The 144,179-nt window shown below is 48.8% G+C and overlaps 1 protein-coding gene across 1 annotated transcript; it reads left to right on the top strand.

The window, feature by feature from the left end:
• The first annotated feature begins 50,270 nt into the window (after window positions 1-50,270).
• Window positions 50,271-113,077, top strand: MRPS18B (mitochondrial ribosomal protein S18B). Its single transcript, XM_069241959.1, has 7 exons — window positions 50,271-50,402; window positions 62,910-63,078; window positions 63,939-64,036; window positions 66,839-66,907; window positions 67,479-67,545; window positions 105,064-105,123; window positions 112,602-113,077. The coding sequence occupies exons 1-7, from the start codon at window positions 50,331-50,333 to the stop codon at window positions 112,844-112,846; spliced, it is 780 nt and encodes a 259-aa protein (XP_069098060.1). The 5' UTR covers window positions 50,271-50,330; the 3' UTR covers window positions 112,847-113,077.
• The last annotated feature ends 31,102 nt before the right edge of the window (window positions 113,078-144,179 follow it).

Genomic DNA, 144,179 nt, shown 5'->3' with positions numbered 1-144,179 from the left:
GAGCGGAGAAGAGTTGCTCTTCAGGGATCTTGTTCCACTGTCGATGAGGGATGGGTTGAGTGCGGAGGTGGGAGGTCTCGCGTCGGAATGTGAAGTGGACGCAGCTGTGGTCGGTCCAGTGTAGGGCAGAGGTGTGGCTGAAGAAGACGTGTTTGCTGGCGGAGAAAATAGGGTCGAGCGTGTGTCCGGCGATGTGGGTGGCGGTGTTCACCAGTTGTTTGAGGCCGAGGTTGGCGAGGTTGTCGAGCAGGGTGGTGGTGTTGGGGTCGTTGTTTTGTTCCAGATGGAAGTTGAGGTCGCCTAGGAGGATGTAGTCCGGTGAGGCGAGGGCGTGCGGGGAGATGAAGTCGGCGATGGCGTCGCTGAAAGAGGCGCGAGGTCCGGGAGGACGGTAGACGAGGGATCCTCTGAGGGTGGTCCTTGGGTCGGTGCGAATCTGAAAATGCAGGTGTTCAGCGGCGAGGGGGGGGTCTTCGGTGGAGGTGGTGACGCTGATGGAGTCTTTGAAGATGATGGCGACACCTCCTCCTACTTGGTTGGTGCGGTCTTTTCTGGAGATCTTGTAGCCTTCGGGGATGGCGGGTAGCGATGTCTGGAGCAGAGGAGGCGTTCATCCATGTCTCCGTGATGAAGGCGACGTCCGGGGCTGTGGAGTCCAGGAGGTCCCAAAGTTCAACGGCGTGCTTGTGGACGGAACGAGCGTTGATCAGGATGCACTTGAGGTGGTTGATGGCGCGTGGGCTTGTGGTCGTGGTAGTTGCGTGGTGGAAGATGCGTTTGCAGGAGTTGCAGGCGAAGGGTCCATGGGTGCGTTTGGGGTGAGCTAGGAAGCAGGTTTTGGAGCGCCCTGGGTTGAGGGCGTGGAGGGTGGTGGGGTCGTAGCGGATCAGCGGGGCTTGGGGGAGCTGGGGACCAGGGGTCGTGGCGCTGGGCGCGGGCCAGGCGCGGACGGGCGCAGACGGGCTTGCCTCTGGCGCGCCTCTGGCGCGCCCGGTGCGCAGACGCGCAGCGGCCGCCATAAGAGGTAGGGGGGGGGGGGAGGGGTCAGCTGGGGGCGAATGGGAGCTGGGGGGCGGGGGCGTGCAGGAGGTCGCGGCGGGAAAGCGCGAGGGAGGGGGGGGGACAGGTAGAGTGAGAGGAGCTGGGGGAGGGGGTTTAGGGTGGAGGAGGGTGAGTGTTAGGAGGTTTGGAGATTAGGGAGAGAGATAGGAGTAGGGTTGTGAAGATAGGGGAGGGGGGGTTGTAGAGGTGGGTGAGGGAGAGAGGTAGAGTGAGAGGATAGGGAGATAGGTAGTAGAGGGGGTGGCGGGAGGGGGGGAGAGATAGAGAAATAGATAGAGAAAATAGATAGAGAAGTCGATAGATAGGGAAATAGATAGATAGACAGATAGGTAGGTAGGAGGAGGTGGAGAGTGGGGGAGTTAGATAGTGAGATAGGGAGCTAGAGAGATAGGAAGATAGGAGGAGTGAGGGAGGTAGATAGCGAACGGGTTAGCTAGGGGTGAGAGAGGGGGAGGCGAGTGAGGGAGGGGGATGAGGAAGGAGCAGGAGGGCAGGCTCGGGGGAAGAAGACGGAGGAGGTAGAAGAGCCGAAGACAGGAGAACAGAAGACAGAAGAACAGAAGACAGAAGAACAGAAGACCGGAAGAGCAGAAGAACAGAAGAACAGAAGACAGAAGATCGGAAGAGCAGAAGAACAGAGAAGAACAGAGAAGAACAGAGAAGAACAGAGAAGAAGAACACAGAAGCACCGAGAAGAACAGAGAAGAAGAACACAGAAGACCGGAAGAACACAGAAGAACAGAAGGGAAGAACAGAAGAACAGAAGAGAAGAACAGAAGAACACAGAAGAAGATTGCAGAGGGGGAGCGAGGAGGAAGAGACAGAGAGGAGGAAAAGAAGCAGGAGCAGGAGAGAAGGTGAGTGGCGCGGGGCAGGGCGAGGGGCTGGGAGGAGGGGGGTACTTACAGTTAGGTGGGTCTCAGGAACACAGGAACTCGGGAACTTGGAGGAGCTGCAGCGGCAGGGGGAGCGACCTACCCTTGGGTCAAGGGTCGCTACCACTGTCGCGCAGCGGCCGCCATAAGAGGTAGGAGGGGGGGGAGGGGTCAGCTGGGGGCGAATGGGAGCTGGGGGGTGGGGGCGTGCAGGAGGTCGCGGCGGGAAAGCGCGAGGGAGGGGGGGGGGGACAGGTAGAGTGAGAGGAGCTGGGGGAGGGGGTTTAGGGTGGAGGAGGGTGAGTGTTAGGAGGTTTGGAGATTAGGGAGAGAGATAGGAGTAGGGTTGTGAAGATAGGGGAGGGGGGGTTGTAGAGGTGGGTGAGGGAGAGAGGTAGAGTGAGAGGATAGGGAGATAGGTAGTAGAGGGGGGTGGCGGGAGGGGGGGAGAGATAGAGAAATAGATAGAGAAAATAGATAGAGAAGTCGATAGATAGGGAAATAGATAGATAGACAGATAGGTAGGTAGGAGGAGGTGGAGAGTGGGGGAGTTAGATAGTGAGATAGAGAGCTAGAGAGATAGGAAGATAGGAGGAGTGAGGGAGGTAGATAGCGAACGGGTTAGCTAGGGGTGAGAGAGGGGGAGGCGAGTGAGGGAGGGGGATGAGGAAGGAGCAGGAGGGCAGGCTCGGGGGAAGAAGACGGAGGAGGTAGAAGAGCCGAAGACAGGAGAACAGAAAACAGAAGACAGAAGAACAGAAGACCGGAAGAGCAGAAGACAGAAGAACAGAAGAACAGAAGACAGAAGATCGGAAGAGCAGAAGAACAGAGAAGAACAGAGAAGAACAGAGAAGAACAGAGAAGAACAGAGAAGAAGAACACAGAAGCACCGAGAAGAACAGAGAAGAAGAACACAGAAGACCGGAAGAACACAGAAGAACAGAAGGGAAGAACAGAAGAACAGAAGAGAAGAACAGAAGAACACAGAAGAAGATTGCAGAGGGGGAGCGAGGAGGAAGAGACAGAGAGGAGGAAAAGAAGCAGGAGCAGGAGAGAAGGTGAGTGGCGCGGGGCAGGGCGAGGGGCTGGGAGGAGGGGGGTACTTACAGTTAGGTGGGTCTCAGGAACACAGGAACTCGGGAACTTGGAGGAGCTGCAGCGGCAGGGGGAGCGACCTACCCTTGGGTCAAGGGTCGCTACCACTGTCGCGCAGCGGCCGCCATAAGAGGTAGGAGGGGGGGGAGGGGTCAGCTGGGGGCGAATGGGAGCTGGGGGGCGGGGGCGTGCAGGAGGTCGCGGCGGGAAAGCGCGAGGGAGGGGGGGGGACAGGTAGAGTGAGAGGAGCTGGGGGAGGGGGTTTAGGGTGGAGGAGGGTGAGTGTTAGGAGGTTTGGAGATTAGGGAGAGAGATAGGAGTAGGGTTGTGAAGATAGGGGAGGGGGGGTTGTAGAGGTGGGTGAGGGAGAGAGGTAGAGTGAGAGGATAGGGAGATAGGTAGTAGAGGGGGTGGCGGGAGGGGGGGAGAGATAGAGAAATAGATAGAGAAAATAGATAGAGAAGTCGATAGATAGGGAAATAGATAGATAGACAGATAGGTAGGTAGGAGGAGGTGGAGAGTGGGGGAGTTAGATAGTGAGATAGGGAGCTAGAGAGATAGGAAGATAGGAGGAGTGAGGGAGGTAGATAGCGAACGGGTTAGCTAGGGGTGAGAGAGGGGGAGGCGAGTGAGGGAGGGGGATGAGGAAGGAGCAGGAGGGCAGGCTCGGGGGAAGAAGACGGAGGAGGTAGAAGAGTCGAAGACAGGAGAACAGAAGACAGAAGAACAGAAGACAGAAGAACAGAAGACCGGAAGAGCAGAAGACAGAAGAACAGAAGAACAGAAGACAGAAGATCGGAAGAGCAGAAGAACAGAGAAGAACAGAGAAGAACAGAGAAGAACAGAGAAGAAGAACACAGAAGCACCGAGAAGAACAGAGAAGAAGAACACAGAAGACCGGAAGAACACAGAAGAACAGAAGGGAAGAACAGAAGAACAGAAGAGAAGAACAGAAGAACACAGAAGAAGATTGCAGAGGGGGAGCGAGGAGGAAGAGACAGAGAGGAGGAAAAGAAGCAGGAGCAGGAGAGAAGGTGAGTGGCGCGGGGCAGGGCGAGGGGCTGGGAGGAGGGGGGTACTTACAGTTAGGTGGGTCTCAGGAACACAGGAACTCGGGAACTTGGAGGAGCTGCAGCGGCAGGGGGAGCGACCTACCCAGATGAGCTTATAGATACACTGGCATCTGCCAAGTATCTAAGCACTTTTGATTTGACTGCAGGGTATTGGCAGATCAAATTATCAGAAGATGCTAAACCTAAGACTGCATTTTCTACCATTGGAGGACATTACCAGTTTACTGTAATGCCTTTTGGTTTGAAAAATGCACCTGCCACTTTTCAGAGGTTGGTGAACACAGTCCTGCAAGGGCTGGAAGCTTTCAGTGCAGCATATTTGGACGATATAGCTGTCTTTAGCTCCAGCTGGGATGATCACCTGGTCCACCTATGGAAAGTTTTGGAGGCCCTGCAAAAGGCAGGCCTCACTATCAAGGCTTCAAAGTGCCAGATAGGGCAGGGTAAGGTGGTTTATCTGGGACACCTTGTTGGTGGGGAACAGATTGCACCACTTCAGGGGAAAATCCAAACTATTATTGATTGGGTTCCCCCTACCACTCAGACTCAGGTGAGAGCCTTCCTAGGCCTCACTGGGTATTACAGGAGGTTCATTAAGAACTATGGCTCCATTGCAGCCCCTCTTAATGACCTCACATCCAAGAAAATGCCTAAAAAGGTATTATGGACAGCAAACTGTCAGAAAGCTTTTGAGGAGCTGAAGCAGGCCATGTGCTCTGCACCTGTCCTGAAAAGCCCTTGTTACTCTAAAACATTTTATGTCCAAACTGATGCATCTGAATTAGGAGTAGGGGCAGTCCTATCACAACTTAATTCTGAGGGCCAGGATCAACCTGTTGCTTTTATTAGTAGGAGGTTGGCCCCTAGAGAAAAGCGTTGGTCTGCCATTGAGAGGGAGGCCTTTGCTGTGGTCTGGGCTCTGAAGAAGTTGAGGCCATACCTGTTTGGCACTCACTTCATTGTTCAGACAGACCACAAACCTCTACTTTGGCTAAAACAAATGAAAGGTGAAAACCCTAAATTGTTGAGGTGGTCCATATCCCTACAGGGAATGGACTATACAGTGGAACATAGACCTGGGAGTAGCCACTCCAATGCAGATGGACTCTCCAGATATTTCCACTTAGACAATGAAGACTCATCAGGTCATGGCTAGTCTTATTCTCCTTCGTTTGGGGGGGGGGGGGTTGTGTAGGAAAGTACCATCTTGCCTGGCATGTTACCCCCATTTTTCACTGTATAGATGTTGTTTTAGTTGTATGTGTCACTGGGACCCTGCCAGCCAGGGCCCCAGTGCTCATAAGTGTGCCTGAATGTCATAACACAGTGTACCTGTGTTATGACTAACTGTCTCACTGAGGCTCTGCTATTCAGAACCTCAGTGGTTATGCTCTCTCATTTCTTTCAAATTGTCACTAACAGGCTAGTGACCAATTTTACCAATTTACATTGGCATACTGGAACACCCTTATAATTCCCTAGTATATGGTACTGAGGTACCCAGGATATTGGGGTTCCAGGAGATCCCTATGGGCTGCAGCATTTCTTTTGCCACCCATAGGGAGCTCTGACAATTCTTACACAGGCCTGCCACTGCAGCCTGAGTGAAATAACGTCCACGTTATTTCACAGCCATTTTACACTGCACTTAAGTAACTTATAAGTCACCTATATGTCTAACCTTTACCTGGTAAAGGTTAGGTGCAAAGTTACTTAGTGCGAGGGCACCCTGGCACTAGCCAAGGTGCCCCCACATTGTTCAGAGCCAATTCCCTGAACTTTGTGAGTGTGGGACACCATTACACGCGTGCACTACATATAGGTCACTACCTATATGTAGCTTCACCATGGTAACTCCGAATATGGCCATGTAACATGTCTATGATCATGGAATTGCCCCCTCTATACCATCCTGGCATAGTTGGCACAATCCCATGATCCCAGTGGTCTGTAGCACAGACCCTGGTACTGCCAAACTGCCCTTCCTGGGGTTTCACTGCAGCTGCTGCTGCTGCCAACCCCTCAGACAGGCAGCTGCCCTCCTGGGGTCCAGCCAGGCCTGGCCCAGGATGGCAGAACAAAGAACTTCCTCTGAGAGAGGGTGTGACACCCTCTCCCTTTGGAAAATGGTGTGAAGGCAGGGGAGGAGTAGCCTCCCCCAGCCTCTGGAAATGCTTTGTTGGGCACAGAGGTGCCCAATTCTGCATAAGCCAGTCTACACCAGTTCAGGGACCCCTTAGCCCCTGCTCTGGCGCGAAACTGGACAAAGGAAAGGGGAGTGACCACTCCCCTGACCTGCACCTCCCCTGGGAGGTGTCCAGAGCTCCTCCAGTGTGCTCCAGACCTCTGCCATCTTGGAAACAGAGGTGCTGCTGGCACACTGGACTGCTCTGAGTGGCCAGTGCCACCAGGTGACGTCAGAGACTCCTGCTGATAGGCTCCTTCAGGTGTTAGTAGCCTATCCTCTCTCCTAAGTAGCCAAACCCTCTTTTCTGGCTATTTAGGGTCTCTGTCTCTGGGGAAACTTTAGATAACGAATGCAAGAGCTCATCCGAGTTCCTCTGCATCTCTCTCTTCACCTTCTGATAAGGAAACGACCGCTGACCGCGCTGGAAGCCTGCAAACCTGCAACATAGTAGCAAAGACGACTACTGCAACTCTGTAACGCTGATCCTGCCGCCTTCTCGACTGTTTTCCTGCTTGTGCATGCTGTGGGGGTAGCCTGCCTCCTCTCTGCACCAGAAGCTCCGAAGAAATCTCCCGTGGGTCGACGGAATCTTCCCCCTGCAACCGCAGGCACCAAAAAGCTGCATTACCGGTCCCTTGGGTCTCCTCTCAGCACGACGAGCGAGGTCCCTCGAATCCAGCGACTCTGTCCAAGTGACCCCCACAGTCCAGTGACTCTTCAGCCCAAGTTTGGTGGAGGTAAGTCCTTGCCTCACCTCGCTGGGCTGCATTGCTGGGAACCGCGACTTTGCAGCTACTCCGGCCCCTGTGCACTTCCGGCGGAAATCCTTTGTGCACAGCCAAGCCTGGGTCCACGGCACTCTAACCTGCATTGCACGACTTTCTAAGTTGGTCTCCGGCGACGTGGGACTCCTTTGTGCAACTTCGGCGAGCACCGTTTTCACGCATCCTCGTAGTGCCTGTTTCTGGCACTTCTCCGGGTGCTACCTGCTTCAGTGAGGGCTCTTTGTCTTGCTCGTCGTCCCCTCTCTCTTCAGGTCCAATTTGCGACCTCCTGGTCCCTCCTGGGCCCCAGCAGCGTCCAAAAACGCCAAACGCACGATTTGCGACTAGCAAGGCTTGTTGGCGTCCTTCCGGCGGGAAAACACTTCTGCACGACCCTCCAAGGCGAGAGGGAACCGTCCACCAAAGGGGAAGTCTCTAGCCCTTTTCGTTCCTGCAGAAACCTCAGCTTCTTCTGTCCAGTCGAAGCTTCTTTGCATCCGCAGCTGGCATTTCCTGGGCATCTGCCCATCTCCGACTTGCTTGTGACTTTTGGACTTGGTCCCCTTGTTCCACAGGTACCCTAGATTGGAAATCCACAGTTGTTGCATTGCTGGTTTGTGTCTTTCCTGCATTATTCCTCTAACACGACTACTTTGTCCTTAGGGGAACTTTAGTGCACTTGGCACTCACTTTTCAGGGTCTTGGGGAGGGTTATTTTTCTAACTCTCACTATTTTCTAATAGTCCCAGCGACCCTCTACAAGGTCACATAGGTTTGGGGTCCATTCGTGGTTCGCATTCCACTTTTGGAGTATATGGTTTGTGTTGCCCCTATCCCTATGTTTCCCCATTGCATCCTATTGTAACTATACATTGTTTGCACTGTTTTCTAAGACTATACTGCATATTTTTGCTATTGTGTATATATATCTTGTGTATATTTCCTATCCTCTCACTGAGGGTACACTCTAAGATACTTTGGCATATTGTCATAAAAATAAAGTACCTTTATTTTTAGTATAACTGTGTATTGTGTTTTCTTATGATATTGTGCATATGACACTAAGTGGTACTGTAGTAGCTTCACACGTCTCCTAGTTCAGCCTAAGCTGCTCTGCTAAGCTACCATTATCTATCAGCCTAAGCTGCTAGACACCCTATACACTAATAAGGGATAACTGGGCCTGGTGCAAGGTGCAAGTACCCCTTGGTACTCACTACAAGCCAGTCCAGCCTCCTACAGTAGTGCATACATGAAGTGATATTTAGTTATTCACTGTGGTATTGCATATATGAAGTGATAACTGATATTTAGTTATTCCCGGAGGTATTGCATATATGAACTGATAACTGATATTTAGTTATTCCCGGGGGTATCGCATATATGAAGTGATATTTAGTTATTCACGGGGGTATTGCACATATGAAGTGATAACTGAACGTTAGATATTCCCAGTGGGTATCGCATATATGAACTGATAATTGATATTTAGTTATTCCCCGCAGGTACTGCATGTATGAATTGATAACTGAATGTTAGATATTCCCCATAGGTATTGCATATATGAAGAGATAACTGATAGTTATTCCCAGGGGTACTGCATATACAAAGAGATAACTGATATTTAGTTATTCCCAGAGGTATTGCATATATGAAGTGATAACTGATATTTAGTTATTCCCTGGGGTATGGCATATATGAAGTGATAACTGATCTTTAGTTATTCCCAGGGCTATTGCATATAAGAAGTGATATTTAGTTATTCCCCGGGGGTGTTGCATATATCAAGTGATAACTGATATTTAGTTATTCCCGGGGTGTAGGAAAGGTCCATCTTGCCTGGCATGTTACCCCCATATTTCACTGTATATATCTTGTTTTAGTCTATGTGTCACTGGGACCCCGCCAGGCAGGGCCCCAGTGCTCATAAGTATGTGCCCTGTATGTGTTCTCTGTGTGATGCCTAACTGTCTCACTGAGGCTCTGCTAACCAGAACCTCAGTGGTTATGCTCTCTCTGCTTTCCAAATTTGTCACTAACAGGCTAGTGACTAAATTTACCAATTCACATTGGCATACTGGTACACCCATATAATTCCCTAGTATATGGTAGTGAGGTACCCAGGGTATTGGGGTTCCAGGAGATCCTTATGGGCTGCAGCATTTCTTTTGCCACCCGTAGGGATCTCTGACAATTCTTACACAGGCCTCCCAGTGCAGCCTGAGTGAAATAACGTCCACGTTATTTCACAGCCATTTACCACTGCACTTAAGTAACTTATAAGTCACCTATATGTCTAACCTTCACCTGGTGAAGGTTGGGTGCAAAGTTACTTAGTGTGAGGGCACCCTGGCACTAGCCAAGGTGCCCCCACATCGTTCAGGGCAAATTCCCCAGACTTTGTGAGTGCGGGGACACCATTACACGCGTGCACTGTACATAGGTCACTACCTATGTACAGCGTCACAATGGTAACTCCGAACATGGCCATGTAACATGTCTAAGATCATGGAATTGTCACCCCAATGCCATTCTGGCATTGGGAAGACAATTCCATGATCCCCCGGGTCTCTAGCACAGAACCCGGGTACTGCCAAACTGCCTTTCCGGGATCTCCACTGCAGCTGCTGCTGCTGCCAACACCCTCAGACAGGTTTCTGCCCTCCTGGGGTCCAGGCAGCCCTGGCCCAGGAAGGCAGAACAAAGGACTTCCTCTGAGAGAGGGTGTAACACCCTCTCCCTTTGGAAATAGGTGTGAAGGCTGGGGAGGAGTAGCCTCGCCCAGCCTCTGGAAATGCTTTGATGGGCACAGATGGTGCCCATCTCTGCATAAGCCAGTCTACACCAGTTCAGGGATCCCCCAGCCCTGCTCTGGCACGAAACTGGACAAAGGAAAGGGGAGTGACCACTCCCCTGACCTGCACCTCCCAGGGGAGGTGCCCAGAGCTCCTCCAGTGTGTCCCAGACCTCTGCCATCTTGGAAACAGAGGTGTTTGTGGCACACTGGACTGCTCTGAGTGGCCAGTGCCAGCAGGGGACGTCAGAGGCTCCTTATGATAGGCTCTTACCTCTCTTGGTAGCCAATCCTCCTTCCTAGGTAGCCAAACCTCCTTTTCTGGCTATTTAGGGTCTCTGCTTTGGGGATCTCACCAGATAACGAATGCAAGAGCTCACCAGAGTTCCTCTGCATCTCCCTCTTCACCTTCTACCAAAGGATCGACCGCTGACTGCTCAGGACGCCTGCAAAACCGCAAAAAAGTAGCAAGATGACTACTAGCAACCTTGTATCGCTTCATCCTGCCGGCTTTCTCGACTGTTTCCAGGTGGTGCATGCTCTGGGGGTAGCCTGCCTCCTCTCTGCACCAGGAGCTCTGAAGAAATCTCCCGTGGGTCGACGGAATCTTCTCCCTGCAACCGCAGGCAACAAAAGACTGCATCACCGGTCCTCTGGGTCCCCTGTCAGCACGAAGATCGTGGTCCCTGGAACTCAGCAACTCTGTCCAAGTGACTCCTACAGTCCAGTGACTCTTCAGTCCAAGTTTTGTGGAGGTAAGTCCTTGCCTCCCCACGCTAGACTGCATTGCTGGATATCGCGTGATTTGCAGCTGCTCTGCCACCTGTGCACTCTTCCAGGATTTCCTTCATGCACAGCCAAACCTGGGTCCCCGGCACTCTAACCTGCAGTGCACAACCTTCTGAGTTGTCCTCTGGCGTCGTGGGACTCCCTTTTGTGACTTCGGGTGGACTCCGGTTCTCTTTTCTTCTAAGTGCCTGTTCAGGTACTTCTGCTGGTGCTGCCTGCTTCTGTGAGGGCTCCCTGACTTGCTGGGCGCCCCCTCTGTATCCTCACCCAAGTGGCGACATCCTGGTCCCTCCTGGGCCACAGCAGCATCCAAAAACCCTAACCGCGACCCTTGCAGCCAGCAAGGCTTGTTTGCGGTCTTTCTGCGTGGGAACACCTCTGCAAGCTTTTTCACGACGTGGGATATCCATCCTCCAAAGGGGAAGTTCCTAGTCCTCTTTTTTCTTGCAGAACTCCTAGCTTCTTCCAACAGGTGGCAGCTTCCTTGCACCCTCAGCTGGCATTGCCTGGGCTCCTGCCCACTCTCGACACTGTCGCGACTATTGGACTTGGTCCCCTTGTCTTACAGGTACTCACGTCCGGAAATCCACTGTAGTTGCATTGCTGGTGTTTGTTCTTCCTGCAGAATCCCCCTATCACGACTTCTGTGCTCTATGGGGGTAGTAGGGGCACTTTAAGCCTACCTTTCAGGGTCTTGCGGTGGGCTATTTTTCTAACCCTCACTGTTTTCTTACAGTCCCAGCGACCTTCTACAAGCTCACTTGGTTTGGGGTCCATTCGTGGTTCGCATTCCACTTTTGGAGTATATGGTTTGTGTTGCCCCTATACCTATGTGCTCCTATTGCAATCTACTGTAATTTTACATTCCTTGCATTACTTCCTTTTGCTATTATCTGCATAATTTTGGTTTGTGTACATATATCTTGTGTATATAACTTATCCTCATACTGAGGGTACTCACTGAGATACTTTTGGCATATTGTCATAAAAATAAAGTACCTTTATTTTTAGTATATCTGTGTATTGTGTTTTCTTATGATATTGTGCATATGACACCAGTGGTATAGTAGGAGCTTTGCATGTCTCCTAGTTCAGCCTAAGCTGCTCTGCTATAACTACCTTCTATCAGCCTAAGCTGCTAGACACCCTATACACTAATAAGGGATAACTGGGCCTGGTGCAAGGTGTAAGTACCCCTAGGTACTCACTACAAGCCAGTCCAGCCTCCTACAGCTTGCACTCTTGTAGAGGGTCGCTGGGACTGTAAGAAAACAGTGATGGTTAGAAAAATAGCCCACCCCAAGACCCTGAAAAGTGAGTGCAAAGTGCACTAAAGTTCCCCAAAGAGCACAGAAGTCGTGATAGGGAAATTCTGCAGGAAAGACCAACACCAGCAATGCAACAACAATGGATTTCCAGACGAGAGTACCTGTGGAACAAGGGGACCAAGTCCAAAAGTTACGAGCAAGTCGAGAGTGGGCAGATGCCCAGGAAATGCCAGCTGTGGGTGCAAAGAAGCTGCTACTAGGACGTAGAAGCTGAGGATTCTGCAGGAACGACAAGGGCTAGAAACTTCCCCTTTGGAGGATGGATGTCCCACGTCGTGAAGAGTCGTGCAGAAGTGTTTTCCTGAAGAAAGACCGCAAACAAGCCTTGCTAGCTGCAAGACGTGCGGTTAGGGTTTTTGGATGCTGCTGTGGGCCAGGAGGGACCAGGATGTGGCCAATTGCGTCAGGGGACAGAGGGGGCGCCCAGCAAGACAAGGAGCCCTCTCAGAAGCAGGCAGCACCCGCAGAAGTGCCGGAACAGGCACTACTAAGTGGAGTGAAACGGTGCTCACCCGAAGTTGCACAAAGGAGCCCCACGCCGCCGAAGGACAACTTAGAAAGTCATGCAATGCAGGTTAGAGTGCCGTGGACCCAGGCTTAGCTGTGCACAAAGGATTTCCACCGGAAGTGCACAGAGGCCGGAGTAGCTGCAAAAGACGCGGTTCCCAGCAATGCAGTCTGGCGTGGGGAGGCAAGGACTTACCTCCACCAAACTTGGACTGAAGAGTCACTGGACTGTGGGAGTCACTTGGACAGAGTTGCTGGATTCAAGGGACCTCGCTCGCCGTGCTGAGAGGAGACCCAGGGGACCAGTGATGCAGTTCTTTGGTGCCTGCGGTTGCAGGGGGACGATTCCGTCGACCCACGGGAGATTTCTTCGGAGCTTCTAGTGCAGAGAGGAGGCAGACTACCCCCACAGCATGCACCACCAGGAAAGCAGTGGAGAAGGCGGTAGGATCAGCGTTACAGAGTTGCAGTAGTCGTCTTCGCTACTTTGTTGCAGTTTTGCAGGCTTCCAGCACGGTCAGCAGTCGATTCCTTGGCAGAAGGTGAAGAGAGAGATGCAGAGGAACTCGGATGAGCTCTTGCATTCGTTATCTAAGGAATTCCCCAAAGCAGAGACCCTAAATAGCCAGAAAAGAGGGTTTGGCTACTTAGGAGAGAAGATAGGCTAGCAACACCTGAATGAGCCTATCAGAAGGAGTCTCTGACGTCACCTGTTGGCCCTGGCCACTCAGAGCAGTCCAGTGTGCCAGCAGCACCTCTGTTTCCAAGATGGCAGAGGTCTGGAGCACACTGGAGGAGCTCTGGGCACCTCCCAGGGGAGGTGCAGGTCAGGGGAGTGGTCACTCCCCTTCCCTTTGTCCAGTTTCGCGCCAGAGCAGGGCTGAGGGGTCCCTGAACCGGTGTAGACTGGCTTATGCAGAAATGGGCACCATGTGTGCCCATGAAAGCATTTCCAGAGGCTGGGGGAGGCTACTCCTCCCCTGCCTTAACACCATTTTCCAAAGGGAGAGGGTGTAACACCCTCTCTCTGAGGAAGTCCTTTGTTCTGCCATCCTGGGCCAAGCCTGGCTGGACCCCAGGAGGGCAGAAACCTGTCTGAGGGGTTGGCAGCTGCAGCAGCTGCAGTGAAACCCTGGTAAAGGCAGTTTGGCAGTACCAGGGTCTGTGCTAGAGACCCGTGGGATCATGGGATTGTGCCAACAATGCCAGGATGGCATAGAGGGGGCAATTCCATGATCTTAGACATGTTACATGGCCATATTTGGAGTTACCATTGTGAAGCTACACATAGGTAGTGACCTATATGTAGTGCACGCGTGTAATGGTGTCCCCGCACTCACAAAGTCCGGGGAATTGGCCCTGAACAATGTGGGGGCACCTTGGCTAGTGCCAGGGTGCCCACACACTAAGTAACTTAGCACCCAACCTTTACCAGGTAAAGGTTAGACATATAGGTGACTTATAAGTTACTTAAGTGCAGTGTAAAATGGCTGTGAAATAACGTGGACGTTATTTCACTCAGGCTGCAGTGGCAGGCCTGTGTAAGAATTGTCAGAGCTCCCTATGGGTGGCAAAAGAAATGCTGCAGCCCATAGGGATCTCCTGGAACCTCAATACCCTGGGTACCTCAGTACCATATACTAGGGAATTATAAGGGTGTTCCAGTATGCCAATGTAAATTGGTAAAATTGGTCACTAGCCTGTTAGTGACAATTTGAAAGAAATGAGAGAGCATAACCACTGAGGTTCTGAATAGCAGAGCCTCAGTGAGACAGTTAGTCATAACACAGGTACACTGTGTTATGACATTCAGGCACACTTATGAGCACTGGGGCCCTGGCTGGCAGGGTCCCAGTGACACATACAACTAAAACAACATCTATACAGTGAAAAATGGGGGTAACATGCCAGGCAAGATGGTACTTTCCTACACAACTCCCCCCCCCCCCAAACGAAGGACAATAAGACTAGCCATGACCTGATGAGTCTTCATTGTCTAAGTGGAAATATCTGGAGAGTCCATCTGCATTGGAGTGGGTACTCCCAGGTCTATGTTCCACTGTATAGTCCATTCCCTTTAGGGATATGGACCACCTCAACAGTTTAGAATTTTCACCTTTCATTTGTTTTAGCCAAAGTAGAGGTTTGTGGTCTGTCTGAACAATGAAGTGAGTGCCAAACAGGTATGGCCTCAACTTCTTCAGTGCCCAGACCACAGCAAAGGCCTCCCTCTCTATGGCAGACCAACGCTTTTCTCTAGGGGTCAACCTCCTGCTGATAAAAGCAACAGGTTGATCCTGGCCCTCAGAATTAAGTTGTGAAAGGACTGCCCCTACCCCTAATTCAGATGCATCAGTTTGGACAATGAATTTCTTGGAGTAACAGGGGCTTTTCAGGACAGGTGCAGAGCACATGGCCTGCTTCAGCTCCTCAAAAACTTTCTGACAGCTAGCTGTCCACAATACCTTTTTAGGCATTTTCTTTGAAGTGAGGTCATTAAGAGGGGCTGCAATGGAGCCATAGTTCTTTATGAACCTCCTATAGTACCCAGTGAGGCCTAAAAAGGCTCTCACCTGAGTCTGAGTAGTAGGGGGAACCCAATCTATAATAGTTTGGATTTTCCCCTGAAGTGGTGCAATCTGTTCTCCACCAACCAGGTGTCCCAGATAAACCACCTTCCCCTGCCCTATCTGGCACTTTGAAGCCTTGATAGTGTGGCCTGCCTTTTGCAGGGCCTCTAAACCTTTCCATAGGTGGACCAGGTGATCATCCCAACTGGAGCTAAAGACAGCTATATCGTCCAGATATGCTGCACTAAAAGCTTCCAGCCCTTGCAGGACTGTGTTCACCAACCTCTGAAAAGTGGCAGGTGCATTTTTCAATCCAAAAGGCATTACTATGAATTGGTAATGGCCTCCAATGGTTGAAAATGCAGTTTTTGCTTTTGCATCTTCTGATAATTTGATCTGCCAATACCCTGCAGTCAAATCAAAAGTGCTTAGATACTTGGCAGATGCCAGTGTATCTATGAGCTCATCTGCCCTGGGTATAGGCTGAGCATCAGTTTTGGTTACCTGGTTGAGACCTCTGTAGTCTACACAAATCCGCATTTCCTTCTTTCCATCCTTGGAATGAGGTTTTGGTACAAGTACCACAGGAGAGGCCCATGGACTTTCAGAGTGCTCAACCACTCCAAGTTCAAGCATTTTCTGCACCTCTTGCTTTATGCAGTCTCTGACATGGTCAGGCTGCCTATAGATTTTACTTTTGACAGGCAAGCTGTCTCCAGTATCTATAGTGTGCTCACACCAAGAAGTGGTACCTGGCACAGTAGAGAAGAGTTCAGAAAACTGTCCCAGGAGATTTATGCAGTGGTCTTTCTGCTCAGCAGTAAGACAATCTGCCAAAACTACACCTTCCACTAGAGCATCTTGTTCTGTGGAAGAGAAGAGATCAGGGAGAGGGTCACTCTCTTCTTCCTGTCCCTCATCAGTTGCCATGAGCAGGGTGAGATCAGCCCTGTCATAGTAGGGTTTCAGGCGAATGACATGGAGCACCCTAAGGGGACTCCTGGCAGTGCCTAAGTCAACTAAGTAGGTGACTTCACCCTTCTTTTCAACAATTATGTGGGGTCCACTCCATTTATCTTGGAGTGCTCTTGGGGCCACAAGCTCCAAGACCCACACTTTCTGCCCTGGTTGGTACTGAACCAAAACAGCCTTCTGGTCATGCCATTGCTTTTGGAGCTCTTGGCTGGCCTGAAGGTTTTTACTGGCCTTTTTCATGTACTCAGCCATCCTTGATCTGAGGCCAAGTACATAGTCCACTATGTCTTGCTTTGGAGCTTTTAAAGGTTGTTCCCAACCCTCCTTAACAAGTGTTAGAGGACCTCTCATGGGGTGTCCAAAGAGGAGTTCAAAGGGGCTGAAGCCCACTCCTTTCTGGGGTACCTCCCTGTAAGCAAAAAGGAGGCATGGTAAAAGGATATCCCATCTCCTGCGGAGTTTTTCAGGGAGTCCCATAATCATGCCTTTGAGAGTTTTGTTAAATCTCTCCACCAGTCCATTTGTTTGTGGATGATAGGGTGTAGTGAACTTGTATGTAACACCATACTCCTTCCACATGGCCTTTAAGTAAGCAGACATGAAATTGCTTCCCCTGTCTGATACCACCTCTTTTGGGAAGCCCACCCTGGAAAAGATTCACAGGAGGGCCTTTGCCACTACAGGAGCTGTAGTGGTCCTTAGAGGAATTGCTTCAGGATATCTGGTGGCATGGTCCACTACCACCAAGATAAACCTATTGCCTGAAGCAGTAGGAGGGTCAAGGGGGCCAACTATGTCAACCCCTACCCTTTCAAAGGGAACCCCAACCACAGGCAGTGGAATAAGGGGTGCCTTTGGAGTGCCACCTGTCTTGCCACTGGCTTGACATGTTTCACAGGACTTACAAAATTCCGTTGTGTCCTCTGACATTCTAGGCCAATGAAACAAGGGAACAAGCCTGTCCCAAGTTTTCATTTGCCCCAAATGTCCAGCTAAGGGAATGTCGTGGGCTAGAGTTAGGAGGAACTTTCTGTACTCCTGAGGAATCACCAATCTCCTGGCAGTTCCAGGTTTTGGATCCCTTGCTTCAGTGTACAAGAGGTTGTCCTCCCAGTAAACTCTGTGAGAGTCACTGACATCCCCATTTGCTTGTTTGACAGCTTGCTGTCTTAGACCCTCTAGTGTGGGACAGGTATGCTGTGCCACACTCAGCTCCTCCCTGGCAGGCCCCCCTTCACCCAAAAGCTCAGCAGTGTCTGCTTCCAGCTCCTCCGGTGTAGGTTCTGCACAGGGTGGAAATTCTTCTTCCTCAGAAGTAGAATCCACTGTAGAGGGAGGGATAGTAGGTAGTGCTTTACTTCTACTAGCCCTAGCTTTAGGGAGCACTTGGTCCATTGTTCCAGGATCCAAGTCACCCTGTCCTTTTTGCTTTTTGGCCTGAGCCCTTGCCAAAGCAAAAATATGCCCTGGAATGCCCAGCATTGCTGCATGGGCCTCCAACTCCACATCTGACCAAGCTGATGTCTCTAAATAATTTCCAAGTAGACAGTCTACAGGTAAATCTGAGGCAACCACAACTTTCTTTGGACCAGTAACCCCCCCCCAGTTGAGATTTACAACAGCCATGGGGTGGCTAAGTGTATTGTTGTGAGCATTGGTTACTTGGTACTGGTGACCAAGTAGGTGTTGTTCAGGGTGGACCAGTTTCTCTATTACCATTGTAACACTGGCACCTGTGTCCCTGTAGGTCTGAACCTCAACACCATTTATTAGGGGTAGTTGCTTGTACTTATCCATGTTAAGGGGACAAGCAACTAAGGTGGCTAAATCAATAGCCCCCTCAGAGACTAACACAGCCTCTGTGGTCTCCCAAACAAGACCAACCCCAACTAAGTTACCAAAAGTGAGCCCAGCTACTCCCTTGGATTGGCTATTAGTAGGTTTGCTCCCACCACCACTGCTATTAGTAGGGACACTAGGTGTAGCAGTAGGGGTTGTAGTGGTAGGAGGCTTGGTGCTTTTCTTTGGACAACTGGGATCTGTTGTCCAATGGCCTTTTATTTTACATAAATAGCACCATGGTTTCTTTTCTTTGTTTTGATTAGAAGAGGATTTTGACCCACCACCCCCACCAGAGTGTTTTTGTGGGCCTGATGAAGACTCAGTTTTAGATTTGTCCCCACCCTTGTCAGAAGACTTACCATCCTTCTTCTTATTGCCATCTTTGTCACCCCCTGTATGAACTTTTCTGTTCACCCTTGTTCTGACCCATTTGTCTGCCTTCTTTCCCAATTCCTGGGGATAGGTCAGATCAGAGTCCACCAGGTACTGGTGCAACAAATCAGACACACAATTATTAAGAATATGCTCTCTCAGGATTAAGTTATACAGGCTTTCATAATCAGTAACTTTACTGCCATGTAACCACCCCTCCAAGGCCTTCACTGAATGGTCAACAAAGTCTACCCAGTCTTGTGAAGACTCCTTTTTGGTTTCTCTGAACTTCATCCTGTACTGTTCAGTGGTTAAGCCATAACCATCTAGGAGTGCATTCTTAAGAACTGCAAAACTATTGGCATCACTTTCTTTTACAGTAAGGAGCCTATCCCTACCCTTTCCACTAAATGATAGCCATAGGATAGCAGCCCACTGCCTTTGAGGGACATCCTGTACAACACAGGCCCTCTCAAGTGCAGCAAACCACTTGTTAATGTCATCCCCCTCCTTATAAGGGGGAACTATCTTGTGCAGATTCCTGGAATCATGCTACTATGATGAGAAGGAATACTCTTACTGTGATGTGAGACCACACTATCTGTATGATGTAACTCTACATCAGTACCAGCTATGCTAGGTTGTCTGTTAATGGGCAGCCTAGGAAGTTTCCCTTCTAAATCTTTTGCTAGGGGTGCCCCAGGGTCAGATTGGGAACCATCAGCTAACTTTTCAACAGAAGTGCCACCTCTGGCCTTATCCTGTTCAACAAGCATATTCACCAACAGTTCTCTAGGGGGATTCTTCCCAACACTTAAACCTCTTTCTATGCAGAGACTCCTTGCTCCTTTCCAGCTAAGGTGATCATAAGCAAGTTTGGACAGATCAACAGTTTGGCCTGTGCCAGACATTTTAGAAAGTGTTTAAGTGATAGCAAAAGTGAGAAAAAACGTTTTAGAACTTTTTAAAGAACAGGAAAAAAAACTTTTTAAACTTTTTAAGAACTTTTGGAAAAGAAGTGAGAAAAGAAAAGCAAAACTTTTTGGTTAGGTGTACATACACTGAACTTGTTTTGTATATTTTTCTCTTATGAAAAGTGCAATGACAAAAGTGGTAAGTAGTTACAAGTACTTATCCTCACCGCTGCCCAACCAATGTAGGAGGCTGGACTGGCTTGTAGTGAGTACCTAGGGGTACTTACACCTTGCACCAGGCCCAGTTATCCCTTATTAGTGTATAGGGTGTCTAGCAGCTTAGGCTGATAGATAATGGTAGCTTAGCAGAGCAGTTTAGGCTGAACTAGGAGACAAGTGAAGCTCTTACAGTACCACTAGTGTCATATGCACAATATCATAAGAAAACACAATATACAGATATACTAAAAATAAAGGTACTTTATTTTTATGACAATATGCCAAAAGTATCTCAGTGAGTACCCTCAGTATGAGGATAGCAAATATACACAAGATATATGTACACAATACCAAAAATATGCAGTATAGTATTAGAAAACAGTGCAAACAATGTATAGTTACAATAGGATGTAATGGGGAAACATAGGGATAGGGGCAACAAAAACCATATACAGGGAGTGCAGAATTATTAGGCAAGTTGTATTTTTGAGGATTAATTTTATTATTGAACAACAACCATGTTCTCAATGAACCCAAAAAACTCATTAATATCAAAGCTGAATATTTTTGGAAGTAGTTTTTAGTTTGTTTTTAGTTTTAGCTATGTTAGGGGGATATCTGTGTGTGCAGGTGACTATTACTGTGCATAATTATTAGGCAACTTAACAACAAAAAATATATACCCATTTAAATTATTTATTATTACCAGTGAAACCAATATAACATCTCAACATTCACAAATATACATTTCTGACATTCAAAAACAAAACAAAAACAAATCAGTGACCAATATAGCCACCTTTCTTTGCAAGGACACTCAAAAGCCTGCCATCCATGGATTCTGTCAGTGTTTTGATCTGTTCACCATCAACATTGCGTGCAGCAGCAACCACAGCCTCCCAGACACTGTTCAGAGAGGTGTACTGTTTTCCCTCCTTGTAAATCTCACATTTGATGATGGACCACAGGTTCTCAATGGGGTTCAGATCAGGTGAACAAGGAGGCCATGTCATTAGATTTCCTTCTTTTATACCCTTTCTTGCCAGCCACGCTGTGGAGTACTTGGACGCGTGTGATGGAGCATTGTCCTGCATGAAAATCATGTTTTTCTTGAAGGATGCAGACTTCTTCCTGTACCACTGCTTGAAGAAGGTGTCTTCCAGGAACTGGCAGTAGGACTGGGAGTTGAGCTTGACTCCATCCTCAACCCGAAAAGGCCCCACAAGCTCATCTTTGATGATACCAGCCCAAACCAGTACTCCACCTCCACCTTGCTGGCGTCTGAGTCGGACTGGAGCTCTCTGCCCTTTACCAATCCAGCCACGGGCCCATCCATCTGGCCCATCAAGACTCACTCTCATTTCATCAGTCCATAAAACCTTAGAAAAATCAGTCTTGAGATATTTCTTGGCCCAGTCTTGACGTTTCAGCTTGTGTGTCTTGTTCAGTGGTGGTCGTCTTTCAGCCTTTCTTACCTTGGCCATGTCTCTGAGTATTGCACACCTTGTGCTTTTGGGCACTCCAGTGATGTTGCAGCTCTGAAATATGGCCAAACTGGTGGCAAGTGGCATCGTGGCAGCTGCACGCTTGACTTTTCTCAGTTCATGGGCAGTTATTTTGCGCCTTGGTTTTTCCACACGCTTCTTGCGACCCTGTTGAGTATTTTGAATGAAACGCTTGATTGTTCGATGATCACGCTTCAGAAGCTTTGCAATTTTAAGAGTGCTGCATCCCTCTGCAAGATATCTCACTATTTTTGACTTTTCGGAGCCTGTCAAGTCCTTCTTTTGACCCATTTTGCCAAAGGAAAGGAAGTTGCCTAATAATTATGCACACCTGATATAGGGTGTTGATGACATTAGACCACACCCCTTCTCATTACAGAGATGCACATCACCTAATATGCTTAATTGGTAGTAGGCTTTCGAGCCTATACAGCTTGGAGTAAGACAACATGCATAAAGAGGATGATGTGGTCAAAATACTCATTTGCCTAATAATTCTGCACTCCCTGTACTCCAAAAGTGGAATGCGAACCACGAATGGACCCCAAACCTATGTGACCTTGTAGAGAGTCGCTGGGACTGTAAGAAAACAGTGAGGGTTAGAAAATAGCCCACCCCAAGACCCTGAAAAGTGAGTGCAAAGTGCACTAAAGTTCCCCAAAGAGCACAGAAGTCGTGATAGGGGAATTCTGCAGGAAAGACCAACACCAGCAATGCAACAACGATGGATTTCCAGACTAGAGTACCTGTGGAACAAGGGGACCAAGTCCAAAAGTTACGAGCAAGTCGAGAGTGGGCAGATGCCCAGGAAATGACAGCTGTGGGTGCAAAGAAGCTGCTACTAGGACGTAGAAGCTGAGGATTCTGCAGGAACGACAAGGGCTAGAAACTTCCCCTTTGGAGGATGGATGTCCCACGTCGTGAAGAGTCGTGCAGAAGTGTTTTCCTGAAGAAAGACCGCAAACAAGCCTTGCTAGCTGCAAGTCGTGCGGTTAGGTTTTTGGATGCTGCTGTGGGCCAGGAGGGACCAGGATGTCGCCAATTGTGTCAGGGGACAGAGGGGGCGACCAGCAAGACAAGGAGCCCTCTCAGAAGCAGGCAGCACCCCCAGAAGTGCCAGAACAGGCACTACGAAGAGGAGTGAAACAGAGCTCACCCGAAGTTGCACAAAGGAGTCCCACGCCGCCGGAGGACAACTTAGAAAGTCGTGCAATGCAGTGAGTGCCGTGGACCCAGGCTTGGCTGTGCACAAAGGATTTCCGCCGGAAGTGCACAGAGGCCGGAGTAGCTGCAAAAGACACGGTTCCCAGCAATGCAGTCTGGCGTGGGGAGGCAAGGACTTACCTCCACCAAACTTGGACTGAAGAGTCACTGGACTGTGGGAGTCACTTGGACAGAGTTGCTGGATTCAAGGGACCTCGCTCGCCATGCTGAGAGGAGACTCAGGGGACCGGTGATGCAGTTCTTTGGTGCCTGCGGTTGCCGGGGGACGATTCCGTCGACCCACGGGAGATTTCTTCGGAGCTTCTAGTGCAGAGAGGAGGGAGACTACCCCCACAGCATGCACCACCAGGAAAGCAGTCGAGAAGGCGGTAGGATCAGCGTTACAGAGTTGCAGTAGTCGTCTTCGCTACATTGTTGCAGTTTTGCAGGCTTCCAGCGCGGTCAGCAGTCGATTCCTTGGCAGAAGGTGAAGAGAGAGATGCAGAGGAACTCGGATGAGCTCTTGCATTCGTTATCTAAGGAATTCCCCAAAGCAGAGACCCTAAATAGCCAGAAAAGAGGGTTTGGCTACTTAGGAGAGAAGATAGGCTAGCAACACCTGAAGGAGCCTATCAGAAGGAGTCTCTGACGTCACCTGCTGGCCCTGGCCACTCAGAGCAGTCCAGTGTGCCAGCAGCACCTCTGTTTCCAAGATGGCAGAGGTCTGGAGCACACTGGAGGAGCTCTGGGCACCTCCCAGGGGAGGTGCAGGTCAGGGGAGTGGTCACTCCCCTTCCCTTTGTCCAGTTTCACGCCAGAGCAGGGCTGAGGGGTCCCTGAACCGGTGTAGACTGGCTTATGCAGAAATGGGCACCATGTGTGCCCATGAAAGCATTTCCAGAGGCTGGGGGAGGCTACTCCTCCCCTGCCTTAACACCATTTTCCAAAGGGAGAGGGTGTAACACCCTCTCTCTGAGGAAGTCCTTTGTTCTGCCATCCTGGGCCAAGCCTGGCTGGACCCCAGGAGGGCAGAAACCTGTCTGAGGGGTTGGCAGCAGCAGCAGCTGCAGTGAAACCCCGGGAAAGGCAGTTTGGCAGTACCAGGGTCTGTGCTAGAGACCCGTGGGATCATGGGATTGTGCCAACAATGCCAGGATGGCATAGAGGGGGCAATTCCATGATCTTAGACATGTTACATGGCCATATTCGGAGTTACCATTGTGAAGCTACACATAGGTAGTGACCTATATGTAGTGCACGCGTGTAATGGTGTCCCCGCACTCACAAAGTCCGGGAATTGGCCCTGAACAATGTGGGGGCACCTTGGCTAGTTCCAGGGTGCCCACACACTAAGGGGGTGATTCTAACCCCGGCGGTCGGCGGAGAGGCGGCGGTCGGACCGCGAACAGACCGGCGGTCCAAAAAATGGCATTCTGACCGCGGCGGTCACCGCCGCGATCGACCGCCACTTTCCCACTCCGACCGCCACGGCGGTCATGACCGACGGGCTGGAGTTTGCGCACTCCGGCCCGGCGGTCGACCCAAGACCGCCAACCGCATCATGACCCTGCTTACCGCCGCGGTTTTTGGCGGTCGGGAACCGCCATGCGAACCATGGCGGTAGGCACTATCGGGGCCAGGGAATTCCATCCCTGGCACTGATAGGGGTCTCCCCCACCCCCACTACCCCCAACGAGTCCCCCCCCACACCCTCCGCCCCCTGCCACCCCCCAGAGATGTTACAAACCCCCTGCCCCCCCACCCCGACATGCACATACACGCACCCGACATGCACGCACCCCCAACATGCACATATGCACACCCCCTACACACACACATACACAACGGGGGCACATACCCGCACACATACATGCCAACATGCGCACCCGCCGAACTACACACATTGCCCATAGGCACAGCAGCACCCCCCGCCCGCATGCACGCACTCACACACCCCCTCTACACACCCCCATGCACGCACACATCACACAACACCCCCCCCCACCCCCTCCCCTCACGGACGATCAACTTACCTTGCGTTGGTCCTCCGGGAGGCGACGGGAGCCATAGGGACGTGACCGCCAACAGAAGACCGCCAACAGAAGACCGCCAGACAGAAATGTGGGTCGTAATTCTGTGGGCGGTGTTCTGCTGGCGTGGCGGTGGAGGTTGACCAGTCTCCACTTTCCCGCCGACCGCCAGTGTGGCTGCTGGCGGTTTTCCGGCGGAACGCTCCCAGCGGTCGGAAAACGCGCTGCGGCATACCGCCGCGGTCGGCGGTCTTTACCGCGGCGGTAACTCGGCGGTCTTGCGAAAAGACCGCCAAGGTCAGAATCACCCCCTAAGTAACTTAGCACCCAACCTTTACCAGGTAAAGGTTCGACATATAGGTGACTTATAAGTTACTTAAGTACAGTGTAAAATGGCTGTGAAATAACGTGGATGTTATTTCACTCAGGCTGCAGCGGCAGGCCTGTGTAAGAATTGTCAGAGCTCCCTATGGGTGGCAAAAGAAATGCTGCAGCCCATAGGGATCTCCTGGAACCCCAATACCCTGGGTACCTCAGTACCATATACTAGGGAATTATAAGGGTGTTCCAGTATGCCAATGTAAATTGGTAAAATTGGTCACTAGCCTGTTAGTGACAATTTGAAAGAAATGAGAGAGCATAACCACTGAGGTTCTGAATAGCAGAGCCTCAGTGAGACAGTTAGTCATAACAAAGGTAACACATTCAGGCACACTTATGATCACTGGGGCCCTGGCTGGCAGGGTCCCAGTGACACATACAACTAAAACAACATTGATATAGTGAAAAATGGGGGTAACATGCCAGGCAAGATGGTACTTTCCTACACAAGCTGTTAGGGACAGGTCTCCCTCTGTTAATTCCAACATATCCTCAGTATAACAGAACATTAGATATTCCCTGTGGGTATTGCATATATGAAGTAATAACTGATATTTAGCTATTCCCGGGTGTAGGAAAGTACCATCTTGCCTGGCATGTTACCCCCATTTTCACTGTATGTATGTATGTTTTAGCCCCTGTGTCACTGGGATCCTGCTAGGCAGCACCTGTGAGAAAGTAGCCTCTTTCTAGCCTTGTGACCCCCACTTTTGGCCTGTTTGTGAGTGTATGTCAGGGTGTTTTCACTGTCTCACTGGGATCCTGCTAGCCAGGGCCCAGTGCTCATAGTGAAAACCCTATGTTTTCAGTATGTTTGTTATGTGTCACTGGGACCCCGCTAGCCAGGACCCCAGTGCTCATAAGTTTGTGACCTATATGTATGTGTTCCCTGTGTGGTGCCTAACTGTCTCACTGAGGCTCTGCTAACCAGAACCTCAATGGTTATGCTCTCTCATTTCTTTCCAAATTGTCACTAACAGGCTAGTGACCAATTTCACCATTTCACATTGGTATACTGGAACACCCTTATAATTCCCTAGTATATGGTACTGAGGTACCCAGGGTATTGGGGTTCCAGGAGATCCCTATGGGCTGCAGCATTTCTTTTGCCACCCATAGGGAGCTCTGACAATTCTTACACAGGCCTGCCACTGCAGCCTGAGTGAAATAACGTCCACGTTATTTCACAGCCATTTACCACTGCACTTAAGTAACTTATAAGTCACCTAGATGTCTAACCTTTACCTGGTAAAGGTTGGGTGCCAAGTTACTTAGTGTGTGGGCACCCTGGCACTAGCCAAGGTGCCCCCACATGGTTCAGGGCAAATTCCCCGGACTTTGTGAGTGCGGGGACACCATTACACACGTGCACTACACATAGGTCACTACCTATGTGTAGCTTCACAATGGTAACTCCGAATATGGCCATGTAACATGTCTATGATCATGGAATTGCCCCCTCTATGCCATCCTGGCATTGTTGGCACAATCCCATGATCCCACGGGTCTCTAGCACAGACCTGTGTACTGCCAAACTGTCTTTTCAGGGGTTTCACTGCAGCTGCTGCCAACTCCTCAGACAGGTTTCTGCCCTCCTGGGAGTAGCCTCCCCCAGCCTCTGGAAATGCTTTCATGGGCACAGATGGTGCCCATTTCTGCATAAGCCAGTCTACACCGGTTCAGGGACCCCTCAGCCCTGCTCTGGCGCGAAACTGGACAAAGGAAAGGGGAGTGACCACTCCCCTGACCTGCACCTCCCCTGGGAGGTGCCCAGAGCTCCTCCAGTGTGCTCCAGACCTCTGCCATCTTGGAAACAGAGGTGCTGCTGGCACACTGGACTGCTCTGAGTGGCCAGGGCCAGCAGGTGACGTCAGAGACTCCTTCTGATAGGCTCCTTCAGGTGTTGCTAGCCTATCCTCTCTCCTAAGTAGGCAAACCCTCTTTTCTGGCTATTTAGGGTCTCTGCTTTGGGAATTCCTTAGATAACGAATGCAAGAGCTCATCAGAGTTCCTCTGCATATCTCTCTTCACCTTCTGCCAAGGAATCGACTGCTGACCGCGCTGGAAGCCTGCAAAACTGCAACAAAGTAGCAAAGACGACTACTGCGACATTGTAACGCTGATCCTGCCGCCTTCTCGACTGTTTTCCTGGTGGTGCATGCTGTGGGGGTAGTCTGCCTCCTCTCTGCACTAGAAGCTCCGAAGAAATCTCCCGTCTTCCCCCTGCAACCGCAGGCACCAAAGAACTGCAATACCGGTCCTCTGGGTCTCCTCTCAGCACGACGAGCGAGGTCCCTTGAACTCAGCAACTCTGTCCAAGTGACTCCCACAGTCCAGTGACTCTTCAGTCCAAGTTTGGTGGAGGTAAGTCCTTGCCTCCCCACGCCAGACTGCATTGCTGGGAACCGCGTCTTTTGCAGCTACTCCGGCTCCTGTGCACTTTTCCAGGATTTCCTTTGTGCACAGCCAAGCCTGGGTCCACGGCACTCTAACCTGCATTGCACGACCTCCTAAGTTGTCCTCCGGCGGCGTGGGACTCCTTTGTGCAACTTCGGGTGAGCACCGTTTCACTCCGCTTCGTAGTGCCTGTTCCGGCACTTCTGCCGGTGCTGCCTGCTTCTGAGAGGGCTCCTTGTCTTGCTGGACGCCCCCTCTGTACCCTCACGCAAATGGCGACATCCTGGTCCCTCCTGGGCCACAGCAGCATCCAAAAACCCTAAACCGCGAGCTTGCAGCTAGCAAGGCTTGTTTGCGGTCTTTCAGCGGGAAAACACTTCTGCACGACTCTTCACGACGTGGGACATCCATCCTCCAAAGGGGAAGTTTCTAGCCCTTGTCGTTCCTGCAGAATCCTCAGCTTCTACTGCCTAGTAGCAGCTTCTTTGCACCCACAGCTGGCATTTCCTGGGCATCTGCCCACTCTCGACTTGATCGTGACTTTTGGACTTGGTCCCCTTGTTCCACAGGTACTCTAGTCTGGAAATCCATTGTTGTTGCATTGCTGGTGTTGGTCTTTCCTGCAGTATTCCCCTATCACGACTTCTGTGCTCTTTGGGGAACTTCAGTGCACTTTGCACTCACTTTTCAGGGTCTTGGGGTGGGCTATTTTTCTAACCCTCACTGTTTTCTTACAGTCCCAGCGACCCTCTACAAGGTCACATAGGTTTGGGGTCCATTCGTGGTTCGCATTCCACTTTTGGAGTATATGGTTTGTGTTGCCCCTATCCCTATGTGCTCCCATTGCATCCTATTGTAACTATACATTGTTTGCACTGTTTTCTATTGCTATACTGCATATTGTTTGGTCTTGTGTACATATTTCTTGTGTATATTTGCTATCCTCATACTGAGGGTACTCACTGAGATACTTTGGCATATTGTCATTGTAAAGAAATGGCTCCCTGTTGCAGTTACCCCCCACTTTTTGCCTGATACTGATGCTGACTTGACTGAGAAGAGTGCTGGGACCCTGCTAACCAGGCCCCAGCACCAGTGTTCCTTCACCTAAAATGTACCATTGTATCCACAATTGGCACACCTTGGCATTCAGATAAGTCCCTTGTAACTGGTACTTCTAGTACCAAGGGCCCTGATGCCAAGGAAGGTCTCTAAGGGCTGCAGCATGTCTTATGCCACCCTAGAGACCCCTCACTCAGCACAGACACACTGCTTACAAGCCTGTGTGTGCTAGTGAGAACAAAATGAGTAAGTCGACATGGCACTCCCCTCAGGGTGCCATGCCAGCCTCTCACTGCCTATGCAGTATAGGTAAGACACCCCTCTAGCAGGCCTTACAGCCCTAAGGCAGGGTGCACTATACCATAGGTGAGGGTACCAGTGCATGAGCATGGTACCCCTACAGTGTCTAAACAAAACCTTAGACATTGTAAGTGCAGGGTAGCCATAAGAGTATATGGTCTGGGAGTCTGTCAAACACGAACTCCACAGCACCATAATGGCTACACTGAAAACTGGGAAGTTTGGTATCAAACTTCTCAGCACAATAAATGCACACTGATGCCAGTGTACAGTTTATTGCAAAATACACCCCAGAGGGCACCTTAGAGGTGCCCCCTGAAACTTAACCGACTGTCTGTGTAGGCTGACTAGTTCCAGCAGCCTGCCACACCAGAGACATGTTGCTGGCCCCATGGGGAGAGTGCCTTTGTCACTCTGAGGCCAGTAACAAAGCCTGCACTGGGTGGAGATGCTAACACCTCCCCCAGGCAGGAACTGTGACACCTGGCGGTGAGCCTCAAAGGCTCCCCCCTTTGTCACAGCCCAGCAGGGCACTCCAGCTTAGTGGAGTTGCCCGCCCCCTCCGGCCACGGCCCCCACTTTTGGCGGCAAGGCTGGAGGGAACAAAGAAAGCAACAAGGAGGAGTCACTGGCCAGTCAGGACAGCCCCTAAGGTGTCCTGAGCTGAGGTGACTCTAACTTTTAGAAATCCTCCATCTTGCAGATGGAGGATTCCCCCAATAGGGTTAGGATTGTGACCCCCTCCCCTTGGGAGGAGGCACAAAGAGGGTGTACCCACCCTCAGGGCTAGTAGCCATTGGCTACTAACCCCCCAGACCTAAACACGCCCTTAAATTTAGTATTTAAGGGCTACCCTGAACCCTAGAAAATTAGATTCCTGCAACTACAAGAAGAAGGACTGCCTAGCTGAAAACCCCTGCAGAGGAAGACCAGAAGACGACAACTGCCTTGGCTCCAGAAACTCACCGGCCTGTCTCCTGCCTTCCAAAGATCCTGCTCCAGCGACGCCTTCCAAAGGGACCAGCGACCTCGACATCCTCTGAGGACTGCCCCTGCTTCGAAAAGACAAGAAACTCCCGAGGACAGCGGACCTGCTCCAAGAAAAGCTGCAACTTTGTTTCCAGCAGCTTTAAAGAACCCTGCAAGCTCCCCGCAAGAAGCGTGAGACTTGTAACACTGCACCCGGCGACCCCGACTCGGCTGGTGGCGATCCAACACCTCAGGAGGGACCCCAGGACTACTCTAAGACTGTGAGTACAAAAACCTGTCCCCCCTGAGCCCCAACAGCGCCGCCTGCAGAGGGAATCCCGAGGCTTCCCCTGACCGCGACTCTTTGAATCCTAAGTCCCGACACCTGGGAGAGACCCTGCACCCGCAGCCCCCAGGACTTGAAGGACCGGACTTTCACTGGAGGAGTGACCCCCAGGAGTCCCTCTCCCTTGATCAAGTGGAGGTTTCCCCGAGGAATCCCCCCCTTGCCTGCCTGCAGCGCTGAAGAGATCCCGAGATCTCCCATTGACTTCCATTACAAACCCGACGCTTGTTTCTACACTGCACCCGGCCGCCCCCGCGCTGCTGAGGGTGAAATTTCTGTGTGGGCTTGTGTCCCCCCCGGTGCCCTACAAAACCCCCCTGGTCTGCCCTCCGAAGACGCGGGTACTTACCTGCAAGCAGACCGGAACCGGGGCACCCCCTTCTCTCCATTTTAGCCTATGTGTTTTGGGCACCACTTTGAACTCTGCACCTGACCGGCCCTGAGCTGCTGGTGTGGTGACTTTGGGGTTGCTCTGAACCCCCAACGGTGGGCTACCTTGGACCAAGAACTAAGCCCTGTAAGTGTCTTACTTACCTGGTTAACCTAACAAATACTTACCTCCCCTAGGAACTGTGAAAATTGCACTGTGTCCACTTTTAAAATAGCTATTTGTGAATAACTTGAAAAGTATACATGCAATTTTGATGATTTGAAGTTCCTAAAGTACTTACCTGCAATACCTTTCGAACAAGATATTACATGTTAAATTTGAACCTGTGGTTCTTAAAATAAACTAAGAAAAGATATTTTTCTATAACATAACCTATTGGCTGGATTTGTCTCTGAGTGTGTGTACCTCATTTATTGTCTATGTGTATGTACAACAAATGCTTAACACTACTCCTTGGATAAGCCTACTGCTCGACCACACTACCACAAAATAGAGCATTAGTATTATCTATTTTTACCACTATTTTACCTCTAAGGGGAACCCTTGGACTCTGTGCATGCTATTCCTTACTTTGAAATAGCACATACAGAGCCAACTTCCTACATTGGTGGATCAGCGGTGGGGTACAAGACTTTGCATTTGCTGGACTACTCAGCCAATACCTGATCACACGACAAATTCCAAAATTGTCATTAGAAATTGATTTTTGCAATTTGAAAAGTTTTCTAAATTCTTAAAAGACCTGCTAGGGCCTTGTGTTAGATCCTGTTTAGCATTTCTTTTAGAGTTTAAAAGTTTGTAAAAGTTTGAATTAGATTCTAGAACCAGTTGTAGATTCTTAAAAAGTATTCCAACTTTTAGAAGCAAAATGTCTAGCACAGATGTGACTGTGGTGGAACTCGACACCACACCTTACCTCCATCTTAAGATGAGGGAGCTAAGGTCACTCTGTAAAATAAAGAAAATAACAATGGGCCCCAAACCTACCAAAATACAGCTCCAGGAGCTTTTGGCAGAGTTTGAAAAGGCCAACCCCTCTGAGGGTGGCAACTCAGAGGAAGAGGATAGTGACTTGGAGGAAAATTCCCCCCTACCAGTCCTATCTAGGGAGAACAGGGTCCCTCAAACCCTGACTCCAAAAATAATAGTCAGAGATGCTGGTTCCCTCACAGGAGAGACCAACACCTCTGAAATCACTGAGGATAACTCCAGTGAAGATGACCCCCTGTTAGCCAGGATGGTCAAAAGATTGGCTTTGGAAAAGCAGCTCCTAGCCATAGAAAGGGAAAGAAAAGAGATGGGCCTAGGTCCCATCGATGGTGGCAGCAACTTAAATAGGGTCAGAGATTCTCCTGACATCCTAAAAATCCCCAAAGGGATTGTAACAAAATATGAAGATGGTGATGACATCACCAAATGGTTCACAGCTTTTGAGAGGGCTTGTGTAACCAGAAAAGTAAACAGATCTCACTGGGGTGCTCTCCTTTGGGAAATGTTCACTGGAAAGTGTAGGGATAGACTCCTCACACTCTCTGGAAAAGATGCAGAATCTTATGACCTCATGAAGGGTACCCTGATTGAGGGCTTTGGATTCTCCACTGAGGAGTATAGAATTAGATTCAGGGGGGCTCAAAAATCCTCGAGCCAGACCTGGGTTGATTTTGTAGACTACTCAGTAAAAACACTAGATGGTTGGTTAACTGGAAATGAAGTGTGTGACTATGTTGGGCTTTATAATTTGTTTATGAAAGAACACATTTTAAGTAACTGCTTCAATGAAAAGTTGCATCAGTATCTGGTAGACCTAGGTCCAATTTCTCCCCAAGAATTGGGAAAGAAGGCAGACCACTGGGTCAAGACTAGGGTAACCAAAACTTCCACTGGGGGTGACCAAAAGAAAGGGGTTACAAAAACTCCCCCGGAGAAAGTGGGTGACACTAGAAACAAAGAAAAAGAGTCCTCTGTAGGCCCCCAAAAACCAGAACAGGTGGGTGGGCCCCAAGACACAACCCAAAACAAAGGTGGGTACCAGGGTAAGAACTGGGATGCCACTAAGGCATGGTGCCACAACTGTAAACAGTCTGGGCACCACACCAAGGACACTTCTTGTCCCAAAAACAAACCCCAGAACAAAATTCCAGGGGTAACCAGTGTAGCCATGGGAGATGACTCCTCAGATGAGGAGGTCTTCATAGCCTTCAACTGGAAACAGGGCCCAACAGGTGAGTTGGAGATTCCAGAGGGAAGTAGACACTTCCACCACCTACTGGTGAATGGAATCCCAACCACTGCCCTGAGAGACACTTGTGCCAGTCACACTATTGTGCATGACAGGCTGGTGCTCTCAAACCAGTACATCCCAGGTGAGACTGCCAGGGTAAGAGTTAGCCTAGACAGGGTCACTAAGAGGCCTGTGGCTTTAGTACCCATAGAAGTGGGTGGCACTCTTAGCTGGAGAAGGGTAGTAGTCAGTACAGACCTCCCCCTTGATTGTCTCCTTGGAAATGACTACCCAGAGGTTAGTCAGAGCCCAAGAGAGGAACTGGTCCAGTGCCAGTCCTCTCCCAAGGATTCTGGAAGTCCTGCCTCTGCAGTAAATGCAAGCAGGCCCCAGAAGAAGAAGAAAAGAAAACAGAGTAGGAAGGGTGGACAACCTTTAGCCAAGGTTACAGCAAGCCAAGGAGATTCTGCTCCAGTAGGGGAGAACTCCAAAAATGGCCCTGATAAAGTCCAACCTGACCCACAAGAAATCCTGGCTAGTCAGGCAACTGTTAAACCTGAGTGGGTGGCTCCTCAGCTAACAGAAGAAAGAGTGGAAGAAGGGTGTTTACTACAAGATGTGGTAACCCCCCACTCTAATACAGCAGACAGGCAACCTGAACCCAAAGAGGCCTGTAACTTAGCCCCTTCCCTTTTAGGTGAAGAGCTAAAGGTGTGGTTCTGGGCACTGACAGCTGTCAGTGGCCTCTGCTGGGTGTTAGCCTTTATGGCTGCACTATCCTTAGCATGGTGGTCTGACCCCATGCCAAATAGCAAGTTAGGCCCCCTGACCCTATTGGTCATGGTGGGGTTACTCCAGCTCTGGGTAACCTCTCTGGGTAAGCTAGGGGTAACCCTGGCCAAGATAAGGTTAGCAGAGGTGGATACCTCTAAGACCAAAATAGAAAGAATGGGTGGAGACATTGAAGAGGCAGACAAGAGGCAATTCAGACTAGGTCCTATCACCGTGGAAGTAGGTCAGTTCCCCAAAGGGAATGACCTGAACAGAAGGATGTAAGGCAGAGTAGGCCCTGCAACTAACCAGCCTATTTCTCCTACTCTTCCTCGCCTGACAGACTAGGAAGACTCTCCCAGCTTGGGCTGAGTCTCCTGGCCTGTGGGCTGGGGGGGGCTTGTGTAAAGAAATGGCTCCCTGTTGCAGTTACCCCCCACTTTTTGCCTGATACTGATGCTGACTTGACTGAGAAGAGTGCTGGGACCCTGCTAACCAGGCCCCAGCACCAGTGTTCCTTCACCTAAAATGTACCATTGTATCCACAATTGGCACACCCTGGCATTCAGATAAGTCCCTTGTAACTGATACTTCTAGTACCAAGGGCCCTGATGCCAAGGAAGGTCTCTAAGGGCTGCAGCATGTCTTATGCCACCCTAGAGACCCCTCACTCAGCACAGACACACTGCTTACAAGCCTGTGTGTGCTAGTGAGAACAAAATGAGTAAGTCGACATGGCACTCCCCTCAGGGTGCCATGCCAGCCTCTCACTGCCTATGCAGTATAGGTAAGACACCCCTCTAGCAGGCCTTACAGCCCTAAGGCAGGGTGCACTATACCATAGGTGAGGGTACCAGTGCATGAGCATGGTACCCCTACAGTGTCTAAACAAAACCTTAGACATTGTAAGTGCAGGGTAGCCATAAGAGTATATGGTCTGGGAGTCTGTCAAACACGAACTCCACAGCACCATAATGGCTACACTGAAAACTGGGAAGTTTGGTATCAAACGTCTCAGCACAATAAATGCACACTGATGCCAGTGTACAGTTTATTGCAAAATACACCCCAGAGGGCACCTTAGAGGTGCCCCCTGAAACTTAACCGACTGTCTGTGTAGGCTGACTAGTTCCAGCAGCCTGCCACACCAGAGACATGTTGCTGGCCCCATGGGGAGAGTGCCTTTGTCACTCTGAGGCCAGTAACAAAGCCTGCACTGGGTGGAGATGCTAACACCTCCCCCAGGCAGGAACTGTGACACCTGGCGGTGAGCCTCAAAGGCTCCCCCCTTTGTCACAGCCCAGCAGGGCACTCCAGCTTAGTGGAGTTGCCCGCCCCCTCCGGCCACGGCCCCCACTTTTGGCGGCAAGGCTGGAGGGAACAAAGAAAGCAACAAGGAGGAGTCACTGGCCAGTCAGGACAGCCCCTAAGGTGTCCTGAGCTGAGGTGACTCTAACTTTTAGAAATCCTCCATCTTGCAGATGGAGGATTCCCCCAATAGGGTTAGGATTGTGACCCCCTCCCCTTGGGAGGAGGCACAAAGAGGGTGTACCCACCCTCAGGGCTAGTAGCCATTGGCTACTAACCCCCCAGACCTAAACACGCCCTTAAATTTAGTATTTAAGGGCTACCCTGAACCCTAGAAAATTAGATTCCTGCAACTACAAGAAGAAGGACTGCCTAGCTGAAAACCCCTGCAGAGGAAGACCAGAAGACGACAACTGCCTTGGCTCCAGAAACTCACCGGCCTGTCTCCTGCCTTCCAAAGATCCTGCTCCAGCGACGCCTTCCAAAGGGACCAGCGACCTCGACATCCTCTGAGGACTGCCCCTGCTTCGAAAAGACAAGAAACTCCCGAGGACAGCGGACCTGCTCCAAGAAAAGCTGCAACTTTGTTTCCAGCAGCTTTGAAAGAACCCTGCAAGCTCCCCGCAAGAAGCGTGAGACTTGCAACACTGCACCCGGCGACCCCGACTCGGCTGGTGGCGATCCAACACCTCAGGAGGGACCCCAGGACTACTCTAAGACTGTGAGTACAAAAACCTGTCCCCCCTGAGCCCCCACAGCGCCGCCTGCAGAGGGAATCCCGAGGCTTCCCCTGACCGCGACTCTTTGAATCCTAAGTCCCGACACCTGGGAGAGACCCTGCACCCGCAGCCCCCAGGACTTGAAGGACCGGACTTTCACTGGAGGAGTGACCCCCAGGAGTCCCTCTCCCTTGATCAAGTGGAGGTTTCCCCGAGGAATCCCCCCCTTGCCTGCCTGCAGCGCTGAAGAGATCCCGAGATCTCCCATTGACTTCCATTACAAACCCGACGCTTGTTTCTACACTGCACCCGGCCGCCCCCGCGCTGCTGAGGGTGAAATTTCTGTGTGGGCTTGTGTCCCCCCCGGTGCCCTACAAAACCCCCCTGGTCTGCCCTCCGAAGACGCGGGTACTTACCTGCAAGCAGACCGGAACCGGGGCACCCCCTTCTCCCCATTTTAGCCTATGTGTTTTGGGCACCACTTTGAACTCTGCACCTGACCGGCCCTGAGCTGCTGGTGTGGTGACTTTGGGGTTGCTCTGAACCCCCAACGGTGGGCTACCTTGGACCAAGAACTAAGCCCTGTAAGTGTCTTACTTACCTGGTTAACCTAACAAATACTTACCTCCCCTAGGAACTGTGAAAATTGCACTAAGTGTCCACTTTTAAAATAGCTATTTGTGAATAACTTGAAAAGTATACATGCAATTTTGATGATTTGAAGTTCCTAAAGTACTTACCTGCAATACCTTTCGAACAAGATATTACATGTTAAATTTGAACCTGTGGTTCTTAAAATAAACTAAGAAAATATATTTTTCTATAACAAAACCTATTGGCTGGATTTGTCTCTGAGTGTGTGTACCTCATTTATTGTCTATGTGTATGTACAACAAATGCTTAACACTACTCCTTGGATAAGCCTACTGCTCGACCACACTACCACAAAATAGAGCATTAGTATTATCTATTTTTACCACTATTTTACCTCTAATGGGAACCCTTGGACTCTGTGCATGCTATTCCTTACTTTGAAATAGCACATACAGAGCCAACTTCCTACAGTCATAAAAATAAAGTACCTTTATTTTTAGTATATCTGTGTATTGTGTTTTCTTATGATATTGCGCAAGTGACACTAGTGGTACTGTAGGAGCTTCACTCGTCTCCTAGTTCAGCCTAAGCTGCTCTGCTAAGCAACCATTATCTATCAGCCTAAGCTGCTAGACACCCTCTACACTAATAAGGGATACCTGGGCCTGGTGCAAGGTGTAAGTACCCCTTGGTACTCACTACAAGCCAGTCCAGCCTCCTACATTGGTTGTGCAGCGGTGGGATAAGTACTTTGCAACTACTTACCACTTTTGTCTTTGTACTTTTCATAAGAGAAAAATATACAAAACAAGTTCAGTGTATGTACACCTAACCAAAAAGTTTTGCTTTTCTCCTTTCACTTCTTTTCTAAGTGCTGAAAAGTACCTCTAAACTTTCTAAAAAGTTCTTTAAAAGTTTTTTTTCTGTCTTTCAAAAAGTTCTGAAAAGCTTTTTCTCACTTTTTCTATCACTTAAACACTTTCTAAAATGTCTGGCACAGGCCAAACTGTTGATCTGTCCAAACTTGCTTATGATCACCTTAGCTGGAAAGGAGCAAGGAGTCTCTGCATAGAAAGAGGTTTAAGTGTGGGGAAGAATCCCTCTAGAGAACTGTTGGTTAATATGCTTGTTGAACAGGATAAGGCCAGAGATGGCACTTCTGTTGAAAAGTTAGCTGATGGTTCCCAATCTGATCCTGGGGCACCCCTAGCAAAAGATTTAGAAGGGAAACTTCCTAGCCTGCCCATTAGCAGACAACCTAGCATAGCTGGTACTGATGTAGAGTCACATCACACTGATAGTGTTGTCTCACATCACAGTAAGAGTATTCCTTCTTGTCATAGTAGAAGTGCTGTTTCTGTTAGCCAAGCTGTTAGGGTGCCATCTGTTAGGGACAGGTCTCCTTCTGTTCATTCTCACCATACTTCTGTTTCAAGGCATGCCCCACCCACCCACCCTGATGACAGAGTGTTAGAAAGGGAGCTCAATAGATTGAGAGTCGAAGAATCCAGGCTGAAGCTCAAGAAGCAACAGCTGGATTTAGATAGGCAGTCCTTAGAAATAGAAAGAGAAAGACAGAAAATTGTGTTAGAAACCCATGGTGGCAGCAGCAGTATTCCAAATAGCCATCCTGCAAAAGAGCATGATTCCATGAATCTGCACAAGATAGTTCCCCCTTACAAGGAGGGGGATGACATTAACAAGTGGTTTGCTGCACTTGAGAGGGCCTGTGTTGTACAGAATGTCCCTCAAAGGCAGTGGGCTGCTATCCTATGGCTATCATTTAGTGGAAAGGGCAGGGATAGGCTCCTTACTGTGAAAGAAAGTGATGCCAATAATTTTGCAGTTCTTAAGAATGCACTCCTTGATGGTTATGGCTTAACCACTGAACAATACAGGATCAAGTTCAGAGAGACCAAAAAGGAGTCTTCAAAAGACTGGGTAGACTTTGTTGACCATTCAGTGAAGGCCTTGGAGGGGTGGTTACATGGCAGTAAAGTTACTGATTATGAAAGCCTGTATAACTTAATCCTGAGAGAGCATATTCTTAATAATTGTGTGTCTGATTTGTTGCACCAGTACCTGGTGGACTCTGATCTGACCTCTCCCCAAGAATTGGGAAGAAGGCAGACAAATGGGTCAGAACAAGGGTGAACAGAAAAGTTCATACGGGGGTGACAAAGATGGCAAGAATAAAGATGGTTAGAAATCTCAAGATAAGCATGGGGATAAGGGTAAAACCAAAGATCCCACTTCAAATCTTAAACACTCTTCAGGGGGTGGGGATAAAACAAATTATTCCTCTTCTTCTCAACCTACACAATTTAAAAAGCCTTGGTGCTTTGTGTGTAAAAACAGAGGCCATAGGCCAGGGGATAAGTCCTGTCCAGGTAAACACCCTGAGCCTACCACCACTAATACATCAAGCTCTAGTGCCCCTTGCAGTAGTGGTACTAGTGGTGGGAATGCTGGCAACAGTCAAACTAAGGGTGTAGTTGGGTTCACTTATGGGTCATCATAGAAACTGGGGTAGTCAGTCCCAAGACAGTTTCTGTCACACCTAGTGGCATTGGCCTTGCCACACTGGCTGCTTGTCCCTTTACAATGGATAAGTACAGGCAGACAGTTTCAATAAATGGTGTTGAGGCCTTGGCCTACAGGGACACAGGTACCAGTATCACTTTGGTGACTGAAAACCTAGTGCATCCTGAACAACACATCATTGGACAACACTATAAAATTATTGATGTCCATAACTCCACTAAGTTTCTTCCCTTAGCTATAATTCAGTTTAGTTGGGGTGGAGTTACTGGCCCTAAGCAGGTGGTAGTATCACCTAGCTTACCTGTAGACTGTCTCTTAGGTAATGACCTAGAGGCCTCAGGTTGGGCTGATGTAGAGTTGTATGCCCATGCAGCCATGCTGGGCATCCCAGAGGAATTGTTCCCTCTCATTTCTACTGAAATGAAAAAGCAAAGGAGAGAAGGCCTGAAAACTCAGGATCCCTCTCCAACAACAGGTAAAAAGGGTATCACAGTATCCCCTAACCACCCTGCCAATCAGGATATCATTCCTGTGGTGGGAGAAACCTCTCCTGGGGTGGCACCTGTTCCGAGGGAATCATCAGCTGGCAAAGCTGTACTCCCTGAGGTAGAAGTACCTCTTTGTGGGATAACTAACATTGGTGACAAAAAGAGCACCATTTTGGTTAACATGGAGCATCCCTCCAACCCTCCCAGAGAAACTTTAGTGCAGAAACCCTGCACTGCCTCACAACACTTAGGACAGCATCCCTGCCCTAGTGTGGAGCTCATAGGATAGCACCCCTGCCCTGCTCCAACTCAAGAGAAACAGCATCCCTGTTCTCTCTTCCAGCCATATGGACAAAGTTTTTGTCCAGCTATGGCTCTTCTGAGACAGCATCCCTGTCTGGCATTTTCATCACTACAAATAGGTTCAGTGGACAATTCCCACTGCTCTAAACTAAAACTTACTGATAGAAACTCTGAAAATACATCTTCACATTGTTGCTTAGCTAAAAAACTTCAAACAGGGTGGTTTACATCCCCACAGGGAAGTAACCATAAAGTGGATGATAAAGGGAGTAACCCGTCTATTGCAGAGCTACTCTCTACTTATCACCACTTAGACAATAAAGTCTCAACTGGCCAAGGTTAGCATTATTGTCCTTCGTTTGGGGGGGTGGGTTGTGTGAGAAAGTAGCCTCTTTCTAGCCTTGTTACTCCCACTTTTGGTCTGTTTGTGAGTGTATGTCAGGGTGTTTTCACTGTCTCACTGGGATCCTGCCAGCCAGGCCCCAGTGCTCATAGTGAAAACCCTATGTTTTCAGTATGTTTGTTATGTGTCACTGGGGCCCTGCTAGCCAGGACCCCAGTGCTCATAAGTTTGTGACCTATATGTATGTGTTCCCTGTGTGGTGCCTAACTGTCTCACTGAGGCTCTGCTAACCAGAACCTCAGTGGTTATGCTCTCTCATTTCTTTCCAAATTGTCACTAACAGGCTAGTGACCAATTTCACCAATTCACATTGGCATACTGGAACACCCTTATAATTCCCTAGTATATGGTACTGAGGTACCCAGGGTATTGGGGTTCCAGGAGATCCCTATGGGCTGCAGCATTTCTTTTGCCACCCATAGGGAGCTCTGACAATTCTTACACAGGCCTGCCACTGCAGCCTGAGTGAAATAACGTCCACGTTATTTCACAGCCATTTACCACTGCACTTAAGTAACTTATAAGTCACCTATATGTCTAACCTTTACCTGGTAAAGGTTGGGTGCCAAGTTACTTAGTGTGTGGGCACCCTGGCACTAGCCAAGGGGCCCCCACATGGTTCAGGGTAAATTCCCCGGACTTTGGGAGTGCAGGGACACCATTACACGCGTGCACTACACATAGGTCACTACCTATGTGTAGCTTCACAATGGTAACTCCGAATATGCCCATGTAACATGTCTATGATCATGGAATTGCCCCCTCTATGCCATCCTGTCATTGTTGGCACAATCCCATGATCCCACGGGTCTCTAGCACAGACCTGGGTACTGCCAAACTGCCTTTTCAGGGGTTTCACTGCAGCTGCTGCTGCTGCCAACCCCTCAGACAGGTTTCTGCCCTCCTGGGGTCCAGCCAGGCTTGGCCCAGGAAGGCAGAACAAAGGACTTCCTCAGAGAGAGTGTGTTACACCCTCTCCCTTTGGAAAAAGGTGTTAAGGCAGGGGAGGAGTAGCCTCCCCCAGCCTCTGGAAATGCTTTCATGGGCACAGATGGTGCCCATTTCTGCATAAGCCAGTCTATACCGGTTCAGGGACCCCTCAGCCCTGCTCTGGCGCGAAACTGGACAAAGGAAAGGGGAGTGGCCACTCCCCTGACCTGCACCTCCCCTGGGAGGTGCCCGGAGCTCCTCCAGTGTGCTCCTGACCTCTGCCATCTTGGAAACAGAGGTGCTGCTGGCACACTGGACTGCTCTGAGTGGCCAGGGCCAGCAGGTGACGTCAGAGACTCCTTCTGATAGGCTCCTTCAGGTGTTGCTAGCCTATCCTCTCTCCTAAGTAGCCAAACCCTCTTTTCTGGCTATTTAGGGTCTCTGCTTTGGGGAATTCCTTAGATAACGAATGCAAGAGCTCATCAGAGTTCCTCTGCATCTCTCTCTTCACCTTCTGCCAAGGAATCAACTGCTGACCGCGCTGGAAGCCTGCAAAACTGCAACAAAGTAGCAAAGACAACTACTGCGACATTGTAACGCTAATCCTGCTGCCTTCTCGACTGTTTTCCTGGTGGTGCATGCTGTGGGGGTAGTCTGCCTCCTCTCTGCACTAGAAGCTCTGAAGAAATCTCCTGTGGGTCGACGGAATCTTCCCCCTGCAACCGCAGGCACCAAAGAACTGCATTACCAGTCCTCTGGGTCTCCTCTCAGCACGACGAGCGAGGTCCCTTGAACTCAGCAACTCTGTCCAAGTGACTCCCACAGTCCAGTGACTCTTCAGTCCAAGTTTGGTGGAGGTAAGTCCTTGCCTCCCCACGCCAGACTGCATTGCTGGAAACCGCCTCTTTTGCAGCTATTCCGGCTCCTGTGCACTTTTCCAGGATTTCCTTTGTGCACAGCCAAGCCTGGGTCCATGGCACTCTAACCTGCATTGCACGACCTCCTCCGGCGGCGTGGGACTCCTTTGTGCAACTTCGGGTGAGCACCGTTTCACTCCACTTCGTAGTGCCTGTTCCGGCACTTCTGCAGGAGCTGCCTGCTTCTGAGAGGGCTCCTTGTCTTGCTGGACGCCCCGTCTGTCCCCTCACGCAATTGGCGACATCCTGGTCCCTCCTGGGCCACAGCAGCATCCAAAAACCCTAAACCGTGAGCTTGCAGCTAGCAAGGCTTGTTTGCGGTCTTTCGGCGGGAAAACACTTCTGCACGACTCTTCACGACGTGGGACATCCATCCTCCAAAGGGGAAGTTTCTAGCCCTTGTCGTTCCTGCAGAATCCTCAGCTTCTACTGCCTAGTAGCAGCTTCTTTGCACCCACAGCTGGCATTTCCTGGGCATCTGCCCACTCTCGACTTGATCGTGACTTTTGGACTTGGTCCCCTTGTTCCACAGGTACTCTAGTCTGGAAATCCATTGTTGTTGCATTGCTGGTGTTGGTCTTTCCTGCAGCATTCCCCTATCACGACTTCTGTGCTCTTTGGGGAACTTCAGTGCACTTTGCACTCACTTTTCAGGGTCTTGGGGTGGGCTATTTTTCTAACCCTCACTGTTTTCTTACAGTCCCAGCGACCCTCTACAAGGTCACATAGGTTTGGGGTCCATTCGTGGTTCGCATTCCACTTTTGGAGTATATGGTTTGTGTTGCCCCTATCCCTATGTGCTCCCATTGCATCCTATTGTAACTATACATTGTTTGCACTGTTTTCTATTGCTATACTGCATATTTTTGGTCTTGTGTACATATATCTTGTGTATATTTGCTATCCTCATACTGAGGGTACTCACTGAGATACTTTGGCATATTGTCATAAAAATAAAGTACCTTTATTTTTAGTATATCTGTGTATTGTGTTTTCTTATGATATTGTGCAAGTGACACTAGTGGTACTGTAGGAGCTTCACTCGTCTCCTAGTTCAGCCTAAGCTGCTCTGCTAAGCTACCATTATCTATCAGCCTAAGCTGCTAGACACCCTCTACACTAATAAGGGATACCTGGGCCTGGTGCAAGTACCCCTTGGTACTCACTACAAGCCAGTCCAGCCTCCTACAGGACCCCAGTGCTCATAGTATGTGCCCTGTATGTGTTCCCTGTGTGGTGCCTAACTGTATCACTGAGGCTCTGCTAACCAGAACCTCAGTGTTTATGCTCTCTCTCTGCTTTCTAAATTTGTCACTGCAGGCTAGTGACTACATTTACCAATTCTCATTGGCACACTGGTACACCCATATAATTCCCTTGTATATGGTACTTAGGTACCCAGGGTATTGGGGTTCCAGGAGATCCCTATGGGCTGCAGCATTTCTTTTGCCACCCATAGGGAGCTCTGACAATTCGTACACAGGCCTGGCACTGCAGCCTGAGTGAAATAACGTCCACGTTATTTCACAGCCATTTTTCACTGCACATAAGTAACTTATAGGTCACCTATATGTCTAACCTTCACCTGGTGAAGGTTGGGTGCGAAGTTACTTAGTGTGTGGGCACCCAGGCACTAGCCAATGTGTCCCCACATCATTCAGGGCAAATTCCCCGGACTTTGTGAGTGCGGGGACACCATTACACGTGTGCACTATACATAGGTCACTACCTATGTATAGCATCACAATGGTAACTCCGAACATGGCCATGTAACATGCCCAAGATCATGGAATTGTCACCACAATACCATTCTGGTATTGGGGGGACAATTCCATGATCCCCCGGGTCTCTAGCACAGAACCTGGGTACTGCCAAACTGCCTTTCGGGGGTTTCCACTGCAGCTGCTGCCAACCCCTCAGACCGGTTTCTGCCCTCCTTTACACGTGTGCACTATACATAGGTCACTACCTATGTATAGCATCACAATGGTAACTCCGAACATGGCCATGTAACATGCCCAAGATCATGGAATTGTCACCACAATACCATTCTGGTATTGGGGGGACAATTCCATGATCCCCCGGGTCTCTAGCACAGAACCTGGGTACTGCCAAACTGCCTTTCGGGGGTTTCCACTGCAGCTGCTGCCAACCCCTCAGACCGGTTTCTGCCCTCCTGGGGTCCAGGCAGCCCTGGCCCAGGAAGGCAGAACAAAGGATTTCCTCTGAGAGAGGGTGTTACACCCTCTCCCTTTGGAAATAGGTGTGAAGGGCGGGGGAGGAGTAGCCTCCCCCAGCCTCTGGAAATGCTTTGATGGGCACAGATGGTGCCCATCCCTGCATTTTCTATTTTTTAAAATATGTTTATTAGGTTTTAAATGTTTACACAAATAGTATTTCACAATTACATTATAGTGCCACCTCTCCTCCGTCTTCAGAGGAGAGGCAGTCACAACAGGATAAACAATAGTGGAACAGACGGTTCTCATGCAACAACATAAATACACTGAACTCCCACCACCTTACTCGTAACAAAACTTGGGGCAATTTTTGCTACAGTCTATCCTGTTAATTGTCATGTATCTTTGGGTAAGCGTGTTTTTTAGCACCGGTGGATCTAACTCGGGGTAACTGGGCGACCTTGCCCTCCGATATTGCTTGTTAATTGTACTGAGAGGAGGGGGGCCGCGTTTGTTTTGGGGGGGGTATGTGCGTGGCTCAGTGGTGCGCATTATCTGCATGTTGTTGGTGTGCGTGTGTATTCCTCCCCTGGCCCCTACTTTTACTTGTGCTGGTCACTGAGGACAGGGGGGCGGGTTCCGGCTCTTCCACACGGTGTGCTCCAGATGCAGTTGCTTGATCTGGCACTATAAGGGGGTCTGCCACTTATACTCTCCCGTCATCTCCATCTGTATCATGGTGGCCTTTCATCGCTTTTGGCTACTAGACCGGTGATCAGTGTTTCCCAAGTTTCCTCTCCCGTGTGGTGTTGTCCCGCACGTGCAAGTTTGCTCAGCACCAGGGCCTCCACCCTGGTCCAGCATAGTGCGTGAGAGCGCCAGGCCTTCAGGTCGGAGCCCTGGTTGCCTTCCAGTTCATTGTGATCATCCTTTTTGTATAACACGAATGCTAGGTCTGCAAACTTATGTAAATGTCGGTGTTTCTTTTCTCTGACTCTCAGCCCTAACAAGCATGATTTGGGGTCTGCTACGAGTGTCAGGCCTGTTATTTCCGCTACCTCCTCTGTCAGGCTACTCCATTCCCTGTTTATGTGGGTGCATTCCCATAGCCAAGTATTCTGCCTTGTTTGTCAGGGCGCAAATATCCCGGGTCCCCCACATAGGGGGTGATTCTGACCGCGGCGGACGGCGGTCGCCGCCCGCCAAGCGGTTCCCGCCGAAAGACCGCTCCGCGGTCAAAAGACCGCGGCGGTCATTCTGGCTTTCCCACTGGGCTGGCGGGCAGTTGCACCCGTCGCGAATCTCAGTGTCTGCAAAGCAGACACTGAAATTCTTTGTGGGGCCCTCTTACGGGGGCCCCTGCAGTGCCCATGCCATTGGCATGGGCACTGCAGGGGCCCCCAGGGGCCCCACGACACCCCATACCGCCATCCAACAGGATGGCGGTATGGGCTGTCAGAATCCCCATGGCGGCGCAGCAGGCTGCGCCGCCATAGAGGATTCCCATGGGCAGCCGAAAGTCGGCGGTACACCGCCGGCTTTCCGCTTCTGGCCGCGGCTGTACCGCCGCGGTCAGAATGCCCGGCGGAGCACCGCCAGCCTGTTGGCGGTGCTACCGCCGACCTCCGCCATGGCGGTAATTACCGCCAGGGTCAGAATGACCCCCATAGTTTCTATTCTTGTGTGTACCTTATGAGGTATTGAGTAAAATGAATATTCTCTCCGTTGTGGGTATTTTGTGCGCCATAAATCAAATATACTCATATCCGCTGCCCATTCGAGCAGGGGGCTTCTGGTTGTTCTGTTTGGGTTTGCTTTTGGGAGATTATTGGACCTATATAGTTCTGTGTTTGGGATGCTGTTAAAATTGCCTCCCCATATAGCTGGGGATTCGGGGTTCACCAATAAAGCTGGGGTAAGTGTACCCCAAAATTCGGCTATAGCACTGTTAGGGGCATAAACTCCAACTATTGACAAGTGTCTACCGTCCAGGTCCCCCTCCAGTGCCACATATCTGCCACCTTTATCAATCTTCTGGTGTGTTATAACAAAGGGGACCCCCCCTGCTATCCAGACCAGCACTCCCCTGGCATATGCCGAGTACGTAGTGCCCACAAGCTGACCACCCCATCTTCCACGCAGCTCGCATAGGTCAACTTCCAAGCAATGTGTTTCCTGCAGGATAGCTATGTGTGTGCCCTGTCGTTTAAAGCGATCATATACCCTATTCCTTTTGCTTAGAGCCCCCAACCCTCTTACGTTCCACGTGATTATGTCATATTGATGTGCGGTGGGGTTTGCTCTTAGCGCCATTTCACATTATGTGTAATTGCCTTCCATCCCCCCAGGCCAGCTGCATCCCCGTGGGTCCCCTCCTGCTCAATCAATTGTGTACTCCTGTGTGTCAACGCTAGCAATATTTCCGGTTTCCTGTGTTGACCATTTGAATTCCACTTAACTGATGATCCCCCTACACACCCACTACTTACACTCGATACAAACCTATTAACTAACAACAAACTACTAATCCCATTAACAAACAGCAAACTTGGTGTCCATTCGAACACTCGTGGGGCAACCATATTAGCGACCAGATGTGGCCCGTATACATGGCCCACACCCTTCTGCAGCCGTTGGCTGCCTATACTGCTGGGCACCCCTGGGGCACCCCCCCCACCCCCCTGCCCCATCCACCCGGCCGCCAAAGCCAAACAATACAGTCCATAAAACAGTTGAGGCCGCTCAGTGCCCGCAGCAGCATTCACCAGCATGTGGACAGGCGTGGCTTCGTCACGGGCTCCTCAACCGAATTGTCCCCCCGCAGCCGGGGGGGGGGGGGAGGGGAGGGGGAGGAAGGGGGAGAAGAGGGGAGAGCTGGGGGAAGGGGGTTGAAGCAAAAAAAGGAGAAAACAGAGGGCGAGGGGAAAGGAGAGCGGGAGGCTGTCCGCGTTTACAGTTCGTCCGCCGCTCTGGGGGTGAGTTTCGGCCCCGCAGGCGAGTCCGTGAGACCAGATGCCGAGCTGATCGAGTCGGAGTCCGGGCTGTCTGCCGAGATCTCCCTCAGAGCCGCAAAAGTGTTCTGCGTGTGCAATGGAGTGGTCCTCAGTATTTTTGCCCTTTCCTCCGCCGCCTGCTCCTCTGTGGGCTGGCCTTTTGGCCTTCTCTTGGAACGCTTCCGCATTGGGGCATTCGACCATTCCTCTCTGTCCTCCGTTCCGGATTGGGGTCGCGCCAGGCCCTTGGCATGCAACCACGTCCAGGCGTCCTCGGGGGATGTAAATACATGGACGCGATCATCCGATGTGACTCTTAGCTCTGCAGGGAATAGCAGTGCATATTTAATGTTGTGTTCACGGAGGCGTTGTTTGACCCTTACAAATGAATTGCGCTGTTTTTGTACTTCCTGTGTGAAGTCTGGGTAAGCATTAATTTCTGAATCTTCATGTCTGAATGGGCCTTTACTGCGGAATAGCTGCAAAATTAAATCGCGATCCCTATAATTTAAGAATCTCGCTATGAGAGGTCTCGGTGGCTGGCCCGGGGCCGGGGTCTTCCCGGTATCCTGTGAGCTCTTTCCACCTAAAAGAATGTCTACGGGGACCTGTTCAGCACTTCCTTGATCAACCATTGCTCCAGGATTATTTCTATGCTCTGTTCTGCTAGTTTTTCGGGGAATCCTATAAAGCGCATGTTGTTTCTCCGTGATCTGCCTTCCGCCTCTTTGGCGTGGCGCCAGAGTATTTTTACCTCTGCGTCCAGCCGCTGTATTTGTTTTTGATTAGCCAAGACCGAAGGATTAATTTCCTTTATCTCCGCCTCCGCTGACTTTACCCTTTCCGCTAAGTTGCGGTGATCCACTCGTAGCAAATTTAGATCTTGCGATACTGAATCAATCCTGTTCTCCAGAGAGGTTTTAGTGTCCATAATTGCTTGCAGTACTTTTTCGAACTGGGTTGAGTGGGTTTGCAGAGTGGTTTCCAGTGCTTGTAGGGTTGGAGCTAGCTGCTGGTCACCTGTTGACTGGCCCTCTGCGTGACGGTCCTGGTTTTTCGTGGACTTGTTTCTTGCAGCCATGATGTGTGCCAGGCGGGCGGCTTGCCGTGAGCGGGCCGTGTAGTCGTGCAGCTGCTGCGTGGTACAGGCCTCCGGCGTGGTCCTTGAACACTGCCAGTCGACCCCCCCCCCACGACGCTGCCAGCCCAGTCCTCCGTGCGCTCAGAGTAGGGGGGAGGGGGGGCAGCAGGCGGGCACCACTCCAAGTAACCCGCAATCTCCCCTTGATCGCAGCACTCACGAAATGGGGGGGTCCCGTCCAGTCCCCCTGGGCCGTGGGCCCCGCTTGGTCCCCCCTAGCGGGCCAAAGCAATCGATGCCAGGGGGGGGGGATAAGGGAACCCACCCTCCGGTCCAGCGCCACCCGCGCCCCACGGGGCGTGCCTCGCTCCCTGCAGGCGGCCTCCACCGGCGCTCCGACCTCCACTCAAACAGGGGGGGGGGGGAGAGGGGGTCCACGATCCGGAGTGTCTCCCTGCAGCCTCCCCGCGGGTCCCTCACCTCCTTACTTTCCTTCTGCTGCACCCGCCTGGTCCCGGACAGCCGGAAGACCGCCGCCCTCGCCACAGCTGGTTTAACTTCTTCTGTGGGGGGAGGGGCAGCCCGCGCACGGGTCAGCACCCGCTGTTTTCACCTCGTGCAGAGGGGGGGGGCACCCCCAAGTCCTCACCTCCTGTTCTTGCCGATATTGTGCCGGGGGGTCCACCGCCACCCGGCGAGCGGCCTCTCAACTCTGCCGCTCCGCCTCAGGGCACGCCGCGCGATCGCTGCCGTCTGTCTGCCGCGGCCCTCCACTCCACTCGGTCGCGGGGCAGCCAGTCAGGGGCTCCGGGGGTCGCCGGGTGCCCGATCCAGACCCCACATCGTCCGCGTCCCCCTCGGCAGCCCGGGGGGCACCCACAGGATATTTTTTCGGAAGGCACGGGCCAGAGCTCCGACTCTAAGCTCCCGTCCCGGCCGCCATCTTGTCTCCCTTGCCCGTGCCCATCCCTGCATATGCCAGTCTACACAGGTTCAGGGATCCCCCAGCCCTGCCTTCACCCTGCACTGGAAGCCAAGAAGAAATCTCCAGTGGGTCGACGGAATCTTCCCCCTGCTAACGAAGGCACCAAAAAACTGCATCACCGGTCCTCTGGGTCCCCTCTCGTCCTGACGAGCGTGGTCCCTGGAACACAGGAACTCTATCCAAGTGACTTCCACAGTCCAATGATCCTTCAGTCCAAGTTTGGTGGAGGTAAGTCCTTGCCTCCCCACGCTAGACTGCAAACCTGTGTACTGTGTGATTTGCAGCTGCTCCTGTGCACTCTTCCAGGATTTCCTTCGTGCACAGCCTAGTCTGGGTCCCCAGCACTCCGTCCTGTAGTGCTCAACCCGCTGAGTTGGCCTCCGACGTTGTGGGACCCTCCTTTGTGACTCTGAGCCAGCTCTGGTTCACAAATCTTCTAAGTGCCTGCTCCGGTACTTCTGCGGGTGCTGCCTGTTTCTGTGGGGGCTCTCTGAGTTGCTGAGCGCCCCCTCTGTCTTCTCCTCCAAGGGGCGACATCCTGGTCCTTCCTGGTCCCCAGCAGCACCCAAAAAGCTCTACCGCGACCCTTGCAGCTAGCAAGGCTTGTTTGCGGTATTTCTGTGTGAGAACACTTCTGCAACCTTCATCGAGGCGTGGGACATCTTCCATCCAAAGGAGAAGTTCCTAGTCCTCTTTGTTGTTGCAGAACTCCAAGCTTCTTCCATCCGGAGGCAGCTTCCTTGCACCTTCATCCGGGGTTTCCTGGGCTCCTGCCCCCCCGGACACTATCGCGACTCTTGGACTTGGTCCCCTTGCCTTGCAGGTCCTCAGGTCGAGGAATCCGTGTTCATTGCTTTGCTGGTGTCTGTGGTTCTTGCAGAATCCCCCTATCATGACTATTGTGTCCTTTTGGGGTAGTAGGTGTACTTTACTCCTACTTTTCAGGGTCTTGGGGTGGGGTATCTTGGACACCCTGACTGTTTTCTTACAGTCCCAGCGACCCTCTACAAGCTCCCATAGGTCTGGGGTCCATTCGTGATTCGCATTCCACTTTTGGAGTATTTGGTTTGTGTTGCCCCTAGACGTATGTTCACCTATTGCATCCTATTGTAATTCTACATTGTTTGCATTACTTTTCTTACTCTTACTTACCTGTTTTGGGTTTGTGTACATATAACTTGTGTATATTACTTACCTTCTAGTGAGGGTATTCTCTGACATACTTTTGGCATATTGTCAAAAAAATAAAGTACCTTTATTTTTAGTAACTCCTGAGTATTGTGTTTTCTTATGATATTGTGCATATGACACCAGTGGTATAGTAGGAGCTTTACATGTCTCCTAGTTCAGCCTAAGCTGCTAGAAACACCTCTATTCTACTAATAAGGGATAACTGGGCCTGGCACAGGGTGCAAGTACCTCTGGTACCCACTACAAGCCCGGCCGGCCTACCGCACATATGCAGTGATAACGGATGTTTATTCCTGGGGGTATTGAATATATGAAGTGATAAGTGATATTTACTTATTCCCCGCAAGGTCTGCCATGGACATCATTGAGGGTCCCAGGTGCGACCCCTGGCCTCAGTGCCCGGATGGGGGGCAGCTCGCCCCCGCAGACCTCGTGGAGCTCCATTTTCCTGTTGTACTTCGCTAACAGTGAATAAGCTGGAACATGACCATCGCGGGCACCTGAGCTAACCTCACTTTTAAATGTACTTGTGTGTAAGAATGTGCGTGAGTAAAGGTAAAGGTCAAAGGGCATGCGACGTCACTTCCGCTGCCCCGGTACCTTGGCTGATTGACACTCTGGGGTCCCGCTCGCGCTCTCTGCAGGGCTCGTAGGATCATTGGTAGGAGGCTCCGCTCCAAGATGGCGGCTGGCGGGACCTCTTCCGGTGACGCACTTCCTGTAGGCGGAGTCAGCACCTGGATTTGTGAAGATGGCGGCCTCCTGGAGCCGGGCATGGAGGGCAGTGCTGGGGGTCACCCGGGTACGGGGGGCCCTGACGCGGGTGAGAGCTGCAGGGGGTTCGGAGGGGCGGCCAGCCTTCAGCAAGGGGTGGTCAAGCACTGCTGGCAGCCATGGACATCAGTGGAGACCCCCCCCCGCTCCCTCTCACATCAGTGGAGACCCCTCACTCCCTCTCACATCAGTGGAGACCCCCCCCCCGCTCACATCAGTGGAGACCCCTCACTCCCTCTGACATCAGTGGAGACCCCTCACTCCCTCTGACATCAGTGGAGACCCCCCCCCCCCCTCGCTCCCTCTCACATCAGTGGAGACCCCTCACTCCCTCTGACATCAGTGGGGAGCCTCTCTCCCCGTTACATCATTGGGGACCTCTACCCCCCTTTGACATCGGCGGGGAACCTACCACCTTGACATCAGTGGGAAATCTCCCCCATTGCTGTCAGTGGGGAACCCCCCCTTGACATCAGTGGAGAACTCACCCCCCCCCACCCTTGACATCACTGGGAAGCCTCCCCCCCCCCTTTGACATCGGTGGGGAGCCCCCCCACTTGAGATCAGTGGGAAGCCTCCCCTCCCACCCCTTGACATCAGTGGGGAGCCCCCCCTTGACATCAGTGGGGACCCCCCCCTTGACATCAGTGGGGACCCCCCCCCCTGACATCAGTGGGGACCCCCCCTTGACATCAGTGGGGACCCCCCCTTTGAGATCAGTGGGGACCCCCCCCCCCCCCCTTGAGTGGGAAGCCTCCCCCGTTGCTATACCCGCCGTTTAGAGGGGGTGTAGGTTTGAGAACGAGCTGCTCCGTTCAGGTCGGTGGAGTTATTGCGCTTCTCAGCAGCCGGACGAGGCTCCGAGCCCGGGGCGCTGCTGCAGGGCGGGTTTGTTTCTCTGAATTCTGGGGCTCGTAGTCGTGTTTTCGGTGTTGTAAAACCGGACTACAACCCCTGAGTACAAAGGAAGGAATCTGGGCTGCAGCAGCACATCACGTGCGGACTGGGATCCGTGGCATCGGTGTCTCAGAAGGTGGATAGAAGGAGCAGGTGAATTGGCAGGTTTGGGTAGTGTATAGTTACCATAGCGCTTGCTGCCAGTGCGCTGAAGCGCTATGAGGATGGCTAGCACGGTAATGCGATGGATGCTCGTTTCAAATGATGAACGTTGTTCTTAATGCGGACATTTTCATAGTAGTTGTTCCTTTTCCCAGGTGTTTGCCTGTATTTTAGTTTTTCATGCACAGCTCTTGTTTAGCGCACTCTGAGTCATCTCTAAGTGTCCGGGTGAGCGACATTTCGAAGGGATCAAATTATCCATAGCGGAGATGTCCCAACGCCCTGCGACGTGAAATCCATGGTGATGGTTGACGCTAGTGCAGCAGTGCTTTCCCAAGTCATTGGCAGCAAGGAGAAATCATTGGCAAGGAGGAAATAATGGCGTTGGTATTGCGTTTCCTGCAAATACTGAGATGAGATAAACTATTCTGTAGTCGGAAGGAGGGCTCTTGCTGCTACCTGGAGCATTTTTGCACGTACATTTGGTGTGGCAAAATTATATTAACAATAGATCAAAACCCCGTACTCATATTTCGGAATCTGAGGTTGATGTGGCTAGTATTCCATCTGCGAGCATTGCCAGAATAGTAACCGGGTTACTGTGTTACTACTGAGTTAGAGTACGTACCTAGGTGGGAAACGTGTGGTAGATTATCTCTCAATTACCAGACACCAATGGACCGGTAAAGGAGTTTGAAACTAATTAAGTGGTGGTCGGTATGAGTGACCCAGAAAACACCTCTCCTCTGAGACCCAGAAACACTTGTCCTGTATAGAGTCCTTGCTTATTAACCCCTTCCCTGCCAGACCCTCTCCTCCTCAGGTGGGGAAAAAGGGCTGCTAACGAAAGCTTGTGGTTTTCCCCCTGAAAATAGCATCAACAAAAGGTTTGCAGTGCTAAAATCACCAGCTTTCAGGTACAGGCAGACTTGAATCAGAAAACCACATTTTTCAACACAATTTTGGCGTTTTACCGGGACATATCCCATTTTTACTATTTCTTGTGCTTTCAGCCTCCTTCCAGTAACTGACAGAAATGGGTGTGAGACCAACCCTGGATCCTAGACAGCAAAACATTTCTGAAAAGTAGGCAATATTCTGAATTCAGCAAGGTGTCATTTGTGCAGATCCTTCAATGTTTTCCTGCAGAAAGTAACACCTGAAATAAAAGAAATATTGAAATTGAGGTGAAAAAACAGCCATTTCTCTCCACGTTTTACTCTCTAACTTTTTCCTGCAATTTCATATTTTTAAAAGCAATATTTTGTTACGTCTGCTGGACTCTTCTGGTTGTGGGATATATAGGGCTTGTAGGTTCCTCAAGAACCCTAGGTACCCAGAGCCAATAAAGGAGCTGCACCTCGCAATGGGTTTTCATTGTGTACCGGGTATACAGCAATTAATTCAGTGAAATATAAAGAGTGAAAAATAGGTGTCAGAGAAATCTTTGTATTTCCAAAATGAGCACAAGTTAAGGTGTTGAGAAGCAGTGGTTATTTGCACATCTCTGAATTCCGGGGTCTCCATACTAGCATGAGAATTACAGGCCATTTCTCAAATAGAGAACACTGTCTTACATTTGGAAGGAAAAAATGTAGAGAAAGACAATGGGCAATACCACTTGTTCTTCTATTGTGTTCCCCCCTCAAGTCTCCCAATAAAAATGGTACCTCACTTGCATAGGTGAGCCTACGGCCCTCGACAGGAAATATAATATGGACACATCACATTTTTACACTGATATCGGACATGTTTTTTGGAAAGTGTCTAGCTGTAGATTTTTGGCCGGCACCTACCAAACCTGTGCATTTTTTAAAACTAGACACCTAGGGGAATCCAGATTGGGGTGACTCGTGGGGCTCTCACCAGGTTATGTTACCCAGAATCCTTTGCAAACCTCAATCTGGCCCAAAAAACTTTTTCTTCACATTTCGATGATAGTTCTGGAATCTGAGAAGAGCTACACACTCCCTTTCACCCATCATTTCCCCAAGTCTCCCGATAAAAATGGTACCTCACTTGTGTGGGTAGGCTTAGTGCCCGCGACAGGAAATACCCCAAAACGCAACATGGACACACTACATTTTTACATTGACAACTAACATGTCTTTTGGAAAGTGCCTAGCTGTGGATTTTGGTCTCTAGATCAGTGGGCACCTAGGAAAACCTAGCAAACCTGGACATTTCTGAAAACTACACATCGGGGGAACACAGGATGGGGTAAATTGTGGCGCTCTCACCAGGTTCTGTTACCCAGAATCCTCAGCAAACCTCAAAATTTGGCAAAAAACCTCCTTTTCCTCGCATTTCGGCGCTGCAAAGTTCTGGAATCTGAGGGGGCCCACAAACGTCCTTCTACCCAGAATTCCCCCACATCTCCTGATAAAAAAATGGTTCCTCACTCTTATGGGTAGGCCTAGTGCCCGCGATAGGAAATGCCCCAAAACAATACGTGAACACATCAAAATGATCAAGTACAAAACAACCTGTTTTTGCGGGGGACCTGCGTTTTTGGTCCTGGGCTCAGCAGCCATCTAGGGAAACCTCCCAAACCCAGACATTTCTGAAAACTAGACACCTGAGGGACTCCAGGAAGGAGTGAGTTGTGTTTGGATACCCCAGTGTTTTCTTGCCCAGAGCCCTCAGCAAATCTCAAATTTAGCTATAAAAAAAAATCTACATTTTCCTACATTTCTGCGTGGGATCACAGCACCGGCACCAATTTCCTACCAACCAACGTTCCCCTCAGTCTCCCGATAAAAATTATACCTCACTTGTGTAGGTGGACCAAGGGTCTATGACAGGGAAGAGCCTAAAACGTGTCAAAATGGAGGGGGAACCACAGCGGTTCCAAAAGGCAATTTGAAGAAAAAAATAAATTTTTAGGCTGACAAGTGGGGCAGAATTTTTATCGGTATAGATTCAACAATGCTGGGTGGTAGGAATTTTGTGTATTCCTGCCGATTCCAGAAGGTTCCATCACAAAAATGTGGGTAAAATGTGTGATTTCAAGCAAAGTTGGAGGTTTGCAGGGCATTGTGGTTAGGAAAAGGCCTTAAAAAATGCCCCACAGGGGCTCCCCTTTATTGTTATGGACAAAAAAACTCCCTGCTGTCTAGTAGGCATTTCTGCAGCCCGATCGCTTCAAGATCGGGCTGCCGAAATGCTCAGATACATGAAAGGAAAGGCCTATGCTACATGCATAGAATTAATACGGGCCTAGCTCCCAACTACCTTAGAATTGTGGTCCAACACTACCGGCCCTCTCGTTTGCTTCGATCTTCCAATCAACTAAAATTCCAGGTGCCCAGAATCAGACGTGCCAAAATGGGGGGACGTTCTTTTGCCTTCCTAGCTCCCTCTCTCTGGAATTCTCTTCCTTCTTACTTACGTCATGAAAGGGTGTTCATTAGATTTCGTAAGGAGCTTAAGACATGGCTCTTTAACCAGTAACCGTCCAAGTTGATCTCCTAATCCTGCCTTTGCCTTGCATTGTTCTAGGCGCCGGGAAACCTCCGGGTAGCTGTGCGCTATAGAAATCCAATAAATAAATAAATAAATGCCTCTTCCTGCCTCCACCCCCGATCGGAAGAGAAATACAAAGTATTTCCCTTCTGATGGGGCAGCATCCGATGAGGTCAGCGCGCGCTGATGGCATCAGACGCCACAGGGGATCGTGGTGGAAGGGGCAGCGATTCCCCTTCCATTCCTGCCCATGGGATGGGGGTGGGAGGTCCACAAGGGAGCGCTAGCTCCCCCCTTTGGCTGGGTGCAGGATGAGCTGGAATCGTCCTCTGCACATGGCAGCCATGGCTGAGGGCGAGACCAACTTGTCCAGAGCCCCGAGGGGTTATGTAACTTGCCCCCCCCAGAATGTTTCTGACTCAGAATCTTTGCTCTTAAATGTAACTTTTGCTCGCAGTGTCTCTCTGAAGCATTGGTTTCTTGCTTATTAATCAAACACACACCCCAGCTTACTTCTCTGCTGCATAGGGTACTTGCACATTAACATAATGCATACCCCAGCCCCCCACAATGCCCCTCTGCTGCACAGATTCCTGGCTTATTTACATTGTGTATGCAACCCTTCCAAACAGGTGCCAGGCTCTGGTGAATGAAGTGATAGTTCAATAATGTATTTATCAAAGAGCATTCCTCTGCTGGGCAGCCTAATTTATTAATTGACCCTGAGAGTGTAGTGCTGTAGGGTTTACAATTCTGTCTCTACCATATTGCTTCCAAGAAAAATACCTGGATTTAATAATGTATTAATTAAAGGAATGACGTGGGCACTGTACCTCTTCAGATGGTTCAGCTGTGTTCACAAAAATGTATGTACCTCAGATGTATGTGATCGATGTGTCCTTATTTATTGAGAAAATAGTCTCAAAATAACCATTGCATGGGTTTCCCGTGTACAGTGTTCAGAAATGGGGAAAAAAAATCACACATTGTTGGAAAATTAGTTTATACTCTCTCACTGCGCAGATGGGCTTGCTGATTTAGTTTTTGCATGGTAACCAATGCAGTGCTGAAAGTGCACACTCCATCTGCACAAAATGACAAATGTTCCGTAAATATTAAGAAAGGGTGTATTGTTGCTGTTCTGAGTTGTTTCCTTCTGTGCCTGCTACTTATTTTCTTATCCTTTCTGTGACACTTATATTGTCTTTGTGCCACTTCATAACACAATAGTGGTTCTGGGGGAGACCCAAGGATACTATTGTTTAGTGATGTGTGTGAGGCTAGTGGGTCTACGTGTTTGGTGCATGTGAGGCTAGTGGGTCTACATGTTTGGTGCATGTGAAGCTAGTGGGTCTACGTGTTTGGTGCATGTGAGGCTAGTGGGTCTACGTGTTTGGTGCATGTGAGGCTAGTGGGTCTACATGTTTGGTGCATGTGAAGCTAGTGGGTCTACATGTTCGATGGTGCACGTGAGGCTAGTGAGTCTACATGTTTGGTGGTACATGTGAGGCTAGTGGGTCTACATGTTTGAAGCATGTGAGGCTAGTGGGTCTACATGTTTGGTACACGTGAGGCTAGTGGGTCTGGTGCACATGAGGCTAGTGGGTCTACATGTTGGGTGGTATATGTGAGGCTAGTGGGTCTACATGTTAGGTGGTGCTTGTGAGGCTAGTGGGTCTACATGTTGGATGGTGCATGTGAGGCTAGTGGGTCTACATTTTGGGTGGTCCACGTGAGGACAGTAAGTCTACATCTTGGGTGGTGCATGTAAGGCTAATTGGTCTACATTGTTGGGTGGTTCATGTGAGGCTAGTGGGTCTGCATGTTGGTTCGTGTGAGGCTAGTGGGTCTACACGTTTGGTGTGTGTGAGGCTAGCGGGTCCACATGTTGGGTGGTGCATGTGAGGCTAGTGAGTCTACATGTTGGGTGGGGCATGCCAGCCTAATGGGTCTACATTGTGGGTGGAGCATGTGAGGCTAGTGGGTTTAAATGTTTGGTGGTGCATGTGAGGCTAGTGGTTCTACTTGTTTGTGAACAGGAGGGGGTTAATTGGCCTTGAATACAAGGTGTGATAATATGTCTGGTCTTGTATGCGTTTTTGGACCTGGCCCTTTTTGCAGGGGTATCCCCAAACGTTTTGCCTCCATTGTTTCTGACCTGTTTTCGGTGGCTTTAGGACTCTGGGCATTTTACCACTGCTAACCTGTGCTAAAGCGCATGTGCTATCAGTCTAAAATGTATTGGTGATTTGTGTCTCCATTATTGTCATATTATGATTTAGCAGTAACTCTCTAGTGCAGTGCACAGTGTGTGCCTAGGGCTTGTGAATCAAATGCTACTTGTGGGCCTGCAGCAATAATTGTGCCATCCACATGAGTAGCCCTGTAAATACGTCTCAGACCTGCCACGGCAGTGCCTGTGTGCAGTTTTAAACTGCCATGTCAACCTGGTAAGGTCACCCACTTGCCAGGCCCAAACCTTCAATTTTAGTACCTATAAGGCACCCCCAAGGTATACCCAAGACAGCCCCATTGGCAGGGTGCAGTGTATTTAAAAGGTAGGATGTTTACTGGTGTGGTTTACGTGTCCTGATAGTCAAATCCTACTAATTAAATGTTTCACTAGTGCAAGACCTATATATCCCATAGGTTAACATGGGGATTGCTTTGATATATTTTTTTAAGTCTAATTTCCCATTGGGAGCAGACAGAGATATGGAGGTTGGGGTCTCTGAGCTCACAATTTAAAAATACATCCTTTGTTGAAATTGTTTTTTGGAATTGTAAGTTTAAAAATTAATTTTTAGAATGTGGGCATTTTCTTGCTTAACCATGCTGTGCCTGTGCCCGTCTGTTGAATACACATGTGGATCCGGATGACAGATCGGCTATATGTATATCTACTCTAGACAGTGACACAAAGGGAACACAGGTTTGGCCCGCATATCCTGATGGGTCTTCCTGAGCTAGAGTGGTGAGAGGATCTGACACTTGCTCCTGAATAGGGCTGTGTCTGTCCTTTCACAAAGCAGTCTCCAACCCCCTGGAGTGTGTCTGGGGCTAGGACAGGAAAATGCTGGGTCTTATGCACTACACAGACGTCTCTTTGAAGTTTGCCTACTTCAAAGATAGAAATTGGTATAAGTAATGAACCTCTGACACTACTGTCAGGAAGAAGAGATGGATGCTGTAGGGGGGACTGCCACTCTACCTGCTGCTTTGTTATGTTGGCCTGCTGCCACTGTCCTGGGAGTAAAAGCACTGGAATTTGCTTTCTGCATCCTGTTTTCTATGGTTCTCCGAGGGCTTGAACCGAGCTTGCCTCCTGTTAAGAAATCTCAGGGCCATCAAAGACTTCACCTGCGAGCGCCTGGGTTCTCTTGCTGAGGGTTCTGACTTGCCAAGTGGTGCCAAAACCAGTTCCTAGGCCATTTGAAGTGAGCTCTAGTGCAACTTGGAAGAAACTTAGCACACCAACATCAGAGGACTTCGTGCCGCTGCCTGCAATGGCGTCATGGTTCCCAAAGGTCTGATGCCGACGCAGCGCCTCCAAAGTCCCACCAGAACATGAGTGCTGTGGCACCGACGTCTCTGACACCTGACTCCACGCACCACCTGTGGCCCTGTGGTGTGATTGCAGCACCTCAAAGTTAACGGCTTGCATCTTGACCTGCTGGATTCATTGACCCTGCCAGGTTGTAAGGAACCGATGCCTCGCCCTCAATGCATCATCACCTCCCCTGCAACCGTAAGAAACTGATGCCTCCTCTCCCCTATCTAGCAGTAAGGAAAACTGATGCCTTACTGTAAGGAAATGCCTCCTTGGCATGGTTGCCCCCTGACTTTTTGCCTTTGCTGATGCTATGTTTACAATTGAAAGTGTGCTGAAGCCTGCTAACCAGGCCCCAGCACCAGTGTTCTTTCCCTAACCTGTACTTTTGTATCCACAATTGGCAGACCCTGGCATCCAGATAAGTCCCTTGTAACTGGTACTTCTAGTACCAAGGGCCCTGATGCCAAGGAAGGTCTCTAAGGGCTGCAGCATGTCTTATAACACCCTGGAGACCTCTCACTCAGCACAGACACACTGCTTGCCAGCTTGTGTGTGCTAGTGAGAACAAAACGAGTAAGTCGACATGGCACTCCCCTCAGAGTGCCATGCCAGCCTCTCACTGCCTATGCAAGTATAGGTCAGTCACCCCTCTAGCAGGCCTTACAGCCCTAAGGCAGGGTGCACTATACCATAGGTGAGGGTACCAGTGCATGAGCATGGTACCCCTACAGTGTCTAAACAAAACCTTAGACATTGTAAGTGCAGGGTAGCCATAAGAGTATATGGTCTGGGAGTTTGTCAAACACGAACTCCACAGCACCATAATGGCTACACTGAAAACTGGGAAGTTTGGTATCAAACTTCTCAGCACAATAAATGCACACTGATGCCAGTGTACATTTTATTGCAAAATACACCCCAGAGGGCACCTTAGAGGTGCCCCCTGAAACTTAACCGACTGTCTGTGTAGGCTGACTAGTTCCAGCAGCCTGCCACACTAGAGACATGTTGCTGGCCCCATGGGGAGAGTGCCTTTGTCACTCTGAGGCCAGTAACAAAGCCTGCACTGGGTGGAGATGCTAACACCTCCCCCAGGCAGGAGCTGTAACACCTGGCGGTGAGCCTCAAAGGCTCACCCCTTTGTCACAGCACCGCAGGACACTCCAGCTAGTGGAGTTGCCCGCCCCCGGCCCCCACTTTTGGCGGCAAGGCCGGAGGAAATAATGAGAATAACAAGGAGGAGTCACTGGCCAGTCAGGACAGCCCCTAAGGTGTCCTGAGCTGAGGTGACTCTAACTTTTAGAAATCCTCCATCTTGCAGATGGAGGATTCCCCCAATAGGGTTAGGATTGTGACCCCCTCCCCTTGGGAGGAGGCACAAAGAGGGTGTACCCACCCTCAGGGCTAGTAGCCATTGGCTACTAACCCCCCAGACCTAAACACGCCCTTAAATTTAGTATTTAAGGGCTACCCTGAACCCTAGAAAATTAGATTCCTGCAACAACAAGAAGAAGGACTGCCTAGCTGAAAACCCCTGCAGAGGAAGACCAGAAGACAACAACTGCCTTGGCTCCAGAAACTCACCGGCCTGTCTCCTGCCTTCCAAAGAACTCTGCTCCAGCGACGCCTTCCAAAGGGACCAGCGACCTCTGCATCCTCTGAGGACTGCCCTGCTTCGACGACGACAAGAAACTCCCGAGGACAGCGGACCTGCTCCAAAAAGACTGCAACTTTATCCAAAGGAGCAGCTTTAAAGAACCCTGCAATCTCCCCGCAAGAAGCGTGAGACTTGCAACACTGCACCCGGCGACCCCGACTCGGCTGGTGGAGAACCAACACCTCAGGGAGGACCCCCGGACTACTCTACGACTGTGAGTACCAAAACCTGTCCCCCCTGAGCCCCCACAGCGCCGCCTGCAGAGGGAATCCCGAGGCTTCCCCTGACCGCGACTCTCTGAAACCTAAGTCCCGACGCCTGGAAAAGACCCTGCACCCGCAGCCCCCAGGACCTGAAGGACCGGACTTTCACTGCAGAAGTGACCCCCAGGAGTCCCTCTCCCTTGCCCAAGTGGAGGTTTCCCCGAGGAAGCCCCCCCTTGCCTGCCTGCAGCGCTGAAGAGATCCCTTGATCTCTCATTGACTTCCATTGCGAACCCGACGCTTGTTCTAACACTGCACCCGGCCGCCCCCGCGCCGCTGAGGGTGAAATTTCTTTGTGGGCTTGTGTCCCCCCCGGTGCCCTACAAAACCCCCCTGGTCTGCCCTCCGAAGACGCGGGTACTTACCTGCTGGCAGACTGGAACCGGGGCACCCCCTTCTCTCCATTGAAGCCTATGCGTTTTGGGCACCACTTTGAACTCTGCACCTGACCGGCCCTGAGCTGCTGGTGTGGTAACTTTGGGGTTGCTCTGAACCCCCAACGGTGGGCTACCTTGGACAAAGAACTGAACCCTGTAAGTGTCTTACTTACCTGGTAAAACTAACAAAAACTTACCTCCCCCAGGAACTGTGAAAATTGCACTAAGTGTCCACTTTTAAAATAGCTATTTGTGAATAACTTGAAAAGTATACATGCAATTGAAATGATTCAAAATTCCTAATGTACTTACCTGCAATACCTTTCAAACAAGATATTACATGTTAAATTTGAACCTGTGGTTCTTAAAATAAACTAAGAAAAGATATTTTTCCATACAAAACCTATTGGCTGGATTTGTCTCTGAGTGTGTGTACCTCATTTATTGTCTATGTGTATGTACAACAAATGCTTAACACTACTCCTTGGATAAGCCTACTGCTCGACCACACTACCACAAAATAGAGCATTAGTATTATCTCTTTTTACCACTATTTTACCTCTAAGGGGAACCCTTGGACTCTGTGCATGCTATTCCTTACTTTGAAATAGCACATACAGAGCCAACTTCCTACACTTACCTCCCCAGTAGCAATAGGAAACCAATGCCACACTGGCACCAGTGACACCTCTCCTCTCCGACTCCGTGCAACATCTTTGTTTCCTCATTGTTTTCCAAGGTACTGCACCTGGGGGCCGTGCGACTCCGTGACCGGCCCACACGCCCTCGCGAGTGGCGTCGGACTATTGGGAACGGCTCCATCAAGACTCTGTGATAGCCCCAGTTGGAGCTGTTGTGTTTCTAAGTGCTTTACTAAGATTTAATCTTTGAAAATTTGTATCTTCACTTGTGTATTTTGGAGTTTTTACCTTTTTGGTCTTGTTGTATTCAAATAAATATTGGCTATTTTTCTAAATTCCTGTGGAGTACGCTTGTGGGGTTTTCACTGTCTGTACACAAGTACTTTACACATTGCCTCTGAGATAAGCCAGGCTGCTCATGCCAAGCTACCAAGGGGGCGAGCAGGGGTTATCTTAGCTGTGTTACCCTGGCTAGAGTGAGGATCCCTACTTGGACAGGGTGCAAGCCACAGCCAACTAGAGACCATGTCTAACAGCAGTGCTAAGGTCTGTATATTTCAGAAGTTGGGTGTGTGAAGGTCCTATTGGTCATGGAAACTACTTGTCCTCCTGGGCCTTTCTGAGGCTCGTCCTCCAAGCTTCGCAGGCGACAGGACGATCCGTCTCCCTTGCCAGAGATGAGGGTTTCTGCTCAGTCCTGTTGACTATGGTGTTGGTGTCTGCTTGGTCTTGCACTCTCACACAACCCCATGTCCACCCTGTTTCCACAACCACTCAGTCCTTTAAACGTTGTGTGTAAGCTCAGAGGCCTTCACATCCTACATACAGGATTACATGGACCATCATTGCAGATGTCCACATAGCACCTCTACATGGGAGAATAATTCTTGCTCTGTCCTGGCTGAAAGTGTGAGAGGCTCTTGTTAGCCCTTCAAGCTGAAGGTGAGGGAAGTCTTAGTTCTGTACCCATGGCATTTGAGAATCTGCCTTTTCATTGGAACAGCAGGGCAGAAGTTTACGTAGACATGGGTTCAGGTGCTGTGAGAGTCAGTTTAGTCCAGGGTGAAGGTGCTTTGAAGGTCTCCCAGTCATTTGAGCTGAACGGGTGAGTTTGCTAAGTTACAGCGGAAGAGGGCGATGAAGTCTGGTTACAAGAGGTGCATCAGTGTATGAGGATGTGCTCTGTCATGCATGCAGAGTCTGTTAGTCCGCAAAGAACCGAGGGATGCAGGTGATGTGAGTCCAGTGTGTGATGAGTAGATGGGACTACTCTAGCCTAGACACATGGCTTGTGAAGACCTGCTTCCTCCAGATTTAGGAGGTATGAATGTTGAATGTGTCATGGATGCCTTAGGTCTGAGGGTCTTCACAATCCTGGGAGAGGGGAGTTTGAGGGTTCATTCTGTCCTGAACACTTTGTGAGGATTTACTCAGCTCTACATGCTGAGGTTGTGAGTACCTTCTCAGTCTTGGATGAGAGGCTTCTGGGCATAAAAACTCTGTGAACTGAATTGACATTCATTTTTATGTATTTTTTTCAGGCCCCAGTGACGGTGCGGCTCCCATGGCTCGGACGGCCACTGGACCAGGTTTTCAGTACGGAGGTTGAGTCACAAGAGGGCAGGAATGCTACTCTAACAGCGTCCACTGCCACCTTTGACACCATGTCCCGCTACAAGGAGAAGCCCTGGGAATACCTAACGAGCGAAGGTCTGTAAATACCCAACTAATGCCCCCCAGAGCACTCTTGCCACCTTCACTTGTACGTCTATGCAAATACTTTCTTGTGCTCTCCATTGCCCCATCATTTGATTAACAGTGTAATCCAGTGACCCCCTAAAGCGTCTCCCTATCGTTCCACTTTTCTTGTCTGGTTACTGTCTATTCCCCATACATCCCGCCTCTTTGCCTCTTCCATTGCTCCCTTCTCCACACTCTCCGAAGACCTCCATACTCTTCATAGCATGTCCTTGCCATCCGTACTCTGCCTCACTGCCCCTGGTCCCTTCTGCAGTTCATTCTGTCACCTGTGCTGTTCTAGCTGTTTTATCTGCAGACACTCATTTATTCAGCATGCCCTCAGTTTCTCCCCACCCATCGCCTTTAATGGTTCATTCCTCCTCTTCTGAGGATCCCTCATCTTCACACTCACCTTGGTAGCTCAGATGTCATCTTTCTGTTCTAGGCTTTGATTCCCCAATGGAAAATGTATTTTATTGCTCATAAGAGACCTTGGGAAGTTTCTAATCTTACTCCATCTATTAATATGTGAACCCACAAGCTGGCAGCACATGGTCTAGGGAATTCAAAGTGGAAACATTTGAATCAGCTGGCAATGATCACACATGTGCATCTACAGGCCAGCAGCACATGAACACGTGTAAATCTACTCCTAGGCAGCAGGTCAGGATCCATGGACAGTGTGTTCTCCACATTTCCTTCCCCATGTGTCATATACACCTCAGGTAGAATGGGCTAGAGGGTGAGAGAGTTGTCTTATGCTCCTCTTCTAGTAACTATTGTGCACAGTCATGGCATTTCTGAGCATTTCCTCCTTTCCTCTCTCCCAGAATACCTGGAGAAGTATGGCGAGCGCCCAGTGTGGGCGGACTACCGCAGGAACCACAAGGGAGGGATCCCCCCCCAGAAGACCAGGAAAACCTGCATTGTAAGTCTGGCTCCTTGGTGCTGGCGGGTCCTGGGTTCCGTGTTGGGTCCTGGGTTCCGTGTTGGGTCCTGGGTTCCGTGTTGGGTCCTGGGTTCCGTGTTGGGTCCTGGGTTCCGTGTTGGGTCCTGGGTTCCGTGTTGGGTCCTGGGTTCCGTGTTGGGTCCTGGGTTCCGTGTTGGGTCCTGGGTTCCGTGTTGGGTCCTGGGTTCCGTGTTGGGTCCTGTGTTCCGTGTTAGGTCCTGTGTTCCGTGTTAGGTCCTGTGTTCCGTGTTAGGTCCTGTGTTCCGTGTTAGGTCCTGTGTTCCGTGTTAAGTTCTGTGTTAGGTCCTGTGTTCCGTTGTTAGGTTCTGTGTTCCGCTGTTAGGTTCTGTGTTCCGCTGTTAGGTTCTGTGTTCCGCTGTTAGGTTCTGTGTTCCGCTGTTAGGTTCTGTGTTCCGCTGTTAGGTTCTGTGTTCCGTGTTGGGTCCTGTTGGGTCCTGTGTTCCGTGTTGGGTCCTGTGTTCCGTGTTGGGTCCTGTGTTCCGTGTTGGGTCCTGTGTTCCGTGTTGGGTCCTGTGTTCCGTGTTGGGTCCTGTGTTCCGTGTTGGGTCCTGTGTTCCGTGTTGGGTCCTGTGTTCCGTGTTCCGTGTTGGGTCCTGTGTTCCGTGTTCCGTGTTGGGTCCTGTGTTCCGTGTTCCGTGTTGGGTCCTGTGTTCCGTGTTCCGTGTTAGGTTCTGTGTTAGGTCCTGTGTTCGGTGTTAGGTCCTGTGTTCGTTGTTAGGTCCTGTGTTCGTTGTTAGGTCCTGTGTTCGTTGTTAGGTCCTGTGTTCGTTGTTAGGTCCTGTGTTCGTTGTTAGGTCCTGTGTTCGTTGTTAGGTCCTGTGTTCGTTGTTAGGTCCTGTGTTCCGTCCTGTGTTCCGTGTTAGGTCCTGTGTTCCGTGTTAGGTCCTGTGTTCCGTGTTGGGTCCTGTGTTCCGTGTTAGGTCCTGTGTTCCGTGTTAGGTTTTGTGTTCCATGTTAGGTTCTGTGTTAGGTTTTGTGTTCCGTGTTAGTTTCTGTGTTCCGTGTTAGGTTCTGTGTTCCGTGTTAGGTTCTGTGTTAGGTTCAGGTTCCGTGTTAGGTTCTGTGTTCCACGCTAATAACCAGCTTGATTCTTGACAAATGCTGTCCGCGGTAGAGCTGTTGTGCAGCATCAGTGAGTAAATTTCACAAGGGCTGGTGAATCACTCACTTCATTACCAGCCTAGGCCAAGGCTGTAGAAATATTCTTTTTGAGTTTAAGTGACTCCAAAACAGGCGAGGCTAAGATTAATTAGCTGTACCACTTGTGTCCAGATATAATACACAGACAAGATATCCATGGTTTCACATGGCTGCTTCCCCTGCTGTTAATACTCGAATATTTCCCAACGCTTAGGTGCAGCATCACACTATGATTTTTGCACCGTTAAGAAGGGCCCTCTGAGCTCCAGACAGAATAAACAACTCTCTTTGAAAATCATCTGGGGCTGCATATACCGGTATATAGACGGTAAGCAAACATTGATGGTAATAGCAGACTGGGTACTGTGTGCTGCCCCGATACTCTGAAGTCCTTTTCTAACCCTTTAAGTGTGTTAAGTAGACATGAGCTGTGGTGTCTTAGAATCTCTGTTATCTTTCCCAGTGATGTTTCAAGGCAGTTAATACATTTGGCTGAGTCCTAAGGCTGGGCCATGAGAATAAAAGAAATTGGTTATGAAGATGCTTTTTTTATTTATTTTTCCTAATATGTCTTGCTTTTCGGTACTATCTTAGGTAAAATCAAAGTAGTTGTAAGTTTGACATAGTCCGTAAGAAGGCTCCGTGACTTGCTTTCAAGAGTCAAACTGTGTGTTACTTCTTGCACCAGCAGAATGTGCAATTCGTATGAAGGCACCGCTGTACAGTGAAGGTTTCCTGCATGATTGCTACATAGTTGTAATATTGTTTCTGAATGTATTTCTTTTACTCTTTCTACAAACACTTGTGGAAGAGAGGTTGTACATGCTGCATGTTAGAGAGTTTCTTCTCACCTTCATCTGAGCAATCCGTATAAATGTTTAACTGTGTAGGTAAAGTATAACGAGTATTAGAGTATTGCTAATGAAATAATGGCATGAAGTCAGGCATCCCGTTAAAATCTTCTTTTACTGTTCATTTTGTGAAAACCAGACAACTCATTTCATTCCTGACAAATTTGGGACTTCTTTCGGGCTAATCGTATTTATCACAACGCCATGTATTTTTTGGGTATGTTTGTAGATGCCTCCTATGGTGTGCTGTATTAATAAGCAAACGAGCAACTTAAGGCCTTGTAGTACTCCGCATGAGCCAACTTGCTTTTAGAAGTTCCAAAATTTGTCAGGAGCGAAAAACAGTTTATCATGAAATAAAGAATAAAAGATGATTTTTAACTGGATCCCTGAGTTCCTGGCATTATTCGACGGTGGACCAAGTGCTATCCGTCTGCTTTGTTCAGTTTGCTTATCTGCTCTGTGTGGCAGCAGTAACGGGCGGCTGAGTATTGGTTGGGGATGCTCCAATAGGTGTTGCAAGGACTAACCTAGTGAGTACTGTGACTTTTTGTTGCACAGCTGCTGATTTGGACATATTTATATATACTGTAAAGGGTTGACCCATCCATAGAAATCTCCTCTTCTCCGTGCTCCGATTGCTCCCCAAGCCGGCCCCTCTGCTTACAGGTGGTAACAAGGGGAAGGAGCCAGAGGTAGTTCATTTTGGTCCTTTGCCAGTATTAATTACTCACCCACAGTTTCTTTAACTTGTTCTTATTCCTGACAGAGAGGAGGAAAGGTGTGTGGAAATCCCTGCCCCATCTGCAGAGACCAGAAACTGGGCCTTCACCACCAGGTATCCATTGGCCAGTTCCCAGGGTTGTAATTAGCGTGCCTGGTGGAGCGCGCATGTCTACCCGCAGTGCTGCAGCTGCGCATGGGCCCATCCTCCTCCCTCTGGGCTGCGGTGTTCCTGTTTGTGCATTTGTGTGTGTATTCATTGGTGGTTGCAGCCGTACGTGCCTTTATTCCTCTGCTACACTTGCTGCTTATAGCTCCTGCGTCTCTCTTTCCTCATGCTCTTCCTGCTGATGGCGTTCGTGTCTGTACGCTGGTGTTTGCAGCTCAACGCGCGCTCTTCCTCCTGCTGCAGATGGCACGCTTCCTTTCAGGACCTGATTTTTATGTTGATAGCCACCACTCTAGTGATCATCCACATCCTTTTCCTGCTGCTGCACACGACAGTCGGTCTGTTTGTCCTTTATGTTGGTATCTGCCTCTCTGGGAATGACCTCCTCCGTTGACTCTTGCTGTACTTCCCACGTTGCTCTTCATGGCTCGTGTGTTTGTATCTTGGTGATGGCAGTTCCAGGCCTGGCCTGCTTCTCGCTGCTGCTGACTCTCCTGTTTTCTTTGTGCTGTTGCAGAATGTGAAGCTCCTGGAGCAGTTCATTTCTCCTTACACTGGCGAGATCCTCCACCCCACACGCACAGGTAGGGATCGTGCACATTATGCATTGTTCTTCCTTAGCAAGCTTGCTGATGTAGGATGCTCTTAATCGGACACCGAAAGTGTGATTGCTCTCTTTGAACTCTATAATTGACCATTAGTTTATTCAACGGGGTCCTGATTAAGATACATCACAGGCCTCGAAAAATAATAAAAATGTTACAAGACCTGCAGGTCAAGTAGCATGAATAAGCTACTCGACCTAACTGTAATGTACTTGACCCGGAAACAGGTCTCAAATTGCGTGATCCTAGGGAAATATTGTATTCTACAGTCACCTTTTTCTTCATTCTCACACATGAGTGCACCTTCGAATAAGTGAGTTCGGCATTTCTGCTGTTAAAAAATCCTCTTTTGTTTTATTAAATACACAAAATATTTGCTTCATGTATAATACATCTATGCCACATATGGGTTACACATGATCCATGCATGATTTGCCTCTTAGTGTACTAATAGCTTTGCCACCAGGCCAGGAGTGTTTCTCAGTTTATGTTTAAACACTCACTTTTGATAAATATATTACTATGCATGATATGGTAGCGTACTAACAGTAAATTTCCAAGAAATGTCCAAAAACCTTCCCACTAACTTACAGCTTTACTGCTAAAGCTATATAGTGTTAACAATAATCTGTGAAAATTGGGTTTCAGAAAACATTTATCATTTGCACATCACCAAGTAAAAAAGTTCTGACTTTTTTTCATCCTATAATCAAATAATTTTTTTTCATCACAGAGAATTATAAAAAATGGTCTTTCACAGCAACTGAAATATATTTTGAAATGTTTGTAAAGTTGACTTAGTTATATAAATGTTGTGTGTTAGGAAAAACCTGATACCAAAGGCCTTTCATTTCACATAGGTCAGGCAGGTGACCTTACAAAATCCTGGAACTCTGCAGTCACGAGGAAAGTATTTGCATTGCAAGAAGACAAACTTACTTTTCACCTGTCTCTGAACGCAGAGCAAATGCGACAAGAATAAGATTTAAAGGCATTTTAATTGTTAATTTAGTTTCTGACTGATCAGAGCACCTTTTCTTTGTCCCCTCGCCAGAAGGGTCGAGTGGAATTTAAAAATAGCTCGACCTCCTCAAATAAAACTCACCATAGTGAGTGATCGAGTAGATTTTTCGAGCCCTGCATCATTTCCCATAGTACTTCTTGTGGGGTGTGAATATAATGCTGAAAACTGGCCCAATGCTGTGAGGAAACTAACCCTGCTGTTTTGGTTCAGGCCCAAGAGAATACCGACAGATCCTCTGGGGGGGGGACCAGATTCGCACCAGGTGAGGTCAAAACCATGACATGCTCCTACTGCTTTTTATGGGATGCACATTTATGCTTCGCACGGGCATTCAGACCCTGCACATACGTGGAGAGCCAAAGTGGTAAAAGTACTGTTTTCGTGGATTTTCTTTAAAGAGAAAGAAAATGTTGCCCTAAAAACAGACCCACCAATAATACCTCCCTGAGGGGAGAATTAATGCTCAAACGAGACATAGGTCTACCACTTTCTGTAAATGGAAGATATGTCCCACTGTAATTAATTCAGTACAGTTATTTGGGCATCATTGTGAGTACAGAAAGGGCTCATATGGAGAGCAGCTGCTTGAATCACCTTTTGTAGACATTCCAGAAATCAGCTCCAGAAATTTAGGTATGCCTGGCTCTCCTTCCGAACCCCCAAGATGACATCCTCTGTTTTTTTTATTTTTATAAATAGTTTTATTGTATAGGTAAGGTGGTTCATTAACTACGTCCTTAAACTTCAATGTATTTTCCATTTTGTATTTAATGATTTCTAGATCTATTTGCACAACCCAACTTAAGGGATTTAACATCAGGCAAACATGATTTTAAGTCCCAAGAAGAGCCAGGCTGAACATTCACACACTACTAAACGCATATTATAAAACAACTCATGTCTACTAGTCCTTTCCCTTCATCTCCCTGGTAGCATACTTTCAGTGAGACAACCGTTCACTTAATACAGTTGCAAACTTTGTTTAAAGTTTTATGTACTAAACATGCTTGAATTATTTGATTTACATTTAGCCGAGAATACTTTATTTGCTCATTGGCGTGAAATCGATTCTGCACATCACAACAATGTGTTTATTCACAATACCAGGTAACAAAAAGCAAACATGCACTCTGTAGGACACATTTTACAAAATTCTATTGTAATAATTATTTGCAAGAGTAAAATTATTATAAAATCCTGTCGTAACTCTAATCGTTTCTGTACTTATTTAATCCACTTCAAGCATTGAAGCCACTCATGATGGGAAAGTTATTTATCTGTATCTAGTTCTTCAGCAAGGATATCCATCCAAATGTGTAGTCTTAGAATAAACCCCAGCGGCCAGAGAAGACCTAGAAACATTTTTTCAAATTTTACATTTTACTATTTTCTTTCTTTCTTGAAACAAGACTGTTTTGTTTAATTCAAAGCCCTTTAAAAAATACTGCATTTCCCAACTTTTTTCGAAGGTCAGTTGGGGTTGCACCGTTGCACCCTGCTCTGTGTATTTATCTTTTGTGCCCGTTTCTTATCTGGTGTGGGGGAGAGAAGATAATATCTGCTTGGGAACCTGTCGGGACACAATAGATGGGCAACTATTGCTTCTGATCAGTAACTTCCTTCTCCGGCTGCTCCCCATGCTTATAAGATTCGAACCCGCTTCAGATACAGTCCAGACACTGGAACTGGGCCTGAGCGACAAGATATCTTGGCAGCGTGACTGCAGTCTGCAGCACAAAACGACTATTTATGTAGCATATAGAATTGTTTCTGGTGAGTTATGTGGCAGTGTTATTAGACGTTTAATTTTGAAACATATTTCTAATCAAAATGAATACAAACATGGTAGATAATAAGTTTCTTAAGAAAACCATACACATTCAAGAGATCCTCTAAAAAATGTTTTGGTCTCGTATAGCAGCACATATGCACTATTTTAATAACGCAACCCTTTCTATCAAAATTTAGTTTATGTAGATGTTCACCAGAAAACACATCTGCGTACACACTTCTCTTGGAATAAAAAGTGCACTTTTTCACAGGACACTTTTTCTTGTCGTCATATGACCTCCGACTAGCACCAGACGTAAGTCAGAGACCCACGTATTCAGTGCTGGGCTCACATTCAAACAAATTCGCTGGGGGGTAACTATAGATTCCGGGCCCATCCCAACCATGACTGATTTAAGAGGGTAAAATTGTAGGACATGAAGGATCATCCGTTTCAACAAGTCCCTAAAGTTTTTGCCCTCATTTTCACTGTTCCTCTCCTTTTCCAGCTCCCTAAAAAACACTACTGACCTCTGCCAGGCTTGCCAGCTGGAGGCAAGAGATTGGGACCAGACCTTACAGATTTTCTTTCTTGTAAGTAAAATTAAGTTAAAAAAACAATTTACGTTGTGTGGAAAGGGAGGGCGAACTATCCTCCTCCAGTTGTGCATCACCAAAAAAGATTTGAAAGGGGCCTACCTTTGTGAGTGTTCTTAAAGAGTTGGAAATAGCCTTACCCACATAAAACCAGAATTCCTCCAAATTGGGGCAGGTAGTATGCATGTAATCGGCATCCCCTTGCCGCATCTCTTGCACCCCAAACACCCCCCACCCCCTTTCACCAATTTGTTCGTGGACCAGTATATTCTATGGCGAGTGAAGAAGTGATTTGGGTTTAACCACTGAATAAAGTGTAGGCAGAGATACTTGACCTATCTTAACCAGCTCCACGCCTGGCAAGTGTCCGTCCCATACACGACGTGGAGGTTTCATCTTTTACACTACTGCCGCCAACAGATATTGGTACCAGTGTGCCACTTCCTTCTCCGTAACGCAAGGATCTTGGAGTTCTATTTCCATCTGTCCGGGTTCAATATCAGACCAACCTTGGCCCTTAAGCTATGTGTTTATTTGATAAACTTTAAATCTGGAGAGGGACCCATTTGTCTTACTATTCCAGTTGTCCCAGGACAATCGCGACCCTTCGTTCACCAGCTAGCCCCAACTCTTAATGTCACTCTGTCTCAAAGGCTTCACACGACTGTCAAGCAGACACTGCAGTGTCCCTGCAGAGTCCCATATGAGGGACAGTTTACTGGAGTAGCCAATACCTAAGAGTGATATGACTTCGCTACTGCCCTGCAGGCATTTATGCCTAACCTTTTTAAAAAAATGTAGGTGCCCCAAATTTGTGTGAAAAACCCTCTTCTGGCAATCCTAATAGCATGCACTGAACAGTACCCTAACTTATGTCTCACCTGGACGAAGAAGAATCATTCTATCTTTTTTTTTAATTGGAAAGCCCAACAGTGTTGTAAATCTGGAAGCCTCAGTTCTCCTGTCCCAATTCTCCCTCTGTTTTTTCCAGGAGAGTCGATTTCCCCTACTAGCCCAAATAACGTATGTTATTTTCCTTGGAATTTTCAGGCGAGCCTTCTTATCGATTTCTAGCGGGATGTTATCAAAACAAAAAAGTAACTTTAGGTAATCTTCACTAAATTGATTCGACCGTATATGGTAAGTGGAAGGGTCTGCCATCTTTTTAGCATCCCATCTATTTCATAATCTATGCTTTCAAGATTCACTGCTGCTATTGTTCCAGGATCCAGAATATCTAATTTCCGCTACCCTTATTATCCCACTTGAGTTCTGGTTCCCCGGTGTTCTCCGTTTTTTCTTTAACCTCATAACTAGAGAACCTGCCAAAGTTTTCCACCTCTATCATAAGATATGGTAGAGCTGAACCAATGTCTGAGGTGTATAGCACTAAATCGTCAGCATAGAGGGCAATCATCCTGGAGTAGGGTCTACTACAAATGGTTTTATTTCCTCACTTAACCTTGAACTTTGCGCAAGCAGCTCTATATAGAGATCACAAAGTATGGGTGAGAGAGGGCAGCCTTGCCTAGTCCCTTTTTCAATTTTCCCTGGTGCCGAGAGGCTAACATTCACCAGAATCCGTGCAGTTGAGCCACTGTAGTTCTTGAATAATGTTTCTCGAATGGCTTTACCCTGTCCAAAATGACCCAGTGTAGTCATGAGAAAACTCCAGTTAACGTGGTGAAATGCTTTAGTGGCATCTAATGGCACAGTTGACGGGGGGGCTCCAGAAGTTACAGCCAGGTCTATTGAGCCAATCAAGTGTGAAAACCCTTTTGATCATTGTGTATCACACTCCCCACTACTCTCTTCAATTGAGCCATCAGGATATTTGCAAAAATCTTATAATCGCAATTGAGTAGCAGAGTTGGGTGGAATGATTGACACTGCATGGGGGTCTTGCCAGGTTTTAAAATTAACAAGATTACTGCTTCAATCCAGGACTCTGGGATTGCTGACCTTCTGTCAAGATCGAATTAAACATCTTAACCCAGATGTGAATAATCCCGTCCGTGATGGCAGAGTAAAGCTCGTTGGGAATCCCGTCCGGGCCTGCAGCCTTTCCCTTTTTCATCTTTCTAATTCTTAAGAACGTTTTGATGCCAGTGATCTCTTGACCAAAAAATTGTTGATCTTCTGAAAGTTTAGGGAGATGCTTTTCCAAGAGGCAATTATCTATAAAATCCCTTCCTATCCTTAGGGTTTCGGTGTACAATTCCTGAACAAAATTATTCAAGGCTACCGTGATTGTACTACTTTCTTCAGGAATTATCTTTGTATCATCCTCCTAACATAATTCTGATTTCTATCTAATTTGGCTTTCCTGGCTAACAATTTTCCACAGCATTCCCCACGTATAATGTCATTGGCTCTTCTAATTTCCCATTGTTGATGGACTGTCTCCTCTACTTTGACTCTAAAATTCAATTGCAGGTCTTTGAGTACTTCTAACCGCCTCTTTCTATCTTTCTTACTCTAAGAGTTTGTCTTTAATATTTCCTCTGATTTTGAAATATCCTTCTAGTTGCTGAAACTGCACTTTATCCTCCTTCGCCCAATTTACTGATAAACGTTTAAGGCTACCCCTTAACCAGACCGTATAGGTATTCCAAACTAATATGTATAGGTGCAGATGAGACGTTCCAGGAAAATAACTCATTTGTGCCATACAGCACCTCAGCGACTATCCCAGACTGTAACAGAATCCTCCTGTGAACTGTCCACCGCCTGATTTCATAACAGTTCCTCTAACCCCACTATCTTTTCCACTTCCTTATTATCTAAAAAAAAAAAAACAGTCCAGTATAGAATAGTGTCCCATGTTTTTTACTCTGAAAAGTATAATCCATATGCTTCCCTCTAACTTTGCGCCACACATTGCAACTGTTGAAATTTTCTGCCATGTCCAACTAATATTTCCTCATTTTCGTGTAACTAAACTGAATCCATGTTGAAGACCTGCAAAGGTTATTATCCAGCAAGATATTAAAGTCCCCGCCCAGAATGATGGAGGCCCCACAATCCACTAGACTAGCACAGAGTTGGGTCAGGGGTTTAACATCATCAATGTTTGAGCCATAGTAGCTCACTTAGGTATAAATAATTTGCTGTATCTTTATCTTGGCAATGGTCCATCCATCTCCCTTGTCGGCTCTATACCAAATTTGCTCCACACCAGATTTTACCTTAAATAATATAGCTATATCTTTATGCACTGCAACTGATCTGTAGCTATCACATTTTCAACCCATCTTTGTTTAAAAAAAGATCCCTACCTTCTTGCCTTAGAAGATGAGCTTCCTGGAGCATAATGATTTGTGCTTCATTCTCTTTTAGATGCTGAAGGCCAAGACGCTGCATTTTTTTCACCCGTAAACCATTTACGTCCCAGCAGATAATAAGGAGGACCTGCACCCTAGTCAAACCTGCACTCCCTCTATCTGCAGGCATTCGTAAGGGCAAACTGAATATAATCATCTGGTGCTTTACTTATGCTTCCTTTATACTTTATAATACTTTGAGGACTTTACAATTGTTTTTTGCCTTTTTTTCCCCTTTGCTCCCCATCTCCCCTGGGAACCCTCCTGTCTCTCTGGATAGGCATATCTTGCGCCTGTTTTAAGCTCATCCCCCTCGGTGGTGTCCGCTAATACTACCATACTTCACCTCTTACTTCTCACTTATCTCGACTCTTACCCTTTCTTGGATTCCGTAATGAAGCCACCAACCTCTTCTGGATCTGAGAAATTGTGCATTTTATTCTGACACCTGACCTTTAGGATAGCTGGTAATCTCAGTTGTATTGTGATGCCCAGCTTCCTCAGCTTCTCCATTCTACTCCCAAGTTCCAGTTGCCTGTCTGCTGTCTCCCTGGAAATATCTGACCTAATCCTGAAAGTGACTGTAGGAAGTTGGCTCTGTATGTGCTATTTCAAAGTAAGGAATAGCATGCACAGAGTCCAAGGGTTCCCCTTAGAGGTAAGATAGTGGCAAAAAGAGATAATACTAATGCTCTATTTTGTGGTAGTGTGGTCGAGCAGTAGGCTTATCAAAGGAGTAGTGTTAAGCATTTGTTGTACATACACACAGGCAATAAATGAGGAACACACACTCGGAGACAAATCCAGCCAATAGGTTTTGTTATAGAAAAATATATTTTCTTAGTTTATTTTAAGAACCACAGGTTCAAATTCTACATGTAATATCTCATTTGAAAGGTATTGCAGGTAAGTACTTCAGGAACTTTAAATCATTACACTAGCATGAATACTTTTTACATAAAACACAATAAGCTGTTTTAAAAGTGGACACAGTGCAATTTTCACAGTTCCTGGGGGAGGTAAGTTTTTGTTAGTTTTCACAGGTAAGTAAGTCACTTACAGGTTTCAGTTTTTGGTCCAAGGTAGCCCACCGTTGGGGGTTCAGAGCAACCCCAAAGTTATCACACCAGCAGCTCAGGGCCGGTCAGGTGCAAAGGTCAAAGAGGTGCCCAAAACACATAGGCTATAATGGAGAGAAGGGGGTGCCCCGGTTCCGGTCTGCCAGCAGGTAAGTACCCGCGTCTTCGGAGGGCAGACCAGGGGGGTTTTGTAGGGCACCGGGGGGGACACAAGTCCACACAGAAAGTACACCCTCAGCAGCGCGGGGGCGGCCGGTTGCAGTGTGCAAACAAGCGTCTGGTTTCCTTTAGTTTTCAATGGGAGACCAAGGGGTCTCTTCAGCGATGCAGGCAGGCAAGGGGGGGGCTCCTCGGGGTAGCCACCACCTGGGCAAGGGAGAGGGCCTCCTGGGGGTCACTCCTGCACAGAAGTTCCGTTTCTTTAGGGGCTGGGGGCTGCGGGTGCAGGGTCTTTTCCAGCCATCGGGAAATGGAGTTCAGACAGTCGCGGTCAGGGGGAGCCTGGGGATTCCCTCTGCAGGCGTCGCTGTGGGGGCTCAGGGGGGACAACTTTGGTTACTCACAGTCGTAGAGTCGCCGGAGGGTCCTCCCTGAGTTGGTTGTTCTCCACCAGTCGAGTCGGGGTCGCCGGGTGCAGTGTTGCAAGTCTCACGCTTCTTGCGGGGAGTTGCAGGGGTCTTTAAATCTGCTACTTGAACAAAGTTGCAGTTCTTTTGGAGCAGTGCCGCTGTCCTCGGGAGTTTCTTGGTCTCTTGGAAGTAGGGCAGTCCTCCGAGGATTCAGAGGTCGCTGGTCCTGGAGAAAGCGTCGCTGGAGCAGGGTTCTTTAGAAGGCAGGAGACGGGCCGGTAGGACTGGGGCCAAAGCAGTTGGTGTCTTCTTTCTTCTTCTGCAGGGGTTTTCAGCTCAGCAGTCTTCTTCTTCGGTAAGTTGCAGGAATCTAAATTCTTAGGTTCAGGGAAGCCCTTAAATACTAAATTTAAGGGCGTGTTTAGGTCTTGGGGGTTAGTAGCCAATGGCTACTAGCCCTGAGGGTGAGTACACCCTCTTTGTGCCTCCTCCCAAGGGGAGGGGGTCACATCCCTAATCCTATTGGGGGAATCCTCCATCTGCAAGATGGAGGATTTCTAAAAGTTGGAGTCACTTCAGCTCAGGACACCTTAGGGGCTGTCCTGACTGGCCAGTGACTCCTCCTTGTTTTTCTCATTATTTTCTCCGGCCTTGCCGCCAAAAGTGGGGGCTGGGGCCGGAGGGGGCGGGCAACTCCACTAGCTGGAGTGTCCTGCGGTGCTGGCACAAAGGGATAAGCCTTTGAGGCTCACCGCCAGGTGTGACAGCTCCTGCCTGGGGGAGGTGTTAGCATCTCCACCCAGTGCAGGCTTTGTGTAGGAAGTTGGCTCTGTATGTGCTATTTCAAAGTAAGGAATAGCATGCACAGAGTCCAAGGGTTCCCCTTAGAGGTAAAATAGTGGTAAAAATAGATAATACTAATGCTCTATTTTGTGGTAGTGTGGTCGAGCAGTAGGCTTATCCAAGGAGTAGTGTTAAGCATTTGTTGTACATACACATAGACAATAAATGAGGTACACACACTCAGAGACAAATCCAGCCAATAGGTTTTTGTATAGAAAAATATCTTTTCTTAGTTTATTTTAAGAACCACAGGTTCAAATTCTACATGTAATATCTCATTCGAAAGGTATTGCAGGTAAGTACTTTAGGAACTTTAAATCATAAAAATTGCATGTATACTTTTCAAGTTATTGACAAATAGCTGTTTTAAAAGTGGACACTTAGTGCAATTTTCACAGTTCCTAGGGGAGGTAAGTTTTTGTTAGTTTTACCAGGTAAGTAAGACACTTACAGGGTTCAGTTCTTGGTCCAAGGTAGCCCACCGTTGGGGTTTCAGAGCAACCCCAAAGTCACCACACCAGCAGCTCAGGGCCGGTCAGGTGCAGAGTTCAAAGTGGTGCCCAAAACACATAGGCTAGAATGGAGAGAAGGGGGTGCCCCGGTTCCGGTCTGCTTGCAGGTAGGTACCCGCGTCTTCGGAGGGCAGACCAGGGGGGTTTTGTAGGGCACCGGGGGGGACACAAGCCCACACAGAAATTTCACCCTCAGCAGCACGGGGGCGGCCGGGTGCAGTGTAGAAACAAGCGTCGGGTTCGCAATGTTAGTCTATGAGAGATCTCGGGATCTCTTCAGCGCTGCAGGCAGGCAAGGGGGGGGTTCCTCGGGGAAACCTCCACTTGGGCAAGGGAGAGGGACTCCTGGGGGTCACTTCTCCAGTGAAAGTCCGGTCCTTCAGGTCCTGGGGGCTGCGGGTGCAGGGTCTCTCCCAGGCGTCGGGACTTAGGATTCAAAGAGTCGCGGTCAGGGGAAGCCTCGGGATTCCCTCTGCAGGCGGCGCTGTGGGGGTTCAAGGGGGACAGGTTTTGGTACTCACAGTATCAGAGTAGTCCTGGGGTCCCTCCTGAGGTGTTGGATCTCCACCAGCCGAGTCGGGGTCGCCGGGTGCAGTGTTGCAAGTCTCACGCTTCTTGCGGGGAGCTTGCAGGGTTCTTTCAAGGCTGCTGGAAACAAAGTTGCAGCCTTTCTTGGAGCAGGTCCGCTGTCCTCGGGAGTTTCTTGTCTTTTCGAAGCAGGGGCAGTCCTCAGAGGATGTCGAGGTCGCTGGTCCCTTTGGAAGGCGTCGCTGGAGCAGGATCTTTGGAAGGCAGGAGACAGGCCGGTGAGTTTCTGGAGCCGAGGCAGTTGTCGTCTTCTGGTCTTCCTCTGCAGGGGGTTTTCAGCTAGGCAGTCCTTCTTCTTGTAGTTTGCAGGAATCTAATTTTCTAGGGTTCAGGGTGGCCCTTAAATACTAAATTTAAGGGCGTGTTTAGGTCTGGGGGGTTAGTAGCCAATGGCTACTAGCCCTGAGGGTGGGTACACCCTCTTTGTGCCTCCTCCCAAGGGGAGGGGGTCACAATCCTAACCCTATTGGGGGAATCCTCCATCTGCAAGATGGAGGATTTCTAAAAGTTAGAGTCACTTCAGCTCAGGACACCTGAGGGGCTGTCCTGACTGGCCAGTGACTCCTCCTTGTTGCTTTCTTTGTTCCCTCCAGCCTTGCCGCCAAAAGTGGGGGCCGTGGCCGGAGGGGGCGGGCAACTCCACTAAGCTGGAGTGCCCTGCTGGGCTGTGACAAAGGGGTGAGCCTTTGAGGCTCACCGCCAGGTGTCACAGCTCCTGCCTGGGGGAGGTGTTAGCATCTCCACCCAGTGCAGGCTTTGTTACTGGCCTCAGAGTGACAAAGGCACTCTCCCCATGGGGCCAGCAACATGTCTCTGGTGTGGCAGGCTGCTGGAACTAGTCAGCCTACACAGACAGTCGGTTAAGTTTCAGGGGGCACCTCTAAGGTGCCCTCTGGGGTGTATTTTGCAATAAAATGTACACTGGCATCAGTGTGCATTTATTGTGCTGAGAAGTTTGATACCAAACTTCCCAGTTTTCAGTGTAGCCATTATGGTGCTGTGGAGTTTGTGTTTGACAGACTCCCAGTCCATATACTCTTATGGCTACCCTGCACTTACAATGTCTAAGGTTTTGTTTAGACACTGTAGGGGTACCATGCTCATGCACTGGTACCCTCACCTATGGTATAGTGCACCCTGCCTTAGGGCTGTAAGGCCTGCTAGAGGGGTGTCTTACCTATACTGCATAGGCAGTGAGAGGCTGGCATGGCACCCTGAGGGGAGTGCCATGTCGACTTACTCGTTTTGTCCTCACTAGCACACACAAGCTGGCAAGCAGTGTGTCTGTGCTGAGTGAGAGGTCTCCAGGGTGGCATAAGACATGCTGCAGCCCTTAGAGACCTTCCTTGGCATCAGGGCCCTTGGTACTAGAAGTACCAGTTACAAGGGACTTATCTGGATGCCAGGGTCTGCCAATTGTGGATACAAAAGTACAGGTTAGGGAAAGAACACTGGTGCTGGGGCCTGGTTAGCAGGCCTCAGCACACTTTCAATTGTAAACATAGCATCAGCAAAGGCAAAAAGTCAGGGGGCAACCATGCCAAGGAGGCATTTCCTTACACAACCCCCCCCAAACGAAAGAGGATGAGACTAACCTTTCCCAAGAGAGTCTTCATTTTCTAAGTGGAAGAACCTGGAAAGGCCATCTGCATTGGCATGGGCAGTCCCAGGTCTATGTTCCACTATAAAGTCCATTCCCTGTAGGGAGATGGACCACCTCAACAGTTTAGGATTTTCACCTTTCATTTGCATCAGCCATTTGAGAGGTCTGTGGTCAGTTTGAACTAGGAAGTGAGTCCCAAAGAGGTATGGTCTCAGCTTCTTCAGGGACCAAACCACAGCAAAGGCCTCCCTCTCAATGGCACTCCAACGCTGCTCCCTGGGGAGTAACCTCCTGCTAATGAAAGCAACAGGCTGGTCAAGGCCATCATCATTTGTTTGGGACAAAACTGCCCCTATCCCATGTTCAGAGGCATCAGTCTGCACAATGAACTGCTTAGAATAATCTGGAGCTTTTAGAACTGGTGCTGAGCACATTGCTTGTTTCAGGGTGTCAAAGGCCTGTTGGCATTCCACAGTCCAGTTCACTTTCTTGGGCATTTTCTTGGAGGTGAGTTCAGTGAGGGCTGTCACAATGGATCCATATCCCTTCACAAACCTCCTGTAATACCCAGTCAAGCCAAGGAATGCCCTGACTTGAGTCTGGGTTTTTGGAGCTACCCAGTCCAGAATAGTCTGGATCTTGGGTTGGAGTGGCTGAACTTGGCCTCCACCTACAAGGTGGCCCAAGTAAACCACAGTTCCCTGCCCTATCTGGCATTTGGATGCCTTGATAGAGAGGCCTGCAGATTGCAGAGCCTTCAAAACCTTCTTCAGGTGGACCAGGTGATCCTGCCAGGTGGAGCTAAAGACAGCAATATCATCAAGATAAGCTGTGCTAAAGGACTCCAAGCCAGCAAGGACTTGATTCACCAACCTTTGGAAGGTGGCAGGGGCATTCTTTAAACCAAAGGGCATAACAGTAAACTGATAATGCCCATCAGGTGTGGAGAATGCTGTTTTCTCTTTTGCTCCAGGTGCCATTTTTATTTGCCAGTACCCTGCTGTCAAGTCAAAGGTACTTAAGAATTTGGCAGCACCTAATTTGTCTATGAGCTCATCAGCTCTAGGAATTGGATGAGCATCTGTCTTGGTGACAGAATTGAGCCCTCTGTAGTCCACACAAAACCTCATCTCTTTCTTTCCATCTTTGGTGTGAGGTTTGGGGACTAAGACCACTGGGCTAGCCCAGGGGCTGTCGGAGCGCTCAATTACTCCCAATTCCAGCATCTTGTGGACTTCCACCTTGATGCTTTCCTTAACATGGTCAGACTGTCTAAAGATTTTGTTTTTGACAGGCATGCTGTCTCCTGTGTCCACATCATGGGTACACAGGTGTGTCTGACCAGGGGTTAAGGAGAAGAGTTCAGGAAACTGTTGTAGGACTCTCCTACAATCAGCTTGCTGTTGGCCAGAGAGGGTGTCTGAGTAGATCACTCCATCTACTGTGCCATCTTTTGGGTCTGATGACAGAAGATCAGGGAGAGGTTCACTCTCTGCCTCCTGATCCTCATCTGTTACCATCAACAGATTCACATCAGCCCTGTCATGGAAGAGCTTAAGGCGGTTCACATGGATCACCCTCTTGGGGCTCCTGCTTGTGCCCAGGTCCACCAGGTAGGTGACCTGACTCTTCCTTTCTAGTACTGGGTAAGGGCCACTCCATTTGTCCTGGAGTGCCCTGGGAGCCACAGGCTCCAGAACCCAGACTTTCTGCCCTGGTTGGAACTCAACCAGTGCAGCCTTTTGGTCATACCAAAACTTCTGGAGCTGTTGGCTGGCCTCAAGGTTTTTGGTTGCCTTTTCCATGTACTCTGCCATTCTAGAGCGAAGGCCAAGTACATAGTCCACTATGTCTTGTTTAGGCTCATGAAGAGGTCTCTCCCAGCCTTCTTTAACAAGAGCAAGTGGTCCCCTTACAGGATGACCAAACAGAAGTTCAAAGGGTGAGAATCCTACTCCCTTCTGTGGCACCTCTCTGTAAGCGAAAAGCAGACATGGCAAGAGGACATCCCATCTCCTTTTGAGTTTTTCTGGGAGCCCCATGATCATGCCTTTTAATGTCTTGTTGAATCTCTCAACCAAGCCATTAGTTTGTGGATGGTATGGTGTAGTGAATTTGTAAGTCACTCCACACTCATTCCACATGTGTTTTAGGTATGCTGACATGAAGTTGGTACCTCTGTCAGACACCACCTCCTTAGGGAAACCCACTCTGGTAAAGATACCAATGAGGGCCTTGGCTACTGCAGGGGCAGTAGTCGACCTAAGGGGAATAGCTTCAGGATACCTGGTAGCATGATCCACTACTACCAGGATATACATATTTCCTGAGGCTGTGGGAGGTTCCAGTGGACCAACTATGTCCACACCCACTCTTTCAAAGGGGACCCCCACCACTGGAAGTGGAATGAGGGGGGCCTTTGGGTGCCCACCTGTCTTACCACTGGCTTGACAGGTGGGGCAGGAGAGGCAAAACTCCTTAACCATGTTGGACATATTGGGCCAGTAGAAGTGGTTGACTAGCCTCTCCCACGTCTTGGTTTGTCCCAAATGTCCAGCAAGGGGAATGTCATGGGCCAATGTTAGGATGAACTCTCTGAACAGCTGAGGCACTACCACTCTCCTAGTGGCACCAGGTTTGGGGTCTCTGGCCTCAGTGTACAGGAGTCCATCTTCCCAATAGACCCTATGTGTTCCATTTTTCTTGCCCTTGGACTCTTCAGCAGCTTGCTGCCTAAGGCCTTCAAGAGAGGGACAGGTTTCTTGTCCCTTACACGGCTCCTCCCTTGAGGGTCCCCCTGGGCCTAAGAGCTCAACCTGATAAGGTTCAAGCTCCAAAGGCTCAGTTCCCTCAGAGGGCAGAACTTCTTCCTGAGAAGAGAGGTTCCCTTTCTTTTGCTGTGTTACAGTTGGTTTCCCAACTGACTTTCCTGTTCTCTTGGTAGGCTGGGCCATTTTTCCAGACTCCAGCTCTACTTTTTCACCCTGTGCCTTGCATTGTGCTCTTGTTTTCACACACACCAGTTCAGGGATACCCAGCATTGCTGCATGGGTTTTTAGTTCTACCTCAGCCCATGCTGAGGACTCCAGGTCATTTCCAAGCAGACAGTCCACTGGGATATTTGAGGAGACCACCACCTGTTTCAGGCCATTGACCCCTCCCCATTCTAAAGTAACCATTGCCATGGGATGTACTTTTCTCTGATTGTCCGCGTTGGTGACTGTGTAAGTTTTTCCAGTCAGGTATTGGCCAGGGGAAACCAGTTTCTCTGTCACCATGGTGACACTGGCACCTGTATCCCTCAGGCCCTCTATTCTAGTCCCATTAATTAAGAGTTGCTGTCTGTATTTTTGCATGTTAGGCGGCCAGACAGCTAGTGTGGCTAAATCCACCCCACCCTCAGAAACTAGAGTAGCTTCAGTGTGGACCCTGATTTGCTCTGGGCACACTGTTGATCCCACTTGGAGACTAGCCATACCAGTGTTACCTGGATGGGAGTTTGGAGTGGAACCTTTCTTGGGACAGGCCTTGTCTCCAGTTTGGTGTCCATGCTGTTTACAGCTATGACACCAGGCCTTTTTGGGATCAAAGTTTTTACCCTTGTACCCATTGTTTTGTGAAGAGGCTCTGGGCCCACCCTCCTGTGCAGGTTTTTGGGGGCCTGTAGAAGACTCTTTACTATTTTTAGTTTTGGTTGTCTCATCACCCTTCCCCTGGGGAGTCTTTGTGACCCCTTTCTTTTGGTCACCCCCTGTTGAAGTCTTGGACACCCTTGTCTTGACCCAATGGTCCGCCTTCTTTCCCAATTCTTGGGGAGAAATTGGTCCTAGGTCTACCAGATGCTGATGCAGTTTATCATTGAAACAATTACTCAATAGGTGTTCTTTCACAAATAAATTGTACAGCCCATCATAATTACTTACACCACTGCCTTGAATCCAACCATCTAGTGTTTTCACTGAGTAGTCTACAAAGTCAACCCAGGTCTGGCTCGAGGATTTTTGAGCCCCCCTGAATCTAATCCTATACTCCTCAGTGGAGAATCCAAAGCCCTCAATCAGGGTACCCTTCATGAGGTCATAAGATTCTGCATCTTGTCCAGAGAGTGTGAGGAGTCTATCCCTACACTTTCCTGTGAACATTTCCCAAAGGAGAGCACCCCAGTGAGATTTGTTCACTTTTCTGGTTACACAAGCCCTCTCAAAAGCTGTGAACCATTTGGTGATGTCATCACCATCTTCATATTTAGTTACAATCCCTTTAGGGATTTTCAACATGTCAGGAGAATCTCTGACCCTATTTATGTTGCTGCCACCATTGATGGGTCCTAGGCCCATCTCTTGTCTTTCCCTCTCTATGGCTAGGATCTGTCTTTCCAAAGCCAATCTTTTGGCCATCCTGGCTAACTGGATGTCCTCTTCACTGGGGTTATCCTCAGTGATTTCAGAGGTGTTGGTCTCTCCTGTGAGGGAACCAGCATCTCTGACTATTATTTTTGGAGTCAGGGTTTGAGGGACCCTGTTCTCCCTAGATAGGACTGGTAGGGGGGAATTTTCCTCCAAGTCACTATCCTCTTCCTCTGAGTTGCCACCCTCAGAGGGGTTGGCCTTTTCAAACTCTGCCAAAAGCTCCTGGAGCTGTATTTTGGTAGGTTTGGGGCCCATTGTTATTTTCTTTATTTTACAGAGTGACCTTAGCTCCCTCATCTTAAGATGGAGGTAAGGTGTGGTGTCGAGTTCCACCACAGTCACATCTGTGCTAGACATTTTGCTTCTAAAAGTTGGAATACTTTTTAAGAATCTACAACTGGTTCTAGAATCTAATCCAAACTTTTACAAACTTTTAAACTCTAAAAGAAATGCTAAACAGGATCTAACACAAGGCCCTAGCAGGTCTTTTAAGAATTTAGAAAACTTTTCAAATTGCAAAAATCAATTTCTAATGACAATTTTGGAATTTGTCGTGTGATCAGGTATTGGATGAGTAGTCCAGCAAATGCAAAGTCTTGTACCCCACCGCTGATCCACCAATGTAGGAAGTTGGCTCTGTATGTGCTATTTCAAAGTAAGGAATAGCATGCACAGAGTCCAAGGGTTCCCCTTAGAGGTAAAATAGTGGTAAAAATAGATAATACTAATGCTCTATTTTGTGGTAGTGTGGTCGAGCAGTAGGCTTATCCAAGGAGTAGTGTTAAGCATTTGTTGTACATACACATAGACAATAAATGAGGTACACACACTCAGAGACAAATCCAGCCAATAGGTTTTTGTATAGAAAAATATCTTTTCTTAGTTTATTTTAAGAACCACAGGTTCAAATTCTACATGTAATATCTCATTCGAAAGGTATTGCAGGTAAGTACTTTAGGAACTTTAAATCATAAAAATTGCATGTATACTTTTCAAGTTATTGACAAATAGCTGTTTTAAAAGTGGACACTTAGTGCAATTTTCACAGTTCCTAGGGGAGGTAAGTTTTTGTTAGTTTTACCAGGTAAGTAAGACACTTACAGGGTTCAGTTCTTGGTCCAAGGTAGCCCACCGTTGGGGGTTCAGAGCAACCCCAAAGTCACCACACCAGCAGCTCAGGGCCGGTCAGGTGCAGAGTTCAAAGTGGTGCCCAAAACACATAGGCTAGAATGGAGAGAAGGGGGTGCCCCGGTTCCGGTCTGCTTGCAGGTAGGTACCCGCGTCTTCGGAGGGCAGACCAGGGGGGTTTTGTAGGGCACCGGGGGGGACACAAGCCCACACAGAAATTTCACCCTCAGCAGCACGGGGCGGCCGGGTGCAGTGTAGAAACAAGCGTCGGGTTCGCAATGTTAGTCTATGAGAGATCTCGGGATCTCTTCAGCGCTGCAGGCAGGCAAGTGGGGGGTTCCTCGGGGAAACCTCCACTTGGGCAAGGGAGAGGGACTCCTGGGGGTCACTTCTCCAGTGAAAGTCCGGTCCTTCAGGTCCTGGGGGCTGCGGGTGCAGGGTCTCTCCCAGGCGTCGGGACTTAGGATTCAAAGAGTCGCGGTCAGGGGAAGCCTCGGGATTCCCTCTGCAGGCGGCGCTGTGGGGGTTCAGGGGGGACAGGTTTTGGTACTCACAGTATCAGAGTAGTCCTGGGGTCCCTCCTGAGGTGTTGGATCTCCACCAGCCGAGTCGGGGTCGCCGGGTGCAGTGTTGCAAGTCTCACGCTTCTTGCGGGGAGCTTGCAGGGTTCTTTCAAGGCTGCTGGAAACAAAGTTGCAGCCTTTCTTGGAGCAGGTCCGCTGTCCTCGGGAGTTTCTTGTCTTTTCGAAGCAGGGGCAGTCCTCAGAGGATGTCGAGGTCGCTGGTCCCTTTGGAAGGCGTCGCTGGAGCAGGATCTTTGGAAGGCAGGAGACAGGCCGGTGAGTTTCTGGAGCCAAGGCAGTTGTCGTCTTCTGGTCTTCCTCTGCAGGGGGTTTTCAGCTAGGCAGTCCTTCTTCTTGTAGTTTGCAGGAATCTAATTTTCTAGGGTTCAGGGTGGCCCTTAAATACTAAATTTAAGGGCGTGTTTAGGTCTGGGGGGTTAGTAGCCAATGGCTACTAGCCCTGAGGGTGGGTACACCCTCTTTGTGCCTCCTCCCAAGGGGAGGGGGTCACAATCCTAACCCTATTGGGGGAATCCTCCATCTGCAAGATGGAGGATTTCTAAAAGTTAGAGTCACTTCAGCTCAGGACACCTGAGGGGCTGTCCTGACTGGCCAGTGACTCCTCCTTGTTGCTTTCTTTGTTCCCTCCAGCCTTGCCGCCAAAAGTGGGGGCCGTGGCCGGAGGGGGCAGGCAACTCCACTAAGCTGGAGTGCCCTGCTGGGCTGTGACAAAGGGGTGAGCCTTTGAGGCTCACCGCCAGGTGTCACAGCTCCTGCCTGGGGGAGGTGTTAGCATCTCCACCCAGTGCAGGCTTTGTTACTGGCCTCAGAGTGACAAAGGCACTCTCCCCATGGGGCCAGCAACATGTCTCTGGTGTGGCAGGCTGCTGGAACTAGTCAGCCTACACAGACAGTCGGTTAAGTTTCAGGGGGCACCTCTAAGGTGCCCTCTGGGGTGTATTTTGCAATAAAATGTACACTGGCATCAGTGTGCATTTATTGTGCTGAGAAGTTTGATACCAAACTTCCCAGTTTTCAGTGTAGCCATTATGGTGCTGTGGAGTTCGTGTTTGACAGACTCCCAGACCATATACTCTTATGGCTACCCTGCACTTACAATGTCTAAGGTTTTGTTTAGACACTGTAGGGGTACCATGCTCATGCACTGGTACCCTCACCTATGGTATAGTGCACCCTGCCTTAGGGCTGTAAGGCCTGCTAGAGGGGTGTCTTACCTATACTGCATAGGCAGTGAGAGGCTGGCATGGCACCCTGAGGGGAGTGCCATGTCGACTTACTCGTTTTGTTCTCACTAGCACACACAAGCTGGCAAGCAGTGTGTCTGTGCTGAGTGAGAGATCTCCAGGGTGGCATAAGACATGCTGCAGCCCTTAGAGACCTTCCTTGGCATCAGGGCCCTTGGTATTAGAAGTACCAGTTACAAGGGACTTATCTGGATGCCAGGGTCTGCCAATTGTGGATACAAAAGTACAGGTTAGGGAAAGAACACTGGTGCTGGGGCCTGGTTAGCAGGCCTCAGCACACTTTCAATTGTAAACATAGCATCAGCAAAGGCAAAAAGTCAGGGGGCAACCATGCCAAGGAGGCATTTCCTTACACTTTGTTACTGGCCTCAGACTGACAAAGGCACTCTCCCCATGGGGCCAGCAACATGTCTCTAGTGTGGCAGGCTGCTGGAACCAGTCAGCCTACACTGAACAATTGGGTAAAATACAGGGGGCATCTCTAAGATGCTCTCTGTGTGCATTTTTTAATAAATCCAACACTGGCATCAGTGTGGGTTTATTATTCTGAGAAGTTTGATACTAAACTTCCCAGTATTCAGTGTAGCCATTATGGAGCTGTGGAGTTTGTTTTTGACAGACTCCCAGACCATATACTCTTATGGCTACCCTGCACTTAAAATGTCTAAGGTTTTGCTTAGACACTGTAGGGACATAGTGCTCATGCACCTATGCCCTTACCTATGGTATAGTGCACCCTGCCTTAGGGCTTTAAGGCCTGCGAGAGGGGTGACTTACCTATGCCACAGGCAGTGTTAGGTTGTCATGGCACCCGAAGGGGAGTGCCATGTCGACTTAGTCATTTTCTCCCCATCAGCACACACAAGCTGGCAAGCAGTGTGTCTGTGCTGAGTGAGGGGTCCCCAGGGTGGCATAAGATATGCTGCAGCCCTTAGAGACCTTCCCTGGCATCAGGGCCCTTGGTACCAGGGGTACCAGTTACAAGGGACTTACCTGGATGCCAGGGTGTGCCAATTGTGGAATCAAAAGTACATTTTAGGTGAAAGAACACTGGTGCTGGGGCCTGGTTAGCAGGGTCCCAGCACACTTCTCAGTCAAGTCAGCATCAGTATCAGGCAAAAAGTGGGGGGTAACTGCAACAGGGAGCCATTTCTTTACAGTGACCCTCCTTGCTTGCAAGGACTTCCCCCTCAGGGCTAGGCTCAAAATCTTCTCCTTCACAGTATAAGTCAGAAAGTTCACCAAAATGTTCAGTATATTTTCCCCTGGATTAATTTTAAAGGGATCTCTGTGAACCCGCTGAGTCTCTAAATTAAGAATGACCAGGGTGACATCCTGGGGAAAGACACTTTTCAACAAACTAATCACAAATGCTTTAATGTCTCGCCCTCTGTCACCTCCGAGATTTTAATATTATTCCTCCTGGCATTGTTTTCTAATCTTTCAAGCTTCTTAGACTGAAGAAATAAGATAATGTCCTAACGAGTCACTTCTTGGGAGTTGTCTGGGACTGACCAATGAAGGTCTTGCATTTTGCTCTCCAGTTCCTGTGTTCGGGATGATTGAGGATCAGGTTGATGCTGCCAACCTTGAGGATATGAGCACTGGGGATGAGGTGGGGGGCAGGGTGAGTCCCTAGGGTTGGGAAGTGGTCTAAGAAATGCTGGCCCGATTAACGCAGAAAATTAAAGAGTGCTTTTCCGTCTTCTAGGCTAGCCAAAGGAAGATACACGGGACTTGTTCCAGTCTAGAAGGGAAGATTGAGAGCTTAGCCCACAACACACTTGTTTTAAAACAGAGTTCGTTCTGTGGGGCTGATGGAAGTGCGCCTGCCTTGAACGGGAAGCCACTCTGCTGAAAAGCATTCCTTGTTATGTCCTTGTTTGGTCAGCATCTCCTTATGAGGCAGTTCACAGACTAAACTCTTCCAGAGAGATGCAACATGCTTGGGGCTCTTATAAATACTCGGATTTGTTTTATAAATAATTGAGACTTTGACACCACTGCAGTGTAAACATTGTGAGTGTAAAGCTGGCATGGTGGGGGATATACTAATGTGAGTGTATGGCTGGCTTTAGGGGGATAGGCATTGTGAAGGTAAAGCTGGCATTTGGGTGGGGACAGACCATTGTGAATGTAAGTCTTGCATGGGTGGCAGGATAGGCCATTATGAATGTATGGGTGGCGGGATAGGCCATTGTGAATGTAAGGCTGGCATGGGTGGCGGGATAGGCCATTGTGAATGTAAGGCTGGCATGGGTGGCGGGATAGGCCATTGTGAATGTAAGGCTGGCATGGGTGGCGGGATAGGCCATTGTGAATGTAAGGCTGGTATTGGAAACTGCCGGGGAAGGGGGCAGAGGGGGGCAGACCATTGGGAATGTAAGTCTTGCATGGGTGGTGGGATAGGCCATTGTGAATGTAAGGCTGGCATGGGTGGCGGGATAGGCCATTGTGAATGTAAGGCTGGCATGGGTGGCGGGATAGGCCATTGTGAATGGGGGAGGTGCGGGGTGGGGGCGGTGGCTCGGTCTTAACTAGGAATATGTTTTTAAACTCCCCTTCCTGTTAGTCTGCACAGCTGTTGACATAGCATGCATGATTGCTAGTAGTGAGAATCGTCCCAAAGAAAACACATTTTCTGTAATTTTCCATATAGGAAATAGATTGTTTTCTGTCTGTATTTGTCCGTAAAAATGAAAAACTAGGAGCCATAATTATTGACAAAAGAGGTGGGGGTGGCATCTGGGCATGCCTCCACCACTGAATCTTTCTGCAGATTGAAGGTTTGCCCCCAGTCTCCCCCACCATCACTCTCTTGGGGGCGGGGGCAGAAAGCCTACTAGACACCAGGAATTGATTTTTGTCTGGATTAGGGGAGTCCTCTTGGGCAAGGGCTAGTGCCCGCCCATCAAAGACAAGACAGTTTTTCTGCCTCCTCAGTCGGGTTGAAGGTCTACTGGACACCATGGATTAGAAATGAAAGGAGTGGGGGCGGTCCATTCTGGCAGTCATAGCCCCATACCTAACAGGCCCCTGGATTTTCCCCCATCCTGCCACCAACCCACAAGGGGGATGAAAGCCCAAAAGACACCAGAGACAAATTGTTTTTGTAGAAAAAAAGGAGGGGGGGTATGGGTGGCCCCCGCTGGCATAGCTCAAGAACCCCTCCGCCCTCCACAAAGCTGGCAATTCGGTGTTTCCGCCACCTTGGGGGAGGCAGATTGAGAGGTTTGCCACCAATCAACCCCTTTACCCCCGAGGGAGTGGTATAAAGCCCACTACACTGATTTTGAAATGGTGCCAAAAATCAATGGGACAGTTGCGTACCATGGGCAGCTAAGGTCACACTCACTGAGGTCAGCACTCCCACAACTAGTCCCTCAAGTAATAATACATAGAGGTGCTCATTCTCCGGCTACCAAGCCGCCAAAATACCTCTGCTTACAATCCGTACTGCAAAACCCAAATGTACATTTGGAGACACCATGCTTTCCATATTCAGTGTTAAACAATCCTGATAGTCCTTAGTTATTGAGGCTTCTTATTATCTTTATTTATGTTCCATATTACAAAACCCAACTGCCAACGTGTTTCGTTCCGATCCCTGGAACTTTTTCAGTGCTGCAGAACAAATAAAATATATTTAACACGTCGTTGTAGGAAGTTGGCTCTGTATGTACTATTTCAAAGTAAGAAATAGCATGCACAGAGTCCAAGGGATCCCCTTAGAGGTAAGATAGTGGCAAAAAGAGATCATTCTAATGCTCTATTTTGTGGTAGTGTGGTCGAGCAGTAGGCTTATCAGAGGGTAGTGTTAAGCATTTGTTGTACACACACAGGCAATAAATGAGGAACACACACTCAGAGACAATTCCAGGCCAATAGGTTTTTGTATAGAAAAATATATTTTCTTAGTTTATTTTAAGAACCACAGGTTCAACATTTACAAACAATACTTTAAATGAAAGGTACTTCACTTACGAACTTTAGGAACTTTGAATTAGCAAAATAGCATATACAGTTTTCACACAAATGACATATAGCTATTTTAAAACTAGACACAGTGCAATGTTCAACAGTTCCTGGGGGAGGTAAGTGTTTGTTAGTTTTGCAGGTAAGTAAACCACCTACGGAGTTGAAAGTTGGGTCCAAGGTAGCCCACTGTTGGGGGTTCAGGGCAACCCCAAAGTTACCACACCAGCAGCTCAGGGCCGGTCAGGTGCCGAGGTCAAAGTGGTGCCCAAAACGCATAGGCTTCAATGGAGAAGGGGGTGCCCCGGTTCTAGTCTGGCAGCAGGTAAGTACCCGCGTCTTCGGAGGGCAGACCAGGGGGGTTTTGTAGGGCACCGGGGGAAACACAAGTCAGCACAAAAAGTACACCCTCAGCGGCACAGGGGTGGGTGGGTGCAGTGTGTAAACAGGCATCGGGTTCGCAATAGGTTTCAATGGGAGACCAAGGGGTCTCTTCAGCAATGCGGGGGGGCTCCTCTGGGTAGCCACCACCTGGGCAAGGGAGAGGGCCACCTGGGGGTCACTCCTGCACTGGAGGTCGGATCCTTCAGGTCCTGGGGGCTGCGGGTGCAGTGTCTTTACCAGGCGTCGGGTCTTTGAAGCAGACAGTCGCGGTCAGGGGGAGCCTCTGGATTCCCTCTGCAGGCGTCGCTGTGGGGGCTCAGTGGGGGGTCAACTCTGGCTACTCGCGGTCTCGTAGTCGCCGGGGAGTCCTCCCTGTGGTGTTTGTTCTCCACAAGTCGAGCCGGGGGCGTCGGGTGCAGAGTGCAAAGTCTCACACTTCTGGCTGGAAACGTGTGTTGTTTCAAAGTTGCTTCTTTGTTGCAAAGTTGCAGTCTTTGTGGAACAGAGCCGCTGTCCTCGGGAGTTCTTGGTCCTTCTAGATGCAGGGTAGTCCTCTAAGGCTTCAGAGGTCGCTGGACCCTGTGGAACGCGTTGCTGGAGCAGTGTCCTTAGAAGTGGAGAGACAGGCCGGTAGAGCTGGGGCCAAAGCAGTTGGTGTCTCCGTCTTCTCTGCAGGTTTTCAGCTCAGCAATCCTTCTTCGTCTTAGGTTGCAGGAATCTATCTTGCTGTGTTCTGGGAGCCCCTAAATACTCAATTTAGGGGTGTGTTTAGGTCTGGGGGGTTAGTAGCCAATTGCTATTAGCCCTGAGGGTGGCTACACCCTCTTTGTGCCTCCTCCCTGAGGGGAGGGGGGCACATCCCTAATCCTATTGGGGGAATCCTCCATCTGCAAGATGGAGGATTTCTAAAAGTCAGTCACCTCAGCTCAGGACACCTTAGGGGCTGTCCTGACTGGCCAGTGACTGTTCCTTGTTTTTCTCATTATCTCCTCCGGCCTTGCTGCCAAAAGTGGGGCCCGGGCCGTGGCCGGAGAGGGTGGGCAACTCCACTAGCTGGAGTGCCCTGGGGTGCTGTAACAAAGGGGGTGAGCCTTTGAGGCTCACCGCCAGGTGTTACAGTTCCTGCAGGGGGAGGTGAGAAGCACCTTCACCCAGTACATGCTTTACTAGCCACAGAGTGACAAATGCACTCTCCCCATGTGGCCAGCAACATGTCTGGTGTGTGGCAGGCTGCTAAAACTAGTCAGCCCACACTGGTAGTCGGTTAAGGTTTCAGGGGGCACCTCTAAGGTGCCCTCTGGGGTGTATGTTAAAATAAAATGTACACTGGTATTAGTGTGCATTTATTGTGCTGAGAAGTTTGATACCAAACTTCACAGTTTTCAGTGCAGCCATTATGGTGCTGTGGAGTTCGTGCATGACAGACTCCCAGGCCATATACTCTTATGGCTACCCTGCACTTACAATGTCTAAGGTTTTGCTTAGACACTGTAGGGGCATAGTGCTCATGCACTTATGCCCTCACCTATGGTATAGTGCACCCTGCCTTAGGGCTGTAAGGCCTGCTAGAGGGGTGACTTATCTGTACCTATAGGCAGTGTGAGGTTGGCATGGCACCCTTAGGGGAGTGCCATGTCGACTTAGTCTTTTTATCCCCACTAGCACACACTGTAGTGTGGTTAGTTTTACGTATTCATTGCGCTTTAGCTTCAGGTTTTAGGCCTTTGTGCATTTTGCCCTGAATATATTTTATTCATTTGCTGACAGCTTAGAGCCTCTGTGCACTTTGCTCTACATGCTTTTTATTAGGCTTCGTACTGTTATTTTTCAAATAGCCAGTTCTACGGTGTTGTTTTTTATTCATATCACACTGTTTTGCCTACTTCAGCACTGGAGTTCTCCATAACATATTCACTCTGTGCTTCAGTCAAGGATACAGTCTGGTACATTGCCGATAGACGTGGTAAGAGTTTAGACTTGGCATTCCTGCGTAGGGACATTTTGTGATCACGATGACATGTTAGTTATAAAATCACTTCCTTGTCCCAATACACGGAAGAGGGAGATTACGACCAGGGAACCACAACTTGACGTTGACTGCCTCGTTGCAGATGCTGAACCAAGATCACAGGTCTTTGCTCAGGTATGAGGGCTGATATCCCCATAGTGATTCTAATAGGCAAACTAGAAGCTTAACATGCTGTGCTCTAGATAGAACAAGCAGAGGGAGAGTAGAAACTGTTTGACAATATGATAGCTTTGTTTTTATGTTTTACTCTCCTGGTAACTATCACAATCCTACTGTGTTGTATCGGTCTGGTTATTGCGGCTCACGCCTTAATATCTAAAATACAGTCGTTTTATTAAAAACATTATATAAAACTTATACTGTCTTTGTCATTTGTATATGAGATCATATTGGAAATAAGAGAGTAGGTTTGGATCTGAGTAACCACGACTTCCCTGAGAAGTTCCGAAGATGTCATGCGCTCGGCTGCCAAATCATTCCTTCCACAGGGGAGAAATGAGGCACTGCTAGTTAGCCGGAGCAAAAAACGGATTTAGGGTGACAGAGTTCTTTACACGTGGGTCAGACTCAGTCCCCCACACTGTTATCGATCCTGCTACCTAGAAATCCAGTAGTCTCATTTAGAATAATGAGAGCCCACGCGACATGGCGCCGCCAACGTTTGGTCTGGCTCTAATGATTAGGTCCGACTGACTCTCTTGGTCTCATATATATTTTGACTCCTCGGTTCCGTATACGGAGACGTCCGTGGGGCTGAGGGTTTCCGCCGCCACGGCATAGGTGTCCTATTGCTTAGTGGTTGGTTGTTCAAGCTTGAACTTTGAAAGGAAAAAACACCGATATTGGTGTGCCTTCTCTGACCTGCAGCTGTTTTTTAATAAAATGGCGAATCCTAATGTAGTGAACATAGCAATTAATATGCGACATCCGCTCACGGGACATCTATTGACACATGGACTGACAGTCCAGGGGGGTCCAGTCACTTTTGTGGTGGACGCCCATGCAGCCTATAGAACGGAACATTTTTATTCTTGGGTCGCTTTTCCAGCAGTGGATGGGGGAACAAATAATTTTCACGAATACACAGTTGCGAATGTCCCTGGACAATACAGGGCTTACGCTTATTTAGAAATACCTCTATCTTATCAAGAACACCATAATTGGCTTGATGGCGCCCTCCCACACACAATAGCACAAGTAAGGTTAGGGCCACTGAGTAATGATGGTCCTACCTGGCCTTTATTGGCTACATATACACCACATCCTGCGGTTGCTCAATTGGCAGTGGTTGAAGTTCGTCGTTTATATACAGAATTAACGGCTACATATAGAAGATTAGTTCAGTTTGTGATGCAGACATTAAACACGAATGCAGCGCGTGCTGCTCCAGCGCACCCACAGGCGGTGGTTCCGGGTCTTAATCCGGCCACTGTACACTCAGTTATGGGTAAAGTACCGGCTAAACGAGAGGAGACTCCGTTTTGGCTGGCGCAAAAAATTAATACGCTGGAAGCAGTATTTCCCCATACGGGACCTCAGGATAAACATAGAATTTTGACGATGTGTTTGCCGTACGGGATGGTTCCTCCGGTGGACCTTTGTAATCCCTGGGGCACGGTGTTTGCTGCGCTCTACACTACGGCACACGGTACACCGACATTAGCTAATTTACCGGACGTACTTAAACAGATTCAGGATGAATATGGGGCTGCCCCTGCCTTGGATTTGGGCATGCAGTTGCTGGGCAATTTTGCCACAGTTTCTTCTATTATTTTGAGTAATCTCAAAGGAGAGGCAGTAGCGCTAGCAGTGCGTATGCGTCTTCGGGATGTTCCGCTGCTTCAACAGGAGCGGGAGCTTCCGAGAATAATAGCGGAAACATATTCTAGTATTGGTCGTGATAGCCTAGGGGCTAGACCACAAAAACCCCAGTTACAGGGTAAAAATAATAAAGATAATGCTAAACAGCAACAACCTGAGGGTTCGAAAAAGCGCTGGGAAAAGAAACAGCAAACACCTAAGAAGGATGATGGGCAGTCTCCGCAACCGGAGACCCCACAGAATAAGTATAATCTCAGGAATAGGGATACTTTGAAGACGCCTGATAGATATCAATATACTGATACACGCCAATCTCGTTCCTTTCAGGACTCCTCGGAAAAGAGAAGTGAGAGAGGTGGGCGGTCAGAGCGGAGGACGGAGTACGTGAAACCGAGACAGGATTCACAACGCTCAGCGGAGGTTTCTATTAAACAAGAAGAGAAACCGCTGCAGCAGAAACAGCAATTCAAAAAGAAGAAGGTGGCAGCTGTCTCAGTTAGACATGCCGCTCAAGAAGAGAGTCCTCTTGACGAACAAGACATGGGCGTTAGCACTGTTAGACAGCGCGGCAGAGGTCACAATAGTTCGCCGGAGTCTTCTAGAGCATCTGGAGGTGAAAGCAACTGATGACTTCATACAAGTCGAAACGGCGGATATGCGAGTCTCTGATCCTGATAGAGTATATGAAGTAACTCTGCGATTGGAAGGGGACATTGACCGTATTATAAACGCCATTTTTTGGGACCATGTGGTAAAATCATATGATGTTCTGTTGGCCGAACAAGATTGGCCACCTGACTTTGTTCGCGACTGTCCAGTTGGGGAGGAGGTTATTACACCTTCCTTCTCACCACTTGTTCCGAGAGAACTCGTGGAGTCCTATAGTAAATCATGGGCTCTAGCACAGGCTCCCGCCTTGTATAGAAATAACGTGGGGTGGGACAGACAATCACCTTATCATGTAATACCGATAAAGGGCGAACCTCAGCCACAACCGCAATATCCTATCAAATTTGAAGCTAGGGCATCGGTTAGACAAATTCTTACAGAATTGGAGTATCAGGGTGTAATTGAGCCCTGTGTCTCGCCGATGAATAATCCCTTGTTTCCGGTTGCAAAACCGGACCATTCATATAGGATAGTGGTGGATTACCGACATTTAAATAGTCATACACGCACATATGCAATACAGAATTCACACAGCGCAGCGCTTATGAATAATATAGTGCGTAAAAAATACAAGACAACATTAGATATCTCGAATGGATTTTTCTGCCAGAATATAGCGCCCGAGAGTCGGGACTATACCTGTTTCAGTGCGTTTGGCTCTCAGAAATTTTTTTGTCGTTTGCCTCAGGGGTATAAGAATAGCCCAGGACTGTTTTCGGCTCGTGTAACTGAACTGCTGCATGAGTTCGACCCTGAAGCATTATCATATGTTGATGACATATATCTGACAGATGATGAGATTCTGCAACATCTAAGGCGTGTATCGCGCATTGTTGTGGGGTTTGCTGATATTGGCTATAAGTTTAATTTTAAGAAATCGAAGATTGCCTTCCTCAGCGTCATTTTCCTGGGATATGAGTTGTCGAGTGAGGGCAAGAGCCTAGCGCCACATTTTTTGGAGAAATGTGCTTTATTGCAGCCTCCTAATACGGTTCGGAAGCTCCAGTCATTGTTGGGGTTTCTGAATTTTGGCAGAACTTACATTCCTGATTATGCAACGCGTATAAAACCCTTATACAAGTTGATTCGCCCGAATTTTTCTAGTAAATTTTGGACGATTGAACATACACACATACTGCGGGAATTACAGAGTGATCTTTTAGCAGTTAAGCACTTACACACTCGGGACAATAAGACACATTTAGTGATCAGGGTGATACCTGGGGCTGTTGGGTTTACTTATGTCACCTTTAATGAAGGGGAGACTGTCCCAATTGCATACAAATCTCACTTGTATTCTGCTGCAGAGCAACGTTTTGCACAAACTGAGAAAATTCTCACAGCAGTACAGATGGCTGTTATTAAAGAAAGACCGCTGGCCCAGGGTCAACGTATTGTTGTCGTTTCACCGGTTCCGGCCTTAGAGGCTGTTACAAAAGCGAGTGTTCCTAATTCGAAGGCTCTACACCCGCGATGGATACAATGGGCTACGTCTTTGACAGCCACTGATGTAGATTATGTATTTGACCCTAAACTGCAGACTCAAGAATTTCTTCAATATGAAATAGAATACCCTGTTCCTGCTGGTACATTGCCTATTGACCAATATGAAGTGGTCATGTATACTGATGGCTCTGCGCAACCAGCGGTTGGGACTAAACAACAGTATTCTGCTGCATGTGCGGTGGTGAGCGGCACTATGGAGGGGGAAGTGTTCTGCCCCCGACATACTTATACTAAAACCTTGGGTGATTGCACGGCACAGCTGGCTGAGCTCAAAGCTCTATTGTTAGCGTTGGAGCACGCGGATCCGGCACTTTTAACCTTGCTGGTCTGTGACTCCTACTACTGTGTGCAGTCTTTCAACGAATATTTACACTATTGGAAGATGAATGGGTTCAGAGATTCTAAAGGCAACACCATTAAGCATAAAATGTTGTGGGGTAAGGTTGCGGATCTGAAGGAAACGCTTCCTAAAGTCCATGTTGTGCATACACTTGGACACCAGCGCGTTGGAATACACGTTGCTGGGAATACTTTGGCTGATGAAGCCGCAAAATCGGCAGTGGCTGTCGCCACTGTGGCCGCAGTGACTCGTTCGAGTTCCAAACCAGACACAGAAATATCGGCTGCCATAAAAGCTACGGCTGATGGCACGCCCTTTCCTAAAGGATTTCCTTCAAAATATAGTTACTGCTTGAATGGTTCGCTAAATGCTACTGTTACAATTCCAGGCATTGGTGTACGTGAAATTCCGAATAAAATAGAGAGACCTCGATTGATTTCTGCAGCCCATGAGGGGGTGGCTTCTGCACATGCTGGGGTGGCTGCCACAATTTCACTTTTACAGGCTCGTTACTGGTGGCCAGGTCTCTATAAAGAGACGAAGCAGTATGTCCTTTGTTGTGACATTTGTCAACAAATTAAGGCATCGTCTGCTAGACGCCCGCAGCAGACGCCCCTTCTGATTTCAAACAAACCATTACAGTGTGTGTACTTGGATCATTGTGGTCCGCTGACGCCAGATAGTGCATACAAGTATATATTGGTTGCTGTAGATTCGTGCTCCAGATTTGTATGGGTATGGCCACAACGCTCGGCTGACGCTCGCACTGTTATTAAAGATTTGCGCATCTTTGTCGATATATTTGCAGTTGCGGCTTTTCATTCGGACCAGGGCCCTGCTTTTGCCTCTAAGGCATTCAGGGACACCATGGCTTCGTTGGGGGTCCAACTTCAATTCTCGTCTCCATTTCATCCCGAGGGAAATTCTGTTGTGGAGCGTTTAAATCGTGATTTAAAGCAGTCCTTAACGGCCAGAGTTATAGGTACGGGTCGTGGTTGGCTAGCCCACCTATATGGAGTACAGAGAGCACTTAATAACTTGCCTAGAAGGTCACTGGGGGGTCGTACTTCATATGAGTGCCTGTTTGGAACACAAATGTATGTTCCTGATCTTGATGGTCCTGGTGTGGAGGCGGCAGATACGCCCTTTGACATAAATGATCGTGCCACTGTTTTGCAGGATTTACAACAATTCCGTGAAGATAACTCTTCTGCTAATGCTGCCTCCTCAGGAATTAAGGATGGGCCAGTAACACCTACTGGTTGGATACCCAGGATTGGGGATCTAGTGCGTGAAAAGGTCGCAGTTAAAAAAGAATTTGGTCCTTCCTATCGAGAACCTGTCCCCGTGTTAGGGGTAAGCGGCACGAGAACTGTGATTTTACCGCCGCTGCGAGGGGCCAAAGGAAATCGCTTTGTTTCCATTGATAATGTCAAGTTACAACATGTGGCCGATTCTGCACAGCAGACCAAGAGGGACACCCAGTAGTTCCGGAATCCCTCTCACTACTGGGGACGAGGTCCCGCTGCAGGTGATTTTCACCGACACTGTTTCCTCTCCGAGCTTGGGGAGGGTGGATGATGATCTTGCGATTGTTCCACCGACGGCGATTAATATGGAATCTTGTGATCAAATTGCTGTACGTTCTACTGACGTTTCTGAACATGTGGTTTATAGCGTGCCACGGCGAGAGCCTCCGTCTGCTTCTTCGTTCACAGTTGCACCTTTTGCTAGAACTGCTTCTGGCTGCTTCAACGACGCTGATAATGATGGGTCCGGCTCCTCGTCTTCGATGTCTTCTGTCCACGGTCCACGACGGCTGCTGGGATGCCTTAAACGAACATATTTTGTTTTTCCTTGGAACTATTTTTGGCTGTTTTTGGCCGTGATGACTATTTTATTATGGTTGGGATTTGTGGTTACTTTTTTTCTGATAATACATGGTCATTTTCTTCCTGATCGATCTGACATTGAGCGCGTGGAGACTGTGTTGAAACCACATTTTTCGTCTCATATGGTTCGAAGAGACTTGTCCACAGTGAACATTTCTGCTATACCAGTTCCGGATGGAATTGTGTGGGATAAAGTAATGTTTGATATATATGGTCCCACTGAATTGATTCAAATACCGTATGTCCTCAAATTATCAATGAATGATATTGTTATACCTGGCATTGTTTCTGATGATTGGGATGTGAAGACAGTAGATTCTATGTTAACGGATTTGCAATATTATACTGTCTATGACGATGAAGATGCTTACCAGTTTAGAGATAATCATGGTGACATGTTTTGTTACAACTATTATGGACACCACTTTATTCATAAAGCTAGTAGCCCTAAGCACATGTTTAATTATGTGCAATGGGAACATTGCTCGACTCCTCCACAAGGGAGTTCAAAAACGTATTATGAAAAATTTGCATATTTTGCTGGGCATGATCCACGTAATGCTAGGTCCTACTATTTTAAAGTTACACCGTATTCTAATAAGCAAATGTTATTGACCGATACTAAATTACTGTATTCCAATTTGTTTGTATCTAAACTGTCGGTCGAGGGATATGAATACTGGTTCAAAACTGTTGACTTGAAAAGTGTTTGGGGTACGAAAAATTGGCAAATGCAAGGCAGGGACACGTTATTTAGAGCATGTATTATCCCTGTGCAGATGATTTTCCTCAATGACACAGTACAACAGACTAGCTGTTTGGGCTTAGCGACGATTAAGGAGTTAACTTTGCCTAGTATACCTGTCCCTTCTAAATTAAAAAATTGGCAGCACTATGTGAATGCTACTTTCAGTGACTTTACACATTGGGTCCAGAATGGTACACTTAACACTTCATCGTTACATCCAGGCGGGTGGTTATTATGGCCTGTAGACACTAATATGTGTCATCAATGTTTTGTCACCTCTTCAGGGGGGTTCAGGACTAGTAGGGCAGACCCTCGTTACGTTTCACCAGAACATGCTGATATTATAACTACATACAGTGTGGGGAAGCTTTGTCAGCAATGGTTGAAGTCATCCACGCTGGATGCAGTTAAGTCACATCTCATGTTACTGTCTAATAATACTGATTTACAAGATTTTTTGTCAGGTCCCAGAGTACCACGGAAGAAAAGGTTCTTATACAAGGTTTATAATGAGATTTGGAAGCTTTCACAACAAGAGGCTGCAGCCCGGTTGAGGCAGATTGATCAAGAAAATCTGATGCAGACTTTGTTGTTGATAATGGCATGCATACCCTTTCCGAACGTGTTTACACGATTGACAGCATTGTTTCCTCTGCCATTGACATTATTAAATCGGACATGTCTTCTTTATATCATGGGCAGAGTCAGACGCGGTCCATCATGCAGCTGGGTTGGACTCTTCAGACCTTGAAGGCGGGTCGCGTTCCATGGCAGCACGTTCGTGCCAGGGAGATCTTTATCTCTTTTAATTTGACTCGTCAACAACAACTGATGGCTAAAAAGGAAGCGACATATGTTATGTTAAATATTGAAAAATTAGAGAAACTGCCTTTCACGGTAGCTGAGATTCCGTCAGCTGAATGGTTGATCCATGGGGTTATTAATTTGCCTATCTCTACTTTGCAATTTACTTCGTGTTTGAAGCACATTCCGGTGGGTAGATATGAACTATTGGGAGACAGTTACATACACGAGGTGTGGGACCTTCCCTTTCAGTACAGATGTGTTAATGGTTTGAAGGAGGTTTTTCTTAGCGGCAGCGAATGCGAAGCTTCTGTCAGCCATTCAATGGTTTGTAAACAGCTGTCCTTGCACGGGGCGTGTAACGCTTCGATTGCTAACTTAGCTTGTTATCTGAAGGGAGTTCCAGTCCCGGTTATTAAAAACACTTTCCAGGTGCTTTCTAACGGCAGTTACATTGTTCTTAACAGCGAACGCTGCTGTGGCATGCGTGCCGGAATAGTTTACAACGTCGTTGTCAACAAGGCCGTTACGTGCTGCGGGAATGTGTTGTTTCCCCCCACTCAAATTAGGGAGGTAGCGGACATCTGGCCTCATATTGCTACTTCCAAGGCTGATTTCGACAAGTTGAGTCGGCTAAAAGCTTTATTGTTTCAAAAGCATGTGGCCCTTACATCTGCTAGCGAGACCTACGCACTTCAGGTGGCAAGGTCATCGGCGGAGATACAGTCCCTTTTGAATACTAACTTTCCGAATCACTTCGGTGAACTTGTGGGACGTATATTTAATGCATCCAGCACCGCTGGTATTGCACATTTTTTCAAAGTCGTTGGTGTTGGTTTTGCTCATACCTTCTCTTCCATATTCGGTTTGATACCTTCGGCTATACATTCTATTTTCGGAAGCATTTTTGGGGGTTTCCCGATTACTTTGGCTTTACTGGCTGGAGTCTTGCTGTTATTGCTATTTTTTCGCAATGGCTGTCCCGTCACAACGAGATCCTGTACTGCTGCTCCCATCAGCGCAGCTGTGTCGTGAACGCATGATGCAGCATTTTGGAGCGACACTCCTGGGACATTTGGAGTGCGACTGGTCTCTGTCATTCAGACCGGTTTTGGATTGTGTGCAACCCGTGTTTCGATGCCTTTGGTGCTCGTTTGAACATGCACTGGCTCTCTGTCTCTCATTGCAGCGCCCTCCAATGGTCTATACTGATCTGTTGATGTTCCCGATTAGGGCTCATTCCCAGACTTGTGCACTACGGATGCGCTTGCTTCGTGAGGCAGTTTATGAGATTCCCTTCCTGGAGGAAGATGGTATTGTCTCTTTCATAGGCCCTGCACGTGGTGCCGCCCTGAATGGTTTTGGGGCTTTGGATCACACCTGCTCCATGGTACTTTGTGGCGTGGATCTTCCGATATTGACATATATCGAAGTGGAGGAACTCCTGCGTTCTATTGCTTCTATCTGACGATTGGATTTTTACAAAATTGACACTATATTGAATTTGGTTTTATGACCACATGTTACCTAAATTTATGACTTTGTTGTCTTCTCACCTTGTCGAAATACTTGTTTTAGGTATTGTTTATATTTAGGGCATCCTTTTATATTATTGGAACCACTTGCTACCGACAAGGGGAGAGTGTAGTGTGGTTAGTTTTACGTATTCATTGCGCTTTAGCTTCAGGTTTTAGGCCTTTGTGCATTTTGCCCTGAATATATTTTATTCATTTGCTGACAGCTTAGAGCCTCTGTGCACTTTGCTCTACATGCTTTTTATTAGGCTTCGTACTGTTATTTTTCAAATAGCCAGTTCTACTGTGTTGCTTTTTATTCATATCACACTGTTTTGCCTACTTCAGCACTGGAGTTCTCCATAACATATTCACTCTGTGCTTCAGTCAAGGATACAGTCTGGTACATTGCCGATAGACGTGGTAAGAGTTTAGACTTGGCATTCCTGCGTAGGGACATTTTGTGATCACGATGACATGTTAGTTATAAAATCACTTCCTTGTCCCAATACACGGAAGAGGGAGATTCCGACCAGGGAACCACAACTTGATGTTGACTGCCTCGTTGCAGATGCTGAACCAAGATAACAGGTCTTTGCTCAGGTATGAGGGCTGATATCCCCATAGTGATTCTAATAGGCAAACTAGAAGCTTAACATGCTGTGCTCTAGATAGAACAAGCAGAGGGAGAGTAGAAACTGTTTGACAATATGATAGCTTTGTTTTTATGTTTTACTCTCCTGGTAACTATCACAATCCTACTGTGTTGTATCGGTCTGGTTATTGCGGCTCACGCCTTAATATCTAAAATACAGTCGTTTTATTAAAAACATTATATAAAACTTATACTGTCTTTGTCATTTGTATATGAGATCATATTGGAAATAAGAGAGTTGGTTTGGATCTGAGTAACCACGACTTCCCTGAGAAGTTCCGAAGATGTCATGCGCTCGGCTGCCAAATCATTCCTTCCACAGGGGAGAAATGAGGCACTGCTAGTTAGCCGGAGCAAAAACCGGATTTAGGGTGACAGAGTTCTTTACACGTGGGTCAGACTCAGTCCCCCACACCGTTATCGATCCTGCTACCTAGAAATCCAGTAGTCTCATTTAGAATAATGAGAGCCCACGCGACAACACAAGCTGGCAAGCAGTGTGTCTGTGCTGAATGAGGGGTCCCTAGGGTGGCATAAGACATGCTGCAGCCCTTAGAGACCTTCCCTGGCATCAGGGCCCTTGGTACCAGGGGTACCAGTTACAAGGGACTTACCTGGATGCCACGGTGTGCCAATTGTGGAAACAAAGGTACAGGTTAGGGAAAGAACACTGGTGCTGGGGCCTGGTTAGCAGACCTCAGCACACTTTCAAATCATAACTTGGCGTCAGCAAAGGCAAAAAGTCAGGGGGTAACCATGCCAAGGAGGCATTTCCTTACAAACTCCTACTCAGACTCAGGAACACCCTCATGCACCCACTCGCAGACCCGCACACACGCTGACACACCCACTAAAACACTGATGTATGCACTCTCACAGCCAGACAATCTAACAGCCACTATCGACCCCTGATACGCCTTCTCACACCCAGAGGGACCACGTATGGCTAAAGGGCAATGCACAACATATGGTTGGTGGTTAGGGAGGTTGGCCCGAGGGTCTGGCTGCAAGCCAGGTCTTGTGGGCAACCTGCGCTGCATATGGGTGAAGATCGCGCACAGTGTAGGGTTGGGTGGTTATAGGGGGTTGGCCACAGCCCCTGTGGACAGCGGCTTGGATTAAGGTATAGTAATTAATAATTACTCTACGTTAAAAAAAAAAACAGAGAAATTCACTGACAAAAATAAAGGTTACAGGGATGTTATACTTAGGCTCACATTTTAAACAGAGAAAACCTTAGAAATTCACCAGTTCTAGTTCGAGTTACCTCCATTAACTATAACTTGTGCTCTAAGGTAACTAAGGCTCGCACCCTAGCCATGCACTGCTAAAGACCCCACGAATTGCAGCACAAATGACAGCACACATGACATCTTTGATAACATCATTGATAATATCAGTGTAATATTTGTATTAAAAGTTTTGACATAAAAACTGTGCATGGCAAGGGCACGAGTTATAGTTACCTTAAGGCACAAGTTATAGTTACTTAAGGTAACCATAACTGATGAATTTCTAAGGTTTTTTACATTTAAAATGTGAGCCTAACTATAACGTCCCTGTAACCTTTGTTTTTTTCAGTGAATTTGTATATTTTATCAATTCTAATTCCTAACTACAATGTCCCTGTAACCTTTGTTTTTTCAGTGGAATATATATATAGTTACTGAATACTGTTAGTAACCTACAGAAAGAATTTGTGGGAACGTCAGTGCTTGCATTCTTAGAGGCTGTTGACATAATATTAGTTAAAATTTGAGTAACTAGGCACATGTAGGGCAGCCTTCTGTTAATGGATGTATTGCACCTAGTAGGAGAGTGCCCTTCTGCGTATGACTTGCTGCTGTGGGTCATGCATGACCTCATTTGTTTCCTCTTTCCTTGCAGGTGTGTGTATGAAACAGCAAAAGAAGCTGACAGAAGTCATTGGCAAGGCCCGAGATTTTGGTACGTGGGGAATGACGGGTTATAGATGTGAAACCCTAACTATTGATCCGTCCTTGCTGCGTCCCGTGCAGCACTAAAGGAAGACATAACCAGGATTCTCCTCACCTCCTGTGCTGCCCTCTACCACACTGAAACCATAACAAGGCTCATTGTTACCACTTCCGGTGCTGCCCTCCACCACCTAAAAACAATAACTTGGCTCATCCTTCCCTCCTCCAGCGCTGCCCTCTACCACGCAGAAACCATAACCAGGCTCATTGTTCCCACCTCCAGCGCTGCCCTCTACCACACAGAAACCATCCCCAAGCTCATCATTCCCACCTCCTGTGCTGCCCTCTACCACACAGAAACCATAACCAGGCCCATCCTTCCCACCTCCTGCGCTGCCTTCTACCACACAGAAACCATAACAAGGCTCATTGTTACCACTTCCGGTGCTGCCCTCCACCACCTAAAAACCACAACAAGGCTCCTCATTCCATCCTCCAGCGCTGCCCTCTATCACCTAGAAACCATAACCAGGCTTATTGTTCCCACCTCCTGTGCTGCCCTCTACCATACAGAAACCATAACACTGCTCACCATTCCCACCTCTTTTGCTGCAACAAACCATAACCAGGCTCATCATTCCCACGTCCTCTGCTGCCTCCTACCATCTAGAAACTGTAACCAGGCTCATTGTTCCAACCTCCTGCGCTGCCTTCCACGACTCAGAAACCATAACCAGGCTCATCCTTCCCACCTCCTGCGTTGCCTTCTACCACACAGAAACCATAACCAGGCTCATCCTTCCCACGTCCTGCGTTGCCTTCTACCACACAGAAACCATAACCAGGCTCATCGTTCCCACCTCCTGCACTGCCTTCTCCCACCTAGAAACCATAACCAGGCTCATCCTTCCCACCTCCTGCGCTGCTTCCTACCACTCAGAAACCATAACCAGGCTCATCGTTCCCACCTCCTGTGCTGCCCTCTACCACACAGAAACCATAACCATGCTCATCCTTCCCACCTCCTGCGTTGCCTTCTACCACACAGAAACCATAACCAGGCTCATCCTTCCCACGTCCTGCGTTGCCTTCTACCACACAGAAACCATAACCAGGCTCATCGTTCCCACCTCCTGCACTGCCTTCTCCCACCTAGAAACCATAACCAGGCTCATCCTTCCCACCTCCTGCGCTGCTTCCTACCACTCAGAAACCATAACCAGGCTCATCGTTCCCACCTCCTGTGCTGCCCTCTACCACACAGAAACCATAACCAGGCTCATCCTTCCCACCTCCTGCGTTGCCTTCTACCACACAGAAACCATAACCAGGCTCATCCTTCCCACCTCCTGTGCTGCCTTCTACCACACAGAAACCATAACCATGCTCATCATTCCCACTTCCTGCGTTGCCTTCTGGCACACAGAAACCATAACCAGGCTCATCCTTCCCACCTCCTGCGTTGCCTTCTACCACACAGAAACCATAACCAGGCTCATCCTTCCCACCTCCTGCGTTGCCTTCTGGCACACAGAAACCATAACCAGGCTCATCCTTCTCACCTCCTGTGCTGCCCTCTACCACACAGAAACCATAACCATGCTCATCCTTCCCACCTCCTGCGTTGCCTTCTACCACACAGAAACCATAACCAGGCTCATCCTTCCCACCTCCTGCGTTGCCTTCTGGCACACAGAAACCATAACCAGGCTCATCCTTCTCACCTCCTGTGCTGCCCTCTACCACACAGAAACCATAACCATGCTCATCATTCCCACTTCCTGCGTTGCCTTCTGGCACACAGAAACCATAACCAGGCTCATCCTTCCCACCTCCTGCGCTGCCTTCTACCACACAGAAACCATAACCAGGCTCATCCTTCCCACCTCCTGTGCTGCCCTCTACCACACAGAAACCATAACCAGGCCCATCCTTCCCACCTCCTGCGCTGCCTTCTACCACACAGAAACCATAACAAGGCTCATTGTTACCACTTCCGGTGCTGCCCTCCACCACCTAAAAACCACAACAAGGCTCCTCATTCCATCCTCCAGCGCTGCCCTCTATCACCTAGAAACCATAACCAGGCTTATTGTTCCCACCTCCTGTGCTGCCCTCTACCATACAGAAACCATAACACTGCTCACCATTCCCACCTCTTTTGCTGCAACAAACCATAACCAGGCTCATCATTCCCACGTCCTCTGCTGCCTCCTACCATCTAGAAACTGTAACCAGGCTCATTGTTCCAACCTCCTGCGCTGCCTTCCACGACTCAGAAACCATAACCAGGCTCATCCTTCCCACCTCCTGCGTTGCCTTCTACCACACAGAAACCATAACCAGGCTCATCCTTCCCACGTCCTGCGTTGCCTTCTACCACACAGAAACCATAACCAGGCTCATCGTTCCCACCTCCTGCACTGCCTTCTCCCACCTAGAAACCATAACCAGGCTCATCCTTCCCACCTCCTGCGCTGCTTCCTACCACTCAGAAACCATAACCAGGCTCATCGTTCCCACCTCCTGTGCTGCCCTCTACCACACAGAAACCATAACCATGCTCATCCTTCCCACCTCCTGCGTTGCCTTCTACCACACAGAAACCATAACCAGGCTCATCCTTCCCACGCCCTGCGTTGCCTTCTACCACACAGAAACCATAACCAGGCTCATCGTTCCCACCTCCTGCACTGCCTTCTCCCACCTAGAAACCATAACCAGGCTCATCCTTCCCACCTCCTGCGCTGCTTCCTACCACTCAGAAACCATAACCAGGCTCATCGTTCCCACCTCCTGTGCTGCCCTCTACCACACAGAAACCATAACCAGGCTCATCCTTCCCACCTCCTGCGTTGCCTTCTACCACACAGAAACCATAACCAGGCTCATCCTTCCCACCTCCTGTGCTGCCTTCTACCACACAGAAACCATAACCATGCTCATCATTCCCACTTCCTGCGTTGCCTTCTGGCACACAGAAACCATAACCAGGCTCATCCTTCCCACCTCCTGCGTTGCCTTCTACCACACAGAAACCATAACCAGGCTCATCCTTCCCACCTCCTGCGTTGCCTTCTGGCACACAGAAACCATAACCAGGCTCATCCTTCTCACCTCCTGTGCTGCCCTCTACCACACAGAAACCATAACCATGCTCATCCTTCCCACCTCCTGCGTTGCCTTCTACCACACAGAAACCATAACCAGGCTCATCCTTCCCACCTCCTGCGTTGCCTTCTGGCACACAGAAACCATAACCAGGCTCATCCTTCTCACCTCCTGTGCTGCCCTCTACCACACAGAAACCATAACCATGCTCATCATTCCCACTTCCTGCGTTGCCTTCTGGCACACAGAAACCATAACCAGGCTCATCCTTCCCACCTCCTGCGCTGCCTTCTACCACACAGAAACCATAACCAGGCTCATCCTTCCCACCTCCTGCGCTGCCTTCTACCACACAGAAACCATAACCAGGCTCATTGTTACCACTTCCGGTGCTGCCCTCCACCACCTAAAAACCACAACAAGGCTCCTCATTCCATCCTCCAGCACTGCCCTCTATCACCTAGAAACCATAACCAGGCTTATTGTTCCCATCTCCTGTGCTGCCCTCTACCATACAGAAACCATAACACTGCTCACCATTCCCACCTCTTTTGCTGCAACAAACCATAACCAGGCTCATCATTCCCACGTCCTCTGCTGCCTCCTACCATCTAGAAACTGTAACCAGGCTCATTGTTCCAACCTCCTGCGCTGCCTTCCATGACTCAGAAACCATAACCAGGCTCATCCTTCCCACGTCCTGCGTTGCCTTCTACCACAAAGAAACCATAACCAGGCTCATCGTTCCCACCTCCTGCACTGCCAGCTCCCACCTAGAAACCATAACCAGGCTCATCCTTCCCACCTCCTGCGCTGCTTCCTACCACTCAGAAACCATAACCAGGCTCATCGTTCCCACCTCCTGCGTTGCCTTCAACCACACAGAAACCATAACCAGACTCATCCTTCCCACCTCCTGTGCTGCCCTCTACCACACAGAAACCATAACAAGGCTCATTGTTACCACTTCCGGTGCTGCCCACCACCACCTAGAAACCACAACAAGGCTCCTCATTCCCTCCTCCAGCGCTGCCCTCTATCACCTAGAAACCATAACCAGGCTTATTGTTCCCACCTCCTGTGCTGCCCTCTACCACACAGAAACCATAACCAGGCTCATCCTTCCCACCTCCTGCGTTGCCTTCTACCACACAGAAACCATAACCAGGCTCATCCTTCCCACCTCCTGTGCTCCCTTCTACCACACAGAAACCATAACCAGGCTCATCCTTCCCACCTCCTGCGTTGCCCTCTGGCACACAGAAACCATAACCAGGCTCATCCTTCTCACCTCCTGTGCTGCCCTCTACCACACAGAAACCATAACCAGGCTCATCATTCCCACTTCCTGCGTTGCCTTCTGGCACACAGAAACCATAACCAGGCTCATCCTTCCCACCTCCTGCGTTGCCTTCTACCACACAGAAACCATAACCAGGCTCATCCTTCCCACCTCCTGCGTTGCCTTCTGGCACACAGAAACCATAACCAGGCTCATCCTTCTCACCTCCTGTGCTGCCCTCTACCACACAGAAACCATAACCATGCTCATCATTCCCACTTCCTGCGTTGCCTTCTGGCACACAGAAACCATAACCAGGCTCATCCTTCCCACCTCCTGCGTTGCCTTCTACCACACAGAAACCATAACCATGCTCATCCTTCCCACCTCCTACGCTGCCTTCTACCACACAGAAACCATAACCAGGCTCATCCTTCCCACCTCCTGTGCTGCCCTCTACCACACAGAAACCATAACCAGGCTCATCCTTCCCACCTCCTGTGCTGCCTTCTACCACACAGAAACCATAACCATGCTCATCATTCCCACTTCCTTGCTGCCCTCCACCACCTAGAAACTGTAACCAGGCTCCTCATTACCACCTCCTACGCTGCCCTCTACCACACAGAAACCATAACCAGGCTCAATGTTCCCACCTCCTGTGCTGCCCTTCACCACACAAATTGTGATCTGGCCCTTGCTTCCCACTTCCTACTCAGCCCTCTACCTCACAGGAACCATAACCTGGGCTTACCTGCCTGGTCGCAAGTGCTGCCCTCTACCAAACAAATAATCAGGCTTATTCTCCGCACCTCCTGTGCAGCCCGATTCCACGTATGAGCCGTAACCAGGGGCAACATTCACTACTTCTGGGCTGCCCTCTACCATGCAGACTCTAACGTGAGCTCATCCTCCCCACCTTCTGGGCAGCTCCCTCCTACACAGAAGCTGTATCCGGTGCTCATCCTCCTCACCTCCTGGGCGCCCTGCTACACAAGGCTGTAACAAGCTCACATTTGCACAGCTGCTTGACAGGAATTCCCCTCTTCCAATTATGGGCCGTCCCCTTCAGTTTACTTTCTTCACTGAGGCCATCTACTTCAACCAAGGTCTCTAGTTTTGCCTTTTTGGAGCTCTAAATCCTGCAACTATATACCCAAGGTCATCCCGCTCTGCTTGTCTCCCCTCGTCCCTCTCTTCTGGTGTACCCTCGTCCCTCTCTTCTGGTGTACCCTCGTCCCTCTCTTCTGGTGTACCCTCGTCCCTCTCTTCTGGTGTACCCTCGTCCCTCTCTTCTGGTGTACCCTCGTCCCTCTCTGCATGTGTACCCTCGTCCCTCTCTGCATGTGTACCCTCGTCCCTCTGCTGGTGCACCCTCGTCCCTCTCTGCTGGTGCACCCTCGTCCCCCTCTGCTGGTGCACCCTCGTCCCCCTCTGCTGGTGCACCCTCGTCCCCCTCTGCTGGTGCACCCTCGTCCCCCTCTGCTGGTGCACCCTCGTCCCCCTCTGCTGGTGCACCCTCGTCCCTCTCTGCTGGTGCACCCTCGTCCCTCTCTGCTGGTGCACCCTCGTCCCTCTCTGCTGGTGCACCCTCGTCCCTCTCTGCTGGTGCACCCTCGTCCCTCTCTGCTGGTGCACCCTCGTCCCACTCTGCTGGTGCACCCTCGTCCCACTCTGCTGGTGCACCCTTGCCCCATCCTCTGTCCCTCTTCAAGCCTGGGTGGTGTTCTCTAACCTCTTCTGTCCTTTCTCAGGCCTGAGTGTTGATCTCTCCCCACACCTTCATTTGTCCCTCTTCAGCCTGAGTGTTGCTCTCTCCCTGCTCCCTCCTCTGTCCCTTTTCAGGCCTGAGTGTTGATCTTTCCCACCTCTGTTCCTCTTCAAGCCTGAATATTGATCTTTCCCTGATCCCTCCTCTGTCCCTTTTCAGACCTCTTTGGGCCTGAGTGTTGGTCTCTCCCTCATCTGTCCCTAATCCGGCCTGAGTGTTGATCTCTTCCTGCTACCTCTCTCCCCCCTATTCAGGTCCGAATGTTGACTTCTCCCTCTCAGGGCTGAGTGTTGATCTCTTCTTGCTCCATCCTCTGTCCCTCTTTAGGCCTAAGCATCGTCCTCTCTCTCATCTGTCTCTCTTCAGGCCTGGGTGTTGATCCTCTCCTTGCTCCCTCCTCTGTCCCTCATCAGGCCTGAGATTTGATTTCTGCCTCCTCTGTCCCTCTTGAGGCCTGAGTATTGATCTGTCCCTGCTCCCTCCCCTGTCCCACATCAGGCCTAAATGTTGATCTCTCCCTTCTCCCTCCTCTGCCCCCCTTCAGGCCTGAGTGTTGATCTTTCCCTCCTCTGTTCCTCTTCAAGCTTGTATATTGATCTCTCTCTCCTCTGTCCATTTTCAGACCTGAGTGTTTAACTCTCTCTCCTCTGTCCCTCTTTGGGCCTGAGTGTTGATCTCTTCCTACTCCCTCTCCCCCCCTATTCAGGCCCAAATGTTGACATCTCCCTCTCAGGGCTGGGTGTTGATCTCTCCTTGCTCCATCCTCTGTCCCTCTTCAGGCCTGAGTGTTGGTCTCTCCCTCCCCTGTCCCCGCTTGGGCCTGAATTGATCTCTCCCTCCTTTGTCCCTACTCAGGCCTGAGTGTTGATGTCTCCCTGCTCCTTCCTCTACCCCTCTTCAGGCCTGGGTGTCTCTTATCCTTCTCTCCAGTGTCACTGAGCTCTCCCTTGAGTTTCTGTCTCTGTGGATCTGGCTGTCCTTGAGCTTTCCTCTTCGTGTTCCTCCTCAGGTTTGGGCGTCACTGATTCACCCTCCTGTGTTCCTCCTCAGGTCTTTATCTCTTTCTCCTGCGCCCCTGCTCATGTCTAACCCTAACCCTGTCTCTGATCTCGCCTGCCTGTATTCCTCAGGTCTGCGTGTTAGTTCGTTTCTCTCTCTCTTCTCTTCTCTCCCCCAATGTCTCTTCCGAGGTCTGTGTGCTGCTGATCTCTCCCTGCTGTATCTGCCTCTTCTACCTGGTCTCCATGTTGGTATCGCTCCCTCCTGTGTCCTTCAGGGCTGTCTGCTGTGTCCCTCATTGCTCTCTCTTCTTCCTTCCTTTCAGGGTTGTTGAGCTTTCGCGTACCCTTTGTTGACTATCAGGAGGAGGACTACACTAACTTGCATGGGGCAGTGACAAAGACTCCCCCTGCACCCACCCTGCAGACAGGGGCAGCATGGTACCCCTGGTATGAATGGCAACAGCCCCCAGAGAAAGAAGTGACTCTCATTCGCAAGATCTACCGGCGCTACCTCAAGAGGGAGGAGGAGGCACCGGCTGCACAGACCAGAGAGGACCCAAGTGGATAATGTGCCACGAGCCAGAGTAGGAGTGACAATAGGGGAGGAACATGGGAGTGACGCGATTGGAGGTTCACAGGAGGAGCTGCACTGGGGAGACGCGCAGGAACGGTATGAACAGTGGCACTTGGGGTAGGGGCAGCAAGAGCAGGGAACTCTCTCACCCGGCTTATGTACCTGCTGAGCAGGATGGGAGGACTGTGTGACAACACTTCTGTAATAAAGTTTACGTGTTCATGATCTCTGTGTTCTCAGTGGAAAGAAACCCTCCTGCTTACATACTGAGTGGTTCAGCTTTGTAAATCACTGAACAGTAGCTGTGCTGCTTCAAGCTGGACCCCCCGTGCCTTCATCTGCAAGGAATGTCCTCGTCTAGACATGGATATGAAGGTGGCTTGGATAAGAGGCATGAGACCATGTGTCATGTTGCATGCCTTTTAGCCTCTAGGTAGAAGGGTGGATTCAGACAGAGCGTGGATCTCATGGTGGCTTGGAGAAGAGGCATCAATCTCATGGTGGCTTGGAGAAGAGGCATCAATCTCATGGTGGCTTGGAGAAGAGGCATCAATCTCATGGTGGCTTGGAGAAGAGCTCTGGATTTCACGGTGGCTTGGAGAAGAGCCCTGGATTTCACGGTGGCTTGGAGAAGAGCCCTGGATTTCACGGTGGCTTGGAGAAGAGCCCTGGATTTCACGGTGGCTTGGAGAAGAGCCCTGGATTTCACTGTGGCTTGGAGAAGAGCCCTGGATTTCACGGTGGCTTGAACAAGAGCCCAGAGAGAGAGTGTCATGTTTGAATCCATATGAGCATGCATCCAGGGACTCTCATTTATTTGTGTAACAGTTTTACATTACACTGATCACTGTGAGGTGTGGGAGCACTTTACGTAACAACAGTGACATTAGGATCATATACTTAACTGAGGTCCAAGAGTCAAAATGATACAGAAATCCTACTATCTGTGATAAAGTGGATTATTAACTGGTGTGCAACCTCTGTTAAGAGGCACTGTAAGTGTTCTCCCAGGCCCTGTTGATCTGGATAAAGAGCGGGTGGATAAAAGGGTCTCCCAAGGCTTAGATCGCGTTCCCCTGATAAAACTGATACCTCAGAACCGATCTAGGCTATCTGCGCCCTGGTTTTCGGAGGCCTTAAGGGAGGAGAGGGAATTCTGTAAACAGCTGGAGCGTAGTTGGCGCAAGTGCTCAGATAAGGCTGCAGAACTGATATATAAAAAGGCTGTGTCCAGTTTTCATAAATCCTCCCACAAGGCTCATAAAGAGTTTATCGCCTCAGCCATTGATGTTTCTTCAAACAAACCGTGGGAACTAGTTGGAATTGTGAGCACTTTATTATCACCCAGGGCTATTCAAAATCCTCTTAATCCTTCTGCCCACCTATGCGAGGAGCTTGCTGGCTTCTCCAATAAAATTCAAGCAGTTTATAATCCGTTCCCCAGGCAGAGGCAGTTAGCAGCAACTACAGTGAGGATCCATTCCTCCTGCCCTGTGCTGGCTAAGTTTAAATTGATCACCTGTGAGGCCTCTACGTAGCTGCTGGGCAATTGCAAGTCCGGTTCGCCCCTACGATTGTTGCCCTCCTGATATTTTTAAATTAGTCTTGCAGCTACTCAACCCAGTTTTGAACAAGTTGGTTAATGCTTCTGGAGTCTGCTTTAATTCAGATGGGGTGAAAACCAGTCTTCCTGTTACCCTTGCAAAAAAAAAGCCAATGCTGACCTCAAGACTTTTAGCAACTTCAGACCTATCTCACTTCTACCTGCAGTTGACAAAATGTTAGACAAGGCAGTTAACAGAAAACATTTCCTTTTTCTGGAATCTAATTCTCTTCTTCTTGTTACATAGTCTGGCTTCGGAGCAGGGTACAGTACAGAATCGGTCTTACTAGAGGTCTCTGAATGTATCGGCTGTTCTTGATCAGAGTGCATCAACAATGGTTGTACTCTTGGACCTGTCATCAGCGTTTGACACGGGCACTCACCCTGTCTTACTGAAGAGGCTGATGCCTATTGGAATCCACTGGAAAGGTTGCCGCATCAACTTCAAGGAATTAAACTTCACCTCCAGTGCCCTGGAGCAGAAGGGTCTGCTGTACTTTTGAAGCAGACTTAAGGCCTACTATCAGGGCAGGTCCATGAAGTCTAACTCCCTGAAGCTCTTGCATACCCCTAGGGGTCCAGGAGGGCAGGCAGGGTGGTAGATACTGCCTTCCTAACTGCAAAACTTTGGAATTCACTTCTGACTACTCTTTTTGGCCTCTTCGGAAACTGCCTTTAGGAAAAGTTGTCAGACTCATCTTTTTGATGCTTATGCCAGTGGCGACGGGATGGTTGCTTGTTCTCTGTCCTGCTGCTATCGCCGTGACACTTCCTCGGAAGCAGCAGCACGCTCCACAAGTGCCTATGGTATGGTGCGGTGTGGTGCGGTGCGGTGCGTGGATGGTAGTCCACTACTAGTAGTAATGTCACTATTCCTGTTGGGTCCAATAAAAGGTTTCAGTGATTTAAAACTGAACTCAATCCCTGGTAGCTGTAGCACAGAGCAGACCAGCATAACTTTAGAAAATGTTAAAAGAATTTAGAAGTACCAAAACAGTTGAAAAGTTGAAAGCAATATAAATCCCACTGCAATTTATAAAAATAGCGAACAATTTAATGAACAAAATTACTCCAAAATGGCAAAAATCGAAAAAGGGAAGCAGAATTTTTTTTTTTTACAGTTTAAGATGAAAAGCGTTAGCTGCAGTCATCTGGTTGCTGTTAGCCTAGTCGAGGGTAGGTTTTCGGGTTGGCCGCAATGGACCATGGGTAAAATACAAGGACCAGGTTCATCCTGGTGAAAAAGTTACCTTCGTTGTCGATCGACTTCCAGGAGAGCAGATAGTGAGCTGGCACTGAGAGAAGGCTCTTGATGGGCTTTGGGATAGAGGTTCTGCAAAACTGATGCTTTAGGTGTGAGATTTTCCACTGGGAAAAGTTTGAGTTTCCACACTCTGGAGGTCTTCGGGTCGATCCAGTCCTTGTTGAGAGGGGTGTTGAGGGAGGTGCTGAATGGAGTTGAAGTGGTTTTGATGGCGCCGGATTCCGGTGCCCAGCAGAGAACATAGCAGGAGCTACAGTGAAGTCCGGCCCAGCGGTGATGCACCCGCGATTTATCGGCTTGCAGGTTGGTCACTGTCCCTCAACTGTTCTACAGACAAAAAGTAAAAGGTAAAGGAGTATACTCTGGCACCAGCTAAGGATTCCAGGACCTCAAAAACAGTACTTGAGGGACTGGTCTTACTCCACAGAAGCTACCATCGGGGTCCAGAGCAGTTCCGGTGGAAATTGGTTGGCTGTGATCCTCCAGGAAGGAGGGGCTTCTTGCAGCTCTTCTGTCTCTGTACTTTAGTAGGAGGTCAGCCTGCGGACCATTGGAACATACTTATTTGTTCTGGATACAAGTCGGAGCAGGTTCAGCCCATAGAGTACTCAAAAGCAGGTGCAGTTCTTCTGTCTTTCACAGGTCCGGTAGTGTTCTGCAAAAGGTACCCTGGAGTGCTACATTTATGCCTAGTACTAGCTTGTGTCTAGGGTGACTTCTGGCTCCTCCTTCACCAATTGGGAAAAGTTCCCAAGGGTAACCCTTACCACATTAGCAGACGTTCCTGTTTGCCTGGTAGCAAAGAAGGATTAGTTACTTACCTGTAAATCCTAGTTCTCTTCCAGGGGTATCCTCATCAAAGTCATAAACATTGAATATTCCCGCCCTTGTGCGGGGACCCCGGAGCATATATATATAAAATACATACATATTATCATGTGTAAAACAGCAATGCAGGCTATAATCATAAATAGGCTAAAATGCTTTATTTCTATGCAAGTTTTTTTTTTTTTTTTTTTATATTATATTATAAAATCACAATAGATCATAAATATCTACCTAAGCCCCAAAAACTGGACTTAGGGAAGTAAACAGCAGTAAATAGCAGAGAAAAATAGAAAAAACCACATTGAAAAACAATGAAGCATTCTTAGCCAATAGGCTGCATGCAGGTTAACACAGGAGAACCATAAAAACTTTGGCACCGTGCCTTTAAGACCCTGAGCACCTCCAGTATCCCACCATGCCTCAGGGGTGAAGGGAAGGTGACAGTTGGTTCACAGTTAGGTCAGTACTTTTTTACGGTGACAATCTGTGTAACTGATCAGAAAGATAATCTGTCCTGCACTTCTAGGAGACTTAAGTCCGGGGAGGAGGGTGGGTTGTTTATGACTTTGATGAGGATACCCCTGGAAGAGAACTAGGATTTACAGGTAAGTAACTAATCCTTCTCTTCCAGGGGATCCTCATCAATAGTCATAAACATTGAATAGATTAGCAAGCCCATCCCTAAACTCTGCGGACTGTCCGAAAGAAGTGCAGGAAAGAATACATATTCATGCAAATAGATTTCTAAGAGAGGCCTGCCCCACCTGGGCATCCGCTCTTGCATCCGAGTCTAAACAGTAATGCTTAGTAAAGGTATGCACAGACTTCCATGTAGCAGCCTTACAAATCTCGGAAATTGGTACATTGTTAAGGAGGGCAGCAGTAGCCGCTTTTCCCCTTGTGGAATGCGCTTTTGGCCTAGCCAGTAATTGCTTATTAGCCAGTTGGTAAGTGTTAACAATACAAGACACAATCCATCTTGATATAGTTTGTTTAGACGCTGCCTCTCCTGTTCTTAAATGACCATAATTCAGAAACAAATGGTTAGAATGTCTAATCGGTTTTGTTTTGTCCAAATTGAATTTCAGCACTCTTTTTAAGTCTAAAGAATGCAATGCTTTCTCAGCCGGAGTCTCCGGATTGGGAAAGAAAGTCGGTAAAGATATAGTCTGATTGATATGGAATTCTGACACCACCTTCGGAAGGAAAGATGGGTGAGTTCGCAGAACCACTCTATTATCGTGAAAAACCGTGTACGGTTCTCTACAAGACAGAGCCTGAATTTCGCTGACCCTCCTCGCTGAAGTAATGGCCACCAAAAAAGCCGTCTTCCACGTAAGGTGCTGTAAAGAGGCCTTGTGGATAGGTTCAAAGGGAGGGCCCATAGGTTTTGACAGGACTACATTCAGTTCCCATGGAGGAGAAGGTCTCCGAATGGGAGGAAAAACCTTTTTCAAGCCTTCTAAAAAATCCTTGACTACAGGTATCGTAAAGAAGGATTCCTGAGAAGGCGACTTACGATACGCTGTAATTGCAGATAAATGAACCTTAATAGAAGATACCTGCAGACCAGACTTCGCCAGATGAAGTAAATAGGATAGTATGACGTCCTCCTGAGCTCGTATGGGATTTATACCTTGTTGAGAGCACCAGATGTAAAATCTCTTCCACTTAAAAGCGTAAGAACGCCGCGTGGAAGGTCGTTTTGACTCTTTCAAGATGCTCATGCACTCCTGTGAGAGCCCTAGGTGCCCATACTGTAGGAATTCAGGAGCCATGCTGTCAAGCTCAGAGAGGGAAGGTTGGGATGTAGGATTCTGCCTTCCATCCTGCTCAGGAGATCCGGTCTGCACGGCAACCTCCTGTGAGGTCTTTCCGATAAGTTGAGTAGGTCCGTGTACCAGAATTGGCGGGGCCATTGTGGCGCTATCAGAATCATTCTGGTTCTGGATTTGTAAAATTTGTTGATTACTGCCGGTATGAGGGGAATCGGTGGAAAGGCGTAGAGAAATGTCCCTGACCAGTTGATCAACAGGGCATTCCCTTGAGATCCCGGACGGCAGAACCTGGACGCGAAGTCTGGGCATTTTTTGTTTGTTTCGTCTGCAAAGAGATCCAACTGAGGTCGACCCCATTGACCGAAGATGTCCTCGACGACTTCGTCGTGTAGCACCCAGTCGTGCGCGTCTTCCAGATGTCTGCTCAGGAAATCTGCCTCTACGTTTTGCTGACCTGGCAGGTGTACCGCTGTGATAGACATTCCCCTGGCCAGGAGCCAATGCCATATCGTTTGGGATTCTCGAGACAGAGGTAGTGATCTTGTTCCCCCCTGTTTGTTCAGGTAATACATTGTGGTTGTATTGTCTGTCTGAACTAGGATAGATTTCCCCTGAACCAATGGAGAGAAAGATTTGAGAGCCAGATGGACTGCTCTGAGTTCCAGTAGATTTATGTGATAGTTCTTTTCCTTGTCGGACCACAGACCCTGAGCTTGGAAGGAACCCAGATGAGCACCCCAACCCTGAAGAGACGCATCCGTCACCAGAGTGTCGACTGGAATTGTCTGGTGAAACGGAGAACCTATCGACAGGTGAGGTCTGTGCATCCACCATTGTAGTGATTGAAAAGCCACTGTTGGTAGTCGAACTCTGTCCTCCCAGTGACCAGTCTTTTGGCTCCAATTGTTCTCTAATGCCTCCTGAAGGGGCCTCATGCGTAGCCTGGCATTCGGGACAATGAAGATGCATGAAGCCATGGAGCCCAGAAGCGATGTCACCTGACGAGCTGTAGGTGCATCGGCTGTTAATAGATGTTGACACTTCCTGTGGATTGATAAAAGTCGTTCCTCCGAAGGATACACTCTTTGGAGCTCTGTGTTTAGTATCGCTCCCAGGTAGCGGAGGTTTTGTGTTGGAATCAAGGTTGACTTGTCGTGGTTGATTTGAAGACCTAGAGACTCGAAAGTTCTTAGAACGATATCTCGATGTTTTCTCGCCTGATCCGGAGATGAGGCCTTCACTAGCCAGTCGTCCAGGTAGGGATAGACGAATATTTTTTGTCTTCGAAGGTGTGCCGCTACCACTGCTACACATTTTGAAAAGACTCGGGGTGCAGACTTCAGGCCGAATGGAAGGACTCTGAATTGGTAGTGCTGTGACGCTATCTGGAAACGTAAAAATTTCCGATGTTTGGTTGCTATTGGGATGTGAAAATATGCATCCTGTAGATCGATGGAGCACATCCAGTCTCCCTGATGCAGTTGCGGGACAATCTGGTGAAGGGCTAGCATCCTGAACTTTTGTTTTCTTATGTACTTGTTCAGGAGCCGTAAGTCCAGAATTGGTCTGAAGAGGCCCTGTTGACCTTTTTTCGCCACCAGAAAGTAACGGGAGTACACCCCTTTTCCTTTTTGTGCCGGAGGAACTTTTTCTACAGCTTTCTTTTGTAGGAGTGCGAGAACTTCCTTGCGTAGCAGGCTGAGATGAGAAGGAAAACACCTTGCTGGCGGCAAGTGTGGAGGAGGTTTTTTGAAAAGGAGAGAATAGCCATGTTCGACAATATTGAGCACCCATTTGTCTTTTGTGATTGAGTGCCACTCGCGAAGATGATGCGTAACACTTCCCCCCACCGGAGTGGTGCACAGTGCTGAGGGAAGCAATGCCTCATTGCTTTGATGGCGTCTTTGCTGTAGACTGTTGAGGTCTACTTGACCCTCTGTCTCTTGTGGGTCTACGTGCCTGAAACAGGGGACGTCCCTGTCGTTGTTGTGGCCTTTGAGACCAGTGAGGGGTTTGAACCCTCTGCTGGAATGGTCGTCTGTCATACGGCCTGTACCTCCGCCTGAAGTCTTTTTTACGTTCCAGGCCCACTGCCCTCATCGTGTCGACTTCCGTTTTCATTCGGGCAATCTCTTCATCCGCGTGGGTACCGAACAACGAACTCCCGCTGAATGGGAGGTTCAAAATGCGCTGCTGTGCTTCCTGCTTCAGACCCGTGAGCCGTAGCCAGGAAGACCTCCTAGCGCAGATTCCGTGCGCATACCCATGCGCAGCCAAATCCGCCCCGTCCGCTGCCGCGCTGATGACCTGGTTAGATACTAGGCCCCCTTCCTGCAAGATTTCCTGGAAGTCCTGTCTATCTTCCCTGGGCAACTTTTCTGTAAATCTGTGGAGTGAGTCCCACAGAGAGCGGTCATATCTGCCCAGAAGTGCTGAGGCGCTGGAGACCTTCATAGCAGATGCCGCCGTACCGCACATCTTTCTCCCCAGAGAGTCTAGGTGTCTGCTCTCCTTATCCGGGGGGACTGTGGAAGATGATGCCACAGAGTGTGTTTTTCTGGCTGCGGCTAAGATCACAGAGTCCGGTGGCGGATCCTTCCGCAGGAATAAAGGATCTTGTTCCGGAGCTTTGTATTTCTTTTGAATCCTAGCCGGGGCAGACTTGAGAGTGGCTGGAGACAGAAAAGTGTCCATAGTCGGTTGCAGCAAACCCGGTACTAGTGGCAGCAGTTTTCTCGAGACTGATCTGTGTTGTAGGGTCTCAAAGATAACTGAGGATGAGGTGGCCGGCTCTGGTACCTCAATATTTAGCTTCTGCGCTCCCCTTAGAAGAACCTCATTAAAAGTGGTGATATCATCCACCGGGGAAATCCTAGCAGGTGGAGAATCTGTGAGTGTGGGGGAGTAGCGCCCCACAGACGATCCTGAAGAAGACCAAGAAGGTGATCTTCTGCGTGGTGTTCGTGACCTGGTTCTCCTTCGGGAACGGGACCTGCTCCGAGAGGCTGTAGCAGAGTGTGCAGGTCTTGTGGTCGGCTGACGAGAAGCAGAACGAGCCCGTCCTGCTCTAGCTGTAGGCGATGGAGTTCTCGGTAATGAGGCAGTAGGAGAATACATCCTCGAGTATTGTGAATCCGGGGATGCTGTGATGGGAGAAACATGCCCCGATGCTCTGGAATGGGATGATGCACTCCTTATAGAGACCACCGGTGAGGGAGCTTTGTCCGCTGGCTCTACTGCCTGTGACACCGCTGAAGGTTGTGTCGACGTCGATTGTATCCTCGACGTCGAAGGTTGCGCTGGCTGGTCTGCTCTCGACGTCGAATGTCCTGACGTCGGAGGTCTTGCCGTCGAGTGTCTTGACGCCGATCGCCTATCACGGGACCTGGACCTACTCGCCGTCGTGTGTCTCGACGTTGAGTGGCGAGTGGTCGACGGCGGATGTTCATGCCGTCGAGGTGTTTTTGGTGTTGTGTCCTTCGACGCCAAGGGGTGAGACGTTCTCAACGGCGAACGGGAGCGCCGGAGATGACTCGACGCCGAACGGCGGCCTGCCGTCGACGGAGATGTACCCCTGTGTCCATGCTTCGACGTTTTGTCCCTCGACGTCGGTCTGGTCGCCGTCGACGGCGATCTATGCCGGTGAGACGGTGGTGCCGATGACGTCGATGGAGAACAAACAGGTACAATCCTACCTGTCGACGTCGAACGGGCCATTCCTTCTGCTGTAGGTCTGGGAAGTGAAGAGGATGTTGACTTTTTCCTCTCCTGAAGCCCATGTAGCCTGATCTTCTCTCTGTCTTTGAGAGTCCTCCTTGACATGTTCTTACAATACTTGCAGGTGTCAGGACAGTGACTCTGTGGCAGGCAGACAATACACAGAGAGTGTGGGTCTGACTGGGCTTTCTTCTTCCCACAAGAGGGACATTTTACAAAAAGAGAAGGCATTTTTCTGTCAGAAAAAACCTTCCTAGCTCAGACAAAGATATTACTTGTCGAGTGAAAAGTGAAAAACGCTTTTTTAAAGAATTTTTCTGAGGAAAACTCAGAAAAACTGAGAGCTCAATGCTCCAGGATCCTCTCAGAAGAAGCCGGAAAAAAGAACTAACCTAACTGTGAACCAACTGTCACCTTCCCTTCACCCCTGAGGCATGGTGGGATACTGGAGGTGCTCAGGGTCTTAAAGGCACGGTGCCAAAGTTTTTATGGTTCTCCTGTGTTAACCTGCATGCAGCCTATTGGCTAAGAATGCTTCATTGTTTTTCAATGTGGTTTTTTCTATTTTTCTCTGCTATTTACTGCTGTTTACTTCCCTAAGTCCAGTTTTTGGGGCTTAGGTAGATATTTATGATCTATTGTGATTTTATAATATAATATAAAAAAAAATAAAAAAAAACTTGCATAGAAATAAAGCATTTTAGCCTATTTATGATTATAGCCTGCATTGCTGTTTTACACATGATAATATGTATGTATTTTATATATATATGCTCCGGGGTCCCCGCACAAGGGCGGGAATATTCAATGTTTATGACTATTGATGAGGATCCCCTGGAAGAGAACCCCATGCTCCTCTTCTCTACCCCCAAACCATCATGGCACGGTCTTTCTTTCCCTGTACAGAGCTTCCGGTGCCCACCCAGAGGTGTCGCCATGGAAATGGGCAAACCCTCCCTCAGGTCGCTCTAAACCAGTTCTGGGGCTGCTCCCACTTGTTTTGGAGCCTGCCTGATAGGAAGACCGATTGAGGCAGGCACAGTGCCTGCATCGTTCAGTATGCTTGTGGTAAAACAGGATGCATGATATATGCCTATGCATGCGCCATAACGCATGCATCTGGTGAATGTCGAAGGTGCTGATTTAAGTAGTGTATTATTAACAAATCCAAGATGTGAGCTACCACTTTACATTTCTGCAAACAAAGTGGTCCGGCAGCAAACAAGAGGTCCAGGGGCCCTTTAAGAAATGTAAAACAAATATAGATATATTTTAGTAGGGTAGGAGTGGGCAACAATTGGAGCAGCGGGAACACTGACAGTCAGTGAGAGTTTCTAAGGTCTTTAGAAGGGTGACTCGCACTACAATCAGTTCGCAGAGCAGGGAGGCTAGGTTAGGAATCTGGGGCTAGATAGAGTCCCTACCAGATAAGGCTTTATCAAAGGTAACTAACTTGTTCATCTGATTGAAACTTCTACCCGCAGATTGCTTATCTTACAATAAATCCCCACGCAATAACTCCCCAGAGGCAGGTGTGCAAACAGATTAGACCTAGAGGTGCTGCAGGACTGAAATGGCGAAATGCCCGTCACAACAGACCCGACTGCCCGGACAGTAGCACTTTGGTGAACGTGTTCAGGGATGCTTACATTGCTGCCTGACCGATGCACAGGACAAGCAAGCAGCAAGAGCCACCTTGAAAACTCCAGCATGCAAAACTGCTAACAGTGCGCGCTCTCGGTGGTGGCGAGCAGATCTAACCAAGGTTCTTCCCACTGCTGAAAGAAACCTTACACTACCTTTGGAAGGAGATGCCTTTTGTGGTCCCCTAGGCATCTTCAGCTGAGTATGTCTGCTCTGACGTTCAGGGAGCCTGCCAGGTGTTGAACCACCAGGTAATATGCACTGACGTTCCAGCCATGTCCATTGCCCGGAGTTACTGCAGGTTGATGTGATGTGCAGAGATCAGAATCCTTTGATCTTCACCTCTCCCAGATAGCCACCCCAGGAGTGACGCATCTGTCACTGCAGTCAACTCTGGCTGATGATTGGAGCAGGATCAGCCACTGACCCAATTGTGGTCTGTCAGCCACCACTGCAGGACTTTTGCAGCTTCATCCGAAATCTGAACCATGTCGGAGAGATTCCCCCCGATGCTGTGACCACTGAAACGTCAGGTCCCACTGCAGAGCCCACATACGCAGCCCAGGATCACAGGCTCTAGCCCATATTGTTATAGCTAGGCTGGTGGGCTGGGTGGGCCCTGGGAAAGCATGGAAGATGGAAGAGGGGGGACTGTATTGTTATTAATGATCAGGCTAACATACTAGTGGGATTGTTTTACTTAGGACCTAACCTCCAGCCCAAGAGGATTAGAGCCTTACCGCTTGGATTTCTTTATTCCCCCTCCCCACAAGGAAATGGGTTCTCCTGGGTCACGAGTACACTTCAGAGTGAGCCAATAGGGAGGGTAAGAGCGGTCCAGGAGGCCCCCATCATAACAGCCAACAGATTCCAACCTTTGAGTCTTCTTGACTGATGATTGATTGATCCCTGCCCCTATCGCCCCTCTAGTCTGGCCACAAGTAAAGTAGCATCCAACTCAGTCAGGCTGGCTTGGGACTCACTAGGCAAATAGGCCAGGCCTCTGCAGGCTGGAAGCGCAGCTTAAGCGAACTCGATTGTAAACCAGGGCAAAGCTCAAACTCGCCTTCTAATGTATGAAAGTCCCCACTGCAGCAGCCTATCCAGTCCTACTGCAGGTGCTGCGTATTAGTAAAGTAGAACACGTGTTTAACATGTGCCTGCAGTAAAAACCCACAACTGCTGTTTTTACCAGGAGAGACTGGTAGCCCCATTGGCAAGTACAGAATTACACGCTGACATCTCAGCTGTGCTAAGTTCCTAATGGGACTAGCAAAGTTGGTCCTTCAAGGTATCAAACAACTTGTTATGTTAAGTCTGACTTGATACCCTGGCCGAAATTAATGTAACTTGTTGCTACATGCACTTTTCAGAAAGTTGCTACTCTTGCCCATGTTTTCTAGTAGCCATTTACTGAGGCTGGCCATGAGACGGCCTTCTGTCCACATGGAGAAGACGCGTAAACGGCTCCCAGTACAGGTAATAATAGAGGGCTGCTGTTGGAGGAGGTGTTACCATCTCTTGGCAGATCTTCGAAGGAGAAGCCGCATTTGAAGGGCAAATGATGATCACACTAAAGCGGGCTGCTCTTTTGTTCAGGCAGACAGGTTGGTGTTGGGGACAGAGAGGGGAACCCACTGCGCAAACAGGTCTTCACATGGGTGTGTAGCCCAGAAGTAGCCATAACAGTAAGGTGGGCTACAGAGCTCCACACACCAAGAGAAGTGTGCCATCTTGGGAGTGGGTAGAACAGAGCATGCTGAGATAGCTAGATGCTACACTTCACAGCCAGTTGTCATTGGATGGGAAGGAACCTAGTAGTCTATTGACTAGTGACCCCGACCTCCCCTCAGGGCTCTTTTTGGGCATAGAAGTGGCACCCAGAAGTAAGCTCTCACTAGACTGGAGAGGAGGATGAAAGAAGGGCCGCCTCGCCCCATCAAGGACCCGGCACGGAAAAGGCTGCGCCTTTAGCTCACAAGGAAAGGACTGTGCCTGCTGTGTCTGGCTCATGGAGTTGCCCCCCTGAGCCCAGCCAGAAGCAGAGACTTTAAGAGTCAGTTGTCTGACTTTCTGTTCACTGCACCGGGCCACAAAAGCTGAAGTAGCCTGCCTGGTGAGTTAGTAGCCCAGATCATTAAATAGCTGCTCCTCCCCCTGTGCAGCAGAAAACACCATGGTCAGACGCATAACAGTTGCACCAGAGTCGGCTGGACACAGGGGAGTTGTCCGAGTGCAGCTTGGTCACCCAGAAGGAGACATCACTAAATGAAGGAAAGCACTACTAGGCAACTCCTAGCCCAGTAGCAACTGGATTTGTGCTGACCCCCGAGAAGACATTGAGGGGCACTGACTCCTGTGGCCAGAGTCCCCTCTCCAGGACCGTGGAGTAGCCTGGGACGACCTCTGTAGACTGCACAGCATCTTCAGTTTCTTTGAAAATCTTTAGCATCCTGTATCCCTTGCATCAGAACAACTTACTTACCTCTGGTAATGCCTTAACGGGTAGAGACAATATCTAGTTGCAGATTCCTTACCTTTGAATTGTCCCCAGGCGTCAGACTGGATCCTGAGAATTCTGTGATCAGTACCCTGTGCACCGTCGGGTGGCGTTGATCCGCTCTGCATCAGTCAGTCAAAATAACTTTATTCGGTCAATCAAAATTAGACCATAAAAGTGCAGAAATAACATTACATTCATCAATTATTAAAAACAAAATACATCAATAGTTGTAATATTAGATCAGTTATAAAAAGCTAGATACAGCTAAACGGAGGTAAATAAAACAGAGCAAACATAATGTTCAAATTGGCAAATAGAATGAACCATTCCGAATATTTAATGACAGTAGCAGTATTTAATTAAGGCCCCTGTGAGCATAGAATGCATTAGAAGTTTAGTGTATACATTATCATGAGAAAATATTCTGATAAAACAATATAAAAATTCAAGTTAAGGAACAAAACAATATGGTGCAAATTGGCAAAGGCCGCCCTAATATATTGCTGCTAATTCAATATATACTTAATTAAAAACCCAATGTTGACAGAATCAAATCATTATAGAATGCATTCCAATTTAATCCACTTAAGGTGCATTGTACGTTTAATTTAGGCACTGTCACAGGCATGTTATAATAAAGCGATCTCAAAATTCAGGTACCGGTACCATTTGTCTTCCGTAACTTTATGGCAGACTTAATAAAGCTCACAGCAACATGACAAATGTTCGGTGAGACGGCGGATTGCAAATATCTCAGACCAAATTTATATGATGTAAAATGCATATATTTAAAAATGGGGACAAGAAAACGAGCCCGGCACACGCAATACAATTTACAAAAAAGCATAAAATGCAACATGGATTGGATTGAGACATTATCACATGGGCAGCAAGAAAAATATTTTCTTCTTGCCCCAGCCACTGGGAAGGCTACCAAATGATGGATTAAATTAAGCCTCAGCCGTTTCGTACAGAACCTATGCTGTGGATTAGTTAACCACAACAGGTACGGTTTAGCCCCTGAAATATTATCAAGCTGCATAAACTTCATCACAGAAACCATGTCACGGGCTCTTACAATGCGCCCTTCTCGCTATGAGCCAAATACTGCTTTTTATCACATTCTTTGGTTTGGGATGAATCTCCTCGGGGTAATCAAAGAGTGCATCGAGGCCAAGATCATAAAAATTGCTTTTTACATAAGCCAGCCATGGAATAGCATGCCAATTGTCCAGCTTTAAGCAATCTTCTAAAACTAGGCGAGAAAATACAGCCTTTGGAGTGCCCCAAATGTTTATCCATAACAGAGGGGGCATACCCATGTGGTCCTCAGTATAATCTACTCCTGATTCAAGGTGGAGAACAAAACGTGCTGTACTTTGAGGTAGTGCTAGCAAGCGGCATAGGAATTTGTTTTCAACAGCTTGCAGTCGCCCTGGGGGAGTACAGCCCCACACGCCAGCACCATACACCCCAAGTGAGAGGCATTTGCTTCTATACAGCTGAATCAACTCCCTAATGGATTTACAGCCAAGCTAGTTAGCAAATCTAAACAGAGCATCATTGGGCGATCAGCCTCTTCCAGGACCCACGTGCATCAAACAAAATGCCCAGATTGCAGAATAAAGGTACTTTCATTAGTTGGTTCCCACATATCTGAAAGGCCTTTGTTTTTGTTGCTCTGGGACCACCCCTCAGTATAAATTATTTTTGAAAATTGACCTAAAGCTTTAATTTAGACATCAAGTCATGGAAACCCATTCGACAAGTTTTGTAGGCCGTTAGCAGTTAGTGCCAAAAGAACGGCATCATCAGCATAGAGGGGAACCTGGACGGCTTGTGCACTGAGACATGGAATGTCCACACTGTAAGATTCTAAATAAGTACCTAAGGAATTAATGTAAAGTAAGAATAAGAAAAGAAAGTGCAAGAATACAACCCTGGCTCACATCTCTAGATACCCGGATTGGTTTTGAACATTCCCCGGAAAGTGTATAGCGCACCTTGTATCTATATGCAAATGTTGCACCAGATCCACGAGTGAATGGTCGATACCCGCCTGGTCCATTAGGTCCCATAAGATTGCCCGGTCTATCAGTCATCAGCCCCGGATATGACATCACGGTTCCTATATAGGCGCCACCCCGGCACGCTGATGTCAGTTTCTTTTCACTTCTTTCCACGCTAGAAGCGCAGAGCCTTAAAAAAAACGACTACATGTGCATCCAAACTAAGGCCCTGAAACAAAGGGGAGTCCCTGCACCTACAAATCCTTTCACAGAGCAGGGAGGGTGGGTTGGTACGGAATCTGCAATAGATATTGTCTCTATCAGATAAGGCGTTACCGAAGGTAAGTAACTTGTTCATATTATAGACTTATATTTGGAGATTCCTTAGCTTTGAATAAATACCCAAGCAGTAACATCCCCGGAGGTGGGTTTGTGAACCAAGTTCATACTAGAAAGTCCTGCAAGACTGAATGGGCAAAACGGCCTGCACCTACAGACCTGACTGTCGAGGCAGTAGTGTGTGGTAAATGTGTGCAGAGATGCCCACGTTGCCACCTCACAGTTGTCAAGGACTGGAACTCTGCATGCTAGCGCAGAGGTCGCCGCTTAACCTCAGGTGGAATGAGCATGCAAACTCTCAGGGGGTTGCTTCTTGGCCAGTGTATAGCAGATTTTAATACAGAGAACGACCCATCTGGAGATGGTCCGCTTCTGCACTGCCTGACCTTTCTTCACACCCACATAACGAACAAAGAGATGATCATCCACACAGAACTCTTTTGTATAGTCCAGGTAGAGTATTAAAGCTCATTTTTGGGTCCATGCCGTGGAGTCTCTCCTTTTCTTTAGAAAGATGTGGGGAGGATTAAAAAGTAGGCAAGGTGATAGATTGGCCTACGTGAAAGGGCGTTAACACTTGGCAGAAGGAGAAGGCAGAAAGGAGGAAAGGTAGGGTGGATTAGATGAAAATGCCTGCAGCTCACTCATCCTGCAGGCAGATGTAATGGCCAGAAGGAAAGCTGTTTTAAAAGTGAGAATCCTGAGAGGACAATTGTGCAGGGGCGGAGTGCACATCAGAAATGTCAAACCTTTTTTAAAATCCCATTGGGGCATAATAAATGACATGTAAGACCTTTGAGGGACCTATGTACAGTAAGTAACTTAAAGAAGGTTGATCTGGAACCTCAAAAAGGCAGAAATAGCAGACAAATAACCTTTAAGAGAGCCCATAACAGAGCCCTCCTGCAGTATAGAAAGGATAAACAATAGGACCTCAGTGAGAGGGGTAAGAAAGGGGTCAACAGACTTGCTTGTGCACCATGCCACATATTTATTCCAACAACAGGTGTATACCATTTGTGCGGAGGGACACCTGGCTGCCAAGATTACGGTGCAGACTTCAAAAGGAAGGTCAAAAGCTGTCAACTGTCACAGCTCAATCTCAACGCAAGAAGACGGAGTGTGGACAGATTCAGGTGCAGAACCCTCCCCTGCTGCTGCAACAGAATATCCTCCCGAAGGGGCAGTCTGATTGGAACATAGATGGACATGCTCAGCAGCTAAGGATACCAGACTCTCCGTGCCCAATCCGGAGTCACATGGATTACTTGGGCATAGTCGTTCTTGATCTTCTTGAGAGCTCTGGGCAGAAGTGGTATGGGTGGAAAGGCGTACAGAAGGCCTGAGTTCCACTCAAGACAAAAAGCGCCTCCTAGCGATTTCCACCTTGGAAACTCCAACACGTAAAACTGCTTACATTGCACATTATCTGCAGAGATGAACAGATCTAACCAAGGCTCTCCCCACTGCTGAAAGAGACCTTGCGACACCTCCCGATGGAGACGCCATTCGTGATCTGCTGGGCATTTTAGGTTGAGTTCATCTGTTCTAACGTTCAGAGATCCCCCTCAGATGTTGAACCAGCTGTAATGCCCTGCTGTTCTAGCCATGTCGATAAGCGCAGAGCATCTTGACAAAGGGTACACAACCCCACCCTGCTTGTTGAAGTACCACATGGTTGTGATGTCCATGAACACCTGCACTATCTTTCCTTTGAAAGGGAGCAGAAATGCTTTGAATACTAGCCTGACCGCAGAGAGCTCCAACAGGTTGATATGGAGTCTGGATTCCCTCAGAGACCAGATGCCTCTGATCTCTACCTCTCCTAGATGGCCGCCCCATCCCAGGAGTGAAGCATTTGGTTGGTAAAGGGAAGAGATCTGCCTCTGAGCCAATCGAGATTCGGCAACACCACTTGGTATCATAGCTTGAATATCCATAACTCGCAACTCTGTAGAATTAGCCTGAAACTGCATTGTGAGCAGAACAGGTTTGATGTAAGGGAGTGTCTGAGAGGGAGTCAGGTGAGACTTCTGCACGTCTATAATGAACCCTAGCGAATGCAGATGGTCCAACATAGTCTGGAGGTGGGAGACAATAGCCTGGGGCAAGCCGGTCTGTCGTCGCGATAGGGAAAGACTTAAAACCTTGATCTGTGCAGATGAGCTGCAGTCACCACTATCACCTTGGTGAACACCCGGGGGCCACTGATAAGGCCAAAAGAGAGCATGGTGAACTGAAAGTGCTTGTGGCCTACTGTGAATCACAACTAATGTCTGTGGGCAGGCTAGACGGGAATATTGAAATAAGGATCCTGCAAGTCCAACACTACAATCCACTCTCCTGAGTCCAGGGCAGATAGAACCTGAGCCAGAGTGAGCATCTTGAACTTCTCCTTTTTGAGGAAGAGATTGAGGGTCTGAAGGTCTAGGATAAGGCGGAGGCCCTTGTCCTTTTTGAGTACCAGAAAGTAGCGGGAATCACAACCATGACCTACTTCTTGCATAGGAACCCTCGCTATGGCTCCCTTGGCCAAGAGAGTTAACTTCCTCACGGAGAAAGGACAAATGATCCTGAGTCATCCGATCGTAGGATGGTGGCATAGATGGAAGGGTGGTCTCGAAGGGGATGGAGTAGGCCCTTCAGACTATCTGCAAAACCCACCTGTCCTACGCGATGGATTAGCAGCGGAGCATGTGATGGCAAATCGTGCCTCCAAGTGGCCATAGGTGGAGGAAAGTCAGACTAGGAAGGCTTAGAGGCTGCTGAAGGGGAGTGAGGGGGCAGACTGTCCAGACCACTGGCCACTTGATCCACAAGGTTAGTACATAATGTGCCCTCAGCCATGCTGTAGCTGGGCAGCTTGTGCGGCACAGTGGCTGGCCAGGAATGGGCACAGTTGGAGGCCCCTTCCGTAGCCACGAAAGGCATACTGGGGGGATGTGGGGATGCCGCAAGTGCCAAAGACCTGGCCATAGCCCCAGAATCCTTGAAGCGATCAAACGCTGAGTCTGCCTTGCCTCCGAAGCGAGGAGTGCCTTCAAAGGGCATGTTCATTAAGGTAGCTTGGACATCCCCTGAAAAGCCAGACGTCCTCAGCCAAGCGTGGTGCCTCAAGGCTACTGTTGATGCGGTCAGTTGTGCCCAATCCGCAAAGGATTCTGAACTTCACTGTGTGTCTCCCATCAGCAACAGCCTGAAAGGTACAGCCCAGGACTCCTCCAGGACCTGTGGCAGCACTTGCGCAACCATATCCCATAGGTTGTGGGAATAACCGCTCATAAGGCATGCAGTGTTCACAGACCTCACTGCAAGGCTGGCGAAAGAAAACATTTTCCCAAGGGTGTCCAACATTTTGGATTCCCTATCCAGGGGAGCAGAAGGTAATGCGCCCTGGGTGGTAGAGGCTTAGATAACCAAGATCTCAGGGGTGGTGTGTTGAGTAAGAAAACTTGGATCCCGTGGTGCGGGGCAGTGGCGGTGGGCAATTGTTCTGTTCACTGGAGCCCCTATGCTGGGTTTGGACCAGGTACCCAGCAGGATATCCGTCAGGGCCTCATTAAATGGGAGCATGAGTTCTCAGATGGAAGCTCCCAGTTGTAGTACCTTTGTTGGAGATTAGTCCTGACAGCCAGTGAGAGCTACTAAAAGTCCAAGACTACAGCTGCCTTCCTCACCACCACAGAGTTGGTAGCTTCCTCCTTTATAGCCACGGTAGGAGGAGAAAGCATGCCAGTATCTGGAACAATATTCAGTCCACTGGCTTCACCCTAGTCTGAATGCCAGTCCACAGGTTGTTCTTCATGGAGCTGGTATTCTAAGGGGTCCAGCGACCTCTCCCATTCATCCCTTGAAACCTACCCCATAAGAAAGGGACTCAGGATCCGACCTAGGAGGCAAGGCTCCTGCCGACATCGCCCGTCGGGCTCCATGCCAAGAATTACAATAGGGATGGTACCGCCCATAGGCATGGACGGCTTCGGGACTGACATTGGGGAAGGTCAGAGTGGTACGACTGACGCCGTCCAGATTCAGAACAAGATCCTTCAGTGCCCCTCAGCGTTGAACCTGCCGGCGTGGAACACAAAAGGGCCCCTTCTGACTCTGCAGGGCCTGAAGGCACTCCAGCGCTGTCAGATTGCAGAAAAATGAGGTGCATGCCCTCATAAAAATTCTGAGTTGGGCAAGGGTTGCTATAGTTCCTTGAAACACAGGGAGGAACAGAGTCAGCCCAGGTGTAGGCTCTGCAGAGTGAGGCTGTAGGTTCTGGCTATCTACGCAGTGTACCAAATGTAGGAGTACACTGTGCAGACAGTACAGGTGACCCCTATTGGTTTACAGGGTTAAAAGTGACAATCCCAAAAGCTCCTTTGTGGTAGTGTGGGCGAGCTGTTAGGCTTATCAGAGGGCAGTGCTAAGCAACACACAGTCAATAAATGAGACAGGCATTCAAGAAGGAACTCGACCAAAGGTTTTGAAAAATAGTTACTTTGTTTATATTATGTTTCACCACCAGAATACTTTCCAGAGAATATGACTGTTGCAGTTTTATGAAGATTTGCAAGTAAGTAACATTTACTCAAATGGGCTTTTACATGGTAAAGGTTCCAAGGTACTTTCACTGCACAGCAGTCCTTTCAATCAGTTCTCGGGGGTCCCCTGCAGGTAGTAGGGTGCTAGAATTGTCAAGTCACAAACAATACATGCAGTTCAGCTTTACCTGCCTGGGGGTATCCGGGTGCAGTGGTGCTGGTTGAGTCAGGTTCATGTGCACCACACACTTTCTGAAATTGGGGAGGGGGTTGGGGGGTTAACCTAGGGAGACAGTGCAAAGGGGAACCTGGGGAAAGCCTGGAAGCTCCAAATAGGGGGTTCAGTTAGTGGGTGTCCAGGAAGCAGGGGGACACCATTGGAAGTTGTGGACCTGGGCCAGGGTGCTTTTGTGCAGAAGATTGTTAGCGGCAGACACTGTTCTTTGGGTGACCTACAGCTGAAGCGACAGAACAAAGAAGCTAGACGACTGTGAAGGATATCCTCTACGATGCTGACATCCCCTACCAACAGGTCTTTGGATGCACTGTTGGAGTCCAGGGTGGGCTTCAACAAGCCTTGGCTCCAGTACCCCAAGTATTGGTGCAGCTCGACTCCGGTAGGTCCTGAAGTCTTCTTTTAGGGGAGAGACGCTGACCTCCTCCTGGATGGCTGCTGTATCGGTGGACCTAGTTGTCAGCAGAACAGTGGACCAGACGTTGCAGTTGGTGCCTGCATGAAGCAGAGAAGTGGCTCCTCCACTCCAAGGAAGATGCTGACGAGCTGGCGAAGCGCTGAAGAACCTCTTAGACTTTTGGAATCCCCACAGCTGGAGGACAAGTCGTGATGTTGCGATTGTCAGGACAGGAGCAGATAGGCAGGCAGGGTTTCACAACAAAAGTTTACCAGTTGTCCACAGTTCTCGCTCTTCTGGCTCTTCTGTATCCTCTTCTTTGTGTCAGACAAATATGTTCTTCTGGTGTGAGGGAGCCATCAAAATACTCAATTTAAGGGTATTTAGGGGAGTGTAGAGTTATAGCCAATGGGCTACTTACCCTTGGGGTGACTACATCACCTATATGAACACTTTCTTTGGGGAGTTGGCATATCCCTATCCAGAAGGCTTGGTTCCACCAAAAACAAGATGGTGGAACCCTTCCTTGATTGTCCACAATGGGTAGCAACCATAGGGGTGTGGCTAGCCCAAAGGTGGTACAAGCCTGTTGACTAATTTTCCTGCCTGTCCAGTTGCCAAGTAGGCCTCAGGGCAGTGGGTGGCTATCCAATAGCAAGGACGGCAGGGCCTTTGAAGTCCCTGTGATCCGGGCCCCTGATATACCTCAGTAAAAACAAATGTTGTACAGAGATTTTTATTTTTGATTTGTGTTTTTGGATCATTTAAGAAGTAATTTAGCTGCTGATCCGGGCCAAATTTTTCTGGACGACATTTATAAAAATGGAGGATGTGTTGCATTGATGATGTGGAGACCTACTTAGGTTTTAGGGGTTAAGTAGTCTTATAGAGACAGAAAGTAACTCCTCGGAGCAACCCTTCTGCCATTTTCCAAAATGGCAGCTATACTAGAGGAGTATGTAGAAATGAAACAAATAATAATGGTATTTAGTCGTTTATGTATACACAGGGATGGCTGGGGCTGAGGGGCGACGTGGGTGTCACCCTGGCAGAGTAACAATTGGGTGAGAAGAAACACCTAGCAGCTAGCAATAAATTGTGCCGGCTGCTCATTGAACAAAAGTGTGTATGTTTTTCTTTGAGTGGTGGGGGAGATGGCCCCTGGCCCTGCACGTGCATTACTGGGCGAAGATTTCTTTGAGATTGAGGCATAAATGAGGGCAGTGACGACACACTGGTGGGTGTGGTGTGTCTTACTATGGAGAATATGCTTTTACTTTGGGCGTTATTCACATGGCCCAGGGAGGAGTCAGAAGACGTCCATTAATCTCAATGCCTGGGGGGCAGGGCAGCCTGTCTGAGGCAATGTAGGTGTGGGGGTGTCAGTAGTCTCTGCCTCTCCTACTAAGACCCAGCAACTCCTGTTGAATTTCTTAGGATAGTTGGTCTGGGGAGGACTCAAGCTAGCTGGGAAGTTCCAGTCCCCTCTCCTGTGCATATATCCAGAAAGGGAACCCCAGTCAGACTGAGACAGAGCTGGGCAACCCTTGCAGGCAAAGGCCTCGAAGGAGCAGGAAGCGTTGATGGGACTGGAGGCTGGCGTGGCAACCCTGCCCATTCTGGAGGCTTGGTAGGGTGCACAGGCGTGGGCTCCCCAGATGTGTGCACATTCTGGTGTGCAGGACATACTGTTGCCCTCCCAACTCCACGACTCAGTAGAAATAATGACACACACACAGGGTGAGTTGCTTACTGACATTTGGTGCCCAGCTGCCAGTTATTTTCGTTACCTTGCCCCTTACGTCAGGGGCATACAGTTTCACCTTCATCACCAGGGGAATTGCACCTTCCCCGTAGGGTTCCACCCCACCGTCCCACAACATAACGATACCCACAAAAGAAAAATGCAGCAAACAAACACGCAGAACCACCACGTGCTAAAATTGAAAAAAGATGAATGAATGCCACAATGCTGGATTTGTCATAACTACATCCTAATTAGCATTGGGTGACACCCGAATTGTCGCCTCAGGTTAATACAAAATCTTGCAGTCTTGTGGAAGACTTAAGATGAGGACGTAGATGATATTTCCCAGAGCCATTCCTTTGAGGGCCAGCGTCCTCGTGACAAAATATTGTCAGTTTCAGATGCCCCCCTCCATTCCTGAGTACCCGCGGCACACCAGTTCCTTGGCCAGGCTCTGCTCTCGGCAGGGCATCCAGTGAGGACTCACCAGTATGTTCATTGGAGAGACAAGAGACTGTCAGATCATCATTCCTCAGCATCAAATCTGGCACAGTGTCCACAAGAAACTCCAACTCGGGAGCTGGAGGGCGATATTGTTTGAAGAATGACATATTCCTCGTTATGGACTCGCAGTCAATTTGCGCACTGACCAGAGTCCCACGTAGCTTTGTGACTGTCCACAGCATTTGTTCAAAAGGCAGTTTGAACTTTCCTCCAGGATGCTGATTCTTCAACAGCACCAGAGCACTCACCCGGAGGCCTCAGGGGTGGGCGTGTCTCTTCCTAGACATGCGGTCATTGTTAATGCAACGTTGACTCAGTGCCTCAGCCACTTGATTCTGCAGCATGATAGGACGCTCAGGCCCATATTTATACTTTTTGACGCAAAACTGCGCTGGGTCCCCGGACCAACCTGTGGTCCGGGGACCCCTGGGGGTCCGCGAGAGCCTAGAAAATTGAAAAATATTGACAAATTAGGTCCCCAGATTCCAGTAATGACTCAGACGGGGTCCCCGGATTCCCATGATGATTCAGTGGGGGTCCCTGGGTTCCATTAATGTTAAAGTGGGGGTCCACAGAAATCAAAAGGTTGGGAACCACTGATGTGGTATAGTAGGAGCTTTGCATGTCTCCTAGTTCAGCCTAAGCTGCTTTGCCATAGCTACCTTCTATCAGCCTAAGCTGCTAGAAACTCTTCTATTTTACTAATAAGGGATAACTGGATCTGGCACAAGGTGTAAGTACCTTTGGTACCCACTACAAGCCAGGCCAGCCTCCTACATTGGTGGTGCAGCGGTGGGATAAGTATTTGTAACTGCTTTACCACTTTGTCATTTTGTACTTTTCATAAGAGAATCATATACCAAACAGTTCAGTGTATGTACACTTAAACCAAAAAGTTTGCTTTTCTTCTCTAAAACGTTTTACAAAGTTCTGAAAAGTTTCTTAAAACTTCAAAAGGTTTTCTAAAAGTTAGAAAAAGTTTTTTCTCTGTGCTTTCAAAAGTTCTAAAACTTTTTCTTTCTTCTCCCTATCTCTAAACCTGTTACTATCATGTCTGTGGAAAATTCCACTCTCAAAACTGTCTGTGCTACTTATGACATTTTGAACTACAAGAGCAGAAGGAGTCTCTGCTTAGTTAGAGGTTTAGTTATAGGAAAGAACCCTACAAAAGAGCTTCTGTTTAACATGCTTATGGTGGATGACCAGAACCAGTCTGGCCCATCCAATGAGAGGTTAGTAGAAGCTTCCCAGTCTGATTCAGAGGAACCCCTTGAGGAAGCTGGGGAGGGTTCTGATAAGGGTCTGCCCCCTAGCAGGGCACCTAGTAATGCTGGTAGTAATGGAGGTTACCATCACAGTAGGGCATCCTTTATTCCTAGAGGCCAGGTTACCAGGGTCCAGACAGATAGGGACAGGTCCCCCTCTGAAGTTTCCCATTTGTCATCTGTGTCAAAGCATTCACAACCCACCCACCCTGAGGATAACTTGTTAGAAAGGGAACTCAAAAAGTTGAGGGTTGAAGAGACCAGACTGAAGCTTAAACAGCAACAGCTGGCCTTAGATAGGGAATCCCTAGACCTGGAGAAGGAGAGACAGAGATTGGGGTTTGGATCCCATGGTGGCAGCAGCAGTATTCCTGATAGTAATCCTGTTAGAGAGCATGATTCCAGGAATCTGCACAAGATAGTCTTACCTTACAAGGAGGGGGATGACATCAACAAGTGGCTTGCTGCACTCGAGAGGGCCTGTATGGTACAGGGGGTCCCTCAAAGGCAGTGGGCTGCTATTTTGTGGCTATCTTTCACTGGAAAGGGTAGGGATAGGCTCCTTACTGTTAGAGAAAGTGAAGCTAACAACTACACAGTATTGAAGGATGCACTCTTGGATGGATTTGGCTTAACCACTGAACAATACAGGATTAAGTTCAGAGACACCAGAAAAGAGTTCTCTCAAGACTGGACAGATTTCATTGACCATTCAGTGAAGGCCTTGGAGGGGTGGTTACATGGCAGTAAAGTATCTGACTATGAAAGCCTGTACAATCTTATTCTGAGAGAGCATATTCTGAATAACTGTGTGTCTGACTAGTTGCACCAATACCTAGTGGACTCGGATCTGACCTCTCCCCAAGAACTGGGAAAGAAGGCAGACAAATGGGTCAGAACAAGGGTGAACAGAAAAGTTCATACAGGAGGTGACAAGGATGGCAAGAAGAAAGATGGTGACAAATCTCAGGATAAGCATGGGGATAAGGGTAAAACCAAAGATCCTTCCTCACATCCTAAACACTCTTCAGGGGTGGGGATAAATCAAATTCTTCCTCTTCTTCGCAACATACACACATTAACCTCTTAGCTGCTGTGCCTTCCCCCCCCACCCCCCAGTGCTGAGCCCTTTTTTGGCTATTTGGGGTAGTTTGCACTTAGGCCTTCATAACTTTTTGTCCACATAAGCTCTCCACGCCAAATTTGCGTCCTTATTTTCTAACATCCTAGGGATTCTAATGGTACCCAGAGTTTGTGGTTTCCCCTGGAGGAGACCAAGAAAATAGCCAAAATACAGTGACAATTTCATTTTTTCCAAAAAAATGGGGAAAAAGGGCTTGCCGAAGAAGGCTTGTGTTTTTTTCCCTGAAAAGGCCATCAACAAAGGGTGTCTGGTGCTGAAATCACTATCTTCCCAGCTTTCAGGAACAGGCAGACTTGAATCAGAAAACCACATTTTTCAACACAAATTTGGCATTTTACTGGGACATACCCCATTTTTACTATTTTTGGTGCTTTCAGCATCCTTCCAGTTAGTGACAGGAATGGGTGTGAAACCAATGCTGGGAAGCTAAACATTTCTGAAAACTAGACAAAATTCTGAATTCAGCAAGGGGTCATTTGTGTAGATCCTACAAGGTTTTCCTACAGAAAATAACAGCTGAAATAAAATAATATTGAAATTGAGCTGAAAACAACAGCCATTTTTCTTTATGTTTTACTCTGTAACTTTTTCCTGTGATGTCAGATTTCTGAAAGCAATATACCGCTTTGTCTGCTGGACTCTTCTGGTTGCGGGGATATAAAGGGTTTGTAGGTTCATCAAGAACCCTAGGTACCCAGAGCCAATAAATTAGCTGCACCCTGCAGTTGGTTTTCATTCTATACTTGGTATACAGCAATTCATTTGCTGAAATATGAAGAGTGAAAAATAGGTATCAAGAAAACCTTTGCATTTCCAAAATGGGCTCAAGATAAGGTTTTGAGGAGCAGTGGTTATTTGCACATCTCTGAATTCCGGGGTGCCCATTCTAGCATGTGAATTGCAGGGCATTTCTCAAATAGACGTCTTTTTTACACACTCTTTAATATTTGGAAGGAAAAAATGTAGAGAAAGATAAGGGGCAATAACACTTGTTTTGCTATTCTATGTTCCCCCAAGTCTCCCGATAAAAATGATACCTCACTTGTGTGGGTAGGCCTAGCGCCCGCGACAGGAAGTGCCCCAAAACACAATGTGGACACATCCCATTTTTTGACAGAAAACAGCTGTTTTTTTCAAAGTGCCTACCTGTAGATTTTGGCCTCTAGCTCAGCCGGCACATAGGGAAACCTACCAAACCTGTGCATTTTTTAAAACTAGAGACCTAGGGGAATCCAAGATGGGGTGACTTGTGGGGCTCTGACCAGGTTCTGTTACCCAGAATCCTTTGCAAACCTCAAAACGTGGCTAAAAAAACACGTTTTCCTTACATTTCAGTGACAGAAAGTTCTGGAATCTGAGAGGAGCCACAAATGTACTTCCACCCAGCGTTCCCCCAAGTCTCCCGATAAAAATGGTACCTCACTTGTGTGGGTAGGCCTAGCGCCCGCAACAGGAAATGCCCCAAAACACAACGTGGACACATCCCATTTTTTGACAGAAAACAGAGCAGTTTTTTGCAAAGTGCCTACCTGTAGATTTTGGCCTCTAGCTCAGCCGGCACCTAGGGAAACCTACCAAACCTGTGCATTTTTGAAAACTATAGACCTAGGGGAATCCACGATGGGGTGACTTGTGGGGCTCTGACCAGGTTCTGTTACCCAGAATCCTTTGCAAACCTCAAAATGTGGCTAAAAAACACGTTTTCCTCACATTTCGGTGACAGAAAGTTCTGGAATCTGAGAGGAGCCACAAATTTCCTTCTTCCACCCAGCGCTCCCCCAAGTCTCCCGATAAAAATGATACCTCACTTGTGTGGGTAGGCCTAGCGCCCACGACAGGAAATGCCCCAAAACACATCGTGGACACATCACATTTTTTCATAGAAAACAGTGCCTACCTGTGGATTTTGGCCTCTAGCTCAGCCGGCACCTGGGGAACCTAGCAAACCAGCGCATCTTTGAAATGTAGAAACCCAGGGGAATCCAAGATGAGGTGACTTGTGGGGCTCTGACCAGGTTCTGTTACCCAGAATCCTTTGCAAACCTCAAAATGTGGCTAAAATAACATGTTTTCCTCACATTTCGGTGACAGAAAGTTCTGGAATCTGAGAGGAGCACAAATTTCCTTCCACCCAGCGTTCCCCCAAGTCTCCCGATAAAAATGATACCTCACTTGTGTGGGTAGGCCTGGTGCCCGCGACAGGAATAGATCACACAACGGTCAATGTTGGTCCTTACATGAGGCAGCTGTTGACCCTGGGGTGATCCATTCCTGACGCAGGCACTAGGTGTAGGCACTCAAGTGGGGTAGTGTTTTTATCAGGACAGGTGAGGAGTCACTGGGTGGTAGGAATTTTGTGGATCCCAGCATATTCCTGTTGTTTGTGTGACAGAAATGCAAGAAAAATAGAGTTTTTATTCAACATTTCAGCTTTGCAGGGCATTCTGGGTACGAAACCTTTGGGGAATCCACACAAGTCACACCTCTGTGGACTCCCCAAATGTCTAGTTTCCAGAAATGTTTGGGTTTAGTGTGTTTCTCTATATGGCCGCTGAACCCAGGACCAAAAACACAGGTGCCTGCCTTACAAAACCAGTTTGTTTTGCCATAGATAATTTTGATGTCTCCACAATACGATTTGGGCAGTGGAATTTGGGGCTGAACTAAATTGGGGAGCTCCCAAGAGAGCACTCTCTCTCTCTCTGCTTGCCGCCGCATTCACCTGCTCTGTGGGTTGGGCTAACCCACTATTACCCAGTTGCACAAACAACTTGCGAAGGGACAGCAGGATTGTCCTCATCACCTCCCTCATAATGTACTGGAAGAGGAGTTATCGAATGGGACTCCTCCGACTGAAAAATCACTCCCAGAGTCTGCTCCATTGTCCTGACCCTCAGATGCTGTCTCAGTATCTGATATCTCAGTCTCTGATCCTATGTCAGAACTGTCCTCTATAACCCGAGTGCAGGCAGCAGTCATCCATCAAGATGCCATCTCTGCTATTGGCTAAACTGTTGCTCTAAAACACTAGCCTACGTAGACAGTCACAAAATCGATGGTGTGTGTGAGATACGTGCAACAGTAGAGGCCACCTTACCTGCGCTTCTTCCCTCAATCAGCACGTACTTTCAAGACACTCAAAAAACACCTTTTCACATACCATTCGTCACAGTCTTTAGCACCTCCTGCGCCCAGTCCAACAATCATTATTGGTGCTCCCACTCCTTTCTCCTCGGATTCCCTCATTACCACCCAGCAAAAGTGCCCTTCATCTCTCCATAGCCGCCCTCCACCCCGCACATACATTTCATTGGTATTATAGCGTAGGTAATGGCTGACTTTACTAATGTACTCAGCTATTTACATAAAATACAGATTTGCTCTTTGCAGTAGTCATATAAACCTTCTGCGCTTCTTTATGGCACTAAAACTGCCACTGGACAAGTCTGACCCTTTTGTAGCAGAAACATAGTCACAATACTTACTTGACTTTTTTATTGCTGCCTAAAAGCTACAGCTGAAAAGCGTCAGTTGAAGTATGTGCAATGCTTTGAAGACACAAGCTGCAACTGCAAGACAACTGGCGGCAAATCTATATATATATATTATATGTGGGTCTGGTTTTCCTGGGGGCCGATCGCAGCCCCCAGGGAAACCACACACATATTGACAAAAGTGATATATATATGACAGCCAACCACCTGAAATTCAACTCAAGCAAAACCGAAATAATCCTCTTTGGCCCACACAAAAACACCTGGGACCCCTCATGGTGGCCCACCACGCTAGGCCCTGCACCCACCCCCGCCAACCACACACGCAACCTCAGCATCATCCTAGACTCCTCCCTCTCGATGACCCAACAAATCAACGCTCTCACCTCCTCATGCTTCAACACACTCCGTATATTGAAAAAAACATTCAAATGGATCCCCACAGAGACCAGTAAACTGTCACTCACGCACTCATCAGCAGCAGACTTGATTACGGAAACGCCCTCTACGCCGGCACCACTCTAAAACTCAAGCGCAAACTACAGCGCATCCAGAACTCAGCAGCACGACTCATCCTCGACCTCCCCCGACACGAACACATCTCTCCACACCTCAAATCCCTCCACTGGCTCCCCATTGACAAAAGGATCACCTTCAAGATCCTCATCCTCGGACACAAATCACTCCACAACACAGGCCCTGCCTACCTCAACGAGAGTCACCTTCCACACCCCCACACGAAACCTCCGCTCAGCTGACCTCTCTCTCGCATCTGTCCCCCGCATCAAACACACCACCACCGGGGGCAGATCCTTCTCCTACCTTGCACCCAAAACCTGGAACGCCCTGCCAACCCACCTTTCGCAAGACCCAAAACCTACTTCTTTTCAGGAAGGGCCTCAAAACCTGGCTTTTCGAACAGTGATCCTCCCAGCCCCTCCCCCCCGCCGCCGTCTCCCCCCCCCCCCAGCGCCTTGAGAAGTGACTCCCACAGTTCAGTGACTCTTCAGTCCAAGTTTGGTGGAGGTAAGTCCTTGCCTCCCCACACCAGACTGCATTGCTGGGTACCGTGTGATTTGCAGCATCTCCGGCTCCTGTGCACTCTTCCAGGACTTCCTTCGTGCACAGCCAAGCCTGGGTCTCGACACTCCTACCTGCAGTGCACAACCTTCTGACTTGTCCTCCGGTGTCGTGGGACTCCCTTTTGTGACTTCGGGTGGACTCCGGTTCACTTTTCTTCTAAGTGCCTGTTCAGGTACTTCTGTGGGTGCTGCCTGCTTCTGTGAGGGCTCCCTGAGTTGCAGGGCGCCCCCTCTGTCTCCTCCTCCAAGTGGCGACATCCTGGTCCCTCCTGGGCCACAGCAGCACCCAAAAACCTCTACCACGACCCTTACAGCTAGCAAGGCTTGTTTGCGGTCTTTCTGCGTGGGAACACCTCTGCAAGCTTCATCGCGACGTGGGAAATCCATCCTCCAAATGAGAAGTTCCTAGTCCTCTTCTTTCTTGCAGAATTACAAGCTTCTTCCAACAGGTGGCAGCTTCCTTGCACCCTCAGCTGGCATTTCCTGGGCTGCTGTTTTTCTAACCCTCTCTGTTTTCTTACAGTCCCAGCGACCCAGTGATCGCATAGGTTTGGGGTCCATTTGTAGTTCGCATTCCACTTTTGGAGTATATGGTTTGTGTTGCCCCTATACCTATGTGCTCCTATTGCAATCTATTGTAACTTTATACTGCTTGCATTACTTTTCTTGCTATTACCTGCGTAATTTTGGTTTGTGTACATATATCTTGTGTATATATCTTATCCTCATCCTGAAGGTACTCACTGAGATACTTTTGGTATATTGTCATAAAAATAAAGTACCTTTATTTTTAGTACTTCTGTGTATTGTGTTTTCTTATGATATTGTGCATATGACACCAGTGGTATAGTAGGAGCTTTACATGTCTCCTAGTTCAGCCTAAGCTGCTTTGCCATAGCTACCTTCTATCAGCCTAAGCTGCTAGAAACACCTCTTCTACACTAATAAGGGATAACTGGACCTGGCACAAGGTGTAAGTACCTCTGGTACCCACTACAAGCCAGGCCAACCTACACCCCTCATGTTGCAGGCCACCATCCTCCTCTTCCTCCTCTTCAGGCATGTGTGGCTCTGGTTCCAGGAGGGGAATGTTCCTTCGTATGCAAATGTTGTGCAGGATGGCACATGTTAGAATGATCTTACAGACCATTTCAGGGGAATATAGGAGGCTACCACCAGTGATGTCGAGGCACCTGAATCTCGACTTGAGGATGCCGAAGGTCCTCTCGACTATGGTGCGTG

Source organism: Pleurodeles waltl, chromosome 6, assembly GCF_031143425.1.
Source record: "Pleurodeles waltl isolate 20211129_DDA chromosome 6, aPleWal1.hap1.20221129, whole genome shotgun sequence".
NCBI classification, from domain to species: Eukaryota; Metazoa; Chordata; class Amphibia; order Caudata; family Salamandridae; genus Pleurodeles; species Pleurodeles waltl.
The sequence above is the reverse complement of the archived record's forward strand: the minus strand, read 5'-3'. Positions and strand labels throughout refer to the sequence as shown.

What these genes read in the sequence shown, in the direction of transcription:
- MRPS18B (XM_069241959.1), top strand. Translation starts at nt 50,331, where the DNA reads ATGGCGGCCTCCTGGAGCCGGGCATGGAGGGCAGTGCTGGGGGTCACC. An exon ending in TACGGGGGGCCCTGACGCGG is followed by an intron (nt 50,403 to 62,909) that starts GTGAGAGCTGCA and finishes TATTTTTTTCAG; the next exon opens with GCCCCAGTGACGGTGCGGCT. An exon ending in AGACCAGGAAAACCTGCATT is followed by an intron (nt 64,037 to 66,838) that starts GTAAGTCTGGCT and finishes TATTCCTGACAG; the next exon opens with AGAGGAGGAAAGGTGTGTGG.